The 125,204-nt window shown below is 41.1% G+C and overlaps 6 protein-coding genes across 7 annotated transcripts; 1 reads left to right on the forward strand and 5 right to left on the reverse strand.

Annotated features, from left to right (window-relative positions):
- Window positions 1-64: 64 nt before the first annotated feature.
- LOC137268951 (lateral signaling target protein 2 homolog) lies at window positions 65-1,651 on the reverse strand. Its single transcript, XM_067803577.1, has 2 exons — window positions 1,347-1,651; window positions 65-477 (listed from the first exon to the last, which is right to left on the reverse strand). Exons 1-2 carry the CDS (start codon window positions 1,381-1,383, stop codon window positions 65-67), a joined length of 450 nt encoding a protein of 149 aa, XP_067659678.1. The 5' UTR covers window positions 1,384-1,651.
- Window positions 1,652-7,254: 5,603 nt separating this feature from the next.
- On the reverse strand, window positions 7,255-61,520 carry LOC137268680 (centrosomal protein of 104 kDa-like). 2 transcript variants are annotated; one of them, XM_067803281.1, is made up of 28 exons: window positions 61,401-61,520; window positions 57,520-57,652; window positions 55,957-56,048; window positions 54,436-54,517; window positions 52,360-52,498; window positions 47,007-47,069; window positions 46,076-46,146; window positions 44,998-45,107; window positions 43,679-43,734; window positions 40,320-40,475; window positions 39,311-39,338; window positions 38,915-39,026; window positions 36,680-36,778; window positions 34,209-34,261; window positions 33,843-33,916; window positions 33,340-33,507; window positions 32,940-33,001; window positions 32,181-32,253; window positions 30,702-30,767; window positions 29,561-29,682; window positions 28,353-28,587; window positions 18,971-19,066; window positions 16,659-16,715; window positions 15,654-15,730; window positions 13,789-13,897; window positions 13,261-13,399; window positions 12,045-12,185; window positions 7,255-9,336 (listed from the first exon to the last, which is right to left on the reverse strand). In XM_067803281.1, the coding sequence occupies exons 2-28, from the start codon at window positions 57,630-57,632 to the stop codon at window positions 9,269-9,271; spliced, it is 2,661 nt and encodes an 886-aa protein (XP_067659382.1). In that variant the 5' UTR covers window positions 57,633-57,652; window positions 61,401-61,520; the 3' UTR covers window positions 7,255-9,268. The 2 variants fall into 2 exon arrangements, with proteins under 2 accessions (XP_067659382.1, XP_067659383.1); XM_067803282.1 differs by lacking the exon at window positions 36,680-36,778.
- Window positions 61,521-61,982: 462 nt separating this feature from the next.
- LOC137268260 (DNA fragmentation factor subunit beta-like) lies at window positions 61,983-66,560 on the forward strand. Its single transcript, XM_067802802.1, has 6 exons — window positions 61,983-62,197; window positions 62,430-62,559; window positions 64,198-64,392; window positions 64,948-65,027; window positions 65,300-65,574; window positions 66,220-66,560. Exons 1-6 carry the CDS (start codon window positions 62,060-62,062, stop codon window positions 66,416-66,418), a joined length of 1,017 nt encoding a protein of 338 aa, XP_067658903.1. The 5' UTR covers window positions 61,983-62,059; the 3' UTR covers window positions 66,419-66,560.
- Window positions 66,561-72,221: 5,661 nt separating this feature from the next.
- Window positions 72,222-92,723, reverse strand: LOC137268958 (uncharacterized). Its single transcript, XM_067803583.1, has 11 exons — window positions 92,522-92,723; window positions 91,265-91,508; window positions 86,630-86,800; window positions 86,172-86,359; window positions 85,120-85,279; window positions 77,368-77,479; window positions 76,376-76,526; window positions 74,854-74,998; window positions 74,172-74,343; window positions 73,395-73,585; window positions 72,222-72,339 (listed from the first exon to the last, which is right to left on the reverse strand). The coding sequence occupies exons 1-11, from the start codon at window positions 92,693-92,695 to the stop codon at window positions 72,278-72,280; spliced, it is 1,770 nt and encodes a 589-aa protein (XP_067659684.1). The 5' UTR covers window positions 92,696-92,723; the 3' UTR covers window positions 72,222-72,277.
- Window positions 92,724-101,381: 8,658 nt separating this feature from the next.
- LOC137268780 (uncharacterized protein F54H12.2-like) lies at window positions 101,382-102,713 on the reverse strand. The gene has a single exon (XM_067803355.1). The coding sequence runs from the start codon at window positions 102,711-102,713 to the stop codon at window positions 101,382-101,384; it is 1,332 nt and encodes a 443-aa protein (XP_067659456.1).
- A 6,862-nt stretch (window positions 102,714-109,575) lies between these two features.
- LOC137268781 (proteoglycan 4-like) lies at window positions 109,576-110,661 on the reverse strand. Its single transcript, XM_067803356.1, has one exon. The coding sequence runs from the start codon at window positions 110,659-110,661 to the stop codon at window positions 109,576-109,578; it is 1,086 nt and encodes a 361-aa protein (XP_067659457.1).
- Between the last annotated feature and the right edge of the window lie 14,543 nt (window positions 110,662-125,204).

Raw genomic sequence — 125,204 nt, forward strand, 5'->3', positions numbered from 1 at the left:
GCTGCAGAGGGTAGGTCCAGTTATCAATGAGAGATCTTCGATGCCTATAACGCAGATCACTTACTTATTTTCCGGCGGTTGTGAGGATGATGGGGAGGTAGTTGCTGTGGCTGTGACCTCCGCTGCCGCCGTGGGAGATGGGCACAGGGATGGGGATGGGATAGTCCTCAGATGAAGATTCGGAAGACTCGGAAGACCCTCCACAGCTGGAGCATTCGCTAGACTCTGAAGATCCGGATGACCCGCCACCGGAGGAGTGGTGATGGTGGACGATGATCTCCTCGCTGCTGCTGGAGCTCTCACTCTCGCTGCTGCTGCTGCTGCTGCTGCTGCTGCTGCCGTGGTGATGGTGTCTGTGTCTGTGGTGATGGTGTCTGTGATGGCCGTGGCGGTGATGATGGTGGTGGTGATGATGCCTGTGACGGCGATGGTGGTGATGGTGATGATGACGATGAGAGTAGACCAGTGCCACAAGGGCTGAAACGCAAGAGAAGATGGGTGAATTTGACCCCGCATGTTACAGTACACCTTGCAGTTACATCGCCGATAGTATGTGACCTTAACGATGATCAACTCGGCGTCAGTATAAAGTTAAACAAAAGCAAACAACAACCACCCCCACCCCCAAAAGAATAACAACAACAACAACAAACCAAATAATAAATGCTCAAAGTATAAGTATTTTTCGGGTTTCAAGACACATAACTTCAATGCACGTTAACCATTCTGCAGGATATATTGTGTAGACAGAAGCAGCAGTAAGAAACCTAATGTGGAGTTTCTTTATATCTGCCTCACTAAGACTGCGAATGTCAGAGCAAGAAGCAAAGGTCCATAGCATCATGTAACATACTGGTACTATTTTTAAAAAGACTAGAGAATAAAGCGTTCGCTGGTCCCGCCAAAGACCCGGCTCCCTAAGCCATGATTATCATAGTGTTTACCGTGTAACCCTAAGGAAAAAACGCCTCCGTGGTGTAGTGGTTAGAACGTCCGCCCAGAGAGTGATAGGTCGCGGGTTCCATCCCTGGCAGCGTCGTACCAATGACGTTAGAATATGGTACTTGTTGGTCCCTGCCTGGCGCATGCATTAATATGTACAGCAATGACTGGTCGGCTAGGTCAGTGTAATGTCTCTGATTGGGGTATTCATGCTCAACTGCGGCGTGGTCTCGCATTCAGCTGGCACTTACAAACCAGCTCTAGGACAAGCAGCCACACATACACAAGCATGCACGTTGTCATTTGAGCGAAATGTTTGCCGTTAAATCCCATTTCACCTCGCTTCACCTTAATTAGAAAACCCTGTGAATAAAAAAAAGACAAAAAGACGAAAAAACACGTACCAGTCAGCAGTAGGGCCACAATGATGACTTTGTTCATTTTCAGCTAGATCCTGGTCACAGCTATGGATATCGTAAACTTTTTTCATGGTTTATATACAGCTGAATCGACCCCCGCCGGCTGGTATGACTGGTGTCCACGCCCACAGTTCGCCCGTGTGGTCAAGGTGGTGGCCGGGAACGCCGTGGTCAGTGACGTGAGCCCGCTGGTAATACCACACGACCTGCTCACCAGCAGACCACGTCAAGACTGAAGAAAGCGCTAGGTACATGTCCATCAGCTGGATGCGAAGGATTAGGAAGTATCACAGCATGCTAAAGTCTCAGCATAACTGTTACATATTTCATAGTGTTCACTTTACTGACCTATTTCAGAAGCCTCATTGGGCCTATGGTGTATTGCGAGTTGCGTCCCTTGAAGTCAGGATTCGCCGATGTGAATACATGATCAGTCTTGAGTTTTTCTCAAAAAACGGTTCCGGTTATAATATTGGCCTTCAGTAACCCATGCTTGTCGTAAGAGGGAACTAACGGGATCCGGTGGTTAGGCTCGCTGACTTGGATAACACGATGGATGTTCGAGCTGTTGATCACTGGATTGCCTGGTCCAGACTCGATTAATTTCTGACCGCCGCCATGTAGCTGGAATGTTGCTGAGTGCGGCGTAAAACTAAACTCACTCTCACACAAAAGCGTTATGGTAAATTATGCAATGTATACTGAGAATAACAAATAGAGGAATTCAAACGATCCTTTACAGTCCGTTTGAGTCAGAAACGGGCAAATTTTGTCATTTTCAAAACTGCCACATAAATATAAATAGTACTCGTTTATCATTTACTAATACCCAACAGCTTTATTATATTTAAACATTTTCCGGACTCCACCAAAAAGGTTGTTTAGGAAACTATCATCAATGAAAGCGCAAAAGTTATCTGTCGCGGCGGGGTGAAACCACAGACACGGAACAGCCACTGCCTAGTCGTGCACGGGATACACATGCCTGATGCAAAATGAAGTTGAATGCTGATGATTAAAAGTGTACGATTTTTTCCGCGCTAAAGCCGAAAGGGGCAAACCAATCTTCATCACCAGCTTTGAATAACGCTGTGGAAGCAAATCAGGGAGTAAAGGAAGGAACACTGCCAAGAAGCGGTGTTCCATTATTTGTTTTCCTCAGTATATTACTTAGATTAATGCGTGTCTAAATGTATATTCTAAATTGTGACATTTATCTCATAAATGATAATGCGTACTCTGGTGTATATACAGTTTAACTCCGTTGGTAGTAGGGTCACGTGATCTAAGCAAATATCATTTCTATACCCGCCATAACCCATTGGAACAAACCCACTTTTTGTAAACACGAAACTTTATTATGAACGATTTTCCTGTCAACAATTCTTTCCTGATTTTAGGAAGTTCCTTTGCGACTTGTCACAAATACTGAGATAAGTTGGCAATTGATTTGATCTATTTTAACATTTTACTCTAATTTTTTTTTCAGATCCAGGTTAGAAACTATTCTCGGCAGCAACCCATGCTTGACGGAAGTGGCGACTATCGGGATCGAGTGGTCAGACTTGCTGACCGAGAAATCATATCCTCGTTGCAGAGACATGTGTTAATGACGTCAGTCACTGGGTTCTCTGGTCGACTCGATTCTTTACAGACCAAGGTCATATAGCTGGAATATTGATCAGTGCTGAGTTTAACAGCAAACAAATCAAATCAATATACCTTTCTAATCAGTATGGTTCTCTGTTACTGACGGACATATCAATACATGTTCTACCACTGTGCTATCTATTTTCAACTGTGTTTCTCACTGATCGATTCAGTTTAGACTACAGTGCATATTGATTTCATTTTAAGTATGTTTATATTGAAGATGCATTTAGTTATGTACTTCAACCACATCTGTTGTGTAAACATCAATCAATCATCACTCAACCTTGTAAAAACATCACTTGGCTAAGTGTACATAACCTGCTTATTTCTGTGTATCACTCGTTGGTTAACAGTTTCAGCATCTACACCAAAACATCTAATAATAATAAATAAATAAAATATATGCAATACAGGAATATGATGCACTTATTTCAACATACCAACTGCCAAATGTCGATGAAGGAAGTTTAAGGACGACAGCCCTGTAAATAATCAACCATGGATAAATGAATGGATGATGTTAACTTGTCACACTGACATACAATCCAGCATAAATGCTGAGGAGAGTGGCAACAATGTCAGTATACATTTACCCAAGTCACGAGCTGAGATGCCAACTCAAAAGCGTTGCAAAAAGATCAAAATTAGTACTTTGACTATAAAATTTGTAATCAACCAAACACTTAAATTCTGGATGGATTCTGTGAAATATAATCAAGAGAGAAGCTTTCATTTCACATGCCTCCAGCAGTAGATTTCCAAATTATCAGCATTGTAACTCTTCTTGTCTCTTTTTTCACAAAATGTATATAAACATCAAAATTATGTTTTTGTCAACAGATCCAAATTGTAATGAATTTTCTTAAAATTGCATAGAATTTGAATCTTGCAGACTGTCACCTTTGCTAAACATCTTTCATTAATTCTCCTGTTCAGGTAAAGAAAGTATTGAATAAATATCAACAACAACCATTCATTTTACTTGATAAACATTTTATTTCCATGCGATTTTCTTGAAAATATAGATTATATGCCTTATAACAATACTTGTCACCACCAACATATACAGTAACTCTAAATTGCACTACATCTTTTCAACGACTCTTCTCAACATTTTGAGAGCAAATGTAATTATAAGGACAAAAGACTAAAGGGTCTTGTCAAGAGAACATGGAAAACTTTGTGTGCGATGGGCAAGAGTGCAGTTGTCAATACTGATTTCAATATGGTACGACTTAAAATGTTTTCCATTTTTAAAAGAACTATATACGTTTCCTTTGCAACGACCGTCATATTTTTTTTTTTATTCATTCATTCATCTTTTATTTTGTTTGGAGGAGGGGCTCTCCAGTCATAAAAAAATACTTATATAGGGAGGGTCATTGAGAAATGGACATTTATCACAAAAGACAAAGTGCTCTTGCATTTTGCCTTTATGGGGAGTGTCATGACTACAATATTTGGGAAAAAGTCATTAGTTTCAACACATTAATGTCACACACAGTTTCCCACGGTACAGTATACATATATACATATATTTGCAAGAACTTGCAAGGATTCCCTACAGTAAGATGACAGCTGATTAAACTACACTGCACCCCTGACAAGACCTCCAAGGTAGTGACAATTGCATGAACATCCAACCGTCTGCATGTCTGCATGAATTTTAAAACCTGTAAACTGAATATTCATTCTAGAAACTAGTATCAGTTAAAAAGTTGAACAAGCACAAAATAAATACGTTCCCTTAAACATATTTGTCATGAAGAAAAAGAAGAAAAAGCGAATGTGCTAAAAACATAACAACAAAGTAAATATTGGTTTTCTGACACCATTTGAAAGTTGCAAGGTAGAGCTGGTACAATTTTTAACTTGGACACAATAAATTGACAGCTGTGTGTGATACTCCCATATCCTTTGACTACTGAGTGTTGGGTTTCTGGACAGGACAATAAGCAGCTATAGAATGGCATTTTGTAACAAATGAAGCACTGAGAACTAGAACTGGTACAGAATAAATTACTTATATCTTAAATAATAGAACAATATAATAACGAAAGTGGTGAACAAACCAACTAGTGTGAAATCAAGGTGTGGACAAAACTGCAAGTGACCCAGTTTGCTGATAATTGCTCCAAGTGCAGGTATGTTTCTATCCCTCAGCCTGCAGATCCTTGTATTTGCAGGCATGCAAATCTCCACACAAAATCAAATACAAATAATTCATGTAGCGTTGGAAACAAGACCTCACAAACTCTGTTGAAGATATCCCATACAAGACATACATCAATATCAGAACATTCCAACATTCCAACAGCAGAAGCTGAAATCATCAAAGAATCTGAGAATGTTAAAGAATGGCACTAATCAAATCTTGAAAGTATATTACAAAACAAATAAATTAGTTATAAGTTAGAACCCATAAATCAGCCATGAGACGCTCCCTTTCACCAACCCTGTGGAGATATATATTCAGGACCAGTTGCTGCTGGGTCTCCGACCTGTGGCCTACTCTCCATATTGTTTCCGGCATCCACAAGCACATATTCTCTCTCACCCATGATGACTTCACTTACACACTGCCACGCTTTACATCATGCCATTACATCAGGGATCAAGTGGATTGTTTTCCACTCACTTAACACCTACAAATGTCTCATATCAAATTTCAATATAAAACACACACTTTTGAGAATCATTTCCTTCAGTAAGTCATTGACGGATATAATTCAGATCTCATAAGGTCAAACAGAACCTTTTCTGTGTGCCAGAGGTATTTACAGACTTATCAACATACTATCACAGTTACATGTAAATATTTGCATAAGAAGCGAATACTAACAACAAAGGAGCGAGCAATTATGGTCTTACACTGCTCTAAGATATTGTACCCATATCGGGATTGGAACCCAGGTCTTTGGCATAATAAGTCTACCTTACCCATTAGGCTACCATACACCCTAACAACAAAGGAGTGGACCTATTGAACAGATCTATTGTCAAGGGTCAATAATCTCAGCATCTATACAACTTGTCCGTTACATCAGTCCACCATACCCATATTCAGCACAATCACATCAACCAACAGTGCCATAGGCGCCACCATTACATCAGTCCACCATACCCATATTCAGCACAATCACATCAACCAACAGCGCCATAGGCGCCACCATTACATCAGCTGACAATATCACAGGCATCACCATGCCACAGATCGGAGAACCAACAACAGATGTTGGTCCTTCCTTCCCCAGATGTGCCTGGTACGTATATATATATATACAACTTGTATTTACATAAGCTATGTACAACATGAATAATGAACGTACTTTTGTTACAGACTGAATATGAAATCTGTCATCTCAAGAAATGACTAAACATTTCAGTTATTTGGTGAAAAATGACACAGATGGTCAGTCATTTTGCATCATCTTGTGTAACAACAATGAATGAAATTTCATGTAATGACTTCAATTTTTAGTCACTTCATGAAATGACTGATTTCACAATCTGACTGTAACATACACACCTCTATGTAACAGTTGAATGGTTTGCATAACTATTTGCATAACAAGCACATTCAACTGTAATTAGTATCTATCACAGAACTTAGGTGGACGATTACAATTCAGATAGAAAACCAGAAATAACTCAATAATTCTTTAGCAAATAAGCTAAGTGTTACACTGTCCTGTTAATCAGCAATTCAAATTTGTACGTACACATTAAAAACATGAATGTACCCAATTAACCGTATCCAGCACCCTGTCCAAAAAGCACCATCCTCAACGTCAAGACCAATCCAAGCGTAACATTCATAAGCAGCTCAGGTTGAGATAGAAGGTTTGCACAACTGTTCAATACCTTTTTGCCCTAAACATACACTTACAGCAGGGTAAAAAGGGTGCATAACATGCAGCGTAACAAAGTGTGTTTCCCTGGGAACAAAATTCAGCTGTCAGGTTAACACTGGCATACACTGGATGTCAAGCTTGCATATGAGTAAAAGAACATCATTTTAAGAGTACCTCTGATCCCAAATATGCTTTGTACTTTCACAGAAACAAAAGTAACTTCACCTAGCTTCAGAGTCGCTAAGTAAGTTAGTACAATTTATCAACAAAACACAGCCAAGGTTTTGTCTGCCCTACAACTATTTACACTGATAAAATAGTCATTATTATTTTAGGAGTATTTCTAATTACTGAAGACTTGTCACACAATTGCATAAAAATATCTTCCCAAACCAATTCTATTTCCTGTTGTACCGATTTTTGTCCTCTCAAAGCCTGAAGGCAGGCAGGAAAAAAAATTAAAATAAAATTTCAAATCAAAGTAATATTCCTTCTAAAACTTCAAGTATTTTACTTTGGGCAATTTATTGAGTGAATATGGGTAAAAAAAAACAAAAAACTAAAAAGTCTTTTCTTGTAAGTTTACATTTACAGCCAATAAAAACATCAGGATTTTATTTTATGAGGGAGGAATTTAACCTAATTTCTTTTTTCTCATTCATGAAGAAATATGTCAGGCGGATCCATAGAACAAGAAATAAAATTGGTCCAGCCTTAATATATAACTTCACTTAATAATCAGTTTGTTCAGCATATCTAAAGTTTTTTGACACTTAGGAAATGGCAGCACGGATGTCTATCTACATAGTGTATTCTTACAAAAGATTTGAAGCTAGCTATTCAGACTAAATACACACTAACCACAAAATGTGACCTATCTCCTTACAATACTTGTATGTACTGTCTTGGCCTCGCAGATATCAGGGGGTAAGTAGTAAGTAAGTGAGTTTAGTTTGATGCCGCTTTTAGCAACATTCCAGCAATACATATCACAGCTTGGGGACAACCTAAATTGGCCTTGCATATTTTATTCATGCCTAACTACTAGGCCACCTCACTGCCCCAGAGTAATAGATAGGAAAACAAAATGAAAAGCAAAATCAACCAAAAAAACAAGGTAGGATTTGGACCTGTTTAAGCCAGCAATAACTGAATGATTTACCGTTATGTACTCAGAATTAGATTTTAGACATTGAATGTGTGTGCTAAAAACTGGACCTAGGAATCTGATTTTCAAAGGATCTGTAATCAGCATGTCACTGATCCATGACGATAGTGCGTTTAGATGCCAATAAAATTACTCTTTGGTTGCAGACTTGTTCATACTTGTATTTTGAAGCACGAGGAGGCTTTTTAAGGCTGATGGCTCCCTTTGTATAAGGGATGAGAAGTCCAATGATGATCCCAGGATTATGTCTAGTATACCGGTATCTAAGATTTGAGAGATGTTAATAATCCAAGGACTGGACTTGAACTTCACCCATCACAAGATTCTGGTAAATCCACTAGGGACGCTAAGCCCAGTGGGTACCTCTTCCATGGGGGTCTCCTTACATCAGCTGTAATGACATTGAATCTAATGACATTGATTTTTCCTGAAGATGAATGAACCTACTTCAGAGCATTTTTGCTTTACGGTTTTGATGTAAATAAATTACGCAAGTGAGACTGAAACATTCATAAGAGTTATTGCTTAATTCCTGGCACTACCATAGTTTTAAATGAGAATTTTCCAGAACTCTATACATCGGGATTGCCCATGAAATATTTAGGGATATAGAGATGGGATATGCTTCATGCTGATTGTTCATGCAGGTTAAGACAAAATATTCTAGGTCAATATTAATGGAGACGGTGGGTGGTCCTGTATGCAGAGCTCAGGTTACAATCAGCTGAAGTTATGCAATCTTTGGCGCAGTAAGTCCGTGGACCATGGGTGACCATGCTTGACATCTTGACTCTTGAGAGTAACTAGGACTTTAGCCCTGCCCCACAACGAAGCACATGTGATACATGTGGTCTCACCTTAGGTAGGTAAGTTTGTTCAACATTACCTCTGTCCACATAGTAGTAAAACTGGGTATCTGGTATGATAGGGTGGAAGCATAAACATGAACTTGGTGCCCTTGACAGACGACCAGTTATTCTGTTCAAGGTGATCAAGGGTAATATGTCAGCCCTTTGAGTATGCAAATTGCAAGGATAAATGCGCAATATAAATGGACTATTACAATCATTATTTCTCATAAGTGAATTTGCCTTTGAAAGTATCCTAGGCCATTTTGAACTTATCAAAACCGTTCGAAGATAATTTATGTTTCAGTGGATCTTCACCATAATCGCTATGAATGATAATAACATGACCATTAATAACTTAACACAACTTCGGTCACAATCAGCTCATCTGCGACCAGTCTTGTTGGTCTTGGTTGGCACTCTGGACTTAGGTGCAGGTAGTCTGGATTGTGCTGAAACAAAACAACATGCTAACTAAAACAGTGGTCAACAGAGTGAGCATCGATTAAGTCTGCTCATGAAAAGGTTGATGTCTGAGGACAAGACAACATGCAGATTAACCAGTGATCTTTAGTGTGAGCATCGATTAAGTCTGCCCAAGAAAAGATTGATGTCTAAGGACAAGACAACATACTGATTAAACCACTTATCAATTTACACAAGCATCAACTAACGAAATGCGCAAGACAAAGGTAAATATCTGAATAAACATCAAATGCAGAAAGAACATTACTTTGGCAAGAAATCTTCCTGATATAGAAGCAGATAAAATATTTAAGACAAATTAGTTCTAGAGGTTTCACCATCTAATATCTGAGGACATACAATAAAATTTCCATCACTAAAAGATAAAAACAGGGTCAAATAAGAAAAAATATACAAAATCTATACCCTTGAAACAAAAGTACATACAATTGTCAAAGAAGAATATTCAGAGCATCTAACAAAAATATGTGAAATGAAAATGGCTACAAATAAATAATACAAAGATCAAAAGCAAAGTTGCAGAAAAATAAAAACATTCTTCCCATCTTTGAAGAAAACCCAAAATTTCCAAAACAAAGTCATTATTAAATCAGACACAAACAATTCAAAAACAAAATGAAAATGAAGAACAAATAAAAATTTGATAAACACATCCTTAAACTAGCTTCAGCTGCATTTACACATATGAAACATGTACTATATCCAAACATAAATGAAGAACAAAAAAACCTGAAGAAAGGATATACTGTCAACAACATAATAGACACTATCAAAGTAATCCATTAACAAGTATTGATTTAGATAGATAGTTTAAATGGATCTGATGTGCTTTGAATTCTTCAAATTTGGATCCTCTGTTAAAGACTGGCTAAAACATTTCACAATGATACAAATTCCTAAGTGGTAATAAAAGGAGGATTTTCAAATTAAGATTGCTGTTGACATAGCAATCATCTTTCACTATATATATTTCTCAGAGTTGCAGAATCAGATTAACTAAAAAAACACTTCCAGCTTTATGGCATCGGTCTGTAAAAAAATTGAGCCTGGACCTGACAATCCAGTGATCAACAGCATGAGCATTGATCCGCGCAATTGGGAACAGATGATATGTGTGAAGCAAGTCAGCAAGCCTGACCACCCGATTCCGTAGTTGTCTCTTAGAACAAGAATAGTTGCCTTTTATGGCAAGCATGGTTTGCTGAAGGCCTATTCTACCCCAGGACCTTCACAGGTCGCTAATAACATAAAACTAATGCCATCAGGGGCTTTGGCAAAATAACACAAGTTACTGCATAGCTTGCATACACTTTATTTTGCATAATAATTCCAAGTAAAAGCATTTTCATGAGAGTATTTGCAAATATTTTTATTCTAGAGACAACAAATATTGAACAGAATTCATGAAGGGATATGTTTCAATATACAGATTTGGTGAGTTATTCACAAAAGGATAAACATGAGGTGGACTAGAGTGTTTTTTCTAACCAGGAAGTGAGTTTAGTTTGACGCCACACTCACCAATATCCCAGCACTAACACAAGATCTAAATTATGCATCTTTTCCCAGTCTCAAAATAAACAACTATTACATCAAACCGACATGGATAGGGTCAAATGATTATGAATGTACAGAATATTCTTGAAAACATAACATAGATTAGAAACAAAAACCCTTTAAGTTTATACATTCTATTTTAGCAAGGCACAAAACATAGACAAAAAACTCTAAACATGATTTGAAGAAAAGTGGCAAAGATGACACTCTTTTCGATAAAAACTATAACCACATAAAAATTAATTATTTTCGCAAGCAGTAAATATCTGGGCAAATAACAACCTGACATGCACGGCTTTCCAGCAAATGCCAAATATATTAATAGTAATTTTATAGATAAGGGGACAATTCTATCATATAAAGCATTTGCAGTCTTGTACACAGTCACAACTACCTTTTTTGGATATACTCTGGACATACAAAACATCCCAAACAAATATCTGTCAACTTTATGACGGAAAAATGTTTGCCATTTATTGCCACAAATTCAGAAATTTTACAAAAACCAAAGAAAGGCTGGACCATATTTTACACAATTCTTTTAAATACAAATTAAAACCAAAAACTTCTTCATGTTCTTAACCAAAGTAAAAGAGGAAAAGATCTAAATGTCCTCATAACCCGATGATAGAACTATTATTTAAAGCCATTTCAAGCATCTCACAATACAAGGATGGATTTCAGCATGACATTACTGATAGAATTCTAAAACCAATCAACATTCATGTACCTATAATTTAATTGTACCACAGGGAACTGCAATGTTGAAAAAGAAGCTATTATTCATGGATTACTGTATATCAATGTTGGTATGCAATGCAGATATGGCAAACCTGATGAAATGCGTGAAAATGAAACTGATACTAAATTTAAACCAGGAAACTTTCACTAGTACCCTACAACCTACCTGGTTGTTTGTTGAGAGCTAGCAGTCTGAAGTGGTTCGATTAACCTTTCACTAGTACCCTACAATCTACCTGGTTGTTTGTTGAGAGCAAGCAGTCTAAAGAAGTTTAGATAACCTTTCACTAGTACCCCACAATCTACCTGGTTGTTTGTTGGAAGCTAGCAGTCTGAAGTAGTTCAGGTAACCTTTCACTAGTACCCCACAACCTACCTGGTTGTTTGTTGAGAGCTAGCAGTCTGCGAGGGTTCTGTTTACAACCATTCTGGCCCATTAAATGTTCTTTCCAACCATCTTCTCCAATGTGGATGTTTTGGTGGCAGAGTGGACAATGGTTCATCTGTGGCTTGAAAGCTGAAACATCAATGTGGGCTTCACACACTGTAACTCTGTGGGAAATCAAATATTTTAGCAATATCAAAGCAGGGAACATGAGCTATGGGCTTCACACGTTGTACCCGTGTGGGGATATCACGGCTCGATTTAAGAGAAGTTAACCTACTTGCACTAGGTGCAACCTAAGATAAAAACCTACTTGCATCAGCCAAATTCCAATTGCACTGCTTTTATGTATTGAAGAAAATATGCTACTGAATTATTTAGATGATTTCAATCTCATCCACATGCAACTAACCCCTGGCTTTCTTCGAATCCTCGTTAAATCTGTAAGTCTTAATTTGCAAGCATTGCATATAGCTGGACTCATGTTCGTCTCAGTTTCACGTCTCAGTTCATCATCTGTAGTGAAATCATCCATCCTCGAAATGCCAAACGTATTGGCAATGTCAGTGGAATCACTTGAGATCATATTGGCATGTTTCTCAGTTTTAGAGTTTTGTTAACCACTTTTTCCAGCTACTTCACTTGATTTCATCAGGAAAAATGCTTTAATACTTGTCTCTTGTTCATTTTTGTTATCCATGATTATTTTAATTCATGCTTTGCACGCACTGCATGCAGCCATGTGAGATAAATCTATCACTTAAAATGATGATGCAGTGGGTTAAAACATCAGAGGTTTCAGTGCACATAAACATATTTCTGTGACATAGTATCCATGCAACCATAGCAACAAAGCCCTACAGTTGACAAACAGAGAGGTGTCCTAAAATATCAATGTTTTGGTGCCGTGGCTATTCAACATTTTAAAAGAAAGAGGACCTAATATAATTATGCTTATGATGTTTAAGTTATCAAATATTTCTCAAAACTAGGTTGCACTTTATAATACTGGGATGCACCAGTGCAAGTACCACAAATCAAGCCTTGGGACATGAATCCTGGTCATCAGCGTGACAAGATTTAACAACAGGAGTGGTTGAGTGAGTGAATGTAAATTTTTGGTGACTGTGCAGCAGTAACAAAGTCAGCAAATGAATGTGACTGAATTACTGGTGTATGGATTTATAAATATTGGACATTTACTTACGATTGCAAGCTTTCTCCTGAACATGTTGATCATAGTCCTCCTTGAGTATGGCCTCGGAGCAGCGAGGACACTTTGAGAACATTTCGTGGGATTCGCATTCACTCAACAGATGGTCAGTGAGACTGGCGATCTCCACAACCTGCAATCAATACACAGACAGTGAAGCTCAAAATTGCAGCCAAAATAAAAACAGACTCATATTTTAGATTATAGCAAATATTTTCAAAGTTGTCCAAAAGTTTGTTGGCTGCATCATTCATACAACACACACAATACCGTTTCGATCCCATGAATCAGCAGGTAATTCCTGAATGTAATCATGTCAGTCTGATTAGGCACTTACATAAACTCTGCCAGTGAGATGAAAATATGCAATATCTTAGAAAACGTGCCAATACTGTGATGAACTTTTCAGTACTGACATGAACTTGACACACCCAGAAACGATGACTTTGTTGGTTGTTAAACCACCTCCTCCTGTCATCATCGAAACAATCTGTGTTCTACACCTGGTGTTCTTCCACTCACCTGTTTACAGTTCGCACATCTCTTCAGCATGGGACAGTTCTTCCAATAATGAAGGTCCAAGCCCTCGTCATCGAAACCCTCGTTCCTCTCGCCACAGAATATACACACCCTAGAAAATATCAAATCTTTTATGATATTTGTTTGATTGTTGTTTAACACAGCACTCAGCATCATGACAATGACAGTCCCACAGACACTGTAAGTACTGAATTATACAATTATCTAGTGTGCATTAACAAGGTCTGTCAGCTCTACCACCAGGGCCCACGTCCATGAGGCAATTTCAACACTACTATGATCTTTGTGCATGTTGCAGCATGGTGGTTACAGATAGTATAATGGCATTAGCATCTTTATCATTAGTCAACCATTGCTAAGCAAACATAAGTGGATGGCACCAAGAGAGTCTGCATTCAGAACTCTGCAGGTTGTGAATTACTTCTCCATGAAACTTCTTAATGTCAAATAATGCCCACATTTTCAAAATGGCACAGTTTCAACACCTAAATTCAAAAGAAATGTATTAATCTTATTCAGTAAATTTAGCAGAAGATTGTACATGATGTCAATATATCTTGATCAGAACGCCAAACAAATGTGCTGTATTGTAACATTTGATCATTAATTTGTCACAGGACCTACTGCCTTCTAGAGAATCACTTGGTGCACTCAATAAACCTTCTGGTTTCTAGAGAATCACTTGGTGCACTCAATAAACCTTCTGGTTTCTAGAGAATCACTTGGTGCAAAGAATAAACCTTCTGGATTCTAAAGAATCACTTGGTGCACTGAATAAACCTTCTGGTTTCTAGAGAATCACTTGGTGCACTCAATAAACCTTCTGGATTCTAAAGAATCACTTGGTGCACTGAATATACCTTCTGGTTTCTAGAGAATCACTTGGTGCACTGAATATTTTTATGTGCATCAAGTCCAGCAGAACCCTGATAATGAGATAATCCTCTGGACAACTGAGAATCTTATTTCCAATCTAGGGAAGAATTTGTTGCACTCAATATAACAGCATTAAGGCATATGGACTCAAGCATCCTCGGACTTGCCTATAATCACACAAAACTGTACTACATTAAACTATACCTGGTGCAGAGAGAACTGTATTTGTAACATGGAGATATACTCTGGACCACTGAATATTTGTATTTCTACTGGAAACACACATCTATTTTTATCACAAATGGTTATGATATTTGGACACATGGTTAGGACTGTATTTGCAAATCACATTACCCTTTTTAAACAATATGCATTGCAAAAATGTTTCATATATGAAGTTTTTGTGATAATCTTTATGGTTTCAATTGCAGTCTACACAAATTCACAACAGTTGTTTACCTTCGTTATTCAATGAGAAAACTGCATAGAGTAATACTATGAATTGTATAAAATGGAAAATAGTATCCATAACTACACAACTTATAATGTAGAACATAGGATTGACATGTACAATTAGTGCCACGCACTTGAGGTCCCTATATATTGCAATATGTATCGCAATACGGTACCAGAATTGCCATATAGTGCAGACCCATGAAGGTCCGGGGTAGAATAGGCCTTCAGCAACCCATGCTTGCCATAAAAGGCGACTGTGCTTGTTGTATGAGGCGACTAACGGGATCGGGTGGTCAGGCTCGCTGACTTGGTTGACACATGTCATCGGTTCCCAATTGTGCAGATCAATGCTCATGTTGTTGGTCACTGGACTGTCTGGTCCGGACTTGATTATTTACAGACCACTGCCGTATAGCTGGAATATTGCTGAGTGCGGCATAAAACTAAACTCACTCACCCATATACTGCAATATAACATTGTTGCCAATACCCAGCCCTACTTGGTTTCTACTCACTTATCCATGTTGACTATGGACATGTCATCATCTTCAGACGTCTTAGGTTGTGCCTTTGTCTTGGGTTTCACTTTTGCCTGCAGCAAAATGTGAGGACAATATGATTGAATGTGGTGGGTTAATGGAGCACTATTCCAGGTCTGCCATGTCATCTGGCTGGGATAATATGGAAGAACAACGTCATACGATGAAAGTCTACGGTGTTTCCCATGTTGATGAAGCCCATGAGCATGTAGGACAAACTTAAAGTATAACAAGGGCTCTGTTCCCAAAACTGATGTTAGCACAATGACTGATATAAGTCTACATTCAAGCCTAGGAGTTAAGTCGCCTTCCTGTTGAGTCCACTTTGTGAAATGACACAGGATTTAGATCCACAATACCGTGCCCCACAATACATGCTGGAGACCCGGGTTCGATTCCCCACATGGGTACAATGTGGGAGGCCCATTTTCTGGTGTCCCCCGCCGTGATATCGCTGGAATATTGCTAAAAGCGGCATAAAACCAAACTCATTCACTCACTCACTCACTCGCTCTGAATCTACAGATCATGCTGACTGTGATGCTAAGTGACAATGAATGAATCCTAAACACTGCTAACCTCCGTAATTATGCAAGTAATGATAGGATGAAAAAAATAAGTCCACTCAACCGTGCTAGTGTACATATTGTTTATCTAGTACAGAAACTATTACCATCTTAGGAGTCAGGTGCTGTAAGTTGTAACAAGAAGTTCAGTCAGTGACTGGACTCCTCATGTGTAATAAGAAACACAAAGCAAACAACAGGTTTGTTGCATATCTCAGGCTGTGGTGGTGCAGCTGATGGAGCACCTCCCTGGAGAGTGGAAGGCATGTGGTTTGACTCTAGCCTCATTGTGCCAAAACAATAAAAACATTTTCAGGATGAGTGCCCATGTGGACAATATAAACGAGAACTACACAAGTATTCTGTGTGGTTGAGAGACAGAGTGTATACAAGTATCAATGTTGAAACTGTTTACCTTTGCAGGACCTCCTGGTCCTTTCTTGCCCCCTTTCACCAAGGACTGGTCGATGGGCTGCAAAGAGGTCATCATTAGTCACAATACTGACATAAACTGCATAGCTAACTGTGCAATCTCTATAAAACCAAAATAATCCCACTGGATACCTGAGCTCTTAACCCCCCACAGGTTTGTTTCTTGCTAACACTGCCCCCAAGAGATTCAAGCTATATGACATTGATAAGTATATATTCTAGTGACAATCCAGTGACTGACATCATGAGCAACAACTTACACAAATACGATAGAATGACATGCATCAACAAACTCAATGAGTCTGACCACCAAATATATAAGGTCTCCTCCTACGACCATGCTCTCTGCTGAAGACCAGTTTCAATTAGTCAGTCATACAGTCCTATCATATCCATTACTCATAAAGGCTGTGAACAAAACCACAAAGACAAACATGAACAGTGCCAAAGTGCTGATAAACTGACTAAACCTCATATTCAACAGTGTAAGGCTAAATGAAAAAAGTGAAATGTTTCTTGGGCATCGGTGTATCACTCTTATTTGTGCCAGTACCATTTTTTCATGGCCATGTAAAAAACAACTTTTGACTTGACCAAATCCTGATCATCCATTAGTCCACATAAGAATGAGCATCTGTAAGAACGAGTGTGACTGAATCTGCAACTCATTAACATGTGCTAAACATCCCAAGCTGTATTTCTGAGTGAAAAAAATAATAATGTGTTTTTCCCTTGTCACTTTTCTTTCTATGAAAAAAAGAAAATAACCCCCCACCACCCTGGTGTTTTTTTTTCAAAGAATGTGACCAAGAAACATTGAATTTTTTCATGCAGCCTAGGGGACAATGAATACATAGAAGATCTATTCTTATCTTTATCTGATGCCTTTTAAAATACTTTGATAAAACTTTATATAAGCAATTTCCCATGATATCAATGTGTTATTGCTTGTATAACATAATAAACACATAAAAATAAGTTTCCCTTTTTTTAAAGATCCAGTGCAGTGTAGACAATGGAAGATTTGAAACCATTCCAACAAATATGATAGGGACAAAATTAAATGTGCTCTACAGGGCAACCTTCAGGGCAACAAAAACTTTGTGAAGGGTGGGGTGTGTGTTCATGTTTGGTATGGCTTTGTTTGAATTGTTTATTCTGCAGACATTTGAAAAACAAACATCTAAACACTGTCGTGAAATTTAGAATTGGAATACAACTTTTTTTCAAAAGTGAGACCAAAATGGAAAAAAGACAATACAATCACAATTTATGCTCCACACATGATAAACATATTGACAATAAAATGCATCATATATGTACCAACCAGAATTTGTCACACAAGAATGTGTAAACACACCAATGCAAAGTGTTGCCATACTACACAGAAAACAGTAGTGGACATAGATTATCACAGTGCTGCTATCGTTAATACTCAACTTTTACTTTTACTGGAATAAGTCTGCAAGTCCAAGAACAAGGAGAATAAGACAGGGATAGTTACATCTCCCTGTTGTACACCATTCTTAATAAATGTCAACTTGCCAGCAGAGTTCCCCCTGCATTTACATTTGGGGTATCATTTAGGATCAAACAATTTACAAAGGTAATTGATTTTAAACTAATAATTTCTTTTTCTGTCATGTATATGTCTCTAAGTCTGAATTCTAAAGAGTTATCATGAGTTGTTTCGAATCAGTTTCAAATCAGAAATAATTTAGTGACAAAGTGACAAGAGCACAGTAACCATATATTTGTTAGTTATAATATGTGTATACAAATTCCTGTTTCCAGTAAAGGTTGAGCAACATGTCTAACAAACACAACACTGTAACGAGTGCCATCAAATCAATCACTTTTTCCTCAGCATCTCCCACTGTCTGTAATTTCTTCTGCATGTTTCATTGTCATTGAATGAAAAAAAAGATCATATCCTTTTTAAACATTGATGGTAGAAAAATCAGAAAAATATGATAACACAATAAGTACAACTGTTAATGCAATGATATCAATGACAATGAGTGAACATGGCATGGCCATAAAGACAGGAACAGGTCATAGTTTACGGGCATCACTATTCAGTATTAGTAATTTTATGCAATAATATTCACATTAATTCCATGAAAGATTTTAGGGCTCAAAGTTCAAACTAATTTGACAACATGTCTCAGAATTTCAGTATCTGCCCAGCTGCTGATGTCTGGACTAATACACACGGCGAACAATAATTTACCTTTTACTTATTAGTGCGCATCATCAAAACACTATTTTCCTGGAACAGTTGAGTGGACTTACCGTTTTCCCCGACGCCATGTCCTTCAGCTGCTGCAACTGCTTCTGTAGAGCGTCAATCTCGGCCTGCTTCCTTGCCTCTTCCTCACCCCTCTGTTTCTGTAAGGCAACTCACTAGCTCTAGAAAATGTTCTCAAACTATACTTGTTTGTTAAATGACTCTCAGGATTTTCCACCTACATGGTGGCACCTTGTGAATAATCTTGACCAGTCCTGTGACTGACATCATGAGTATCCATCCATGCAATTGGGATATGACATATCAGCAAAGACACTAGTCTGATCACCAGATCCTGTTATTTGTTGGCTTACTTGTGTTGTTTATATCATTTACTTAAGTAAGATGGCAGACACATATTCCAGGCCTGCATGCATGAATGGCAAGATGAATGTGTTGACTGTCCTTAAGGTTTGCAGTTTGATGATTAGTGGTGGTCCGATTAACAGGAATAATCAAAATCAATGATTGGTCCCAATGATTAAACCACCAATAGGTCATGTTTCTCATAACCGAAAGCAAGCAATTTTTTAACATCTGTTTGCAATAACAACATATTTTACAAGGCTGGTTTTGTCTGTTACATTTCGTAAGGACTACAAGTGTCCAGGTCATGACTTAATTTATTTTAAAGACTTCAGGAAATTCATGTTCCTGACATGCCAGTCATGTAAAATTTGCAAATGCACTGTGTGTAATTTGCTTAAAAAAACCCAAAGAACTTCATGTTTTGTCTCTGCTTTTTGTGACAGTAAGAAACAAAACTGGGTAAATTTCATAAATGATGCTAACCAATTATTTTCGATGACTGATCGGTCATTTTGAACCAATCACCAATTATGAGATTTTGACCGATTCCCAACACTGGTGATGATACATATATTCCATGTATACTGGGCCACACACTCAGACACATCACACCCTATACTCCGAGACATGGGCTGACTTGTCGTATAGCAGGCCACATCGGCTGTCGTCTGTAACATGACATGCTCCAAGTATTCAGGTTTCAGTCAGCAGAATTAACTAATCCTTCCAGACAGGGATTACAAAGTTTGAAGGAAAATACATAGTCAGTCGATGGGAAGAATGTAAGACAGACTGACTGTTTGGTTCATGCTATCTAACCACTGATGATGTACACTGTTGCTGTCCAATGCAGCGTGTTATCTTGCTGTTTAACCTGGTATTCCAGTTGATTGTTGTGGTCAATGAGTATGTTTGTGTTCGGAATAAATGTTCGGAGCTGACTGTGTTTCGTTTGTTTGAGTGATGAATCTACATCTACAGCTCTGTGATGACATGACATAACTCCCAGGAGCTAAGTTGCTTATCATGTGACTGGGTTTTTACCTTGTTTGTGAAATAAACATATTTATCCCATAGACATGGAGATAAAGCCTTGCAGTATTTTTTATGATATTGCATTTTGCATCATATCTTACACAGACTAAGACAAATGCTCCAGAGAGAATTACATCAGTTAGGTCTGGAATGATTCACTCTCCGAGGACCAGACAACAAGGAACCTGACTTCACTCCAGTTCCTGGCTCCTCTAGTACCTGACTCCATCCCAGTACCTGGTTCCTCTAGAACCTGACTCCACCCCAGTACCTAGCTCCTTTAGAACCTGACCACATCCCAGTACCTGGCTCCTCTAGAACCTGACACCATCCCAGTACCTGGCTCCTCTAGAACCTGACTCCACCCCAGTACCTGGATCCACTAGAACCTGACTATATCCCAGTACCTGGCTCCTCTAGAACCTGACTCCACCCCAGTACCTGGCTCCGCTAGAACCTGACTACATCCCAGTACCTGGCTCCTCTAGAACCTGACTCCATCCCAGTACCTGGTTCCTCTAGAACCTGACTCCATCCCAGTACCTGGCTCCTCTAGAACCTGACTATATCCCAGTATCTGGCTCCGCTAGAAACTGACTCCACCCTACACCTGGATCCCCTAGAACCTGACACCATCCCAGTACCTGGCTCCTCTAGAACCTGACACCATCCCAGTACCTGGCTCCTCTAGAACCTGACTCCAACCCAGTACCTGGATCCTCTAGAACCTGACTATATCCCAGTACCTGGCTCCTCTAGAACCTGACTACATCCCAGTACCTAGCTCCTCTACCTGGCTCCTTTAGGACCTGACTACATCCCAATACCTAGCTCCTCTAGAAGCTGACTCCACTCCAGTACCTGACCACACTCATACCTGACTCCACCCTAGTAGTGGACCCCTCTAGTACATGACTCTACTTCAGTATCACCAGACTCCTCTAGTTCCTGACTCCACTCCAGTACTGGACCCCTCTGGTACCTGACTCCACCTCAGTATCACCAGACCCCTTTAGTACCTGACTCCACTTCAGTATCACAAGACTCGTCTAGTACCTGACTCCACTTCAGTATCACAAGACTCGTCTACTACCTGACTAGATCCCAGTAACAGACATCTCTAGTACCTGACTTTACATCAGTATCACCAGACTCCTCTAGTTCCTGACTCCACTCCAGTACTGGACCCCTCTGGTACCTGACTCCACTTCAGTATCACAAGACTCCTCTACTACCTGACTCCATCCCAGTAACAGACCTCTCTAGTACCTGACTCCACTTCAGTATCACCAGACTCCTCTAGTTCCTGACTCCACTCTAGTAGTGGACCCTTCTAGTACCTGACTACCCCAGTATTAGATCCCTCTAGTACTTCACCCCAATACCATACGTCTCTTATTACCTCACTCCACCCAAGTACTGGACCCCTCTGGTACCTGACTCTACTTCAGTATCACCGGACTCCTCTAGTTCCTGACTCCGCTCTAGTAGTGGACCCTTATAGTACCTGACTACCCTAGTATTAGATCCCTCTAGTACTTCACCCCAAAACCATACGTCTCTTATTACCTCACTCCACCCAAGTAGTATCTGACTACTTCCCAGAACTGGACTCCTATAGTACCTGACCCCACTCCAGAGCAACACACAAGCAGTACCTGACTCCACCCAAGTACTGGACCCTTCTAGAGCCACACACCAGCAGTGATTGACTCCACCCAAGAACTGGACCCTTCTAGTACCTGACTCTACCCCAGTACCGGATCCATTTAGTACCTGACTTCATCCAAGTACCGGACTCGTCTAGTATATGACTCCACCCAAGTACTGAACCCCTCTAGTACCTAACTCCACCACAGTACCAGATCTATTTAGTACCTGACTTCATCCCAGTACTGGACTAGTCTAGTATATGACTCCACCTAAGTACTGAACCCCTCTAGTAACTCACTCCACCCCAACAAATGGAACCCTCCATTAGCTCACTCCACCCCAGTACTGGATCTCTTTAGTACCTGAATCCGCCTCAATGCAGATTTATGAAACATCTCTTGTTATTGCCACCATCATGCCTAGTCGGTCGGACTCACGCAGTTGTTTTATTTACCAACAACTACGCAAATGGGATATGAAAACATATGTCAACCAAATCAGCATGCCTGACACTCGATCCTGTCAGTCATCTTTTACTACAAGCACGGTTTGCTGAAGGCCAATCCAAACCTGTATCATCGCAGGTGCAGAGAATTTGTAACTACATCAACTGAGTTCACACCCCTCACAATATTCATGCCTCTGACACTCAAACATTACCACAGAGTTCATCAACAAGGTCTTCACAAGACCCTGTAGTGTATATACAGAGATAGGCATGGGTTATATGCAGAAACACACAGCAGCATCACAGAGATATTGGTGAGAAAATGTTAATATGTAAAGCTAATAAAGCATAATGTCAGATCATACTAAAGGATTTCTTACCGTCTCCTGTGGATATTTGTTTATTATACCATGTACATAATATCATAAACTTTAATACCCTAAGATTTGTTTTTTCCAAACAGTGACTTCCACCAGATTGTAGAGATTTCATAATTTATTTCCATCACCTACTCTGCAATACCTCACTCTTGCATCATCAGTTATAGATCAGAGAATTAAACGTGCAAAAATGATAGGATACCATTTAGTGCCAAGGATAATTTTATTCATTAGAAACAAAATAATAATACAGATAAAAATGTTGAAAGAAACTGCTACACACTCAAGCTCTGGTGCAAGTCACCTCTGTTAAGAGTCAAAACGTTCAATAGAAAACTGTGCAAAAAGTTCCAAAATTGCCAGAAACGTTTTTTTCTCACCAAAATTTAGCACCCTGGCACACATTTAAAAATTGGAATGCAAATCAGAGAAATTTAGATTGTACAGGCCACGAAAGATTAATTACCTGTTTGTCTAAAAAACTCAGAAAAGGGATATTTGCCAAAAACTTTTTTTAAAGTCTTTAAGATTGAAAACATAATTGCACAAGTGAATGTACTTGTGCATTTGTTCTGAATATAAGTACTGACCTTTTTACTTACTTGTGAACAAGAAAAAATAGAATCACAAAATATTATATTCTTCTGGAAAGAAAATATTTCAATATCTATATATAAATAAATATATAGATGTATATACTTTTCTAAATTGCAATCATTTTTTTTTTCAAATTTTCATTTTGAGTAAACTGGTCAGAAAAACAGGAAATTTACAGCATTGTAAAACCGAAAACATTCTGAAAACATTAAAAACAAACAAGACATTAACAGATCATGGCCTTAATGTTATTGGATAGTGTCTTAACACGGTAAGGCAAGACTCACCCATGCCTGGTTGTTGCAGTTATCTACAACCTAAGACCAGTTTTCCCTCAGATACCTGTTGTGTCTATGTTATCAATGTAGCTAGTCCTCTCAATCATCACAACGATGACATAATAACCTACATGTATATTTGGAAAGGCAAGATTCATTCAACAAATAAAACAATTTGTGTCTTAAGTCATGTACTGATTCGTTGTACCAGAGACCATATCTATTATATGGTCTCTGGTTGTACACTATATACTGCAACAAGTAATTTCCTTGATGTTTTGAACACATTTAAGTGCTGAAATATTTAGGTCAGAAAAATAGTGAAAAATTACATAGTCCGAACCTGCAGTTTAAGGCATTATCAGTTATTTTAATTCAAACACTCAACTTAGATTACAGTTTGCTACATTGTAATAACAAAGATTAGCTTCTTGGGAATATTACTGGTCCATGGTTGTATGTTTATCATTAAGGTGCGTAAAATACAAACAAGGTTAGAAACTTGGATACCATTAACTCCTACAGAAAATAAATATCATGTTTCCTGCCAATTTTTTCCTGTTAATCCAGTGACACATTTTTTCTTTGTTGAAGATAAAGCAACGTTTTCATGTAAATTTACTTTTACTGAATGCCCCTGGAACTATTAAATCAAATGCGGCACAGTGAAGGGGAACAATTTTTAATCTGCTTTTCAGAACTGAAATTTAGCATTATGTCAATGTCCAGTTAAATAATCTGAAATAAGGGTTGCTTAGAAATTTATGGTATCCTCTTTGAATATACAAACATGATTAATACAGTGAGCACAACAACATAGTAATACATTAGACACAGGTGATTACGTAAAGAAATGTGAAAATGGGTAATAGATAAAGATGAACAAGTGTGAACCACAACTCATAAACAAAGTAGAAAATGTACAAAAATGTCAAAATGTATCAAATATCCCAAGGACTTTCTATCAAAACTTTATGTGATCATCTACTTTTGTAAAATGTGATATGTGAATATTCATAAAGCTATCATTTTAGTGTGCGTGTAAACATTTGTCACTATCTATAGCAATATCAGAATCATGACACAGAGTGCATGCTGTTTTAGTCCATAATATTTCTGGTATTTCACAGCATCCTGTCAGTCTACATCAAGTCTAGGACAGAAACCAGTGGATGAGTGCATAAGCATCAATGAATGCACACAGCCATAGACATGCAGGGCTTCTATGACCTGTTCAGAGAACTATTTCAGCAGTCCTCAGGGTCTGTTGCTAGTCCTGCTTAAACAAGGCTAAAATATTTACTAGGTTCACAATTTCTGACCATATTATTCAGTTTCACTTGTTGTCGTGTGTTGTATTCATTTCTTTAACCCTTGAAGATCTGGGTTAGAACTGGTCTTAAGAAACCCATGCTGTCTGTATGAGGTGACAAGAGGGATCAGGTGGTCACTCGTTGACTTGGTTGACACATGTTATCATAACTCAGTTGTGTAAACTGCTGCGGATGATGTTGATCACAGGATTGTCTGGTTCAGACTAGATTACTTATAGTCCGCTGCCATATAGCTGGAATATTGCTGAGTGTGACATAAAACCAAACTCACTCATCATCCTTTAACACAATACTCATCAATATTCCAGCTGCAAGTCAATAAACAATCAAGTCTTGACCAGACAATCCAGTGATTAACATCATGAGTTGAACAACTAGGATTCCAAACTAAGAGTTGACCAAGTTAGTGAGTCAAACAAACTGATTCTGCAAAGTGCCAAATTATACAAGCATGAGTTGCTGAAGATCAGTTTTAACCATGATCTACATAAAACCATGATCTGTCTCAAAAATACAGCTCTAAAATGCTGATGCTCAGTAAAAGCTACCATTATCGGAAAATACTCCATCTAATCAAAACAAACTGTAATTGTAGAGAGTGAACCTACAAGTACATTACTGGTTAAATATTACTGATATGCGAATACAGCCTCCATGCAATTCAAGAAACTCACGATTAATGGGTGCAAATAAACATGCAGTGCAGACATGATACAAGTATAAACTAGCATATTAGTTGACGAATGCTAGGTTAGAGAGGCATGCAATAAGATCTTGCAACCAAAGTTTCTGCCATACACAGAATACAGAACTATCTGGCATGAGGATTTTCTACATCCCATAAAACTGTAAACAGCTCAAACTACTGGTGTATAAATTTGAACAATATTCCTGACAAAATCTGATGTGAGTGAATTTGAGTGAATTTAGTTTTATGTGTAGTCTAAACAGGCTGTTATCCCGATATAAACGAAATAAAACACTGAAAATGTACTTCTTATTTCTCAACTTTGTTTGTCCACATTAGCAGTCCACAACATTTGCTGTGTGACGACAGTCCATAGTCAAGACAGACTTTCCAGTGACTAACACAATGAGCATCAAGCCATGCACTGGGATACAGGAGAATCAGCCAGACTTTGAATCCCAAATTATAAGAATAGCTACTAGATCAGCTTGTTGTTGCCCAGCAAATTTCAGATCCAGTTAAATTTGTGTAAGAATACAAAGAACAACATCTAATTTTTCACCGAATTCTCACTCACTGAATCAATGTCAAAACAAACATGAGGAATTATATTTGAATTATATTGGATTATTATGGATGGAAATCTGATATCACAGAAAAGTGTCAACATCATGGACATGACAAGACTGTGAAAATGTCCATTAAGGTGCAAAGTATATAAAAACAGCTGTATATCTATGTAAAAACATCCAACACAGGTTGAGATCCAAAACCTCAAAAAAAAAGAACACTGTAAATCCAAACCCACTCATTGCATTGTAAGCACCCAATTCAGAAACACATTGCCCGGTTAAAGACTTTCCATGCTCATAAAATGCCACCTAATGAGAGAATGAAACAGATTTGTGGGTGTGTGTGGTCATGTGCATAGAGCTCAGGTTACAGTCAGGAGCAGTTAAGGAAGGATGGGCGAGGACAGTGCTCAGGTAACAAGCAGCTTTACTCCTGAGTTTCTAGGACTTCAGTCCTGCCCCACAACGAAGCACATGTGATACATGTGGTCTCCCCTTAGGCAAGTGAGTTTGTTTAAAATTGCCTCTGTTCACTCAGCAGAAAATGGGTACCCAGTGGGATGTCATGCGACAAGAACTTTCTAGTACCTAACAGGTAGCATGGGTTATCCAGGGTAATAATATGCCTTGCTTTGACAGTTAGCACTAGGAGCATTCACCTCATGAATGGAACTTGGCGCAATATAAATGCATATGTTATTATTATTATTTACCTGCCCCAGAGTGCCCAAAACGACAGGTCAGAACGGCCATTTCAGAAAGAATTCCTCCCATCCATCCTCACAACAAAACAAGCCTGGTGAAGGCTGGTAATCTGGGGAGGATGTCAAGGAGATAATGGGGAAGTGGTTATGATGTTGGTGTAACAAACCACACTCATGCATACTTAGATAAGCTGCTGTCATCTGTCACATATATGCAATACATGACCTGTACTTAACAATACTGTATGTACATAAGATGTCTTCTTTCACAAAGTGCTATATATACACTGCTTTGTCGCTCTTTACAAAAGGGACATATTACAAGCTGTCTCCTATAACAACACCACATGAACATAACTTGTCTCCCTTTTCAACACGGCCTGTGCATGAGCTGTCTTCCTTGACAGTTTCCTCCAGTAAATATACTATGTATAAAAGGAAGAAAGTCATTTCTTTGGGAGAATAAATCAACAACAACTAATATATTTACAGATATATGTGGGACTTACTTATTACTTGCCTAAAAAAGACATCAAGTTCATTGCATAGTCACTGTATGAACACCAGAAACATCTGTGTGTGTCTAGACAGTGTCAGGACTAGACACATCTGTGTTTGTCTAGACAGTGTCAGGACGAAGCACATCTGTGTGTGGCTAAACCGTGTCATGACTAGACAAATCTGTGTTTGTCTAGACAGTGTCAGGACTAGACACATTTCAGTGTGTCTAGAGAGTGTCAAGAGTAGACACATCTGTGTGTATCTAGACAGTGTCAGGACTATACACATCTGTGTGTGTCTAGAGAGTGTCAAGAGTAGACACAAGAGTGTGTGACACTAGACAGTCAGGACTAGACACATCTGTGTCTGTCTAGACAGTGTCAGGACTAGACACATCTGTGTGTGGCTAGACAGTGTCAGGAGTAGACACGTGTGTGTGACTCTAGACAGTGGGGACTAGACACATATGTGAGTGTCTAGACAGTGTCAGGAGTAGACACATGTGTGAGTCTAGACAGTGTCAGGACTTGACACATCTGTGTGTCTAGACAGTGTCAGGACACATGTAATGCCTAGTAAAACATTTGGTACAAGGATCTGTAATAAAGAAGTTGTCATCCTTAAAAGTTTGTTCAGTATTCTCTATTCCTGCCGTCTAACAATGTCTTAAAATTGATTATCAAGCCTGGTTAGGTTGAGTTCTCACTATCAATGGCATCAACCTGTTACAGTACCACTAATAGACCTATGCCCTAAATGGCAGCCCTACATATGTCAGAATTATTTTTGCTAAGAATCTTCCCGCCAACCGTCCTGTTCATGAATGCAAAAAACATGCAGTATCACAGAATTCCTTCAACCTGGAAAGTAAACTTATCGATATTTCACCTTCAGTTCAGATTTACTGGGCTTGCCGTCCACTTTGTCAAAATATTCAAACAACTGCCGCCACAACGTGTTCTTCCGCGTCTTTTCATCATCAGGAGGGAGGAAATCTTTGACAGGGGCACCGACTTCTCGGTACAGGCTTTTGATGATTCTCTCGGAGACCTCTCGCACCTCTCCTGCATTGTGGTGCAAGGCTTCCACACAAAACGGCATCAGGTTGTCAACGTTAAGCCCACTGAAACATGCACATATTTAATCTCACACTGAAAGCTGACAACAGTAAAGACAGTCTATCTTGTTAATTTAGACCACATGCATCCAAGAGAAATCTCACTGCTATAATAGAGCTATATACATTCCCAAACACAGGTACCAGGGGGACGGTCCCAACAAGGCATTTCTACAGAACCGCTGTGATGGAAATAAAAACAGACATGCAGCTGTGTTAACCCATCTGTGTAGGGTCTCAGATTTTCTTCAAAGTTTGTGAGTTGGTTTCTCTTGGCAAAATATCATCTTGTCATCATATCAGTAAATAATTTTTTCCATACATTTTTACACTGCAAAAGTGCATCCCCAAACTGGGACAATATGCAGATGAAATAACTCAAATCAGGGGATTTATTAGGCTTAGGTAGGGGAAATCAACTTCTCAAGTCTTACAGTTTCCTCTTTCTATTTGAAATCTTTCATGGAATAAAAAGAAACAGACTTTTATATGAATCAATGTGTGTTTACAAATTGAAACCTTAACATTTCATGGGCATTCTCAATCCCATTAAATGTTTTCTGATGAACTAATCATAGTTCATGAATGTATCCCTAAGTCCTCTGTTGTTCCTTACATATGAAGACCATGTGTCCAGGGTTATTTTACAGTGTTAGGTAGGTGGATTCATACACACATCTGGAGGTAGTGAAAGGCCTTGGGTAAGTATTTCTTTGTATGTCATACTAAATCATGTAAATCTTTACTTCTGTTTCTTACATATATCACATCGTATGAGAGTAAGTAGATTATCGGTTTCGAAGTGCCAAACTAATTAATTACTGATCATGCATTCCATGGTTTTGCATATGCAGCTACTTTGTGAAATTTGTCGATAATCTGATTGGTATGGGCACGTTCAGGTTATGGAATTAGAACAGTTATAGCATCATGCTGATTTAGACGACCGAATATCCAGTTCTAGACATGAACTCAGTACCCTGTAGAGAGACCCAGATCCTTGTACAGAGTCTCCACGATCTCCAGCCTGCTCTGTGCCAGCCGCGGCGCCATGTTGGGTTTGAAGAGCTTTACACACTCATGAGGTACGACGTTGGTAGGCTGCAACAGAAGATGTCATTCAGACAAAAAGGGAAATCAGTTATCTGTACACTAACACTTTGTCTCTGGATATATAATTATGAGGACAATAGAAAAACAGATGTGAGTTATGACACAAGTCAGTGAACCACTCGAGTCCAGTAACCGTAAAAAGCATGAAATAAACGTAAGAATGTCCTCAGAAATAGAAGTTTCATAATGGAGTGAGGTCAAGGCCACAGTTTAACAAAAACGTTGATTCTGTGTAACTTTGGTGATTAGAAATGACATTAACCTAAGAATATATTTCACAACATTCAGTGAGTAGCTCACTCAAAACCCTTATTGTTTTTGTGTGGTGACAAAAAATCGTATCAGAAAAATGCCCCCCCCCCCCCCCCCAAAGCATCATAACTCCACTCCTGCAAGATTCTTATTCTGACAATACATTATTAACTGTACTGCTGTTTTGAAGTTCCATCGAAATATCGGTACACATGAATTCTGTAGAATGGTAAACATGACATTTGATTGGTCTGAAAAAGAGCTCTGCCAAACATTTTATGTTTTCATATTACTCACAAACGACTGTTTAACATCATAATATGGGGACAACAGGTGTAACAGCATAATATGGGGACAACAGGTGTAACATAATAATTTCAGGTTCAACAGCATACATAATACACAAAAAATAGCTATCTCTTCAAACAAACTAGAAATTCTTTTCGACACAAGTTCAGAATGTCTTCAGAATTTCTTCAATGTAACACTGACAATAACAATTATCTACAACAGGCCCCAGGCTACAGAGATTAAGTGAGACACAACACTATCATCTATGATGAACAGGACCTGGGACATGGAAAGAGTAAATCCAGGCAGGTAAATCCATCAGTTAAACTTCTGGGTCCCGATCTACATCGCATTCACTATGTTATGACCAAACCCGTAATTTATCATAAACTTACAAATGACAGAGTGATATGAATACTTTGTAGATGGGGCCGAGACGTGACTATTGTGAAAAACCAACATACCCTAACTTCCGGGAAGTTGGACAAGTCTTGGATAAACTTCTTAGTGTCTTCTCGGTTCCGTTGAGCCTGGAAGTGGACAGAAGAAAATAGCTTGAGGTTCAATCTCCTATAATCAGAGAGTGCTCAGGTGAAATGGGCAACCTCAGACTGTGCCTTCAAGAAACATCTATGCGAAGATGATTATGGCTGCTAGCACTAGCCATATCCTTGACCCCCAAAACCCATCATCTACCAGTGAAAAATGATACTCTGTCACATACATAACACATAGACACCAAGCCAATTGGACCTATTTCAGAACCAAGATGGCAAAACAGCGAACAGATTTACAGAAAGTACCATCTCAAAACAGCGAACAGATTTACAGAAAGTACCATCTCAAAACAGCGAACAGATTTACAGAAAGTACCATCTCAAAACAGCGAACAGATTTACAGAAAGTACCATCTCAAAACAGCGAACAGATTTACAGAAAGTACCATCTCAAAACAGCGTTTGGTAGGATGTGGTTATAGGGTTGAAGCTAATGCAAACCATAACGGTTCTGCTCTTAGTGTGAAAGTTCTATCCATGAGATTACAGCGACAGTTACACCAGTAATTCAGTCATATCATTATCAATACTTAACACTGTTGTAAAGGACATCAGCGGAAGAGACAGTCTTACGATCAGCGTTGCACTGGGTATTGTATGTTTATTAGTTTTCGAGTCAGACTGCAATTCAGGGTCCACTTTTGAGCCAGACAGACTGTAGTATGCAGTGCTATTCTATCCAACATCAGCACAATTCAGCAAGGTCATATTGATCTCTTCTGTGACCTGTATACAACTGAGTCTGGTTTTGACAAACTTACAGTTTGATGAGTGTTCTAGAAGTCTAGAGTCAATAATCAAACATAAGACAATAGATAACTCCTTGTTTATTGCCTTGAGGATGTTTAGGTGTAGATTCTTAGAAACTGTAGAAAACTTGGTCTGTACAATAAACAAGCAGTTGTGATCAATAGAGTATTGTGCTTTACTAATGACAAACCAGCGGGTGATATTGGTAGCAGCAACATGTCATCTTGGTACAATCACATTTAATTAACTACGACAATGTTAAGACAAGCAGGTGAGCAGCTGACAACAACACTAGCCTTTATGACTCTATCACCAGATCACCAGTATTACTTGCTTGGTGTTTAATGCAGCACTTAGCAATTTTCCAGCTATGTGACAGCAATCTGTATACAATTAAGTCTGCACCAGAAAATCCAGTGATTGACATCGTAAGCATCGATCTATGCATTTTGGATACGATGACACACATCACCAAGTCCCCAAGCCTGACCACCAGACAATGTTGGTCACCCCTTATGACAATCAATGGGTCAAGACCAATTCTAACATGTATTCTAAAGGGTGACTCCTTCATAATAAAACCAAACTAAACTTCAATGAATCATGATACCAGGAAGAACTAGATTGGCAACTTACAGTATCTCCAGATTTGTGCAGGAGATTTGGAATCGTCCTCTCTACAGCAGAAATTGTCTCCTGACGAGGTATTCTGAAATATCACATGTGAGTTACGCATCACATTACACTTGACACATGACAAAGGGTAAGTATATATTGTGACTACACATTTCTGGCGGTAATATTTCCCCATAAACCCGTTATGGGGTTATTTTACAGTTTGGACATAAAGAATCTTCTGTCATACTTTGTCAAATATGTTTGCTTTGTTGATTTACATAGCACTCAACAATATTTTAGCTATATGACAGCAGTATGTAAATAAACAAGTCTGGATCAGACAATCCAGGGATCAGCTGAAGGAGCATTGATCTATACATCTGGGTATCGGGATATGATGACATGTGTCAACCAAGTCAGCGAGCTTGACCAGATGATATTAGTCATCTTAGAACAAGTATTTCTTGCTTAAGTTGAATTCAACCCCAATTCTTCACTGTGATGTTTGTTTGTTTGTTGTCCCCTTGTCATGTTTGTATTCTGACATTCAACTGAACCACCTTGGTTTGTCCTATGAGATCCATGCACCACAACTAGATACATGTGCAGCTTGTGCCAAAAAAAGTTCATGACTTGTGACCTAGCAAACACTTTAAGCATCATTTTCAGAAGATCATAGTGTTATTGTATCGACTATACTACCTGAGTTTACAAGACCGACCAAATATTTACTTGACTGAGTCAGTGGGTAAAGTCACAGACTGCTGTCTGACTTACTTGTGTTTTGGCACATATTCTGTTAAGATCATTTTCTCCAACTGCAGAGCTGCCTTGAATACCTGGAAACAAACAAGTCGGATCCATAAGATATGCTTGGCAAACTTCACGGTCTAAATCAGTACGAGAAAAATTTTGCCTCTGTAGATACTTTATATTTCAGATCATAAAAAGATCACAACAATCAACCTACAATATGGAAAAGTGTAGATACTTTATATTTCAGATCATAAAAAGATCATAACAACCAACCTACAATATGGAAGATGATTTCAATTCCATTCTTGACTTCTTTCGAGAAGGTTTTAATGAATTTTACAGAAAAAGATGACAGGAACAACTAAACTGGCACTAAACATGACTAACATTAGATATACTACCTGAGATTTTGAATACATACTGCATAAACTTTGTCATCGATTGCTCTCTTGGCGAGGAAAATAGCTGCCCTCATCATTGCCTTGGCATCCTCTCTCGGTGTGGAGGACGGCAAGGCTTGCATCTGTTTGTACACTGCCAGCAGGGAGTCTTCTCGGTATGACCACGTCTTGGAATAAGCTTTCGACACCTGGTGTTCAAACAGTGATTGTGCTAGAACAGCAGTGGTAGCATCCTTCTAACCAACATAATCTACACATTCATCCACAATTTATCCATTTTAATCGTCAATAAATCGATCTATTCATATTCACAACCAACATCATCCGTTCCACATCATCTGTCCAACATCCACAATACATCCATATATTATCATCAGTCAGTCCATCTATCTATATTCACAACCAGCATCAATCCTCCACTAAATCATCTTATCATGCTTATTCCACTTGTTCATAATTTTTCAGCTTCTCAGCTAAAATTTAACTACACATGCATCAGTTGTATTTCTCAAAAATCACTCACCAGTGGGTGTCCAAACACATCAATAGCAGATGATGCATCGCGGATGTCCTTCTCTGTCATGGGTTCCGGTTCTCCTGGAATAGAAACAAACAGAACACTTACAGGAACATTACTAGCTCTAACCAGCAGTCACCACCATGTTGTCATAGTCAGACATACTACAGTGACACACGGACCACACTCACCACCAAAATATAATATCCACCTACGAGTACTTTTATGAATGAGTGAAAGCTGTTGTCACAGTTGGTCATATTCCAGCAAGGCAAGGACAAGGCTCACAGAGTATCGATCTGCCTCAGAATTACTACCATCCCTTGAACCCCACCAAACTGAATGCTTTACACAATTGGAAACATTTCCCACCTGCTGCCATTTCTGGTTCCGGCTCTATCTCTTCTTCCACAACTGGAGGAGGTCTACAAATAAGGACATACCCTCAAATGAGTGAATGAATGAAAGAGTGAGTGAGTGAGTTAGTGATGGGTTTGATGCAATTTGAGCACTATTCCATTATAGTACTGAGGGTGAGTGAGTGAATACTCCATTGTAGCATCACAGCTTACCATGTACACTGACACGCAATCACAAACAAAGCAGATTCAAACCCACAATCATTACCAAGGGACACAACTCTACACAGTAAGTAGCAAAGGTTTAGACACAGTACCGTCTAGACTTTACTGATGTCAACATATTGTAAAATCAAAATAAAAATCCTCAAAAAGGCTTTCAAAGAAAAACTGCACACTCCAGCAAACAAAACTTTTTCAAACCCATTCAAGAACAAATTTATGTGTTTCAACTTAATAACCTTTACTTCATTTCTTCTGTCACTGCATAAGATAGGAATGTCATTCATAGGACAATTTGTCATAATAAGGAGCATGAACTCTGAAATCTTTACAACATGGACAATCATTACCAGAAATGAAGATTTTCATACACAATCAAACTTTTAACCAATACCCGACAAAACAGGATGTCCAACTGGTCAAAATTATCTTCACAGATCTGGCTGTAAGTAAGTGAGTGAGTGAGTTGGGTTTTGGGCCACTTTGAGCAATATTGCTGTAATGACAAGGCAAGGGACACGAGAAATGGGCTTCACACATTGTACCCACAAGATGAATCGAAACCAGGTTCTTGGCGTGACAAGCAAACGCTTTAACCAGTGGACTACCCCACCTCCTTGACCAGGGAAGTGGCAAGATCTTGACAGTTACATTTGTATGTTGAACTCTTGAGTCATCAGTTAGTGAGGTACAAAAATATTCAAAATCCAGACAAGCACAATATGGGTCAGGAGGATAAGTACGGGACACATGCTTGGCAAATCATCAAATGTATATATATATATGTCACAGCACTGCAAAATATTTCAGGATTGCCATATATACATAACATAATTATGTGAAAAATACTGGAGAAGTGTGGAATATCACAGAATATTTCAGTAATTCTCACTAAGAAATCTAATTTATGTTTCATAGTGATTAGCATTTCCAAGCATGTTTTAACTGTCCAGGTCTTTGTTTATTAGCTTAGCAGACCTTTGCATCAGCATGTCATAAACGCATCGTAAAAAATTATTGACGTCATCTGTTCATGAAATCACCAACTGACCAAGTTAAGTTTAGACCAAAAGTCTATGTTTTCAAACTTTATTTATAAGTGAGAAGAATATAAAATCAGATGGTTCAGATGATTCCCAGATATTCCACAATTCCACCGGTATTCTGTAAGTATTGGGGTTTGAAGACGTGAAAAGTGCAGATCACACAGGTGCAACACTGTATATGTTATGCAAATAGCAGCAAGCAAGTGCTTGAGTAGGAGACTAAAGATCTTCATTAATAAAACAAAATGAGGAGGTTGAGAGATTGAGTTAGTTGTATTACAACTATTAGTTTGCTGATTACTAAAACTGATGGTTTTACACAGTTTTCAGGTAGGTTACGTTGGAAATTTACCTTGGCCACAATCGTGTACACATATAAACCTAACTGACCAACAGCATCATCAAGCGGGTCTTTGATTGGGAGCACAAAACCACTTCCCACCAACTATAAACACCTTGATACATTCCTATAACATCTGTTTATATATTCACCCAAGAGTCACAATTTCCCCACAACAATCAATTCTCCATTCTAAGGGTGAGGTTTTACCCAAACAATTTCACGCAAAGATGAGTGAGTGAGTGAGTGAGTTTAGTTTTACGCCACCTTTGGCAACATTCCAACAATATGACAGGGAACACCAGAAATGGGCTTCACACATTGTATCCATGTGGTGAATCGAACCCAGATCTTCAGCGTAATGACATTTACCCACTATGCTGCCCTACACCCTTCGTGCAAAGGATTTGGCAGTGACCAGTCAGGTTTCAGTAACTGAACAGCACCGTACACAAACACTCCCTTCAGCAGGAACTAGCTGTGACAGGTGATAATGATATCAGGGCACCACTGAATGGGTCTTATGTCAACTTGATTCCAGACATATCTGCAGCTTCCTGGTCACTTCGGTAAAAACAAGCATGACTGTGGGATTTGAACTCAGGTTCACGTCATTATAGCACATACAGAAACTTCTGATGCCTAACATGATATCTAACCCCCTTGTTGAGCCTTGTATCCATGCAGAGTTCATAAAACTAACCGATTTTCATGTGATCATTAAACATAAATGAATTGTGGTTAATGCAAAGTGAAAATGTCTTCACTCTGATCATGATGTTAATATGCAGTCAGTGAAAAAATCCATTAACACCATAGTCTTGTTGTGATATCAGTGTCCGAGCATGCTTTATACTAGCTTGTCACGCAACTTACTTGTGTATTGGCAGGGGTCGATCATCATATGCCCGACGCTGAGACGAGTCAGGCTCAGGGTCAGGGTCAGGTTCAAGGTCAGGTTTGGGGGAGGGCTGCCTAATTAGGTCAAAGGTCAAAGGTAAAGAAAGCATGAAGCAAGAATGAGTATCTGCAAACTACTGCTTCAATGAGACTAAATTAGTGCAAGGCTTATTCTTGTTGGATATGTGCAGCTTCTTCTGCTTGATGATCTCTCCTCATGGAGTAGAAAATGTGAGTGCTCGCAGTATTTAATCTACCTGTCCAACCTTGTATACTAACATCATTTTCAGTAACTACTACTGAAGAAGTCAAAGAGTAAACAGTTCCTACACATTAACATAGCAATGTGACAGATATCTACTGAAATATCATCAAAGAATGTGGGTGAACTTTAATGTCTGTTGAGCAGAATATTTCAGCTGTCTTAAATGACTAAAATCAGTTGATGTTATTGGATCGAAAAACAGACCTTCATACAAACACAATCAAACTTGAGAAAATAATGACAACATCCACTTGGTCACAGAGACGCACACCTAGTTCACCACAAGAATAAGCCTTGTACAAGAGCATGACAATGTTGATGAACAGCATTAGAGTTCTACAGACAACGTTACACCTATATCTACAGTGTGCAGCGTGTATTCCTGGTTAGTTATGTACGTCCTACTGGTACATGTGAAAGTCATACTGGAAAACACAGATATCATTGGTTTGAGATCAGTTTAATAATGAGTCTCTCATTGCTGAATTAATTCCTTAAGGATAATACAGCATAAAAAGCTGAAAAGGACAGCATCTTAAAAGTATAGGTCTCAGGGGCTTACATGACATGAATTCCTGTGTCCTAGTCCGTAAATATTGTCAGTCAACAACAACAAAATTTATTAGCGCATTCACAGGGATACAGAAAAAGTCAAAATACTATCTGTAAAAATTTTGATCAAGTAACAGTACGTTAACACTGAGTCTTCTACTAGCCAGGTTATATCATCTGAATTTAATTACTGCAACAGTGTATTGATACACAATAAAATAACAATAAATTAATAACAATAACATTATTACATAGTACTAATAATAAATTTTAAGTGTCTGGGACCCCCTTTTTGTAGTCCATGACCCCTGGAATCTATCAGTCCAAGGGACCCTCAAATACATGTTTTAAGGAAAATCCCCAAGTCTGCTAACTAATTGAAAAATGGACAAAAAAAATACACAAGATCATAGTGATAAGAAATTGAATGCCTAACAAGTAGTAAAAGGTAGTATTATATTGATACTACTTTAAGTTCTTCTTATTTTTTTAATCTAAAAAAAGTAAAATGATACAAATTCAGACAAAAATCATCATCATACAGATTATAATGTCCACCCTAGAGGCACCTGCAACCTAATTCCAATATGACATTCACATGGGGAGTAGCAGCACATGTATTTTTGCAGCACATGTATTTTTTCAGTGGAATACTATAGGATACAGTGTTTACAATCTTTACCCATGATACAATAAACAAAATAGACAACATTTATACAATCATCATCTATACTCAACTACATAATATAGTATAAAGACTATCAAAGACCTGAGGACTTCAAGTTCAGGAGTGAATATATAGAAAAAAGACACCCATCCCTCCATGCAGTAGTGAGTGAATGGGTTATACGCCACTTTTAACAATCTTCCGGCAATATCACATCATGTGACACTAGAAATGGGCCTCAGCAGGGGTTCAAAAGTGACTTGTGACAAATTTTCCACTTGTTCTGATTGTATGACATGATCATGATGATGTAATCATGAAAGAGTAAATCAACATGGTCTCTGATATCAATGTTCACTGGACTATTTTTCAAAAAGTGATACGAAAATGATACGAAATGAAATCCGAGATTATTTGAAGTTTCAAACCATAAGTGGATATTATCTAACAGCATATGAACAAGTAAGATACCATTATTAGATTGCCCGGAAAGAAAACTGAATTGCCCCAGGCGTTGGGCAATGGGATTTTTTAACCCCTGTTCAGCCCTGTGAATGCAGACTGTAAATATTAAGGTCCAGACCAGACAATACTGTGAATGACACTGTGAGCAGAAATTCATGCAATAAGGATACAATAGTCATGCCCAGCTTCCATTCTTCATTCTGTGACAAACTAATGTCTGGAAAACAAGGAAATCATGGCACAACACCAACTTTGTTTCTACCTGTGGGTTATAGGGAGTGGTCTCTCATCATACTTAGGTGGTGTCAGGGGAGGCGATCGAGGCGATCGATGGATTTCTGCCAGTCGGGGAGGAGTCGGCTGCCGTTGAGGTTCTGAAACATTTCACAATCTACAATCAGCTATGTGACTATGTGAATCTATTTGTAAGCAATCTCTATTTAGACAGTTTAAGATGTACTTGATAAAGTCCTCACACCCAAAACGCCATTGTTTAATATATTCATCATACAGCATCATTCTTCACCAAGTCATCCAGTACGAGACTTTACATTCCTCCACAAATGTGATCTTTCAACAGCGCTAAAATCTGTATCAATCACAATATTAAATCAGCAATCAAAAAAACTAAATAATTCCTTGATATTGTTCTACTTACCAAAGTCTATTGGATGTGGATGCCTTGACTGTTTGAATGTAAAATTAAAAGTTGTTAAATTAAAATGGAAAAATAATCATCACAATCTTCAATCATACAAATCATTTCCAAAGTAGATGATTCATAAATTAATTAGAAATACATCTCATATATTCAAAAATGTTTAAGCATTTTAAACAAAAATAACACACATACTTAGCTTAAGAAGTACAACTTGCTAAGCCACCCAAGCATGCTATTAGGCTAGATACTATATTCCATATGACAATTTTGAATCATAAATGCACCATACTAAAAGTGCTTTATGGTTCAACTTCTTTATTATTAGTTTGATTCCTCCAACTTCTAAAGGCCTTTGAAACAACTTATAAATGCATCATGCCTCAAAGTTATGGTTTACAAGCACTAAGTATCAGGATAATGGAAGTGACAGCAGGGATGGAACCACAATGTTCTCACAGAATGGTTATGTATCATGCTCATGTTGAAGCACAGAATCAAGCATACTGGATGTTAGCAAATCACATTTACAGAGTAAAACTACTTTCCATACCACTATTTGCCAAAAACTAAAACCACACTAAAATACTACTTTCCACACCACTATCTGTCAAAAAGCAAGTTAACTATCTTAAAATCGCTATTCAGGAAGTAACAGTTACAAGAGCTATTATTCTCATTAATGAAGACATGAGTATTAATTACCCTTCTAATAAAACCAATATAACCTTTCCACCAAAGGAAACTGTGCATCCATTTTAACCATTTCCACAGTCTCTTATTGTCTAGTCAATAAAGTCTGTTTACTGCAATCCTAAAATCAACCATATCATACTTCATGAAACAACACTTGTTTCAAACAGCGTATCTTTCCACCATTACAAAATACCACCACCAACCCTGTACCTATCCCACCCCCTATCCCGATTAATGAGTGAAATTTAATTCTGCTAATGTCTACATATTCCCACCCATGTTTCACAACGTAAACAGTACAGGAGGACATTACCCCGGTAGTTTCCAGCAAGTCAGTGAGATTCAGGTCCTTGTATATATGGAGACGGTAGTCATCCATCTGCAGTTTCTTCACCTTGGCTTTGTCATAGTCTTCATTTTCCACAGCCTGTCGCTTCTCAACCTCCATCTTACCCAGCTTCTCGCCCACCTGGTTATGTCATGGACACATTGGGTTTGGATACAACGTGACAACTTAACAGAATGGATTGTGATAGGTATTGGTGTTCACCTTCTAAATATTGTCTACTAAACAAACCTATGGTTCTAACCTCCATATTACCCAGCTTTTCACCCACCTGGTCATGTTATGGTCACATTGGGTTTGGAAACAACTCAACTCAATGATGGTGATAGGTACCAGAGCTCACCTTCCAAATATCATGAACTGAACAAATCTGTAGTTCTAAGTTCTTTTTCAATCCAGCTTCTCATCCACCTGGTCATGTGATGGACATATTGGGGTCATACAAAACAAGGAGCCATGTGACAGTTCTACAAAATGATGGTGGTGACTTTCATTATGCCACCAACGAAAAAGCTGCCAATGTACAGAACCTAAGCCTGGTGACTGCTGGAAGGGAATGTCAAGGTCAGTCCAAGTAAACTCAGGCTCAGTTTTATTTGTTATACTGCTATACTGAGTCTAACAGAGCCTAGTGCAAGGTCACATCAGTTAACCTCTGAGCAACCCATGACCATCCAATCAAGGTAAGGTGATACAGTCTTAGGACTAAGGTCACTTTGGACAACATAATATTCCAGCAATATCATGGCAGGGGACACCGAAATGGACTTCACACCCATGCGGGGAATCGAACCTGGGTCTTCGGCAAGACAAGCGAACGATTTAACTCGATAGCCCCTGCATCTTGTAAAGACCCAATTAAAAATGGGAGAAACTGATGTTGATCTTCACATAATGAATCTGGGCATGATGGCATTGTTTACTGAACCTATGGATTTAGTAATTTTGTTCTTAGACTGTTGCTGCATTGATCAGTATTTCATGTCGGCTTCATGGGTGAAGAAAGCCCAATGTAATGAAGGTCTTAGATGGTCACTGCATAAGATAAGGCTTTCATTCATATGTTAATTGTCATAATATGTAGAATGAAATGTTTACAAAGCTGTTGGAACACAAGCAGATCTGCTGACAATGAAAACCAGAAACTTGAGGAATGAAGATTTTCATTTGCATTAAAACTTATAAGTGATACGAAACAGATGTCCAACTGGTCAACATTATCTTCACAAAGTGAGTGAGTTGGGTTTTATGACACTTTTAGCAATATTCCATCAATTTCACTCTGTACCCATGTTAAGAATCAAACCCACGTCTTCAGCATGATAAGCAAATACTTTAACCACTGGGCTACCCATAGCCCCAGAAATGCAATACAGGTGAACCAAGATTCAAACATGTGCACAGCTCAAGTGGGGAAAATAAGGATTGAAAAAGGAAAATTTTTAGTGCACATAGATATTGATCCCTTTATATACTCTTGAGAGTTAATTTATGCAATAGAACTATGTAAAATGAACAGAAACATACAATATAATTGTTAGTGAGTGATATCTCAAGCTTTACAGAAAAATCCTGTTATCACCTTCTTGGTACTGAGACAAAATGGTGCCGATTTGGAAATGGGAATGGGGAAACATTTCCTTTTACATAACTCATAGAATAATATCTGACTCTCAGAATGGAAAAATCAACTCCACAAAGAGTACTCTCTGGATTCTAACACAGGAATTTAGTGAAATCTAAAGACTTCAGTCTCCATAAAATCTTTTTGAAAAGGGAAAATCCAGCATTTTCATAAATATATTACACATCTTCACAGCTATTTCTCTGATTATTTCACACTACTGTATCAGGGAGAATGTAGATCTAAGTATCGATACAAGATGATCAGTAACTAACATCAACCAACTACCAGCCAGACACTGTTACATAACATCTCACACAAGGATATATTTTGAACCTTTGCACTGAAATGAAACATCCGTTTGGTACATCAGATTCTATACAAACAATCTAATACATTATTCTAACAGATTTCTCATTGCATTTCACAGTATTTACTAGAAAAGATAACAAAATTTATGAAAAAAAGAATCACACAAAAAGAAACAGTTGATAACTGTGAGGGTTAAGTAATACAATCTCCAAATTTCCAATTACTAAAAGACACAGGTTTCAGTTTTCTTTAGCACCTACTGACATTCTGACATTTAGAACTGTAACAGGATTTTTCTGCTTATCTATTTCTAGGGGCTAATAGATCCTGATCCTCACACATGTTAAAGCAAAGGAAAGCCAGAATCCAGAAAATAAAGCAAGCAGTTTCCGACGATGTGTAAGTCTGAGAATCATCTACAGCTCTCGTATGTTCAGAAAGATCACCCTGTGGGTAAAATCCAAGGAAATCTTGAGTTCCTCATCATTTTCTAGTTCAAGTTCAAGTTCTGGTGGTTGTCCATTGCGAGCGCTTCGGATAAGTTCTTCTGTATCAATATGAATGTGACGGATATTTTTCTTTTGCATGGGTTTAGCGTGCCATCCCGAAGGTTCATGAGTCATCAGGGGATTAAACGGCAATGACCAGTCCTGATCCAACTGAGGTTCAAAAGACGTGGACTCATCGAGGGCCACAGATTCATATGGCCTGGTCGAAGGGTAGCGCATCGATTCTGGGATATAGTCCATCTCAGGTGATTTAGACCTAGCACCGCGCTCCTTAAATAGATGGTGATATCGTTACTGCGATGAACCATGATCTCAGAATATTTCATACTGCTTGCATGTTTATGTCAGATTAGAATCTATGGCCCCTAGAAACAACACTCACTTTAAAAAATTAGAACATTGGAACCAAACTTTTGAACAGCACCTCCTCTTTTGACAAAGAAGTTGTTTTCCAGATTTGAAAATATTTCACTAATACTTTCAATATTTTTTCTAAGTTTTAATTCCAAACTGTGAAAATCTGTCCTGCAACTCTCCCTAAGAAATGGAAAATGATACCATCATTTGGAAATGATCCAAACAATAGTTTGCGCGCTATTAGTTGAACAAAAATGTCTTCAGACAGACAACTGCTGGACAGAATTCCTCTATAGTACAATCAAATCTATCTGGGTTAATGACATGCTATCAACCATGAGACAAATGCTTGTCTGTTAACTGTGACCAGCACTGGACACTGGGACCTATTGCAACCCCGAGTCCATGCAGACAAATGTAAATTGCATGCAGCCCATGCTATATGAAGCACCCACAATGCACCGATCATGCAGCAACCACAATTGTCCCATGATTCATGCAGATGTTTCTGGAGCAGTGCTTACCTTTTGAAGTTCAGCTATTGCATGTTTTAACCTCTTTGCATAGTCATAACGCTCCTCTGAAAAACATATTCATGATAAAGATGAACTCATTACATGGCATTTACGGGTTATTCACATAAAGGGGGAAAATTAATGGAAGTCAACTACTGTAACATAAAGAACACAACATCTTAATATATATAGTCTGTGAAACACTGTGATCCTCATATTACAGAATTGGACACTCACAAAACATCCCGCTATCTGATGAATATACATGTACATTAAACATGTACCAGTGAGACTTATTTCTCAACCACAAAACTTTATTACCAGCAGTAACACCAAATTCTTCCTTATTTACAGGATTTCACAGGTCATGTGACAGTGATAGTGTTTTTTGTCATATGTTAACATGACATTTCAAATATACTGGACAAAAATAGTTTGGGACATATGTAAATCTTGAAATTATGAAAAATTACCTACATATTCATTGTCACACTGATGAAACATCAACCATGAAAATATCAATATCCCCAACTTGTTTTGTCCAGTATATGTCTTGTAGGTTCTCAAAACTTATGTGAAAATGCGAGTATTTTGCAGTTCAGCTTATTTCATATTCTCATAAGTACCAAAACAAGCACTTTTTGAGTGTTTTATCCATCTCAACACACAGTGAAACCTGCCAACACCAGCATCTGTCTAATCGGATGCACAGTCAAAACCTGCATAACATTTTTGGTCCTACCATTTTAGGACAATATAATGACCATTAAAAGATTCTCTAAAACAGCACCTGTCTATTCTGTATTCCGGAACAACACTACCTAAACTGGCTGGGTATGAGTAGTCTAATCAATAATCCAATAATCCAATACACTAATTAATCCTATATATCAGGAAGTAGTGATTTTGAAGTGAATCACATGTTCCAAACCGATATAGGTATGATCAGTCCAATAAAGGTCCTTTTAATCCAATACACTCCTCGTAGAATGGTAAATACTCAGATATCTGTCATCAACATTGTTTTAATTTGTTGCACGAAAGATCTAAGGCATTACAAAGATAAAGAGATTGACCAGAGTAAATGGCAGCCATGTTGGAAAATGATCGTCTTATCCTGCATCCTGCATTTTATTCCATGGTGTGCCGGTTTAGACAGGTTTCACTGTATGTTGGCTTCTACTGTATTCATCAACAATCTAACTTTATGATAGTAACCTTTAAATAAGATAGTTATGACAGAACATTAGGTAAGACACTGCGAACAATACAGCACATTTTCATCACCTCAGACAATAATGAATACATCATCAAGCTAACGGACTCACGTAACACAGCTTCCTGTTTCTTGCGCTCCAGCCTGCGGATGATCTGAGCAATCTCGGGGTCCTGGTACATGTCAAAGGCAAGGTCATCCAGAGGCGAGATGTATTCTGGTCTGTAGATACAGAGTGAGATGCTGATAAATGGTTAATTCCTTCCGTAAGCCAGTAACATAAGCAAGTGGACCATTCAGTGTTCAACTGATATGGGCGATTGGGTGGCCTAGTGGTTAAAGCTTCCGCTTGTCATGTTGGAGATTGGGTTTGATTCCCCACATGGGGACAATGTGTGGAGCTCATTTCTTGTGTCCCCTGCCAAAATGTTAATGGAATATTTGCAAAAAGCAGCATAAAACTCATTCACTCACTCAATTGTTGAAACATGCCACTCAGTCACTCTTACTCTCTTCCAGTAAGACCTACATCAGTACTCACTCTGACATCCATCATGTATTGGCTGGAGACAAATTCTTTGGATTTTACAAGTAACTGTTCATTCAAGAGCGTCTCATAATGATCACTTGTATGTAGCTTGGGCACATCTGCTTTGGTTTAGCCTAGTGGATAAAAATTCCTTTGTCTCTCCAAAGACTCCGGTTCAATTACCGTATGGGTAAAATGTGCGAAGCTCATTTCTGGTGTCCTCTGTTACAAAAAGCGGCAAAAACCAAACTCGTTCACTCACTCACTTACACTTCTTATTTCTCGAGACAGTAAAACACTCTTTACGTAGTAAACGATTATCAACTACTACCATCCATATCAATAAGCAGAGCTAATGGTAATAGGTCTAGCTCACAGTGATGACTTGCAGCCCAGCACTGAAACCCCACTAAGATACTCCTAGCCAACCAACCCTTGTTTAACCCTCTTTATGCCAATCCCCAGACTGGGTAAAATCGAATACCATCCTTTGACATTTTTGTGTATGATACTTCAGGGGACAGAACTTCCAACCCTCTACTCTCATGCCCAGTCCACTACAGAAATATGACAGCAGTCAACTTTCAACTCAATTGTCCACACTCGTAAAAAAGCAGTTCCTGTAGAAATAACTGGAAGCTCCAGTTCAGTGGTATCTCACCTGTTTAAGAAACCTTCTAATGCAGGGTCTTTATCTTGCGTCCGATTATCACCTACATCAAGCAAGTACGCCTAGAAATAGAAAATAATTCTTCTACAGTCTGTTTGGCGAAAAAGTAGTTCAAAAGTTCAAAAATAATGAAATTTTACCCAAAAACGTTCGAACATGTAACACTCAACGAAACGCTGATCATAATCAAAACATCAGACCAACTTTACTAATCAAATTTACTAATCAAAGTATCTTTAAAAATTGGACAAAGTTCACTATTTGTTACGAGGGAGGAGTGCACAGAAAGGGACAGCCAGGCATTCAAGAAGCACATGCACAAGTGTCGTCGTTACTGATGCATAAACCTGTGCTGTGTGGTCTCCATGCTTTTCCATACACCATGCTGTCCCTTTCTTTGCATGTTTGACAGGGCCATCTGTTTCCTGCTTATCATTTCAACAAACACATGATGCATAAACAATTGGATAATAATGTTATTTTCCGTGATTTCCCATGACAACAGTGAATATAGTGGCGTTTCTAGGTACAAAATATATGAGTCATTTCCAAAACACTGCCAAACTGACCAATCATATTGCAAAAACCTCATTTTACAAGAAAATTTTGATTGTCCCATTCTATCATTAAAGGATTACATACATAATTTTATTTCAAGTCCGGTAACATTTTAAGCAAGACAAAAAACAGCTTTGGTATTTTGCCAGACACCATTTTGTAACTGAATAGCAAAGGAAAACATCTAGAAAACTAGATTTTAATTTAAGTCATAAAGATAATCATGAAAACTGAACATATGTTCTTTACCAAACATAACAGTTCTCGGAAAAAAAAACTGCAATGTGTATCATTTGGAAAGCGGTATACTGGTAATACCAAACAGTCCTACTCATCAGCGGTGACAACTGTTTCAATGACTCACCGGGTCAGAGGGATCGTACTTTGTCAGTGGATCCCCGATCACATTGATTGCTATAATGCCAACCTGCAAATGGGAAAAAAACATCTAAACTCAGTTTAAACATACCGTATTCACAAAGCAAAATCAGCAAGTGTTTCAACAATCATAAAACCTTTCTTTGAGAATACTTGCAATAACTTCTTCTTGAAGGATATAAGTTGATCAAAATCAAAATATGAATATATCAAGTTTATTGACTCAGAAAGATATCAGCCTTAAGTTAGTTTGGTGAAACAGGTCCATTGGGAACTCTGAGCTATATACTTGATTGTAATGTTTTAATCTTTACAGAACATGGTTAATTATATAGCCACCTTGCATTGACGAATGTACAGGAACGGAAGTGATGTCATATCCTCTTTTGGACTAACACAAAAATTCACTTTTATTGAACAGGTCCGAAGAGCCAAGCGAGGGAGGGGAGCATCCAGCGTTGGGAGGAAGTTACCGCCCAATGGTAAGGTAAGTATTTAAATATCTAAAATATTTAGATTTTAATTAATTTACCTTAACATAGGCTTTATGCATATGGATTCGAAAGTAAGACGTTGGTGTCAGAAAGGTGTACACGTCCAGACCCTCCCACAATAAGGGACATGGCTTCGACTGTCCATGCCTCAGGATCTGCTAATGGGAGAATGGGAGACACGTACAGAGGTAGCTGATTGTTGAATCGGGTCGCAAAAAGGTCAATCAGAGGTTTGACAGCCCTCCACTGGCCGTGATCGTTACAAAGCAGGTGGAAGGCTTCTGGATGCAGCATCCATTCCATTGACAACGGTTTGCCCAGTCTTGAAAAAGCGTATGCTACAACATTCCTGCATCCTTAAATGTGCCATGCTCTTGCTGTTATGCCGTTGTCGTCCCAGATACTGGCTAACAGATCTGGTTGTACCTTGGTTGTCAAATCAACCACAGCACCTTGGAATTGTCTGACAGAAGCCTGGTGTTTCTCAGCACTAGCGTCCAATGTCACACTGCTACAATAATGATGAATATTGTTGATATGCCAGCCTTGTGTTGGACCACAGCCCTGAGGTGGTCTGGCCATTGAGGTGTACCCCCCGACCCTGTAGAGACAATTCTACAAAACATTTGTGATCGTGGACCAAGTCTGTCAAAGAAAATCCGACAAAAACGTTTGACTCTATAATCCACCAGCGGAGGTAAGGATCAGGATGCAGATGTAGAAGAAATCTGACATACATGAAGGAATGTAATGTAATGGCTGGAGCATCCAGCAACCTCTGAGTGTCGAGTCCTGGGCTGTGGTGAAGAGACCCAATAGGGACTGCCGCTCCCTGAACATGAGAGGCTGGGACAGGCTTCACCCTCCACCGATCCTGGGGAATCAAGAAGAGGTTGGAGTGAGTCAGGAACAAGACTCCTATGAACATCAGTTCCTGCGATGGCTCCAGATGAGACTTCTCGACGTTAATAATCTACCCCAGTAGCTCTAGGAGACGGGTGGCAAAGTGCAACTGTTTGCGTAGCAACAGAGGTTCAAGGTGGTTCATGAGACATTTGTCTATGTAAGGGTCAAAGTCAATGCCCTTCAGATGTAAGAAACGGGTGATTGATGAAGCAATCCAAGTAAAATGCCAAGGGGTCATTGAAATGCCAAACAGAAGCGCCTTCCATTTACAGTGGGACCCGTTGATCATGAACCTCCGATTCCTGTGATGATGGTAAGTGGGCACATGCAGGTAGGCATCCTGAAGGTCAAGGCTGGCCAGCAAGACCTTTGGCACAAGCTTGGCTTGAAGTTGTTCTAGGGATACCATCCGGAAGTGAGGTGGCTCTGGTAGATACAGTTTGTTGAAAAGTGCCATGTTGTGAATCATGCACACTTTTTACGAGTCTTTCTTGGCCACCAGGAAGATGGGTGAGTAGAACCCTGAGGGTCTAGAATACTGCTGGGTGTCCAGCACTGTCTCTATAACCTGCTTGTCAAACAGAGTCTGAATGTTGTCTGCTACAGTGACTGCTGGTCTGGAGTATACTCACACGACTGGGGTGTTGTTGTCAGAGGCAGTGACATGGGAACAGGCAACTTGTAGGCGGTTTTGAAGACACTGGATACAAACAGATCATCCAATTGGGCCAGAAGATCCCCAGTCTCCCGTCTACCGGAGTAGGACAAACTGATATGACTGGGGACGGGAGGTCGCAGTCGTAGTAGTTCACATCTTCAGTGACCTGAGTAAGGGCGCTTCCCCCTTCCCCTGACAGTTGTCCAAGGGGCTCCTAGGGATAGTCCTGCTAACGGCGCTGTCTACTGGAGTCAGTCCTGCCACAACTGAGACCTTTGATGAATAGACTCCCTTCGCAGAATGTACCAGCGCTTCCCTCTGCCCTTGAGAGATGACTTGCCATGAAATCAGAACCCCAAGTTCAAACTGTTCCATATCAACTTCAAATCCTGCACATGATAGGACTGATATGCGCTTCAGGGATTCATCACTATCGGTGAATCTATATATCATATAACTATGAATCTTATATCATCCTTGATCATTGAGTTGAATGATAATTCAGCACAATCTGTATCCAGGGAGGAAACAGTATCAGCGACCATCAAGTGAGGCAGTAAAAGCAACTCCAGCAAAAATTTTAACCCTGAAGACGGTGATGGGCAATCAGGCAACCTGTCAGCAATCCAATTGTAGACCACGGAGAGGGAGGTAAGTACCCCCATTATCTGTCTCCTCTAGCATCTCCTCGTTATAATCCGTGGAGAAATAGTGTTTCTCTGAATCATCTCATAAAACAGTAGGCGCATCATACCGCTGACTAGAGGTAGAAGGCATTGGGAGCTGAAGAACAGAGGATGATTGAGGCCCTTTCAAGAAACTGTATGTAACATCCTTGGAACAAGAGCGTAGGCAACGCGACAACATGCGAGGAGGAGGCGACCTAGACCAGGACTGACAATGGCACTTCCCACAAGCATAGGATCGGGAACATCTCTGTCTATCTGTAGATTGCCTGGGTGAGTGAGACCTAGACCTAGATCAGCATAGGTGTGGGCTCCTATATCAGCGACAAGACCTGAGTGAACTGGAGAGAGACCTCCTAGAATGACGGGAATTCTCAGCCTCCTGGCGCGGAACACACTCCTCCTCCAACTGCCTTTGCAAATCCTCTCCACGCAAGACCATAGAGGACAACAGTCAGCAAATAGTGTTGGTGTCAACATAGAAAATGGCATCGGTGTTGGCGTTGGCATCAGTGTCAGAGCTGGTTTATGTAGCAGCTCAACAATGTCAGTGGGAGGAGCCATAGGAACCACGGTAGAAAGGGTAGAAGTTGGTGCCAGGTTGAGTAGTATCTGCCGTCGCCAAAGGAGCATCCGTAGGCGTCTGACAAGCGCTTAAGTTTCAGGCATCAGCCTACACAGTATAGAAATAGAGTCATGGTTAGTCGCCTGATCTTTCGATGGAGAGGGATGGTTGTCGGTGGCAGAGAGGATCATGAGCCCAAAGACAAAGTCGGGAAAGACGTCTTCCATTTACGTTGTGTAAACCTCTTCCTTTTCGCAACGAGTAACACTTTAAAGTCTGAGACGGATAACGAAGCACAGTGATGGCACTGCTCAGTAAGAGTACACGATACCATGGCACAGTCCGGACACTATCATTAGAGAGAAAGAAATGTCTCTAAACCTGTACACCTTTAGAGTCTCTATAGAAGCACAGGAAAACTATAGCGCAAATGGGGTTATGCAGCATAGAGAATATGACCAGTCTTCTTGTATGTGAGCAAACAGAGCAAAGGTTGGCAAAGTACAACCCTCACTTCGGTTCGGAAAATATTTTTCATGTCAAAACAAAACATCACCACCATCAAAGGTATACACCCATTTCTTCACTGAGTTGTGCTCTCAGAGTAAATATGTGAAATATATTTTATTCAACATTTTAAGGGCAACTTGTGGTATATCACCATTAAACAGGGAGCTGGCAGGGGTGATGGAGGCAAAGAACGATCTGAATACAACAAGTGGTGATTAAAATGTTGAATAACATACATTTCATGTGAGTAATTATCACATATGGGGTTGGAAAGCTGAGAACACATCCAAGTGAGGAAATGGGAGTGAACCGTTGATGGTGGAGATATTTCATTTTGAAATGTAAAATATTTTTCAAATCAAGGCAAGGGAAGTAAGTTGCCAACCTTTGCTCATTTCACTCGAATCCAAGTATAAGAAGACTGATCATATTCTCTATGCTGCACAACCCCATTTGTACTACAATTTACCCGTAATAAAAGACATATGTAAGCTAAATGAGTTTTGTGCAGTGGTTTGTGAGAAGTGGATAAAGTACCACCCCTCTGTTGTATGAAACAGCATGAATAGAACAGCATGAAGTCAACTAAGTTCAAACATCTGTAGAAGTCACAAAATTAAGAAATTGGATGAAAAAACAAATGTGGAAGCTCAATCAATTTTGTTGAGCAGCTTTTGTGGAGAAGTGGATAGACTTCATCCCTGTAACACTATTTTCAGAGAGAAATTCAACAAAATTTGTGTAAGTTCAAACGGCATCAAAAATGGAAAAAATAAACAAGATACAAAATCAAAATATGAGATGACACCTTTAGAGTCCCCATGAAGCACATGTGTAATCTAAATGAATTCCATAAGATAGTTTTTGACAGGTGAATATACCCACACTGAAGTGAGAAACAATAGGTAGCCAGGTATGTGAAGTTACATTTCTTCTTCACCCTCACATAAAAGAGAAAATGCTATAAAATAACATACCTACCAGATACAAATAACAACTTTAACAGAGATAAGGTATCAGTAAGTAGTCAACATAGCGAAAACCAAAAATGTCTAACTTGTAAGACGCTTGAAGTAAAAGTGAATTTTTTTTATAGTTCGCGCTTGCACGGGAAGGGAGATCACATCACTTCCGTCCCTGTACATTCATCGACACATGAGGTAGCCATTCCAGAGAATGGCTAATCAACGACTATCTGATCTTGTTTAAGCGGAACTTGAGGTAATATGCATAAGGTAAGGTAAGCCTATGGTAAAGTAAGTAAAAATTAAACGGCATCGGAAATGATCTATAAATAACTTGTTGAGCAATTTTTGAATTTCATGAAATACTGACGTTTATGAAATACTGACATTGATGAAATGGGGTAATGTTTGGTTAAAGCATCCACATGCTTCACTAAAGACCCTGCTTCATTTCTCCACACGGACACAATGTGTGAAGCCCACGGCTAAAAGTGGCATTCAACCATTCTCATGCACTCCAAACTAATGAAAAACACTTAAAAAGTCTCATCTCACCTGGTTATATAAATTAAACTTGTTGACGTGGTTCTTGTGGATGATGAGTTTTAGATACACCCCTACAGCATCTACATGGACAGACTTAAGTTCCCGAGCCTTGTAGCCAGTCTTCTCATTGTCCGACAGAGACACATACCTACACATAAACACAATAACAATCGTCAAAATAATACATAGATTGTAAAGACTCTACAGAGGTCATACATATATTTATTACCTACAAGGGGTTATTACTAAACATCAGGGTTCATATGATGCCCTTGGCAAAATAACTTTGACATGGAGACATGACATCATGAACAATGCTGTGACGTCACATTTCTTCTGTAACATTGCGTTCTACATGCAGCAACAGTGGGTAGCCAATCAATGTTTGAAAGCAGATTTGGGTGTATTTTCCTCAATTTGATGACTTTGGTAATAAACAGAATATCATATTCGTGCCCATATCCTGCTGTGTTTACAACACTCTCGCTCGGGAAATACCAACATTTAGGCACTTGTGTTGTAACCATAGTATGACATATAACTCATATAATATCCTCTATTTGTGTTCCAAATAGTAAATGAATACAAGGCTTATATCATGTTTACCGCTTTAGTAGAACACTCTAAAATATTACTCTACCATGACTTCAGTACATATTGAACTGTGATTGGTTAATCAAGTCATTCAGAGGTAGATAATCACATTATATGTATTAACAGTATCCAACAGTATGTATTGTTCTCAAAATCTTAATAACACGGTTATGGTGGAATAGAGGTAAATGTACTGTGTTGGAAAATCAGAGGTATATAACAAAATTATAATAGCTCTAAACTTGATTTAAAACCATGAGGTTTCAAATGAACAAATTTAGAGCTATTATAATTTCATTACATGCCTCTGATTTTCCAAGAGAGTATGTTTATCTCCTAATCATCTAACCCTATATGGAAACAAAGCAGCAACTGGAATCAGGGATACTCTACAACAGGGATAGGTCACTCCCTTGCTTTCTCTACCATTTATACTAATTAAGGAGTGCCTCGTCATGCTCCAATGCACAAAGTGACTTGGCTTGTTCCCAACACTACTTCAGCTGTGTTTAATAGAACTTCAGCCAGTTTCGTGTATCAGTCGGAATTTGACAACGAATGTATTATAGTAAGAATTAAGAGCAAGAATTATGTGAAAGAATAAATGATACACGGCAGCCTTCCCTCCCAAAACGTGCTAAAGAACGCAAAAGTATCACAAGAACACATGTGTTAACATGAGCTGTCCTTTGTAAAAAATCTACTTTGAGACATTTTCGTTTACATTAATAATTAATTCAGACAGTGTAAAACTGTCACAAAACCTTCTAAACAGCTTTCCACTTTTCTCAAATAATAAGATCAACAAGAAAGAAAGACGTTATGGAACTATAACCCTCAAGCATGCCAGATCAGAACAGATCATTGATACTAGTAGGTCATATTTTTCACACACCTCAAATACACCCTAATATTTTGTTTTAGATTATGAAACTATCACTATTACTTGCAAACACATTTCACCTGATAGTATATTCCCGTCATAAGAATTAAAGGTGTGTGTGAAAGATGTTGTCGAAGAAATAACTAGAAACACTCAAACATGGCATATAGCATTTCAATGGCGCATCAGAACAGATCAGCGATATGTCATATTTTCACACACCTCAAATACACCCTAACAAGACTTTTCGGGGAGTTTCTTCTCCTTCTATATATAGTCTCCCTGCTGCAATGAACACTTGATGGCCACCCTAGATTCTTATGTCTGGGATAAGAATACTTCAAACAACCTACTCGTCACTTCCCAAACAACTGTTATGTCACTGCAGTATGAATGTATACTTAGGAGATGAACATAATTTCATTATATACCTCTGATTTTCCAACACATTACAATTATCTCCATTCTACCATAACCGCGTTAACAAATACATGATGTGTTGGAAAATCAGAGGTATATAACGTGATTATATACCTCTGAATGACTTTGATTAACCAATCACAATCCAGTATTTACTGGTGACATGTTAGAATTTCTGATGTACTCACCCAAGTCTAGTGTATCGAGCTGTGTCGAGTGAAGGCGACAACCCATCAGGGACATCGCCCATATAGAACTCTACCTTGGTAGCTGAAATAAACACACAAATGGACATCTTCCCCACACCATTATAACATTTAGAAATGGGTCAAGCCTTGGCTATACAGGCATGTAACAAGCCATTTTGTTCATGCACTCACAATTGAATGATTTATATACTCTTCAAAAAAAGTAGGGGATATTCATTTTTTTTAATTTATGATTAAAAATATTTAGGAGATTTATAGAGTCAGTCAATGTTGATATGATATTACTGAGAGTGCTTCACCATTTGCACTTCCTTACAACCATAGTTATTTTTATTGGTGTATAACATGTAATTTGCATGTGCAGCATTTTCATTTTAAAACAAACGACTAGAAACAAACACTAACAAATGTGTGATGCAAGATGAGTGTCAAACTTAATGTTCTAAGTGATTTCTCAGCCTACTTGAAAAGAATGGGACCCCATGCATGTGTATGGGGCTACTGCGTTGTGCACATGCATATCATGCGTTGTGTTTAGGGGTGGTAATAGAGGGAAATAGTGCTGCGTTCATAAGATGTCTGTCCTTGAAACATTTGTTAACATTTACACTTCCATCCAAATTGAAAGTTCATTATCCCCTACTTTTTTTTAAGAGTATATTCAGAGAGTATTGAGGGTTTGCCCAACTGTTATAGCAAAAATCCTGTGTAGACTGGACTTTTTTAAATAATGGTACAGTCCTGCCAACCCCACATGCCTTCAAAGTGTATTCATGATGATTAAAAAGTGGACAATCTCACGAGGAAAATAACCTGGCTCCTCCCAGTATGTTTCGCGACTGTGCAATGTTAATGTCAGCATAGTACACATACTGGACTCCTTTCGTAGACCTGCTTATTCCGGGGATGGAAGTCTATATCTAAATAAACTTTTGATCAAAGGATAATTTTTGGATTTTCGAATGTGTGGGACAGTGAGGTGGGGATGTCAATAGCTTTGTCAGTCATGCTGTTGCCATTCTTCATCAATCAGAATATATCAGTAGGATGTTCATGGCACTGATAAACAACACTGTAAGAACAGAAGAGGATGTTCTCAATGATGGTCAATACTAAAAGTTGAACTACAGTGTGGTATGAAACTATTTTCTAATGCATATAACTTGACTGGAGTACAATCTGCTTTGTGTGTGTACAATTGTATCTAATGATATGAAAATCGTACAAAATACGCCAAAATACTGCCAGGTAGGCAGGTCTGATGGTAGTTATTCCCCTAGCATAAGGCAAGGCAAGATAACTGTATGAAGATGATGATGATTCAGGAATTCTGGACAGTCAGACATTTGAAATGACAACCATTATGACATAGCCACAAACTTCAATTAAAAAATTGACAAAAATTTCAATCAAAGAAGATTTTAAGACAGGAGCTAATTTGTAGACAATACAATGGCATAATATTCTTATGGCCAGAAATAACACTGTTGCCATGGTTACCTATGAGGTACTGGTGAGACAGGATCTGTATTTTGCGAAGTCGTGACCTCTTCTCCAGCTGAATGACAATATCTTGTGGGTACAAGCAGTACCTGGTATGGAAAACAAACATACGTCAATAAGGGGAAATGTATTTCTTCCTGCTGTTTCTCAGCTGCTTATGCCTAATATGGCAATGTTCTATGCCCATGATGTCTCTCACTTAGTTGCATACCTTCACCACACAGCTAGAATATTGCTGAGCGCGGCATTAAAACAAACTAACAAACAAATTTCAAATCTTTACTTCTAACACCAACTATGAAACAACTTAAAGGTCACATGCAACGTAAAGTCTTTGCAGATTCTGATACCTTTCGGTATGCACCTAACGAAATAAATCATCAAAAATGCCAATTCAGCCTATAAAGCTGGAAAAAAAACACAACGAAAAAATGCCCTGAAATCAGAGTTCAAATGATTCACTAAATTTCCCCCAAGAGCTGGCGCAAAAAATGGTTTCAACAGCTATTCTGCACTGCGCTTTAAACGCATGTGCAGCGAATAGGTTCACAGAGCTTGAAACAGTATGCCTGCCTGGAGTAAGGCCATGAGTAGTCTAATCTTGGTTTTGTACACAAACAAGTAAATAATCTACTCGTTACATAAGAAAACATGTTGATTGTGATAAGCAGACCCTGTCACAGAGAAAACTCAAGTCTGTTTTAGTGACACTTATGATTATATGTCTGCCTGCCTGTCTGCTAGTGGCAATATGCAATGCACAACTTCAATCACTGACCACATGCAATTAATACCTATCGGACTTATAATCCATAAACATAGAGCAGGCTAAGCATATCAGCAAATGAACCACTGCCCAATGAAAAGCTTTGTTACACTTGAGTGCTCACCAACCGGATCTGACTGGGTTCATTATTACAGCTGCTTCGTTTCAAGGGAGGTAAACCCAAATACAAAATACTGCACTTTTGATTTTCGATTATGCGCTTATAATGTTGTTTATTTGTTTTTTCTTAATCAGCAGTGGATTTTATATATCATGAATAAGTGATAACTGTGTTTTAATTATGTTTGATTTTGGGGTTGCATGTGACCTTTAAAATCTAAACAAAACCAATTCTGTAGTACTCTGTCAAATTCCGCCAACGTTGTTCAATGTTCATTTGGAAACAAGATAATTAAGATTATACACAGACTTTGTGAATGTTACTAACATGCAAGTGCTATATCTGACTCAGTTCTTGACACAAGAATTTCCAAGAAAACATTTACTTAAGAAGGCAAAATAAGTCAGCATATATTTTAATCACTGAACAAAAGCAAGTCTTTTTCTTGACAGATATAGCAATTCGGCAATATTCAAAGTTACACATAAATGTATTGTGGTGTGACAGAAGTATCATATCGGTATATACGATGTAAAAGTTTGTTTCAATTCACTGTATCTGTGGCTCTTGGATCAAGGAATCGTCGCACCACTAGTTTACACTTAATGGAGCTGTCTGTTTTGATCAAATGTTTTCTCCAACTGACTAAGCGTTAGTCCAGCTGGAGGCTTACCTGGAAGACTGCCATCCCTTGATGAGGGGACCGTGGCTGTTGAGTTCTGTAGCCCGGTAACTGTCATCCTGTCCCGACACGTGCACCACTCTAAACTGGATTTTCGTCGGCATCCTTGCTCTGCTTCATCTATCTACAACACAATAACATCCATTTCAGAAATCAAGACGCATACATGGACTTAAAGTTTTTAGGCTCCTTCACGAAAGTTCATAAGACACTCTGTGCCACGTTTAATAGTAGGGTTCTACCTTGCCTTGCAAATCTATAGTTCCAGAGAACCTCCATTAGTAATTTCAAGGGTCCTTAGAACCAAAGTTGATGTAAAGTGATGAAAATAGTATAGTGAACTATATTGTAATAATATTGTCAATAATGGGACCTTCATATTTCTTGTCATGGATTTGGTACAAAGAACATTGTACATAAGAGTCGGGCATGTTCAATAAGACATGGATGACCGGGAGTAGTAATTGTTGTATTGGGAGCAATATGCCTGAAAAGTAAGAGTTGTCGATGTCTTGAGTACACTAAGGGAACTTTGTTGTTGCAAAATAAATGTACATGTATTTGTTTAACATGCATAGGAGCATCTTTAAAATACGGCACATCTACTCATTCGGATAAGGTCAGAGGTTACATGTTGCTGAGACAAACAACCAGTTTTGTGAGAATCCATTGTACTCAAACTGTCAACCTTCAGACTGAGCTATGGCCACATTATACAATGTGCACATTTATGTATTTATTCCTGACATATTACTGACATGAACAGACAGTTAAAAGACTTGCTGTTTTGGTAACAAAGTTTCACAACATACGTCATAATTTTTCATAAGCATAATCTAATGAAATGTGAAAGTTCAAGGCAAATCCATATGGTGTCCAAATTCACAGATTGCTAATTGGCATCCCGTGTAGATGATAGTTTCTGGATTAAGCTAATAAAATGGCACTGGCTGGATGATTTGATGAGTTTTGTTTCCGTTCAACTGAAGCTGCAGCTACCAGAGTGAGAAAATATGCTCAATATTTTCATGGGATGGGCATACTGACTGAACAAACACCTCCTCACTCAAACTTAATCTAAAGACATTGGTTCTTAGTCTGCAAAATCAGGGTTATTGCAACAACAATACATAACATTACTTAAAATATCATACCAAAATGGCACAACATTTTACTGGTGGGTGGCCAGTAGCTCTGCACTGAAACTGCGAAAAAATGAGTTAGACTAATTGTAGTCCAGCATATAACTAGACGACTTCGCACTATACCAAGGTGTGCTTGACGTCTAGCCGGCGAGTGAATTTTCTTTGACGCACTGTGTGCTGTACAGATATGTACAGCGGTCAAAGGCGAAAATCCAGCCTATCGACTAGAACAGGTGCACGGATTGCTAAAACAAACACACATTTTCAAAACGGCATACTTACATCCACTAACATCCATTCACTTTATTTTACATCAGCCCTGATACAGAACCACCCCCGTTTTTCACTACTTGACGGACATTTTGACTGGTTAACCAAAAAGTGGAATCGCACTAAAACGGTTAGCAATAAATTGACTGTGGTTGCGGGGAAACGAACTTAACTCATTTTTTCATCGTTTGTAGACATTTCTGGATCCCATATATCATCGCACCATTCACTGAACTCTTAAAATTACATTGATTACTCTAAAACGAAATGAATCACTGTAAGTACTAATTATAATTCTACACCATCATCATGAGTGTGCATGAAGTATACGTAATCGGTCTTACGAGATGACAGTTTTCACTTTCATGCACTTTGTAAAGTTGATATATTTCCAAATTAGGATTTCTTCACTGATTCATTCAAATGTTTCATTTCCTCTACATTCTACATTTCTACACCATACAGTTCCTATCCTTCAGTAATAAAGTGGCACCATTACGCAAGTTACATGACGCTGAAAGAAGACATATTCAACAAATCGGTGAATGTATTTCCAAGATAAGAAAAACTGTATGACACACGCTCTTGGGATTGTATTTCGTCAAGAATAATTTGACAGTGTTTCATATGCGGGCACATTCGCTTCAAATCCCTCTCCAAGAAGGTTAACAGGGGAGGCCCAACAATTGACTTTACAAAACTAACACAACTAAAAACGTTTTCAATTACGCTTCAGTAAATACAAGTGGGAGGTGGTTAAGCGGGGACATGGTACTTGCAAGATGTCTGCTAAAGACCACACCTACAGTTTCACGAAACGACGTAAACATCATACGTTCACATCCACACATATAGCTCTATAAACAGAACATCAAGTACCGAGAATTATTTGAGCACTAATTACGCATAACATGCTTAGATTCATATCCATACATATTACTACATAAACATAATAACTAATTATACGCATCACTGTTTGATGGAGGAAGGGTCATATATTTACACTTAACTTGGGGCTAGCTTATCGCTAGAGGGGAGGGACATTATAGACGTTAGGGCAATACGTCCACCAAATATTTAATAAAGTCAACTGAAATAATACGGCTCTTCCCCATACAAGAGACAGAAGTCTTCCTAAAATGTCGCATATTAGATAGCTTAGCAGTTGTCGAAAAACGTTCCGAAAATATGTGTCCAACATGTGTAAATGGCACACATTCTAATAGATCATCAATAACACGCGTGTGTACCTTACGTATTACAAGTGGGTATTAGAGTGAGTGATAGAGTTCACTTTTACTCCCCGGTGTTCAGCGATATTCCAGGACTATCGAGACGGGCGACACCAGAAATGGACTTCACAAAATGGAATTCGAAGCCTGATTTTCACCACTGACTTAATCCTTAGACTTCAAACGTTATAGGAACTTCAGTCTTTATCAAGGTAGTAGCATGAGAGATGTAACACCATGCTAATGTCGTTTCTGAAAAAAAAAAAACCTTTCCCATTTGGATAATAAGAACACTACGCACACCTATTCAATACCAAAAAACATCTAGAAATGGCATTGTAGGTCTTATGACATCTCGGAACCTGAAATGTACCGTCCATAAACAATGATATATACCACTAACGTTTCGTTTCCCCTCCCGCCTACTGCAGAGCGTCATAGTCCGTTTTCATGGATTCCGTTTTTTAAGCAGCCTCTCATTTACATATCCACAATGGCCGGCAGTCGAGGGGGGATATATGTTTCAAGACTTGTCAGAAATAAAATGAGTATATTTTGTTGGAGGTAAGTGTCCCGCATTTACGATGAATGTTTGTTTCAGCAAAATCTGCAAAAATATCAGTCGATAGGTGGAGTTTTCAGTCTGTTTTTGCCTTAAACCGTTCCGCTCAAATTTCTTGCGGAAAGGTGCGTCAAAGAAAATGCACTCGCTGTATAAACTCGATGTAGGCCTTGGCTGGAATACGAGTTTATTCATATGAACTAGACTAATTGAGGACATGGTCATACAAACAGCTGGATCCTAAACTATATCTCAGTCCTAACAACTACTTCATAGGCACATGAAAACAACTGCAAGTAACATCAGCATGATCGATTCACTACTACCAAACTGGACATTCAAACATCACTGACAGGTTGTAACAAGTGTTCGTTTTAATGAGGTTTATTCATATGCTCTCACCAAATGACGACAGAAAACAGTCGATTGGGGGACTACATGATAGTCCGTTTGTGTTTAGTAAGCTGAAACATGTCGCTTGACTGTATCTTCCAAATAAAGATATCGGATACGTGAAGTCGTATTCTTTTCGACATTGGAATGTGACTTTCGTGCATTTGTTTATGTTTGACAGATACGTTTGTCTACCGGTAACATTCAAATATTTCATGGCATATGGCGTCATGTTCTCATGGCATGTTATACAGATATATCGATACTCACACATATACGCGGGACACTCAGCTATATTGGTAAAATCAATCGTACAATTCACATTTTATCTTCTTGACGACGAATAAACCGCGCAGGTTGTGTACATTGGAGCACGATGGAGGCCTCGTTGACGCGAGACTTGTACAGAAAATTTCCAAAGACTATTGTACCTCAAAGTTAATTAAGGATGTATGAAAATGAAAAATACCCATAAAAATATGCAATAAAATGGATTTTATATAAAAATTAATTTCCGTGAAATAGACATCAGTTATTCGGAACAACAGTCTGTGCGGGGGAAATATTAATTTATGTATTTGTGAGAATGTTTTGTTCGGTGTTCAGAGACGATAATAGTGCATGGGTGTTGCCTTGATTATTGTAATTTCATTTGAGAATCGAAACTTCTGTCAAACATCTTATAATCTGATGACATTTGAAATTCTTTAAATATGTTATTTTATATGGTTAGGATTATTGTTTTCGGTTCTAGAACAGTGTAGTCGGAAACAACAATATTAGTAGCCAAAATGCAGGGACGCGAAAATTAGCGGAATTGCACGAGACGTGCCGAATGGTGATCTGGCGGCAATGTTAAGTCCGATTGCGGAAATACACAAACAAACGTGCTTGCAGAAGCTACAGAAGGGAGGACCTGATGTTAAAGAATGTTCAGTCGTTTTCTGGCTCTATTTAACGGCGGAATGAGGGCATACAAAGTACAGGATGTTGGCAGAGAAGTCAGAATAGGCGTAGCAGCCAAAAACTTCGAAGACTTGAAGAAAAAGGGATGTGAAAAACTCGAGGTTGAAATCTATTTTTATGTTTTTATCCCATTCGCAGCAACCTCTCAACAGACCTGTTTATATGTTGTTAGTAAACTTCAACTGATCTTTACCCTTTTAGCAGAGAATCAACGTTTATAACACTGATGGTCATAATCGGCAGCTACCACGTCAAGGTGTCTAACCACCCGAATCCATTAGATCTGGTTGCCTCAACAACCATAGGTTGAAGAAGACCAATTATTTCTTTCAGCTAAATCCAGATGATGTAACCGTGGTTATAGAGGATGATGGCACTGTCGTCGACAGCGAGGGTTTCTTCAAGAAGTTACCTGCTCAAACAGTCTTTGTATTTCTTAAGAAGGGACAGGTTTGGAATGGAGGTACAACATTGAATGTCCACAAACGTGTCTTTCAAGTTGACATATGTATGGGAGTGTAGATAGGGTAGATATGCCATTGTTAAAAAAATGCATTTCACCTTTGTTTTGAAAGAGGGAGTGGGGGACATTCAAAAATTTATTTCAAGAGTTCTTACACAGTGTTTCCCCTTGGCGTTAAAATTTAGCAGTCATTATGACTCCCAGGTGTCATGAGTGGGAGTCATGGGCATGTTTTTGGGGAGTCAGCTTTAATCATTGTTTACACTTGGCATAAAAGGTTAGGACTAACAGGAGTCATCATGAATCCTGGTGTCACGATGGGAGTCATGGGCATGTTTTTGGGGAGTCAGCTTTAATCATTGTTTACACTTGGCATAAAAGGTTAGGACTAACAGGAGTCATCATGAATCCTGGTGTCACGATGGGAGTCATGGGCATGTTTTTGGGGAGTCAGCTTTAATCATTGTTTACACTTGGCATAAAAGGTTAGGACTAACAGGAGTCATCATGAATCCTGGTGTCACGATGGGAGTCATGGGCATGTTTTTGGGGAGTCAGCTTTAATCATTGTTTACACTTGGCATAAAAGGTTAGGACTAACAGGAGTCATCATGAATCCTGGTGTCACGATGGGAGTCATAGACATGTCTTAGGGAGTTTTCTGCGTCATGGGAAACACTGCTTACAGGAATCCTGTGAAAGAATGAAAGACTGTAATTTACCGTAATCCAACTTGCAACTAAACCCCAGGAAGGGTGTGATAATCACATTAATCAGTCAGAGATGTATTGTACATGAGACAGCCTGTTGTGTCATATACACGAGACAGTTCACACATTTTCAAAGAACGTAAACATGTTTCAACTCAGCATCAAACAGGTATGGGTTCTAGTGCCTCGAAAGCTGCAATTATATTTTTATTCTATGACAAATAGCTTTTAGAATACTAAATATAAGTTTCTGAAAAATATACACTCAGGTGAAATTTGTGGTTATAAGTCATCAAATTTTGCTTAAATTTTGCACATTTTTGAAAATTTTATCAAAATCTGACTATTTTAATTTTCTCTTTACCTTTTCGTACATGCCATTTTATACCTTGAACATCTATCAATGACTGTAGAAAGTTTGTTCAATTACTGTCGTAGACATCACTCGTAGATGCATTTTTCTGTGACATGCAGAATTTCCCAGTCTCAGAACATTCAGTCACACGAATGAGTGATCCTGTCTCAAGTAATCACTTATGTGCATAACAACAGACCATCTCGCATACACATTACATCCTCTTCTTATAGTGTTGGTGACTTAGATTTAACATGTTTAATGAGAGATAAGTCAAGAATGAACTACTCTTATGTATACCCAGAAAAAAGGTGCTGAAAAATTGTACACAGAGGCAGATGATTCTGGAATAAGCTCCATGTAGTCTATACCAGATTACTGAATAAATCTAGCATAAGTCTTAATATAACACACTACTGCTTCTATCTGAATCTGCACGTATGACAGTTTACGCAACATATAACACTGCCTCATAACATATAACATTATAAATATCACCCACAAATACTATAACTGCCATATTTTGATCCCAGTTTGTAGATATGACCGCTAGATTAATCTGTTTTTCTTCAGCTGGGGCAGTGATACATGAAGCTCTCACCAAACTGTTCAGTGCAACACGGCGGAATGAGCTAGCTAATCAAATCCGTGACCTGATGGAAGACGACAAAGCACCAGAAAAAGTACACATTATGTCCCAATACTTGGACATGCTGGACACAGATGTGGAATCAGAACACAGACACGAAAACGAGGACTGGTTTGAAGGTCAGTGTGTTTTGTAATAATTGTGCAGGCTGTTTGTCCGATGTTCTTGGTTCTTGTACAGATAAATATTCAGCTTAGTGTAAGGTTTACCTGACCTGCACAGAGGCTAGTGTTAGGCCTAAAGTCTGCAGCTGGTGTCTGTTCAATTACTCATGCTGGCATAGACAGTGTTAATTACACGTTAAGAATGCTTGTTGGGACAGAATATGGACTAGACAGGTGCCAGATTAGACAATGTTTTTATAATCATGATGTTGTTAAATGGTGGGACCAAACTTTCACGCTGGTTGTGATAGTGTGCTGGATTAGACAGGAGCTGGTGTGGGAAGGTTTCACTCACTCAAAATATGACGCCTTCATATATCCCTATAAAAATCTTGCTGAAGTGAGATAAGATAAAATACCTCCTGCGTTATTGTTTAAGAAATAGTCAAATAATTGTTCATGATAACAGCTTGAAAATCATTCTGTAAGAAACATCTGAAAATATTCTCCTTGAGCAAATGTTTTTATTAAAAACAGTATGTAAGGATATCTTGAACTCACTATTACAAGGTTTAAACAAGAAATACAAGACCAAGAGTGAGGTGATGAGGAATTCAGCCCAGACAAGGATACGGAGCTACTACAACAGTGTAAGTGTACTAGCTCCTGGCACTGCCAAGGGAGGGAACTCGGTCCTACTGTAAATAAATATGAAATGTCAACATCTTGTCAGTACAAGAGATTAATCATTCCTGCTGGTCAAACAGGACAACAGACTCCTCCAAGGCAGGCAAACTAACAGTACAATTTGCATGAATGTATCAAGGTGACAACAGGTGTTCGCAAAAATCAACTTCATTCAACACCATGTTCGACAATTTGTTGTGTTCAGTTGTATTTGAAAGTAGTATTTCCTCGACAGGCGAAGGAGCAGATTGAAAAAGATGCAGATGCTAAGAGTAAGCCAATGCTTCTAGAATTATTGGAGGAACTGTACGAAGAACTCAAGTCTCAAGACTTCCACGGAACATATTTTGACAGAAGGGCCAAACAAAGGGAGAGAATCTGTGACAACAAGGGCTGGTTTCTGTGTCAGGGAGCGTTCGATGAGAAATCATGCGAGAAACACCACACAATCAACCCATATGCCTCCAGAGGCTACAGACAGCTGTTTGGGTTATGGAATCTCGACCATATGTGAGTTCCTGTTTTACTGTATAAGTCAATTAATTAATCATTGGTGGCATTTGAGAGCTCCTTATCTCTTTGGTAACGTGGTACCTGTTTAATAATTATTGGTAAGTGTCTATAATGGCAGCTTAAAATAGTAGATGACCAGTTGGAAAGAAAACTTGTGAATCTAATTTCTCAACAGAACATTTAGAACATTGTCAGTAGGCATAAATGCGTACTTGGTAATTGGATTCATTGAAGGCAAGATCAGGGAAAGATAGACCCCCCAAAAGATGTTTAATATTTACTCATGGATTCACAATAAGCAATAGAATTATACAGTTCATAAACTGGAACATCATGGATATGTTGAGCCACATAAGAAATCACTTTTACTCCTTCCCTTTAATTTGTGAGCTTTTATCTAGTTTAATTTTGCAAGGCATGACCTAGTGATAAATCTTTCAAGACTGCAAAATTTTTTCAGTAAAATAGAACAAATAAATTTTGATTAAAGATCTATTCACTGTTGTGTGTCTCATATGTTGTGCTTGTGATGTCCTGAAATGATTTGTGAAATGAGAGGAAAAATTATAGCTGTGATAGAAATAGTTTCTGATCATGCAGATATGGCCATTGTATGTAACTGACTCTGTAAACATTTTCCAGAATCGAGAAATCCAGAGAGGTGATACCGGGACTGATCGAGGCAGCACGGCAAAAACCCAAGAATGCTCATCTCAACTGGGAGCAGGTGTATAAACTCTTGTTCACCAGGGAAAATCTCAAGTTTGTACAGGTGGGCTGCCACAAGAAGGCAGCTCGGGAATCAGGCAGATGTCCATGGCAATCATTTGTTGTCAAGTGATGTTCACAGAATTTTATGACAATGTTGTTATTGTTTTACAGCACCAGCTTCCCCAGACAAGGGAGATAACTGATGATAAAGTCTTATTTTCCCCCAGCCTGGGGAGGCTGGAATTATTGAGCTATAGTTTTCCTAAACTAACGAGTCCATGTGTAATCAAGTCTGAAACAAAAGTGACTCCATGTTCATGAAATGCACTGCTGACTTGAATCAATTGCAGGTTTTACGAAACTAGACATTGATAAATATTTTCGCAATCTTTTCTATTTTGAAAGGGGTTGCAGGGTAGTCAGGTGGTTAAAGCGCTGGCTTGTCACACCGAGTATCCGGGTTTGATTTCCAACATAGGTACAGTGTGTGAAGCCCACTTATGGTGTCCCCTGCAGTGATATTGGTTTAGTATTGCTAAATGTAGTGTAAAACCCATCCTTGAGGTCTTTCCTGCTTGTTTACAATAAAGATCTTGATTATAGATCTGAACATTTTTGCTTTAGAACATCATTTTGGTGTAGTCTAATTTGCCAACAGTAGCATATAGGAGGCATAATTCTTAATAGCAACTGGTGGTGTTACAATAGATCCACGAAATTCCAGCCCAGTTCAGAAACTGGTCTTCTGTAGTGAGTTAACACCCTTTACTGACGAAAGGCTTTTTTACAGGTTCTTATAAGGCAATCTGTCTGTTCCGTTAAATATTTATAACAAAAATATACAAAATGGTTTATGTTGTGTAAGAGTGTATGGATGGATGACAGTGCTCGATTTAGTGCTTTGGTACATGCTCTGGTGCAACCCAATATTGAAAAATGCAACCCAGTTATTAGTCTAACAGGCACCAGATGCAAGTCAGTTTTTGAGTGGGTAAACTTTTGAATAAGACATCTGAATAATTGAAAAGCATATTTCCTTTTTTTACAATTTGCAATAAAAGCATTTCATCTGGAATTTGTGTGGTGCAACTGGTTTTTATCTTAGGTTGCTCTTGGTGCAAGTAGGTTAACATCTCCTAAATCGCGCTCTAAATGAAAAATTTAACTAACTAGTTCTGACTTGTGATAGGAAGGAATTATTTACTTGGAGATCAATAAAAATTTCTCTCAGAATATTGTGAATATGAATAATTATTATTTTACAGAATTCGCCAGTCATGTATCTTTTGGTGTAATGAATTATGTTATTGTTTTGTCATGTTTCTCAGATAAAACAGAATTTTCCAAGTCAGGGTTAGTCTTAGGAAAATGAATTTTGATATCTCGAGAGATATACACTAATCAAAATAATCATGTTGATAAATAATTTTATATGAAATATATTTATATGAAGTGCCTTTTTGAGAGAAATCAATTTAATTTTGTTTTTGTTGTGTCAAAACAAAATATACACCTTTAAAAAATGTGTGTCATGTTCTAACAAAATTGTACTCTGATGATATCAAAATAATCATGTTGATATGTAATTTTGTGACATTCATCAGAATTGTCTTTTTGAGAGATCTCATTTTATTTTTTGTTCGTGTGTCAAAACAAAATATACACTTTCAAGACAAAGTGCATCCTCGATATCTCCAGGGTATATGTTCCGATAAGTCTCCACTATACCCTGGATGCATCTACGGCTCTGCCCGATAAATTTATTACCTCCCTTTGCTGGCTCCGCCTTCTCACAGTAGCCAATCAGCTAGGCTGCCGTTATAACTGAGCTTGCCAGTGTCAACAAAGGTAGCGGTCGCAACTGCAAAGGTTTGCTCGCAGTGCGTCCCAGATTTTAGGGAAATGATACAAACAAATTGACAGGTCAGAAACTTTAGAACAACATATGCAAGAACGCCTTCTAACTCTTCTACAGAGCCACTGCATGGTTTCTATTGCCAAGTATAATCGGTTAGATAATTCAAAAAACGAAAGTGAGTTGTGATTGGTTCACTCAACTTCCCAGCGTAGACACCTGACTGGATCAAAAGACAGTCAAGGGAGGTAATAAATTTATCGGGCAGAGCCGTAGATGCGTCCAGGGTATAGTGGAGACTTATCGGAACGTATACCCTGGAGATATCGAGGATGGACAAAGTGTGGCATTGTCTGATTCTCCTGCCATCAAAATATTCATGTTGATAGCAGACCAGATGATAACAGTATTTCTTACCTCATGTTACACTTTAACTGAGACAAATCAGTCTGTTCACCATATCTAAAAGTGTCCTTACATTTTGTTCGATTGGAAGTCCTGTTCTTCCATTAGACGGTCACTGTGATTGCTGTGAATGGGGGCTCTGGTAGTCTGAGATGAAAATGATGAGATCGGCTACTCTTAAGATTTCTTCTTTGAGAGGCATTTTAGAAGTTGAGCAGGTGAAGGAAAACCAAGCACTATGGATGGTCAGCTTCTTTATTGCAATTCGTGCGACATTTCGGTGTAGGTAGTAATAGAGTTATGCAGCAATGGATAATGGTGTTAGTACCTACACCGAAACGTCACACTCATTGTAATAAAGAGTTGAATGTCCATAGAACTTGGTTTTCCTTAATCTGAAATATTTTGTTTTAAGATTTTAATGATTGTTATGAAGCTGCCAACAATGAAGTATTTTAACATTGACTGATGCTGAATGTTTATAATCAACATTTATCACTAACCTACATGTTTACCTCATCATGTTGAGCAACAAGCAAATACATTCTACCTCATCAAATAAAGAGGAGAATTTATCTAGACTAGGAATAGTGTGACTTGTGTTCTAACACATGAAATGGCCAGAGCATTTCAATGTTTGTAGTAGCATAAAATGTCATCATATTCATCTGCCAAAACGTTGACGAAAATTCATATTTAGGTGAAAATTTATGGATAGATTTCTGAAAGACATTGAAGGAAGTGTTGAGAGAGAGTAAACATTCCCTCCCCTACTGGTAGCACTCACCAATCCCACACTTCTCACAAAAGAGCGTAGGTGTTTGTTTACTGTCAGTAGTTTGTTTACTGTTAGTAAACAAATGAAACAATCAAATTATGGCACAGAGTGAGTAAGTGGGTTTAGTTTTACACCACACTCATCAGTATTTTAGCTACATGGTGGCGTTCTGTAAATAATCAACTCTGGATTAGACAATCCAGTGATCAACAGCATGAGATTCTCTCTGTGCAACTGGGAACTGATTATGGCACAGGAAATCCAATAGTGTCATTTATTGGTATCTTGATGCTGGAAGGGGTGGTTTGACAGGAAATAGAAGAGAATGGGTATCCAAAAGGTGCACAAATGGCAGCAAATTTCTCAAACTCTGAAAATACACCTCTTTCACATTCATTTTACAGGAAATTGTGGTGGCAGGTGAAATGCAGATTTACTATTCAAGTTTTAGTAGAAAGTTGATCTGGATCGTGAGAAGTTTCTTGGAATGAGGTGTTGTCAGAGTTGTGACTCATTGTGTCATTGGTGTCATAATAACAACCATTCATGCATCACTGGCAGTATGCATTAAGGAAACATCTTTGTGTATTAGTATGCATTAAGGAAACATCTTTGTGTATTAGTATGCACTAAGGAAACATCTTTGTGTATCAGTATGCATTAAGGAAACATCTTTGTGTATCAGTATGCATTAAGGAAACATCTTTGTGTATTAGTATGCATTAAGGAAACATCTTTGTGTATTAGTATGCATTAAGGAAACATCTTTGTGTATCAGTATGCATTAAGGAAACATCTTTGTGTATGCACCTGAACTTTTGCAATTGGGCATCTTTATATATAGGCAATGTACATTTTATACATATATAAACACTATGTATATTTGCACCATGTATTGCAATGGTTGAGTTTTGTTAATGTTTAGTCTATGAAACATTCCTTTCCTTCAATACTTGGACAATACTCTACTGATGGGATTCAGTGGATGAGAGTAGGATATTTTAAGTACAATACATATCATTGGTGTCCATTTATTTCCCTCATGAAATGTGCCTTTACAAGTCTAGGTCCATGTTTAGCATGTTGCATGCTGTGATCTCATGTATATGATGGCCATTGTTATGTCTTGTTTGAACTTCTGGGATTCAGATTCAAACAGAGCTAGGAATTTTCATACATTGACCTTGGGAGCTTAGGAAATATTCACGGTTGGGTGATCATTGCCATTCAAGAGTGTATGACAGATGTAGACATATGGGTGTCCAACGTTCTGCCATCAAACGTTCGTAGCACTATGCTATTCGTACACGTACGGTTAAGTATAGAGTTACGACGGGTCGTAACGTTGCGTAACGCTTTGTGGATCGGAATTCAGATCCCTAGTTGGTCTTCAGTCCACTTGGCCTGGTCTCTCCCGAGTCACCTGATGAGTTATGAACATTAACACCAGCACCACAATGTCACACTGACACTACTGTCACAAAACACTACTAAGTTCATCTCACTTGGTAACCAGGATGACTTTTAATTTGTCCATGTCACCAACACCAACATTTATGGCGGTTAGACATTGGTGTTTGGAAGTCCGCAAATTCTATACATGTACGTGTAGAAACCGAACAATCTCCGTGTGGGCAAAGTGGAGTGTTAATATTATTTAAAATTGTACATTGTGATACTTTCGTTGTATGAACAGATTGTTTTTCCTGTACAGTGTTCTGTTAATTAATACTACGCTAAAACCTGATTGCGTAAAAACCTAACAGTGTGTAGAGCTGATGTTGATGACTGTTTATACACCATGATATAGTTCGTATTAGTAGTATCATTGTCCAGTTTATACTTCTTGATTTCATGGCAGCGACACGTTAAGTCCACTAGATCTGGCAGTTCATGTCCGGAGGGCTCGCAAAGCGTTTGTACATGTGCAGTGTTGAATTTGACTGTTCAGAGTGCATAAACATGTTACATTTTTAATAAGTAGTTTGTTGAATTTTCATTTTGTGACCATTTCAACTCACAGGGTCAACTGGGCCTAGATTTTCGAAGCTCTCTTTGAGCTAAGATAGTCATAAGTTAATGTTAATGAATGGCACTTACGACTATCTTAGCGCTAAGAGAGCTTCGAAAATCTTGGCCCAGGATCTAACTATACGATGATCGTAATACCGACACTCCTTCGCCCGTCGATCGTATAATTTGTGAATCCTTTTTCTGGTGTCCCCCGCTGCAATATTGCTGAAAGCGGCGAAAATCTTACTCACGTATTCACGTATGGTGTAAATACATACTTATTTCAGTCGAATGGAAAAGTGTGTTAGTACGGGTTCGAATCCCAAATCTACTGTGATGACAGTTCGAAACCACATCGTATCCCTGTACAGCAAATGTGGAATCCTCTAAGTCTAAGGCACTCGGTGATTTGACTGAAACAACGTTCAATGTTGCGCAAGTCTGAACATACCGATGAAGAACGGACTGGTTCCCGACTTGTTTAAGACAGGAAGTGGCCATATTTTCTTCCCGCTGGTATGGGTCAGTTAATTACAGATGCAAAGATGAATTCGGAAAGAAGTAATGTTGGAGGTGTTATCTAGTACATTTAATCAATGGTTGTATAGTTATGACCACAGTTGTATTGTATCTTAAGGTCTTTCAGGAATGATCACTCACATTGATTTAGATTCCTCCTTACGGAAACTAATTACCGTATTTTTCCCTAATAACCTCCGGTAGAAGCAGGTCACTGACAAGTGCAGTAATTACACCTAGTAAGACCAATAGCACCGGTCCATTGAAATAAACGTGTTTGTTCCAGGAAATAGTGTAATCATGATAATGATAGTAAGGGAGTTGCAACCATGTGGCCTCCCTTTGGTGCATTTAAATAACGGATAAATATAGACATCTTTAATGATGTGTTACAGTTAACGTTACAGACAAGAGATCCACTATGTGCATCCGTGAAGACTTGGGGCGGGTAGCTGGTTCCTGTTTTTTAAATGTAACAAGCCTGTAAAGAATCAAATTTGATTAAGTAGTTGCGACAAGGAAACGCCCACAAGTGGTTTGTAGACATTGTAGACGTCGTCGGTGTAACGCCACACACAACTGCAAGAACAGAGGAATTGACAGATTCAAATACGAGTCGAGTTGAGTCACAATTTCAGAGTTGTTTCAGTCACAGATGGATCAAACTTTTGTTATCTTACCTCACACGTAAATGTCGTTTTCTGATTGGCTAAGCGCTATTCTATTGTTTTCACCGTATCACGCTCAAAAGCGAGAAACATTTTCTATGCAGCCCGCTGGGAATGCCGAACTCATTTGGTGCTCTGTGGTAATAATTCTTTATCTCGAATAACGTCGTGTAATGTACAGAAATTACCGATGTTTTTTTTTTCCGAATGCAAGTCGATGGAAGGGAGATAACTCAAAATCTGATTATCTTCTCTGCAAAATATAGTGATGGATACAAAGATTTGTACCCGTGTTTCAAGCAATTCAAAATTAACACTGAGGTGTTCGATAAGATAAATACGTTATTCACTTGGCCTTCGGGGCCCATTGGTTGATGTACACATTGATGTACCTTAACAACATCGAGGATATATCAGCCCATGCCCCCTTGTGACATTGAACAATATAATGTCCTCCACGCGACTAACGAAACAACCCTTGTCTTCGGATTGTTTCGTACCATACACATTTTGTTCGTTTGTTAACGTGACTCGCAGAGTGCACAGAGTTGTTCAATGATCGTAGTTATCTTACTGAGCCCCTCAATATTAATTTTGAATTGTTTGCAGCACGGATACAAAATGTTTTCGTAGCCATCGAAAATAGCCATATTTTGCAGACAAGAAACACAGATTTAGAGTTATCCCCCTTCCACCGATTTCCGGTAATTTCCGGACATCGGCAATTTCCGTACATCATACGTGGTTCAATGTTATTCGAGATTAAGAAAATACAAACACGAAGTACCAAGTCCACGAACCCAGACTTAACCAAATTCAACTTAAGTCTAATTCATTCAACTCTGTACAATATTTTACATATGTATACCTGATACGGCCGACTGGAAGCCGGCGTTGTAGTCGCAAGCAACTTCGTTGTGGATGTAGTCGGTCCGGAGGTCCTTGTAGTTGTCATGGGCGTCAGGTCCTCCAACCAGTGCGCCATACAGAACGTGAGCGTTCGGAGTTGGGGAATCGAAATTGCTCCAGTCACAGGTAGCGGGTGGATTCGGACAGGTGCTGAAGCACAACGGGCAGGTGCGCCAGAGAACACGCCATTTCTAAAGTTCTAGAGTTCTCGAGTTCATTTCTGAAGTCCACACATTAGGACTAATACGTTGTTCAGTTTTCTGGTGGTCACGTGGTTTGATCGCGCTGTACAGAGTCGCGACGCTTAGTTCAGCCAGGAACCTCTGATAGCGAAGCACGTGCAGCAAACTCAAAGGCTAATCTCACTCAGCGTTATCACTTGTTCGTTATGCGTGGATAAAACGCTGTCACGCTGTCGATGGCTGTCTCTGACAGTGCCAAATCAAGGGACAATAGCTTAAAACCTTTAAGTCAAATATGGACTTCACTAAAACTAAATCAAGGTATTTATATTCAAATATGGACAAAATATTGTCAAGTAAGGACGTATCGTTGAAAACAGTGACATAACAAACTCGCTGTGAAATGGCTGGTGTGTGTAAGAATCTGCGACTTTCTTTGTGTTAAAATCAATAAACGGACAGTAAACGTTAATTTCGGTAAATTATTTCCACGACTTCCAGGGCGTCAGTTGTGGCAGGTGGGCAACACTACCGAATCACTGGCATCTATTCACCTTCCAGAATGATGGACATGTAGTGGATATTTCGATCCATAGCCGACGACGAAGCTCATGTGGTACTTGTTGTCGCCCAACATGTAGGAGATCTGACCCTCTGCCCATGCGCGGTATGAATCAGGGTGAAGGCCATTCTCGGCCGCCATTAGAGCCAACATGGCTGCATTAGCTGCAAATGTGAAAACACCCATGGTAATATGTGCGTTCATATTTCTGTCACGTACTGAAGAACCCACAAACACAAATCAGTGTACGAGATGATACGGTGTACTCGTCGGTTGCAGAACAACCTCCGGACCCGCTTATACGTACAATGCATCTATTCTCTATATAAAACAAGCCCCTAAAAGCCGACGTTGTAGCCTCAGTGCAGTCCAAGGGTGAGTGAGTTTAGTTCTACGCCACTTTTAGCAATATTCCAGCAATATCACCGCGGGGGGCACCAGAAAATGGGCGTCACACATTGTACCTGTGTGGGGAACCGAATGCGGGTCTTCGGCGTGACGAGCGAACACTTTAACCACTAGGCTACAACACCAACCCCGGACAAAGGGTATTGCAAAAAGAGTTGAATTGAACTCGATATCAATATGAATACTTGGGTCTCTGAAACCAACCCACGTAGTTACATGATCTCCAGACTTCTATGAAAGTTACTTTCGTAGGCCACTGGCTCTACCTGCATAGCTGAAAGGCCCCCACTTGTCCCTGAAGACAAGCCCACAAGGCGTGTATGGCACAGTGCCTCCAGGCATGAAGTCCTGAAGGAAGGCCTCCACCATTGTGCTGTACTTGTTGTCCTTCGTCACTTCGTACAGAAGCATCTGTGAACAACACGGCATATAAGCATTTGTTGTCTTCATCACTTCGGGTTTCCGTCACGGCATGGCTGAGATATTGCCGATGTGACGTTAAATAGTAACTTATTCACTCACTCACTCACTCACTCACTCACTCGTCACTTTCTACAGAAAGATCTGTTAACACACCATACGCATTTGGTGTCCTTCGTCACTTCGTGTTTTCGTCTCTGTATGGCAGAGAAAATGTCTGTGTGATGTTAACATTAACTCATTCACTCACTAATTCACTCGTCACCTGGTGCAGAAGCACCTGTCAACAACACAGCACACGTACTTGTCCTTTGTCACGTCGGGTTTTCGTCACGATATTGCTGAGATATTGCCGTTGTGAAGTTAAATATTAATTCACTCACTTTCTACAGAAGCATCTATTAACATCACAGCATAACACTGCCGGCTTCATGTGACTCGGTTTGCTATGGAAGTGTAGAAGACACTGACATTTACGTACACGATATTTATCATCTCCATACAGTGGAACCTGTCAAAACCGGCATCTGACCAATCCGGCAAGTTGTCAACACCAGCATAAAATCTCAGTCCCGTCCGTGGCACGTAAATTTACCATCAGTTCCATAATCCGGCATGTTGTCTAAACCGGATTATTTCTTCAGTCCCGATGAGTGCCGGTTTAGACAGCTTCCACTGTATATGATATTGTGATCTGTCGTAACACGTGTGACCGTGATATTGTCTTTCAAAGTTTCGACCCGATTTTGATAAAGTTTATGTAAATCTATGTATGATTTGTTTAAATGTTTCCGAGCATGCTGGTCGTTATATTCAATGGGTCTTTTTGTCATTTGCCTATCACATTAAGAAACTAACAGCGTTAGAATAAAAAATAAACAAAATATTGTTTGAATTATATAAAACGTTACGTTATACTGAGATATCTAAAACACATATGTTGTCGATTAAGCGAGTAAACGATACTAGTCGACAATTTGATAGTAACCAATACTTTCTCCCAAAAAGATTATATCACTTACGTATTGGGTAATATCAGCGTAGTTCAAAGTACCGTGTGTGGACGGTAAGTCTTACCTGTGGAGATAAAAATATCTCCTACGTACATGAAAGAGTTTTCTTCCCAGATGTACGTATCATCTGCGTTGAAGATATTCATTTTAGACTATAGCAGTCTTAACGATTCCATAGTTTTCTCGGTGTTATCAGTCATCACTAGGTTTGGAGCCAATGCGCAGGAACTTTGTTGAGTGACTGTATACATTGTACATTGGTAAAACAAACTGGGCCCCTGAAGTTAGGAAGGTAAAATTATGTTCAGTTTTACTTATTTCTGGAACAATTCATTCATCACGTGACGACGCTGACCTGGACGGCGACGTTCTTGTCATCCCAGTCCAACGCCCACGCCGTGTCAGTGGCCACGTAGTTCTCTGCATCCTGTAGGTAGTGTTTCTCCATACTGGCTTTATACAGCCAGACCGCCGCCAGTGCCAGTTCGTCCAGGAAGCCCGACGACCTGCCGCACAGAGGGATTCTTCAACAGGACTGAGAGCTTGTTACAAAGACCTCTTTTATTTCCAACCAATGTATCCCTTCCATCAAAGTGCATCAACCCCCAAACATTTATTCTAGAAACGTTCGTAGCCCTAAGAATTCTTAACTTTGACCGTTGCCATTGTGTTAAGAATGGGCTTAAGAAGTTTGTAGGGCTAGGAACGTTCACACACTGTACCCGTGCTAAAGAATCGAACCCGGCGTGACAAGCGAACGCTTAAACCACAAGGCCCCACTGCCCGTATTTCAGTCTGTGTTTGGGAGTTACGGCTAACCCAGTACAAATCGCGTTGTCGAAAAGGGTTATGCTTTGTTTTACGCAGTATGAGCTTGACAAGTCTTGGCCCTTATTCTCAAGCTCGACACGTTCGTAGCCCTAAGAATTCTTAATTTGTATCGTAGCCAATTTGTTAAGAATGGGTGAAAGAAGTTTGTAGGGCTACGAACGTTTCGAGAATATATAGCTAGCCTGGTTTTGTAGCATACACCGATCCTGGCGCTGCAATCTATGTTAAATCTATGTTAAGAGTTATTATCGCCTTTGGGCAAATATTGCTTTGTTCAGAATATAGACGAACAACTCCCTGAAATGAACACATTTACAGGAAAACAGTTCATAGCACGAAAGGAAATGGTAACATGTAATGAAAGGTGCCCTGAGACTTTCTTCATTTTCTGTGGAAATCTAGACTTGACACATTTTCTAGACCTGCGTGGGCTTTCTTGGATATATTTACTTCATGGTAGGTGTTCATTCACCTGTGAATACACTACGCTCAGTCAGATTACTACTCACAAATTACCCGTAGAATTCCTTTGCATCCGGCACACTGTCGCTGTACTTTCCTTGGTGGGCCTTTGCAAATTCATACAGGCTTTTAGCGGCTGTCAGTAGCTTTGTAGAATAAACCTTATCTGAAAAACAAACCAATGTCCCCAAATCATAGGCTGAAAGTAACATTTATTTATTTATTTATTTATTTATTTATTTATTTATTTATTTATTTATTTATTTATTTATTTATTTATTTATTTATTTATTTATTTATTTGAAAGAAAACTAGTAATATCGTACGTGAATACATCTTTTGACATTTTAAAACAAGTTCTGTTCGGTTCTATTTCTCCCAACGGCTTTAAGGTTCAAAATAACACCCGCCATTTCCCACTGGCGACATGGTGGACAAGGTTGTACAGTGTCGTGAGTCAAGTTGGTACAGCGTCACTCAGAGAGTTCCATCTTAAAGGTCACATGAAACCAAAAAATCGAACTTAGTTAAAACACTTTTATCACTTATTCATGACATATAATATACATTGATGCTTTAAAAAAACAAATAAACACAATTATAAGCGTACAATCGCGATTCAAAAGTGCAATATTTTGTACTTGGGCTTACTTTCCCCGAAACGAAGCCCTCGGGAGACCGAACCCAGTCACAGCGGGTGGATATGCACTCAAGTGTAACGACGGCTTCCGATTGGCTGTTTCATTTGCTGATATACTGAGGGTTCATTGTGTGTACAGAAAGATGATCTGTTTGATGGGCATTTTAGAAGTATAGCCAGTCACAAGAAAGTAAGATTCTTTAAGGATAACAACTTCTTTTTGTGTACTTGATGCGTCGTTTCAGTATAGATTCATATACTGTTGTCAAACAAAACCATATACACTAAAAGAAGTCGTTATCTATGAAGAATGTATATAGAGATGTTGGGTTTAGAAAATAAATGTTCTCTGAATTTGCGCTCGATCCAATAAAAAATCATGTCAGTAGAGATTGTAAACTACTGCGTGGCTGGAATCTGTCATTCGTCCGAGTTCAAAGCAGGACTTGAAACTGACAAGAGTTTGCACCAGTTTCCGTCAAATCCAGTCATCCGAAAAAAATGAATGTAGTTTGTTTCCAACCAACAAACATAAAAACATGTCATGTGTATCACACGTGCCTAATTACATAATGTGGCAGACATGGGACACGGGTGCACGAGTCATAAATCAACTTATTTTCTTTATGTCGTATAGTCTGATAGGTGTTAAGTTCAAATTGCACGTGGTCAATAATTAAAGCTGTGTATTGCATGTTGCCTTTTAGCAGACAGGCAGACAGACATATAGGTGTGAATAAACCAGAAACTGAGCTTATATCTCAACCAATCACGACGTAGATCGTGATCACGTGAGATAGCGATAGCGAATCAGGAGTCAGTGCGATGCGTATCCTCCTGGAGGAAGACACGGGTGATTAAGCTCTGACTATTCAGTGATTTGATCTAAGCCCATTTCACTCAAAGTGCGTATAATTACCGTTTGAGTTTGATCATCCACTCCAAGTGCGTATAAATACCGTTGGAGTGGTCAACAATACGGATACTGGAAGAGCAGCGATTGCAGCGATTCTCAACCATTACCCCTTGGGTGTCAGCCAAGATGGCGGACGACATGGCTTCTGCAGAGTACACGCCCAAAGGCTGTGGGTTGACCGCACCGGACCGACTCCACATAGACCGTACTGACCCTACACCAAACAGTGTCACGGAAGGTGGTAGACAACATCAGGACCCGAATCCTATGGGAGCACCGGTAGATCCTGGACATTATTCTTCACTTTGTGACATCCTCGCTGAGAACCCTGCGGGGTCCAGCATTGCCGCCATGGGCAGTCCTCTCGAGGCAGGTCCGGACTCGGCCTTGGTACAATTGATGCAGCAGAACTCTGACACTCATCAACTCATGTCGGAAATGAGTCAGTCTATTTCCTCCCTTGGAGCTACTTTGACAGCTCTGTTGTCACCAAAGCGCTTATCTAGCCGGGCTAGTGCTACCATTACCCGCACTCAGCAAGAGGCGGAGAGGGAGGAGGGGGAGGCCAGGGGGCCGAGAGCCGAGCGGTCTGGCGACAATGTCAGCGCGGCCATGGAAGAACTCTTTGATGATGCCGCCTCTAGGGCTGCAGCCACTGACTTGGATCAGGTCGATGAGCCATGTGATTTTTTGGATACCCTTCTGCAGGACTATGGCAACACAGATATCCCAGGACCATCAATACAACCAAGGCTAGCAGAGGCGATGAACAATATGATGTTCAGGAGAATGCCTGAGGAAAAGTTGAGGGAAAAACTTTCCGATTACAAGTCCCCTCAAAATTGTGAACTGCTCAAAGTCAGCAAAGTCAATCCAGAAATCTGGGATAAACTGAAATCAATGGAACGACCTCATGATGACCTCAGAATCCAGAAGCTTCAGAACCCTATCATCAGAGCAACAGTGCCCATGCTAAACATAGCCAGTGACATTCTCAAGGTTAAGAACAAGGAGATGTCGGTTCAACAGTTAGACATCAAGGCATTGGAGAAACAGGCGACAGATGCCATCAGTTTGTTAGCTCATGTGAACACTGAGTTAAACTACCGCCGTCGGGACATGCTCCGACCACATCTCAACAAACAGTTCCAGCAACGGTGTTCTCCTCAGACTCCAATGTCTACCATGTTGTTTGGCGATAACTTGTCAGAGACCATTAAGTCGATGAGCATGACCAACCGACTAGCACAACAGGTGACCTACAATCGCCAGCGCCCAGCGCCTTATCACAAGCCACACAGTTCCAACAAAACACCGGCCTACACTAGCGGCCGTCACCAAGGCAACCAGACACGAGGCAAGGGTTTTTTAGACAGAGGTCGACCCTACCACAAGCGGAGGCCCGAGGGGTGGCGACACTAGCAAGTACTGCTGCTGAGGTGAGCTCGTTATGCATCCCTAACAATGTGTTTATTGCTGGTAGACTACGTTACCATGTCCGTCACTGGCAACGCCTGTCATCTGATCCCTTCATATTGCAAACCGTTACGGGTTGTTACATCGACTTCGCTTCGCTGCCTGTCCAGTCCAACTTTCCTAAAGAAATAAAATTCTCGGAACAGGAACATTCAATCATTGATGCGGAAATAGTTAAACTCTTAGCAAAAGGTGTGATTATACCTTCCCGTCATGAACAAGGTGAATATATATCTAATATCTTCATCAGACTCAAGAAAAACGGATGCTACAGAGTCATTCTAAATTTAAAGCATCTCAACGAAAGTGTCGACTATGTACATTTCAAAATGGAAAGTCTCACATCCGCCCTGTCGCTTGTGCGGAAAGATTGCTTTATGGCCTCGATAGATCTCAAAGATGCGTATTACACCGTCCCCGTTCACCCAGATCATCAGAAGTACTTGAAATTATTTTGGATAGGTCAGTTATATCAGTTTACAGTCATGCCCAATGGACTTATCTGTGCGCCAAGATACTTTACTAAACTCTTACGGGTGCCGTTCTCATATCTCAGATCACGTGGACATACTAACGTTGGATACATCGACGACTCATTTATTGTCGGTGACAGTCAGCGTGAATGTGCGGAGTTTGTGTCGGAAACTGCAGAGTTATTCACCAATCTTGGTTTTGTTCTACACTCCGGAAAATCGGTCCTCATACCGACCCAGGAACTGACATTCCTTGGATTCGTGATAAACTCATCATCGATGACCGTTTCCCCTGCACCATCTAAAGCCCACTCAGGGAAACAGGCTTGCGCGACTTTGCTCAATAAAGATACGTGCTCAATCAGAGACCTAGCGGAGGTTATTGGATATATAGTGGCATGTTTCCCTGGAGTTCAGTACGGTCCCCTGCACTTTCGTCGCCTTGACAACGGCAAGTCACGATCTCTGCGAATAGCAAACGGTAACTTTGACAGCGTAGTAGTACTCAATGCAGACCAAAGAGCCGACCTTCAGTGGTGGGTTACAAACGTGTGTATTGCCAGTAAACCCATCAGTGTGCAGCCCCCGTCAATCGCCCTCACCTCAGACGCGTCCGAAATTGGCTGGGGTGCTACCCGCGGAACTGATGGTCAAGTGACGAAACTGTTCAACACATAAATTACCTTGAACTACTTGCCGCGTTCTTGGCACTGCGCACTTTCTGCTCTACTGAACGCAAATGTCACATTAGAGTTAGGATGGACAATACCACCGCTGTCAGTTACATCTGCAATATGGGTGGTAAGAAACCACAGCTTGACAGGCTTGCTAAAGATATATGGATATGGTGTATACAGCGGGATGTTTGGCTGAGTGCGTGTCACATTCCCGGTAAAGACAATGTGATTGCCGACAGAGAATCAAGACTGGTCAGGGACAATACTGAGTGGTATTTGGTTGAACATGTGTTCCATGACATATGTAGATTGTTGGGTACACCTGAAATTGATCTGTTTGCATCAAGACTGAACAACAGACTGGCCAGATACGTTTCGTGGGAGCCAGACCCAGATGCATGTGGCATTGATGCATTCACAATTACTTGGAATACTTATTTCTATGCTTTCCCGCCTTTCAGCATACTGAAGACAGTCGTCCAGAAAGTGGAGGAGGACCAGGCCAAAGGACTGCTAGTAGCTCCATTGTGGCCGACTCAGCCATGGTTTCCCCGACTCCTCAGACTACTCACCCAAGTACCAGTCGTCCTTCCGCCAGTATCCCAGATACTCCGCCTTCCTCAAAACGTGTCTACGAGACATCCACTCAACAGAATGAAACTTGCAGTGTTTCCTGTATCAGGCAATCTCTCACACGGAGAGGAGTTTCGGACAGAGCTGCCTGTGTTATCCTACAATCCTGGCGCAAATCCACCACTAACCAGTACTCAACATATATTCGGAGATGGATTGAGTTTTCTAATAAAAGGGAAATTGATACGCTGTGTCCATCTGTGAGTGAAGTGTTGGACTTCCTTGCCGAGCTGTACGAGTTGCATAACCTGGGATACAGTGCGCTAAACACAGCCAGGTCTGCTCTCTCAAGTTTCATTACAATAGACAGTGCAACCCTCGGTTCACATCCACTGATAAACCGATTCATGAAAGGAGTTTTCCAGGCTCGTCCATCACTCCCCAGGAACACTGTGACTTGGGATACAAGCGTGGTTCTCAATTATCTTAAAACACTTGTGCCCCTGAAAGACCTGTCCTTAAAACTTCTCACCCTCAAGGCAGTTGCCCTGGTAGCCCTCTTAACGGGACAAAGACTGCAGACTGTTCATTTGCTAGACATTAGAGATATTAGTTTGTCAGATAGTTGTTGTAGAATTAGAGTTGGCAGTCTTCTGAAGCAATCAAAACCTGGCGTTCACCAGGCAGAGTTAACATTGCCAGCGTCTTCGCAGGACAGTAGTTTGTGTATTGTGACTGTGCTACGGGAATACCTCGTTAAGACCGCTCCGCTGCGCGACGGTGCCAATCAGTTGTTTATTAGCTATGCTCGGTCATTCAAGGCTGTGAGTAAAGATACAGTGTCTCGCTGGATTAGGCAGGTGTTGCAGTCGAGTGGTGTGGACATGACTATCTTTACCCCGCACAGTACCAGAATGGCATCCACAAGTGCAGCCTTGAGAAACTTTGTACCGCTCCATACCATACTGAAGACAGCAGGCTGGAGCAGTTCCGCAACTTTTTCCAAGTTCTATGACAAACCTGTGACTGACAGTAGTTTTTCATTAGCCTTACTTTACAACAGCTGAGTTGGTTTCCTGCCTCTCATCACGTGATGCCTTTGATATCCTTGTTTACCACTGCTGGATGTGCTACCTCGAAAAAGTTTATTGATTAAAGACTCTATTCGTTTCTACTTGAGTTCTCTGCCTTACGTTTGAAACCATGTGCTTTGAACATCTCACGTGATCACGATCTACGTCGTGATTGGTTGAGATATAATCGAAGATTAAACGAGACTTACCTGTAAGTTGAAGGTTGATCTAGATTATATGAAACTAATCACAAGTAGGAGGGATCACGTGCCCTCCCGAACTTGACAGTTTCACCCGCCCTTCTTGTGGACACGGTTCCAAACTCTTTAAAGTCTGACTCCTGATTCGCTATCGCTATCTCACGTGATCCCTCCTACTTGTGATTAGTTTCATCAGGGAGCCTATATAGAGAGTGTTATAGAGTATCCCTGGTTTCATATAATCTAGATCAACCTTCAACTTACAGGTAAGTCTCGTTTAATCTTCGATTTCTCTGTGACAGAGACTGCTTACCACAATCAACAAGTTGTTTTACGTAACGAGTAGATTATTTACTTGTTTGTGTACACAACCAAGATTAGACTACTGCTCACGACGCTGGCATGCATACTGTTTCAAGCTCCGCGAACCTATTCACTGCGCATGCGTTATGGACGCAGCGCAGCACAGCTGTTGAAACCAGTTTTCCCCCCAGCGCTGGGGGGAATTTAGTGAAACGTTTGAACTCCGATTTCGCGGGCTTTTTTTCATCGCGTTTTTTTTCAACTTTATAGGTTGAATTGACATTTTTTATGATTTGTTTCCGTAAGCGCATACCTAAAGGTACCAGAATCTGCAAAGTTGTGTTTTACGTTGCATGTGACCTTTAACAAAGTAGCGACTGTACGTATTATCTATGTATTTATCGTCTTTACATATATGAACCGTCCTCCAAGTATTTCCGTATTTGTCCATTCGTGAACACCCGGGGTAGAATAGGTCTTCAGCAACCCATGCTTGCCACAAAAGGTGACTATGCTTGTCTTAAAAGGCAACTAACGCGATCGGGTGGTCAGGCTCGCTCACTTTGTTCCCAGTTTCGCAGATCGATGCTTATGCTTTTCATCACCGGATTTTATGATCCAGATTCGAGTTTTACATACCGCTGCCATGTAGCTGGAATATTGCTGAGCGCGGCGTAAAACTAAACGCACTCACTTGTTGATATTTTAACGGGCTAACGAACAATTAATGTTTCTAAGAATGTACTGTATTTACCAGGCGTGTGTAAATTTAAAAATGTTTTTACAAAATGTCGTTAACGCCTTTTGTCTTTAGTATGTAACAGTTAACAACGTCAGCCTGGAGACAATGTAACGCTTGTCTATAAAGAACCCCTTGGTTATCGATTTGTTCATGGCTGTATTTGCCACGCGTCGCCTTTTTATGTACAGAGACGGAATCTCTTTCATTGCATAGCTCGTTTCTGTTTAACCACTTTTGTTTTCTGCAAATGGTAATGTCCAAACTTGATAACCTTGTACAGTTCTTACACTCCTGACATGTGAAAGTACACATGGATGTAAACAACGGGTAAAAATGTTGTTTTAATGAAACTCTACACATGAATCCATAACCAATCACTGTCGGTACTTTTCCGTTTTTCCTTTTTTGTCTGTGTCTCCAAAGAAAATCAGCTTGTGTCGCTACTTGCTCGACTCCGTGAAAACCTCAGTCGACAATCAGCTATTTCGAAGGTTGTTGTCTTTGTCCATACATTTAGTCGTTTTATGCCTCCAGAACATGTTCTGGTTGAAATTAGTAAAGCCCTGTTCTCATTCACGTGGAAATATATGATGAAATTCACAACAACAACACATTTAAATAATAAATAATTAATATAATTTTCAATAATGAAATTATACCTAAAATTTGGGATCACGATGGCCATTACCCTACTTTGAAGTTTACCTGAAAAAATATAAATACATTATTCTACCTTTCGTTTCAAAAGCAATTGCTCCCGCCGCCATTGCTGCGGCCATTTGACCCGCTACGTCACTTCCGGGATGCGCTGCAGTCACCTTGTACGCCGGACGGGGCATGGTCATGTCTTCAGCGCGACCAAACACATCATGGTCAGTTTTGCCCTTGCCAACCTGAACAGTGACGTCATCATCAACATACTGCATCGTTCTTCTGTCTTTAGGTTCGGGAAAAATTGTCAAAAAAGTAAACGACATCTGAAATCTACTGAGAAAATCTTTAGATGACAATATGTGAAGTGGTAGATTTTCTTTGAGAAATACTTGGACCAGTTGTGCTCCTCCCCTTGCAGATCTGTTTCTCAATGCAAGTCAGAATTTCTGTTCGGTTTGGCAAAAACAAGGAAACAGGCCACGAACTTTAACTTAAGCTTCAGGTATACCAACGGCATGTAAGACCGATGCGTTGCAAAGCGTTGTCTAGATAATTCAGAGGGTTTGCTCAACTATCATGCTGATCTGTAGTAAGAATCTTGTGTATGTCCGGGCTTTTGGTATAAGGTTGTATCCGCTTGGTGTGATGTTTGTGTATGAGCGTGTTCATGTGTTTCGGCCGGCCTGTGCGCACGATTGAGGTGTGTCTCTGTGTGCGATATGAGTGTATTTGTGTGTGCGCATGATGTTCGGTTGTCTCTGAGCGAGGTGTGTATACACGAGTGTGGCTGTGTGTGTGATGTGAGTGTGCTCTGTTTGGTTTCTCTAAGCGCGCGTGTGTGTGTCTGTGTGTGTTTGTGTACATGTGTGTGTGCGTGCGTGCGTGATGTTTCGTTGTCTCTGAGCGAAGTTTATGTACACGTGCGTGTTTGTGTGACGTTTGCTTGTCTGTGAGCGAGGTGTGTGTTGCTTGTGTGTGTTACGTGTATGTGTGTGTTGCGTGTGTTGCATGTGTGTGTGTGTTGCGTGTGTGTGCGTGCATGTGTGTGTGTGTGTGTGATATGTTTGGTTGTACATGAGTGTATCTGTGTGTTTGGCTAATGCTGACACACACTGCCCGTATGAAACCAACCTGCACGTAAAGTTCTTGCCTCGAAGGTTCCCAGCACTTCAGGAAGTAGTCAAGAGGCCATTTTATGCAACTGTACATGTGGTCCAGTTGACCCGAGCTCACGTAGGCGTCCTTGAACTTGAGCATCCCCCAGGTCAACAAGGTCACAGACGCCCCCATGGGAAAGTTAAATTTCATGTGATCCCCGGCTGACAAATAGAATCATAGAGGCATACTGTGGAATGACGTCATTGACGTATCTAGTAATGTGCAATGTGCAATGGGAATGACACCCGCCCACCTTAAATTTATGCACGAAATGAGTGCCCCACCCCCATCCCCATGTCCTGTACAAAACAATGATCCCATCTCCTTCCCATAATTTATAAGCATACTTATAAACATACAGTTATGTACAAAATTGGTGATCCCCACTCCCAATAAAACTATTGTACAAATGTGTGGTTGTGATACGGTACCGTCATACCATCCTCCTGTGAGATCTTCACCATGGTCACCCTTGTCCCCTAAAGCTGAGTCCCCCCTCCAGGGGATCCTATTATCAGAGGGGAGTTTCCCGGAACGCTGGGCCTCGTAAAACAGGATGGAATCTCCCAGCAACGCCGTGTAGTTGAAGTTGCTGTTTACGTCTACATGTGCAATACAAAGTGACTATCATCATCCTCATCATCGATCTTTGTGGGGGGGGGGGGGGGGGGAGGGTTGCCTCGATAGCCCACTGGTAGGGGCAGATATCCCCCTTTCCCGAAAACATTCCCCACCCCTTCCCCCCTTCCCACCCTCTATCAGATTTTCTGACAGTTGTAATGGCAAGGTAATGGCACCCGCCACAAACATATGTACAGTCACGTCAACCACAGATCTGCGAAAATTTAAGAAACAACTTCGAAACTGTATCGATATGATCCAGTTCGCTACTACAGAGGTAGTCGCAAATGAATCAGTTTCTACTGGAAAGCACGCACACGCACGCACACGCACGCACAGGTTGTACCAATTGCTCTTTGGTCTGGTCGCAACGAGCATGGTCACATGGGCGGATACAGCTTTTTGAAAAATGAGGGATGCATAGTTCAGAAAGGGAGATGCACAGTTCGTTTTCTCGAGAGTTGCAATGATCATTTAGTAATCTTTCAGGACAAAAAGGTATGTCCATCTCCTCTGGATCCACCCATGCTGTCATCACAAACCGATAAGCATACCCGGGGCCAACTCGTAGTTGTCTACAGAAATCTGCCAGAAGTTTGCCGAATCTCATTAGATTTCATCCACACAAGACAGCAAATATATTGCTATATGAGGATAACACATAACAAAGGCCAACAATGCCGACATATCTTCAGGCCATATGTATCTTATATCACTGACCATTGGTCAATTTGTTTTGTTAGGAAACAAGATCTGGACAGTTACAGGCTGTGTTTCCTTCATTGAACACACACCGCGATGACCACAGCTGGTGACTTTCTAATTTCTGCTGGAACAATGCACTTGTTTGGCATATTAGCAAACGCCATACATCGCGGTCTTTACTTTAAAACATTGTGTACATGTTTAGTACAATATATACTGAGTCATAAAGGAAACTTCACATTCTTTACTCACTGCTCTATAAAAGAACAAGAGATGGTAAGATGGTTAAATTGTTATTACAGTGGAAGCTGTTAAAACCGGCATCTGTCCAATCCGGCAAGTTGTCAACAGCGGCATAAAATCTCAGTCCTATATATGGCTTGTATATTTAAAATAAGCTCTACAATCCGGCACATTGTTTAAGTCGGATTATTTATTCAGTCCCAATGTCTGCCGGTTTAGACAGCTGCCACTGTATTTCGTTGCTGAGACCTGTGTGGTATACTCGTTAAACTGATAGTGCCACAATCAGTTCCACTACACCGCCGTTCCAAAACATGGGTATACAGAATGTCAAGTGACAATATGGACGTCGAGAATGGAGATTGGCAGCCTGCAACCGATTTCGAGTGGTCTGTGAGGACAGTCGACCTCTGAACATCTCAGTCCTGGTTCGTGTAGCCGGCAGAAATCTGTCACGTAGGACGATTTGACGGTCTTTTGCTCGTGACGTCACACGTGGACGACCCGACCTTGGGCGATCAGAAGTGGTGCCAGTTTGTTGTAGACGACCTCGCAAGGCATACACAGTACGACGGCTGCATCCCATTGCTCTTGCGAAGAAAACCTCAATGCGAAGATCACGTGATCGACTGCACGTGCAAAACCTGATCTGGCACTAACGTCATTTGCATGACGAATGGATGGTTTTGAGTGGGTTTTGCGAACGTTTTCTAAGATTAGGGATCCCATTTCGGATACAAAGATGTATCATCAGAGAAAAAATATTCATTTTTTTTATAGAATACATTTTGTGAGCTTTCTTTTTTGACTCAGTATAGATAGGTTTCGTTAACATGTGTTAGCTTGTTGACTACTAAGCCACGACAAAAGATTGGGTCTGAATTCCAATGAAATAATTTGCGCCACTCAACAATGCCAGACATCCATAACAAACCTCAATCACGTACTTCGTTATTTTACTGTCTGCTGACATCCCCATCAAGACCATGAAGCATACTTTGAACATGTGATACTTTGATGATTGTGTATTAGGATATACATATTACGCTTTTTACATACTGAATATACGATATTAGCCCTTCATTATGAATTCTGCTTTTAAAATGGTATTCAAATCACGTTTATTGTATGTATCTATGAATGAACAAGAATTTATACATAAACATTTTTAATTTCAATTAAATAAATGTCCGTGAATTAAATTGTTTATTTCATGAAAGAGAGGATGAGAGATCTGTTCATACTCTGAATGAAAGGTACATGTTTTTCTTATCAAAACTTTCTGTTAGTGAGGGGTCCTATAAAACGTGGTCATCCTATCAATATTCTCGATGTCCAGTGTTTGAACGTTTCCATCTTAGTTTTGAAGGACTTCCTGGCTACGTCCAAATCTTCACACACGTGGGTAATCTATAATGTGGTTAACGAGATATTAGTCACCACAACACACTGAGGTATAATATGTCTTAAAAATTCCATAAAATAAAAAACGATCTGTTATTTGGTAATTTTATGCCTTCAGATAATATCATATGAAATATGTTCGTTAGTTTGGATGACTAGCGACTGTACCTGTAATTGAATTGATTATCAAACTTATCAATGTGTATTTGGTTAGATTTCTAGCTGAAGGAAATTTATCAATTTTATTAATTTATAAGCATATTATAGATTGTTGTACTTTGTAATATCATTCAACAAAATCTATTCCACTACTTTTTAGAAAATAATTAACAAAAGTTCTCTTGTCTGCTCATAATTTATCCATTGTATGAGAAAGATATAAAAAAGTAAATGTAGATGAAAAAGTGTATCAACTGTAATTTCTACATATATTCAGTTTGTTTTCATTTGTCCTTTATTTGTAAATGGCAGACAAAAATATATTAAGCCATATTAGTGGAAAAATCCATCTGTCTGAAAATTTATCCAGCTATTTCGTTTAATGTGAAGAATGTGAACGGCTGTGTAATCTTGGCAAATATTTGTTTACTTCATGAAATATATGACCAAAATGTATTTAAAATACATACCGAAACATAAGTCTCATTAACCTATTCAGACAATGACCTACTTTTCAGATGATCCGAATTTTGTCGTGTGAAAGTGTAAATAGACACCACAAACATCTCTGGTTAAACTGAATTCCAATTCCTTGTTTCATAAGAAAATGGTATTTACAAATGAATTTCAATTTTAAACTTTAATTGCACCGTCATTCTCTACTTTATGTCGAGGTTGAGGCAGCATAACTTAACTATGGAATCACAGATTGCCCCTGTCTGATGAGGTTGTAAAAACTGTTTACAATGCATCTGGCTCACTGGTCAAACCTGTTATATGTTGTTTTGCGCCTATTGAGCGTAGTTATGTATCGAACAATAAGGTTGATGTAATATCAGTTCCGTCAGAGACCGCTAAACTTTTCCAGCGGCAGAGCCTCGTTTTGATATTTCCACGATGTCCACGTTTCTGTTTATCAGAGCTCACTGTACGACATAGCACGCCGTACGACGTATTTACTAGGATTAGGAGCTTAGTGTTGCAATATACAACTGCGTAGACTTATCAAATCACACTGATAAATATTTATGCATCCAGTTAAATGACATAGTCTAATAATACTGGACCGGTTATCGCATTAAGCTGCGTAATAGGACAGAACCAAGTAAACAGGAAATAGGGCTGTTCTGTAATCAATGTTTTGACATGTAATGTAAAGTTTCAATAATTTATGTCTATGCATATTCGCCACACATATTGTCAAATCCACCTTCCTTATGCACCTATGCTTACATCCGATAAGTTGTAAAACGTAAGGATAATACAGATTTGAAATAGCCCACCTGTCATAATCAACATTCAAAGATTTTGATGCTTGATTTATATCTAGACAGGAGCTGTGTTCATTTACACCCACAAAACCATGGTGTTTTAGATATTGTAGATAGCCCTTTTTACAATATTTCGAAAGCTGACACAAAAGTCTTGTATGACCATTCGCTATTTTGTTGAACCCTTTAGTTGAAAACATACGAATAATGTTCTTTTGTACTGAAATTTTGTGAAATGACCATTGAAAGTCGGGTGAAAATGAAAATGAAGTCTCCACTTTTCTCACTAGTGTGCACCCCCTTTTCTCAAAAAGCTCTATAATCCCCTAGGATGGCTAGTGCCTCAAAAATAAGCTCGTTCAGTAAACTTGACGGGAGAGCGACTTTATCAAGCTATTGTGTCAAATTACGTTTTTATGCACTTCAGTATCTAAGTTTGATTCTAGCGGACTTCTGTCCATCTCAAACACACAGAATGTTTCTTGTTTCCTGAACTGTGTGATGCATCTATTGCGTATTTGGGGGTACAAATTTCAAATGTCAAAGAAATGGCCATCATGAGGATGCAAGTACCTCGTCGTGATATTGCTAGAATGTTGAAAGTGGCGTTAAACTTCATTCATTCATTCATCACTCATGAAAAGCATCAATTTTTAGTCTTACTTCCGTGATGTGGCGTCGCTGGTGTCGTCGTCACGTGACTGCTAGGCGAGGACGAGGCTGAATGCCCGGATGGCTGGAATCCCTCAAAGTACAGTGATGCAGATGGTAGCGTGTGGAGACTTGTGTGGGCCTCAATCTCCATCTTGATTGTGTCGCCCGCATCTAGGTCCTTGTTGTAGTTTTTGTTGGCGATGACAAACTCCCTCCCGTTGTTGAGTTTCTGAACAACGTGAGCATCCCATATCTGACGATAAGGAAATATTTCAATATCTTTATTGTACTGGGACATTTTAATATGCACAAGTTTATTCAAAACTGACCATGCATTGGCGGATCCAGAGATGGGGGGTCGCAAACACACACACACTTTTTTCCAAAACGATTTAAAACCCATTGAAGGAGGTAATGTTTTGCACTGGCGGAGCCATGGGTGTGTGGGGGTGGGGTCTGGGGGATCCAATCCCCAACATTGATTATTCCTTGATCCGCCTATGCCATGCATGTAATATGAAACCTTTCTTTTATATTCTTTGTATATTTATGAGTTAAGAAAGAGAACATGTTAGTTTGACTGCATTGGACTTCGATAGTGATTATACTGAACCAAATTAAAAACCCGACACAGGTATTCTGTCGCCAAAGGACATTGAAACAACTAGGATATGACAGTTAGAGATTTATGACTAGCGTGTAACTATATTAATTATATCCTATTTAGGACATTACAACTTAAAAATGGGGTATAGCTTGTCGGCAACGTGAGGTTGATCACCATACCAAGGACCATGGGGACTTACAGTGCCTTTTAACAAATATTCATGTGTATACCTTGTATGGCCAGCGCGACACCGTCACATGTTGACCTCTTCAAATCGGGGCTGAAAACCCAGGTAGATGCCACCAATTTTCTTGCATGTCATTTATCATTACCTACTTGAGTGTTCCACCTCTGCATTATATAAGCTGTATAACGACCTGTGTACCAGGTCGTAGAAGTAAAGTTAGGAAGATTGGAAGGATCATACTCGTAAATACACACTCGTCTGACATTTAAAGCTTTAGTTTTGATCTGTTCAAACATATATAAATGAGGACATAACAGCATGTAATCATTGTATCAGACAATATTCTACTTTCCTTCATTTTCCTTGCCTTCATAACCTTCATTTATATTTAAGAAATTCTTATCACGGTCTCACCAATATAACCCAAAAACAGTTCAACAGTAATTAGGTCAACCGATAAAAATGTGCTCACGTCTATTTTGTTCACGGGTGATGAAAAGAGGACATGCACCCTCCATCCATGCAAGGCCTTTGGCGCGTGAAGAATCAGGTCAGCTAAAAACCCATGGTCCAGTTTCTGCTTAATGATCACTTCACAATGACCAACCACAAAACAAACAGCAAATATGTACACAGCTGCTCTCATGGCGTCTTGTCCACTTGTGTAACTTGCCTTATCTAACATTACACCTATTTACCGTCTCCTACCCTGCTATAGATAGGCAAGTCTGGCGTCGGACCTACGTTCTGCTTTGCTAATATCAAATCTCTCCACGCTTTCCTTTTTTCAAATATTTCTCATTTAAGACATATCGAGGAACGGTGATCTAAATCCCTGTCCACATACATGAAAATGAGTGCACTGTGAGTAAATTGTGTCACGTCATCTTCATTTAAGAGAAAGGTTACATATTCAGGTAGCAAAACATAACTTATGGTCTGACAAACTTCATGAATGTTTTACAAACGGTGGACTTCCCACCACCAAAGAAATGTTCCACAGTTCTGCATTCTGAAGTTGAACCCATAAAGTATATTGCGATTGCATCTTTCATTCGTACATCCAAAGGTTGGCGGACAGTTTGGTCATTAGCTTTTAAGTAAACCTGCTGTTGTGTGCAGATAAGATCGAAAACCCCTTTCTTCATTTGAAAATTTTCGTACAAGTCTTTCTTTCTTACAGTGAGGTCTACCTTATGACAGACCTATTGCTGGAGCAGTACCTATCTCATACTGCGTGTCTTCTCAAGCGCCAATGATCAGAGAACATCTTTCTTAGTTGAAGTTCAGGGGAAAAAATGAGACAATTCAAAACATTTATTATTCATACTTTCAAACTTACTCACTTTACATAAATTAAATATGAAACCAAAGTAAATGTACTATTACACACGCATGTATATTTACACGTGTATATTTACTGACATAAGTAAAGTTTGTGCATGTGAGTGGGGCTTAAAGTTTAATAACGATCTAAAATACACCTGGAGATCTAATTAAACATGTGATCAGAACACTGTATGTTTGTTTCTCCGTCTTGCGATGAGAAGAAGCTGCTGTACACTGAAACGTCATATATATTGTAAAATAGAAGTTGTATACCCACCAAGCTCTCCCCTTTCTGAGCAGCTAGTGTAATTTAACGAACGCGCCTCCCAAAAACACTATTGTCATGAAAATGAAATTAATTAATTAATTCAATAATAACATTCTGTCTAGATATTGCGATATCTCGACATAAACAGATTATGACGCTATCTTTAGGTGCTATCTTTTTAAATTAAAGCAGTCAGTCACAAATCATTCTGTGTTGACTAATGTTATTAATGTTATTCAATCGGGTAAGAAACCTCAATCGTGTGCTTCAGTAAAGCTTGTATGCTAATATAATCTTGCCTGTCTGCTGTGTAGTGTTACGAGTATGTATTTTCCATATATTTTGTTATTAATTCAGTATTAATTATTATTGGGTCACAATGTTTAGTGTTTTGAATATTAAATATGATGGGTCACATTTCGTTTTAATAGATACTCAACACTTTTAGCATTCTGGTTTTCCGGAATTTATCTGTTCCTAGTTTTCTATATGTCTACTTCCGGGAGACTTATTCTAGAGCATTCTACAGTGTTGGCGATGTTCGTTTGTGCCCGAACTTTCGGGAAATGACTTAGTAAATATATATAAAGGCTGGTTGTCGTGTTGAGGGCGACACTCACACTCATTCATATTTGCTGGAGTTACTGTCAACGCTTGAAATCCCTTCAACGCCTGACCTACATTATCTGCTGTCACACGGATCGCTGTATTGACATTCTGCCATAGTTGATTCTCTCACACCAAGACTTGGGTGAGTTTGCTATATTGTATTTTGTGACCCATTGACTTAGACTTTGTCTCCCTTGAATTGTATTTGTTATCAGCATTGTTATATTGACTTGTGACTCTGTATACCTTGCTCTCGTTGCATAATAATACAATTTGAACGGTTACGACTTGTCTTTGTTCTGTTTTGCTGGTTCACAGGGTGATTTCTTACATCGTTTGTCACGGTAAATTCTTAACCGTAACAATATTTTCTGCAAGACCATGAAGCACATTTTAAACATGTGAAGCTTTGATATGTATACATACATACACACACATGCGCACACACAGACGCGTCTATATACTCACACACACACACACACAAGACACACACACATACATATATATACATGTATGTGTGTGCATGTGTGTGTGTGTGTCTGTGTATGTGTGTGTCTGTGTGCGTGTTTCTCTCTCTCTCTCTCTCTCTCTCTCTGTGTGTGTGTGTGTGTGTGTGTGTGTGTGTGTGTGTGTGTGTGTACTTCCGTACTCATGTTACATCTAAGATGATTTCTCCACTAACATTGGGAAACCAACAGCAAACTTTATGCGAATGAGGATCATGCATCACATTACTGAGACGCATGTGCAGATGTCATACATGTGAACAGTTGCGTTTGGGTGTAAGGTCTTGTTAACAGTTCGCTAATTTTCAGTGACTTTTTAGCATTTAGTGAACTCATGACAATATTGTTTTTTAGAACAGTTGCCAGAAGTTAGCGGCGATATTTTCCACTAGTCGAAAACGTTTCGAAACGTTTGATGGGAAATATAGAAGGTACACATGTTGTGTGAATGTCGACAAGAGTGATGTATTTAAGAGTCTGTCGGAAATAAGTGTTCCCTTATTTGTTCCAGATGCGATACAAAGCTTGTATAGAACCTTGGAAAGAAATGAAGTAATATCTGTCCTTTCACGTGATTCCTTATTTCCCCCCAGCATATTATTCTGTAAATGCATCTTCTATGAAACCCAAATTATCTGGCGATATTTGCGTGAAGAATTTATTTATTTGCTTAGTTTCCTGCCGAGACTTGCCTCTCCAGGTTTTAGGATCATCATTAGTCATGTTGACACCGCGTGATTGTTTCATTGGACACCAGCCAGATATCAGGAAGCCATGGTGAGTGTTCATTTATTCGGTGTGAAAACAGGCAGAGGCACCCCGTTAAGTCCCTTTGTCACATACTGTATTATTATTTCAGTTGTTTGATGTATGGCGAGAATCTTTTGTTTCGTGCACCTGTCCATTCGTTTGCAAACAACGGTCATGGACGAGGTAAATCACCAGCGGTCAAACATCAGTCGTCAGCCATCAACGATGCGACGACAGCAAAGCATACTGTGAAAAGTCAGCGTTCATTCGTCAACAGTCACAGATTTCTCAACAAGTCCTCATCACACAGATGTAGGAAGTCAGACATCACTTCTCAATATTAGACATTGCAAAGTCAATCTTCATCCGTCAACAGACACAAGTTCGTCCTCAACAGTCAGAAGTCAGAAGTCTATCCTACCCCATCACCAGTCAAAAGTCTGTCCTTCCACCATCACAGTCACAGGTTTGTCCTCAACAGTCAGATGTCTGTCCTTCTCCACCAACCGTCACAAGTCTGTGTTCAACAGTCAGAAGTCAGACATCAATCCTCAATATTCGACACAGAGAAGTCAATCCTCCTCCACCAACAGTCATAAGTCAAAAGTCAGGAACCAGCATTTCACAGAAACTAGCCTCAGGAGTCAACTGTTGACCAGTGCGAGTTGTTGATTTCCTGTCCACAGTTCAAATTCAGCCGTGCTGTAGTAAGAAGAAGTGTTCACGCCTTAGATAATGAATGGAACTCATATGATCACAAATTTAACAAATCCTGATCAAAACAGGACTCCTTTCACAAACACAGATGGTGAACGCTCATTACTGATATCAACCTACCATCTCTATGTCTGCCTGGCGATTGAAGCGAGCATGATACCTGTAATTCTATTGAGTAACCTGGGCATACTTTGTACCGTCATCTTCTCAGCGCCTTTAAGAAAACCCAGCTACGTCCTCGTCTCCAGCCTCGCCACCGCTGACTTGGCCGTCGGTGGTGTCGTTCTTCCTTACGATATTTTGTTCAATTCTGTGACTAGACTGAAAACCTCAGAAACTGGATGTGTAATGCATTTAAGTGTTTGGATCTGGGGACTGGGTCTGTCCATTACTCACCTCTTTGCTATTGCGCTTGAACGTCTCGTCGCTACCCAGTTTCCTTTCGTGCACAGAACGTCGTGCACTATTCCCAGGTTATTTATAGTTGCTGTTTTGGTTTGGGTAACCTGCAGCAGCCTTGGATCTGGCTTTTTTTGTTTTTTGAAGAATATGGAATACGGTTGTAACATGCGGGAAATGCTGGAAAGTGTGTTCTGTCGTTTGTTGATTGTCTATGAAATCACGTTGATCATGTCGACTCTGTTCATATATCTCCGAGTACTGTGGGTGATCCGACGGTCTAGAAACATGAGGACACATATGATAGGTGCAAGTGTGATTGATGAACGTAGAAGGTCCAACCTGTCCTTCATAGTGTTTGTCTTGTTTCTCTTGTTCTGGTTACCAATTTTAGTAAATGGATTATTTTCAAGGATTCAAGGTGTCACCAACCCGTTACTCACCAAATATCTGTCTATTGTCGTCACAGCAAACTCCTTTGTCAACTCCATCGTGTATGGTGTGATGAACAGCAAGATGAGAGCGGTCTGGAAGAAGATTCTCCAGTGTGGCCGACCAGCTTCTGGAAACCGAGGCCTCCAACTATCGGTGGACGTATCTCGGCCATCCATCCCCGAAGGTTTGGGTGTTTCTGCAGCAGCAGGGTGTAGCATTATGTCCGACAATATATCTACACCCACGATGGTTTCCATGGTGATTCAAGGTAGTGCAGATGAGGAATAGGAAGACAACTACGACCAAACATCTTCTCATACACCACGCCAAATATCTGAACCTCACAGGGACTCAAGTCTCTCGAAGCGCTACTTCCGGCACTACGGTGGTTCACGGCTCCCTACGTGCGCACCATCTTGTAGGGCCCAGCTTATTTCCGTTGCCAAATTTCTGATGACAAGCGTATGTATATTCAAGAACCAGTTCTGATCCCAAATTGCGAGGCGGTCAGATATTATTTTACTAGACCGGACCAAGTATACAATCATCCTTCACTGTCACAGCTTTTGACAGTAATATTTTGGCAATTTGGGGATGGTTAGATCGGAAATGTGTTATTCCTTCACGGACTGTCGGTTCCTTGCTGTCAGCTGACAACTATGAGACAGGTACGAAACGTTGTTTGTCACCGGAAGTACTTAGGACCCTTGAAGTGTCGTGAAGTGTCGTGACCGGTCTATGGGCCCTCGACCACGTCAAACATCGAACTAGACAACCCATGTGGTAAGGATCTCTGGGCAAAGGAAGATAGTTTGACTTGTGGTGTGTTCACTCGCATGCAGTAACAGTACACTATCTACCATAAAACAGATCTAAAGTACGCTACAAACTTGATGAAGGCATTCGACATATAGATGGACATTGTAGTAAATTCTGCAAAGACGCTATGTACGTGTTGGCAAATGTATGTTAAGCTTCTATACATTATGTCACAGACATTTTGCATTTAAGTAAATCGTGCTGTATCAACAAAAGCAAAAGAAGCTTTCTTTCAGGTGTAATCTGTTTTGAATAATTTATTTTACACCTCATATCTTCTGATAAGGTTTTGAATGTTCAGTTCAGCTGATATCGTGTGGTTAGAAAGGCTCCCTACACTGCTCTTGATGGGAGACATAGGGATCGGGGTCATGTCAATAGAGCTCAGGCCACAACTCCTATGTTAAGCAACGTTGGGAGCGGGGTGTTCATGGATGGTGAGCGTGTTTGGCAGCTTGACTCCTGGAAGTTTGTAAGACATTTGTCCGGTCCCGAAACGAAGCACATGTGATACATGTGGTCTCACCTAAGGCAAGTGAGTTTGTTCAAAATTGCCTCTGTTCACCCAGAACCAAATGGTTACCCGGTGTGATAAACGAGGCTCACGTGGGCGACAAGTCTTAATCAGTGTAGAGAGTAATACATGAGCCAGGCAGTAACTGCTTCACAGGCAGTTTGGGTTACCCTGGGTAATAATCATCAGATTGTAACTGTGCGGTTTGAGTATGATTCGGCATGAACGGTACAAATATACTATGATTATTTCAAAACGAGTGAGTGTTGTTGTTTGGGACTAGCCCTGCGTAGAGGTGAATTGTCGATATTGGCTCATGTATTATTGATCGTCAAACCTAAGGAAGCCAATCGCCATGTTATGGGGTCACTTTGCCATATAGATTTAACCATCCTGCTGACCTCTAGATCAATCACTGGAATTGCCAATACCCCATACCCTCTTTGCTGTCTTTCTATTACACACACAGTAAGTTCGCAAACGGCTTAAAACAACATTTACGGTTCAGTGAACACATTACCTACGTCCTGTTACCTGCACATTAAAATGGAATATCTAAATACATACACAGGAAAAAATGGAACTATATTATTCACTTTGGAAGATGACATACACATGTAGTACATTAATCTGAATTTCGATTGCTGCAATATAAAAACTGTTCATAAACACCTGGGTTGAACCTTTTCATATTATGGGCGCTTCGGCATCAGTAGTGTACAGCGTCTCTCTGGCGTCGTTTTCAAGATGGCGGCACTTCCGGTCACGTGACCCGCATGGTGACGTCATTCGATTGTTCTCGGATGACGTCATGAGTTGGTGTGTACGAGGTGTGACGTGGTCATTAGCAACGGGGGTGTTGCTAAGCAACGGTGGTTTGTGCGCGATTTCGCGTGATCTCGCGTGATCTTGCGAGAAGGAAGCGTGTTTCAAGATGGCGACAGACGGACGGCACGGGACGGGACGAGGGAAGGGAAGGGAAGGAGAGGGGGGAGAGAGGGGGAGGAGGGAAGAGTGAGTGGAACGACGGCGATGGGATGGGATGGGATGCATCGTGTTTCAAGCAGTCTTTAGGGAGCATGTGGGTGGCCCTGAAAAGGGCCGTGAGGTGTGGATGCTTCACAGTCAGCATCGGCAGATGAGTTGGAGTCCTCGGAAAACATATTTGCCGGGACAAATGTCATCGTGGAGGGATTGCGTTCCTTTGGGGACACCCCCACCACAATAGAGACATACGTACGATCGGATGGACGGGCTTTCAGACAGGTAGGGCACATGATGAATCGCCATTGGTCTGCTAATTCTTGTAATGGCACCATTTCCGTGTAGGCTGTTTTCTTGGCTGTAGTGCCTGTTCTCGCGGTGGTTGTTGTTGTTGTTGGTGGTGGTGGTCGCGCTGTCGTGCCAGCTCCCGTCGTTCCGTCGTCGTCGTCGTCGCCACCGTCTTCAATCTTGATGGTCGGTTCTAGTGGTGGTGAGGGTGTGGTGGTGGTGGTGGTGGTAGGAATGAGGGGCGTTGTCCCTTCTTTCTCTTCTTCTTCCTTCTTCGGGCTGCACCGGAGACACTGTTTTCGTCCACAGTTTCTTCGGTAAGGGGTTGGTCGATCCATTTTCACTTTACGTGTATCCATATCTTCGTCACACACACAAGGAGTCGACGATATGTGAGGCTGACTAGTCATGCCCACGTTTATATAGCCTCGACGACGTCACAGCCGTGACGTCGTGCTTGCACGTGAGATCGTGACGTCATCATGGCGCGTGAGGTCATGACGTCATGGTCGTGAGGTGTTGTCTTGTGATTGGTTGAGTTCTGTTATATAAGATGAGGAGGAAGACGACAGCGGACAACCATGGAAGAAAACTGGGATCTAGAACTGATCTCCGTGGAGACACCCCCACCATTGCCAGCGCCCATCCCTCCACCACCACCGGCTTTTCCATCATGGCGACACTTGCCAGCTTGGCAGTGTCGCCAATGCCAGGGAGGGTTGCCCGTGTATTGCAAGGGCACGGATGACTACAGCGGGACTTTTCAATGCGTGTATTGCGGCACGGTGTTGAAAGATACCTGTCATCGCCGCTTGACTCACGGGGCCAAGTGCCCCGTGAAAACCAAGATAACCATTCACCCGTGTCAGTGCATGATGCCGCCCCTGTGGTCGTTGTGATCACCACAACGAAAAAAAACCCGGCACTTTTCAGGGCCATCCAACTTTCTCTAAAGAATGCTTTCATGCTATGACAATCATAACAAGGCATGTGTGTTGGTTTTTTTCAACGTTTTATTTCCCCCGCTAACAAGAACCATGGTGACAAAAGAGTCAGGATTAGGGGCGTCCCTGATCTTTTGTTTACAAACGGTAGGAACTCGAACATGAAGAGAACATCATAACATCAGAACAATAAGAACAACATGTTTGACAGGGCTGTGGATCCTGGACGTCGTTGTTGTTGTCTGGTAGGCGTGTGAGTTGAAACCAGCGTTTCACACGTTCTTCATTGACGAGGGTGTTGAAGGGATCAAACTGTTCCATCACGTCGTCGAAAGTCCATCCACGGGCACGATGAGCCAGGACAAACAGGCAGTACATTCCGCAAGAGCTACTGAACCAGGGTTGAAGTGAATTCACATTCCACCGCTGTGCGAGCCATCCACTGTAGGCCATGACATGCCGAACGTCCGGATGCAGTTGGTAGGGATCACTTATAGAATACCTTGGTCCATAGTAGTGGGTAGGGACGCCATAACTGTCAAAGTACTCAAAGACACCCGGTGCTGGATGATACACGCACACCCAGTGTTGTCCCGGGAGATGACTGGGGTCCGTGTTGACGATGTAAGCTTTAGGATAAGGTCCGTGTCGTTCACTTAGCACAGTGATGGCAAAGTGATCTCGGGCAAAAGTCCCTTGGTAAAGGGGTCGCAGCAGGGGGTCCTGTTGGACGTAGGCGTTCAAGTCCTTGGTCGTCAGTCCATCCATCCTTAGACCATCAGAGCGTTGCGGAACCGATCAATTTCCAACACGCTTTCGTATTCCTCGTAGCAGACGAGGGTGACCGGACGCGGTAAGGGTTCTGCAAACTGGAGTTCGAGTCCCAACTTGCCTGTGTGTCGTGGGTAGTTATGACCTTCGTCTGCTCCCAGATCTGCCGTCAAATCCACCACCCACAGGGTGAATCCGTTCCTGAACTCGTCTAGGGTGAGGTTGCAGGGATGTTCTTGCCACAGGTGTCCCGTGTTGCGAAACAGGTTCATGTACAACTGTTTGAGCGAACCACTGTTGTTCTGAAAGTCACTTTTGATTTCTGTGCCATGCACTTCCTGGCCATTGAGTTTCAGTTTGAGACTGGTCACGTTGTTGTGTTTGAAATGGAAGGGGTTCTTTTCCTTGCTACCGGCAAAAGCATCGTTGTCCACCAGTCCCAACACCACGCGTTTGGGCAGTTGTCCTCCCACCAGTTGATCTTTGTGGAAATCGCGCCCTCCTCCTGGAATGTCGTGAGCCGTGACTTGGACTCGGGTCAAAGGATATTTGGCCGTGACTCCTGGTGACATGTGTTTCACGTGCTGTTCCCGTATGGCAGGATCGATGTTGACTTGGCGTACGTAAAACTCGGCTTTGGTCAGTTCAAATCGACATTCCACATCTCCAGCACTCATCAAGTAGAAATCACTCGGGCTCCGAATCAGTTCTAGTTTCATGGGGACGCCATCCACCAGGTACCGGTCTTGGAGAAACAGGTCACAGTGGAGACGCCCTGTCAGTTCCACTTCTCGGGTGGGTAAAATGACCCGCCGTCGTGCGACGAGTCCTGCATTGACATTCTGAGCGACGGCATTGAAGTCATCCATTTTTCCAGCTTCATCGGTGTACCATCCTGGGCACTGGAGATGCGTCCCTTTGGCTGCCTTCCCATAACTCAGTAACGTTTCCAAATAGGCTTGGTAGGGATAGGTTCCCATGGAGGGGGTGATTTCCAACTGGTTGTGTCCCACTTGCACACGCACTTCTCGAAAGAGGGAATGCATCATGTTGTTCACCGTGGACATGACGAGTCGGTCATCCCCATCATGAGTGGCATCCGTGCCATCGGTATTCTTGATTTTGAGGCAGATGCGAAGGTAACACTGATTCAAATCGATGTACGCATTCACAGGGTTGGCAATGTTAAACTGGAGGGGACCCGCCACCGAAGGGAGTGCCAGAGGACTGTATCGAATCCACTGACCCTCTTGAACTGACGTCACCACAGGAGGAACCGAAAAGAGATCCAACTGTGACTTGGCACATTCACAAGCATCCCGGCGCATCATCTTGACAGGTCTGCCCAACAGGTCTGCCCAACAGGTCTGCCCAACAGGTCTTGACAGGTTCGTGTCTGGTGTTGAACTGACCCTTGTTCATGGGAATGATCCTTTTTTATGTCAAGTCCAATGTCACAAAGTTCCATGACGACTCAAAACAAAGCTTGACGTTTTTGTTGTTGTTTCTTCTTCTTCATCTTCTTTATGGGACCAGATGACGGATTTCGTTTTCTTTTGTGTGCCGGTGATGACTGTGACTGCAAGGTGGTCAGTAAGGCCTGTTTTCCATGATGTTTCAAACTGTCCCGTACACTACGACGTCCAGAACGAATATCTTGCACTAAGCCTGGCAGCATCTTCTCACCGGTTTTGAGAGCCGATTTTCCCACCGTCTTCAGCATGGAGAGGGCTGAACGGCCCAAGCTTCCCAAGATGTTTCCGAGACCTCTCCCGCGTTGATGAATGCAACCTCGGTACGCGGCTAAACCTCGTCCTTGTTGTTGTAGGCCACCCAAGCCAGTGCTGCACCGGTGTCGGATACACTGATGTCCTACCATGTCAGTACGTGCCCAGACGACGGGGACGGAAATGGAGTGTCACAATGGTCTTCCCACTCTGGAATGGCACGGGTCGTCCTATGTCATCCATTAAATAGATTTGAATGGCATCCGTGGTTCCCTGACGCAATCCCATGTAGCGTACATGCTGGGGAGTTTTCATCACGACGCTGTCTTCCATCATTCGACGAGATACGGGAACATACATCAGTAAGGGAGCCATGGTATCCCCAACAATTTGATCTTCTACCACATCCGAGTAGACGTACACCGTATCAAAGCCAGCCAGATGGTTGGCTTCCTGTTCCCCCACCACAAGAGGACGGTCAAACACACTCACTTGGACAGGGTAAGTGGAGACTTGACTTATTTCCTCTGCTTCGTCGACCACGGGGAGTTGCATGAATCCGAGCATGCGTACCAAGGAAACAGGCAACACCAGTTGCGTGGTGTAGGCAGACCTAATGGCATCGTGGTCTGGTTGGGTGGCTGTTTTGCAGGAAGAACCCGAGATGGCCCTGCACATGTCTTTCGGTGTGGGAGCATAAAAGTTGACGTGCGTTGGGCCGCGCATTTCAAATCGGAGTTCTTCTTTGGGGTAGTTCACGGTGACGGTGTAACGACCTCTGGCATCCAACTGGTACACATTAGCTGTATGCTTTTCCAACAATCGTGCACAGGCACGCTGAAGCAGGATGTTCAGTCTCTGGACCAGTTCTCGAGCGGAATACAAGCCTTCGGGAATGATCACCTTTTTGCTGACGGCTCGTATGATGCCTGGGTTCTCTTCGATCACGATCGCATCCGGTGCTCCTGAACTGTAAATCCTGGTCAAGCGTTCTAAGTTCACGCAAAGCACAAACCAGTTGAAGGGGTACGACACGTTGTACCACGTCATGGGAAAATGAAGTTCACTGACGCCCACTTCCCACTCTTGACGATTCACTTGAATGGGAAAGGGGAGTTTGACTTCGTAATGGTTCACCTTGTTGTTGGGATGAACATCCATGGACGCATCGCTGGGTAAGGTGACGTAAAAGTCCCGCTTGGAGGAAAACAAGGACATGGCCATCCTTGCGCTTAGGGAACAAGACTGGACACGGAGGGAGTCGAAGATGCGGTAGCGGCAGCAGGAGCAGAAGAAGAAGAAGTCAACGATGACGGTGACGATGATACCAACGTGGGTTGTGGGAGCAAGTATCCCAATGAACTGGCCAACAACGCTGTCCACAACTGTTTCTCACCATGGTCCAATGCCAACTGAACCATGCTCATGACGACCACGCCATATATCAGCAACACTTGGGAGAAAAACACCACTTCACTGCGTGGCAAGTCCATGCCAAAACAACACCAACGTGAGGAGGAGGAGGAGGAAGCCTTGTTGTTGTTCTCCTTGCACCTGAGCCTGGGTTCGCTCTGCATGATTGGGCAGGGAGTATGACCCAAATGACGGTGACAGAGGGATGCCACCCTTATTTAAAAGACCAAATGAGCCGCAGGGATCCATGAATCGAAGCTGGCCGGGTAACCTGACCACCTCACTAACACTTCGTCCCTCTTTTGACGCCGTCGACGTTTCAAGACCTGATCGACTTTGTACACGTCATCCGTTTTCTGAATGGGTTGTAGTTCCTCGGGGTAAAAGGTGCCTTGGAGCACTTCTCCATGATCATCTTTCACTCGGTAGACAGGAGGCACACGCCCTTTCACGACGCGATCCACGGTGAACAATTCGCTGGTCCAGTTGGGAAGATACCCTTTGTCAAAGGTCCCTTTGGTCTTGTTCAAGCGAACACGGGTCCCAGGTAACAAGAGAGAATGCTGGTGTTGATGGTGCTTCTGCTTCTGCTGACGTTGCTTCTGCCGTTCCTTCTGGCGCTCCATGTGATCCAACACCCGAATTTTGTCGTAAGGGTTGTGGGGATGCACATCCACGGGTCGCTGTCCTATCGTGCGATGAATGCGATGATTGTAGGCATGCATCAGCTGGGGTAAAGCCTTGAGGTAGTGACGTGTTCCATGTTGGGTGAAATAACGCCACATACGGTTTTTCAACGTTCTTTGAAAACGTTCCACCACCGAGGCTTTGGTTTCTGGGTTTTGGCTGGTGTAGAAATGAATGTCCTGTTTCTTGAGGAAGGCTTGGAAAGGTTTATTGACAAATTCGGTCCCTTTGTCCGTCTGCAACATGGAGGGCACACGTCCTTCAGCTTGTTTTAGGATTCGTTGAAAGGCTTCGATCAACGTGGTGCCGGTCTTGGACTTCATGGGTTGCACCCAAGCCATTTTGGAGAAGACATCGATGACACACAGCAGATACCGGTAACCTTGGTTCTCTTTCTGATAGGCGAGGAGGTCGCTCAAATCGGCTTGCCACAATTCGTCCACGCCGCTCACACGGTAATGATCCCTGGAAAAGGATCGTCGGGCAGGTTTGTGCAAGGTGTACGTGTCCTGGGTTTTCAACCATTGTCGAACCTGATGTTGCGTGAGTGGGGGTTTCCCCTTCTGTCGTTTTCCCTTCTGGGATTTCCCCTTCTGGGATCCCACGGCTTGCTGTTTGACTGCTGCTTGCCACAAACCACGCCACCCTCCATAGCCTGCCGGATGTTTGGGATCGTAATAAGTATGGTGAAGCCATCGTGCCCAGGCAGGCGACAAAGAGGAGGAGGAGGACTTGCTGCTGCTGTTGTTGTTTCTCTTGGGACGTCTCATGCTAACACTGTTGTAGATGTCACCCTCTGCTCTCTTTTATGATTAAAACTCAATCCATTGACGCACTCGGTTCAGAGGGGAAGAGGGAGTCTCTGTCTTCTTCTTCTTCTTCTTGACGCCAGCAAGATTCGATTGAGGTGGTGTTAAAAACAAGGCTTCTCCTCCTGGACGTTTGACAGGGGTGTCAGGTGGTGTTGCCTGTCGTGTGCCAGGTTGCTGGGTGGTGGATGCTGATCCTTTTGTTTTCATCATCCAGGACCAACGGAGAGGGTTGCCAATCAGTTCATGAGGGACGTTGCTGGAAGCGAGATACTGAGCCAGAACGTTCCAACCCCGTGGAGGATCTGCTTTGGTACGTTGTCGCACCAGATCATTGATGAGATTTACCATGTGAGTCCCAGGCATGGGTTCCCCTTCCACCACGAATTGACCGTTTTCATTCCAACCCAAGTCAGGATGGGCTTGTATCCGAGCCATCAACTGTTTGGCCTTGGCTTGCAGCGTTTTAGGAATCGTTTGCACCACGTCATTCAGAATGAGGTCAGAGGAGGAGGAGGAGTGTTCTGAAACAAAAGAATCAAAGAACAACATGAGTCAGTGTAACTCTGTAACCGGCTTCACGCTCTCCATGCTTAGGATGACAGCTCTCTTAGTCTTAAGACTTGTAGACCTAAGACTTCTAGGCGACCTCTACACAGGTCAGAGTGTGACTCAGTAAGTAAAACCGTGCTTACGGGGAGCAGCTAGGAAAGGGGGAGTCCCTCCTTTCCCGAGGGGTGTTGTTCCTTCCTGACTGGTGTTGGCAGGGATTCCGTTCCATGGTTGCGTGTGGCTGGTGCGTCGTGCTGTTGTTGTTGTTGCTGCAGCTGCTGCTGCTTTGTCTTGAAACGCCAACATCTGTTGCAACAAGGTGTTATACTGCTGCTCTCTGTCCCTGAAGGGAATCGTGTCATCACGCACGAGGGTATCCATATCGTGAAGCGTGTGTAACCGTTTCTGTTCCAACAGGTTGGACTTGAGCAAATGACGTTGTCGTTTTTCGTCTTGCAGACTTTGCCATACCTCTTCGGGGACCATCACCATTTTCCGTGCATGCTTCATCATGGTGCAGAGACAACTAACCCCAATCCGAGAGGATCCCTGTATTTATGATCATCGCCCCAACAGACCAGACACCAAAGGACCTACCACCGAGGCCAAGGCAGACAAGAGACCCAATCCCCTGCCTTTCTGTTGTAACAGTTTGCGTTTCTTGGCCACAGACACTTTCTTTTTCATCAACGTATGCATGAGGGGTCCACGCTTTTGTAAACGATGGCGTTGCTGTGCTGTCATGGGAATGTTACCTCCATACAAATTCACCACACATTCGCAGATGGCTTGAATCAGTTCAGACGGAGCATGTTTCAAAATAGCCTGTTGCATGGCTGGTGTTGCTGTAGGACTACACACATGACAGAGCGCTTCTTTGTGACGTTTCAAACGGGCAGACATGATGTTCCTGCTGCTGCTGCTGCTACCATGGAACTGACGAGGATAAGGATGGGATACCTCTATTTATTTAGGGTAGCGTTGGTGGTGGAAGTGGGAGTAATGCCGTTGTCTTCTTGTTCTTCTTCTTTTTCTTCTGGCTTCGTAACACCATGCGGGTCAAGGCTGCCCCTGGGTCTGTTTTCTTGTTGTTGCCCTTCTTAGTCTGTTTCCTGGAGTGACGACGCCCCTGAGGTTTCCTTTGAGGCTGTCTTTGAGGCTGCCTTTGAGGCTGCCTTTGAGGTTTCCCTTGAGGTTTCCTTTGGCGACGAGTTGGATGTTGTCGCTTCTGTTGTTCCTCCTGCAGGTAGGACTGCCAGTTCAACAAGATGCGTGTCAACACACCTGCCAACGTTCCACTGCCACTGCGTTTCATCAGGTAATTCAGACGTTCATCCACAGGCAAACGTGGATTGGTGATCTTGGTCAAGACGTCTTGGTGTCTCAACAGCCAGGTCTTGTGTTGCGTTTTCAAAGGAACACGCCCTGCTCGCATATTTCTCACGGCGATGGCAAACCATTGCAACAGCCGATGACGTCCTTTGATAGCCACACTCTCTGCCAAAGGCAAGCGTTTCACAAGGCAGATGGGTTTGACTCTTCTGCGTGTCGTCGGTTTGGAGCATGTCGGTTTGGTGGAGCTAGGAGCACGAGGTCGTTGAATCATGGCCGGAGACGTCAAGGGTTGAAAGGGTTGAATCATGGTAGGAGACGGCGACGACGAGAACAAAGGGGTGGCATCAAAAGAAGAAGAAGAAGAAGAAGGAGGCGACAAGGTGACGGCAGGTGAAGCACGATGCGTATAGACAGGGACAAACGTGTTTGCTGCTGCCGCCATGGTGGGAGTGGCGGGGTACAACTCTTTTAAGGAAGGTCTTCTGGGTTTGGCAGAGGAGGAGGTGGAAGCAGGAGGAAGAGGTGTCCTGAGACTTTCGTACAACCGTTGTACACCCGAGCGATGACGTTCGGTGGGATCACGTCCCAAGGTGGTGGGGAGGGTTTTATGAGCGGGTTTAAACAAGCCTGTGGCAACAACAGCACGTTTGCGGGGCTGGGTCTGTTTTCGTCTGTTTCCCATGGCAGGTCAGACTCAACTGATGGGTCAGGTCGACAGTCAGCGCTATTTATCACTTGGGAAAGTAAAGGGTGGTGGGGTTGCGAAAGAGATGGGTACGCACACGATGCTCTTTGGCCGTGGTGGGTTTCAAGTCCAGAAACAGATAGGAATAAGGAGCCAAGGTGGCATCCTCGTAGGCTTCTCGAAGGAAAGCCGTCTGTCCTGGAAAGATTTGTCGAGCCAAGTGATCCATTTGAGAGGCATCTGTCGGGTTTTTAAACAGCACCAGATAGTGAGCATTTAAACTAATGGTGCGATGATGAGGTGTTGAGGCAAAGAGGTTTTGCGTCAGGTACAACACGGACGTGTTGCGATGATGACTTTTCTTGGTAAACCATCGCAACACGTCTGCCTCTTCCTCTTTGCTATGATCGCCCAGCAAATCATCAATGATCAACCAGTGGGGTGTAGGCAAACCACCCCCACCCCCAGCCCCAACAGACCCTGCTGCAGGTAACTGCGTGTTGGCTTCACTCATGGTTTGCACAAAGGTCAGGGGAAGGTTTAACTTTGATGTCAACACTTCCAAATCTTCGTGCATGGGTTGCCATTCACTGTACACCCAAACGATCCCCTGAGGGGGTAGATCGAGAATCCCTGGTTGAAACACGTGTTCCAGCAACGTTTTGACGAACGACGTTTTACCCGACCCTGTAGGGCCTGCAATCAACATGGTAAAAGGATGACGTAACGTGAGTGGGGTGACCATGGCATCCACCAGGTCGTCGCCCCTGAACAGTGTCCCTGACTGTGTCCCTGACTGTGTCCCTGACATGGTCCCTGACAGTGTCCCTGACATACGTCTTATCACTCTGCAGGTGACACCAGAAATGACCTCAAGGATCGATGAACCTTGAAGATATATACAACACATTCAAACCATTCACATTGAATTTTATTGGAACAACACCAACAACTTGTGAACCACAACAACAACAACAACAACAGATCACCACCAGTTCAAATGGTCGTGGGGATTACAAGTCGAACAACGTAGAAAGTCCATTTGTCCAGGATGAAAATGATTTTCATCGTTAAACATGGGAATGTCTGGATAGTCCTCGGGAGGCATCATCTCTGATGCAGTCATCTCGGATGAAGTCGTCTCTGGAGCCATCACGGATGTCATCATGGGATCTGTTGTCATCAGGCCTGAATGAGCAGACGTGTCGGCGGAAGTCTCCCCTGACACTGTTGTTGTTGTTGTCTGCTTTGCATCAGTCATGGGGACAGTCGACGGTGGCATCTCTGGTGACAGCATCGGTAGTAGATCATACAAGTCTTGTAGATCAGGAGGCAACTCATCGTGGGGTGTTGCGTCGGGGCTAGCAGGAGAGGCTAACTTGTCGGGGCTGACATCAACAGTTTGCTGATCATTGTTCCACAGCACATCAGACGTCATCTGTTTCTTGACACTCTGTGGGTCTGCTGCCTTGGTGGTGGTGGTGGTGGTAGGGGCTTCCTTCTTCTTCGTCTTCTTCGTGGTAGGGGTACCCTTGAGAGGGGTACCTTTGGGAGGGGTACCCTTGGGATGGGTACCTTTGGGAAGGGTACTCTTGAGACAAGTACTCTTGGGAGAGACACTCTTGGGAGAGACACTCTTGGGAGAGATACTCTTGGACACCTTCTTAGGGGATACCTTGACGGGAACCTTCTCCTCCAACTTCTGTTTCTTTTGTTTTGGAGGAGCCGTGGCAGGGGTATCCTTAGGATTAACCAGGGTCTTCTTGGTGGGTGTTTTCTTCTTCTTCTTGCTGACCACCACCACCACCTCCTCCTCCTCCTGTGTCTTCCTCGTCATTGTGGCGGCAGGGGTTGTCCCTGGTGGTGGTATCACCACCCATTTAGGAGGGACGGCCTTGGGTGTCTTGACTTTTGTCTCTTTGGAGGATTCCGACTTATGAACGGTATAAGTGACACAGATGAGGTCCTCATGGATGATGAGTACGTCCTTCACATGATAACGTTCATCCTGGAGAAGAGCAAAGTACCTCGAAGGGGATTGGATGTATTCAGCCCTCATGATGTGGTCCATGTTGGAAGAAGGGAGCAGTGAACAATCTCTAGTACCTGTAACATGAAATGGAAAAAAGAATATTAACATCAACGTTTCGACGGTTGCATTGTGCAAGCATGATGCCCTTGGGCCTACAAATGCTCTGTGCGGTCGCGTACTTTGTTGAGTTAAGTAAGTGAAAACCATACTTACTGTGCTGACGTGGAGATGCTGGCATGCTGACTGAACTGGTACGACTGAAGACGTCTCGATGGATCCCGAGTTTTTTATAGTCCACAGCAGCTGCACGTGCTATGACGTCACGCATTGACGTCACGCATTGACGTCACGCATGGCGTCACGAGCCTGTTGCTTCTGCACCGCCTCTTGCACCGCTTGTCTGATCTGTTCTAAGAAGTGCCTCTCTTCCAGATACGTGGCGATCACAAACAGCAACGTGAACAACATGATGATGAATGACAAGTCTCACACACAAACTCTTCTTTATATATATACACACACATGCGATGACGTCATGACCTTGGATGACATCACTCGGTCGTCTCTGTCACTGTGGCTGCTTCTGCATCGCTTCTCTGACCTGTTCTAAGAAGTGACTCCGTGACTCCGTCCCTCCATAAGATCAGCCTTCTACGATCATCCCAAACATCCTGCAGAGTCAGTTGTCGTCTGTCACTGGGTGGAGCCTCTCTGGGAGTCTCTGTGGGAGTCTCTACTCCCAACACTCTCATGGCGTCTGTCTCGCCACATTCCTTCAACGCTTTGCAAAAGAGGGTGTAAGCTTGGGGTCCTCGCCGGGGTAGAACATCTAATAAAGCTCTGATCCGATTGTAAGAGGTTTGTGGTACCTCCATGATGTCAGCCTTCATGAAGAGGGTAAGGAGTTTAAACTCCACCAATTTGTCGACCACAGCTTCGATATCTTTGATGGCTACGACGAGACTGAGGAGATTGGTCCTGAGCTTATCACAGTGAACAGACTGCATCCTTTTGTGTTTTTTGGCTTGGGGGTGCCGAAACATACCGAAAACCAAGAGGTGAGTGTGTGTGTGCTCTCTCTCTGACGACTAAAGTCAGAATGAGGAGTTGCGTTGAGGAGGTCTTTATGACGCGTGACGTCAGGACACGTGACGTCAGGACACGTGACAACAGGGTTTGACCAATGAGGTGTTAGGAGGATGTGCGACCATGGACTCCACCAGGTCTGTGCCTAACAAGATCATCATAAAAAAAGGGTGACCATGGACTCCACCAGGTCTAACCCTGAAGACAAATGACACGACACATGAATATCCATACATCACATGATGTTTTTTTATGACTCTTGATAAACATACAAACAAACAAACCATGTATACAGTATCACCAGTTTTCTTGTCCATGACATGATCAGCAACCACAGTCCCTTTGTTGAGTCCTCAGGCATAGTCACTCGCCCTTATAGCCATAAGGTAGTGTTTCGACGGGCATGCCTTCGGAATCGTAAATCACGCGTCGCTTGGTGTACACCATGCGGTACACTTTGCTGGTGTCCTTGGACAGCAAGGTGTTGTTCTGGCGGAGTCCTGTCCATATGATCCGACGTGGATAGGGGACTGTCATGCTGACTCGGTCCCTCTTACAGATGAGGTTCTTCATGCTGTCAAAGTGAACGTATTGACTTGCCCTGTGATTGAGAGTAAATCCTCGGACTTTGCTGACAGCTACTACACTGCCGTTGGGTTGAGGATGTCGTAGCTTGTAGGTGTAGTTCTTAGGTCCTGCCGAGGCAAAGATCTGAATGCTATTGCCCCCTCCCAGCTCGTCGGTGAGTTCTCCCAAGGTGTCTCCCAGGGGAGGGTTGTACTGTAGGGGACGATGAATGTAAATGATACTGTCTGTATCAAAGTACAGGACGCGGCGATCCAAAGGTTTCAGGTAGGAGTAGAGCTTGAGACGGGCTTGGGCTGTGACCCAGGCTGCAATGACCACGTTGTGAGCAGGATGTGGGTCGCGAAATTCTGGGCGAGGTTCATACGTGACACAGAGGAGTTGACATGCTTTACTTGGCACCATTCATCCCGAAGGAGGGCAAAGTACCTTTGTGGAGAACTGATGTACTCTGTCCTGTCGAACCCGATACGTTGACCAAACTTGCCCCAGTGGTTGTTTAGGCAGGCTTTCGCGAGGGCACGTAGTCCAGGGTTTTTGCGAATGTGAGCACGATCCAACGTGACTCCTTCTTTTTGCTGAATCTCCCTGATGTACTCCTCGGGGTCTGTACAACCTTCAGGGTATCCGCTTGTCAGGGTCGTAGGTGGTAAGTCTGTCAAAATGCCAAGCCTCGTAGATGTCAAGGACTTGATAGCCGCACTTTTGAACGGCATACTGCAAGCATGATGCCCTTGGGCCTACAAATGCTCTGTGCGGTCGCGTACTTTGTTGAGTTAAGTAAGTGAAAACCATACTTACTGTGCTGACGTGGAGATGCTGGCATGCTGACTGAACTGGTACGACTGAAGACGTCTCGATGGATCCCGAGTTTTTTATAGTCCACAGCAGCTGCACGTGCTATGACGTCACGCATTGACGGCCCCTTCAGCCACTCGTGCATCGTACCAGGTCAAGAAAGCTTGACGTTCTGCAGGAAACATGCTGTCGGGATCATAAGTGGAGACGGGAGGATAAGGACCCACATAGCCTTGGTTATGGTCAGTGTTGAAAAAGTGTGGAAAGCATCCTTTCTTGAGTTCCGTCAATCCAAACGTTTTTGGAAACTGTTTGAGAGCCATGGTGAGGAAATTGAGGGAATCCTTGAAGACGAGACGCCCCACGTTCATTTGTAAGATCTGATTCCCTCGTAGCGTGACCTGCAGTGCTTTCACGAGATGGCGGTGGAAGTACTGTTGGAGTATGTGCCCATCATACCCACGGTAATTGTGAGCCATGACCAACACTTCGTCATCGTCAATGGCAACGTTTTCTTCTTGTTCTTCGTCATCGTCTTCTTCTTGTTCCACATCAACTGGGGAGGATGGTTTGGCGCGTTTCGAGGGTGGGCGGTTTGATGATGGTGCCTTCCGTTTCTTTACGGTTTTCTTTTCTGCCAGACTGAGCAACCAGTCGCCCATGTCCTTCAAGGTGGTCGCCCCTCGAAACACTTTGACACGGCTAGGTCCTTCTCCTTCTTTACGCCAGGGACACTTTTCGCAAAGTTCGCTCGAGGCCTCGGAAATACATTTGCCGCATCCCAGATGCACCACACACAAGTTGGGAACGTGCGTACCTTGATCTTGGGTGCATTCAAAATCGTAAAAGATAAACTGACGCTGTTGCCGTTCTTTCTCTTCATTCCTTTTCTCGCCATCATCGTTGCATTTGGGTGGTTCGATGGGTGTCATGTAGCACTGATGGTTGGGTTTCAAGGGCTCTTTGCAGATCTTGCAATCACGATTCGTGCCACACTTGTGGTTGGCCATCCCCTGGATGTGTCGAACGTTGACTTTGGTATAGCAACGGTGACAAGTGTGGATGGTGGAGCAAGTGCTGGGATGCTTGGGGGAAGCTGCTTGATGGCGCTGAAAACAGGTGGGGTTTCGAAACCATCCTCCACATTGAAGGCAGGAGAGTCCTTCGTTGACCACATCACCACAGTACCCAGCATGTAGACACCACTGGCAGCAAAATTCAGCGATGATTTCCTGGGTGATCGTATCCTTGGTCACAGGTGTCGCAGTAGTAACTATAACCTGTAAAAGCGGCCATGGAGGTAATGACATCGTAGTGGTGATGGTGGTGATACAAGTGCAGGATCTTGGTCGGTTGAGACACTTCGCTCTTGTACAGGAGCCGATTCATGACATCCTGAGAGTAAATTTTGAGTTGATAATAAGGAGCCAAACGTTGACTGAACAAGTCCCACGTGGCATGCCCTCTACACGGTCCTTCGGGAATCCCAAGTTGTCGAAATAAGGCCTTGGCTGCTTTCAGTTGAGCGGGTCTACGATGGTCGCAGAGGTGCTTCCATTGCCGGGTCCATTCCTTCGTCACGGGATCCGGCTGGTGGACATGATGGCTGGCCACGACGAGGGCGCGAGCAAAACAGAGTGGATCGTTTTCATTCTTGATTTGGACAATGCATTGTTTCTTTTCCAGGAAAACGTTCAAGCCAGCAATGTGTTTGAGACGTCCGTGTCCCTCGCCAAGACGATCAGGATCATCTACGTGCAGTAAGAAAATGTCCATCGTGTCGTCGATGTTCAAGTCACGGTTACTCTGTTGCACGTTTTCCACTTTGGCCATGATGTGTTCACCCTGGAGGTTCTCCATACGTCGAAACGTGATTCGAATGGGTGTATCCAAAGCAGGGTGTTCTAGGGTCAGTCCCACTCGATCCCCATCATGACCATTCACTTCGTTTCTGAGATCTTGCAAGACGGCATCAAATTGATCCCTGAGAACGATGGGTAAGTCTTCAGGTTGTTGACGTTGCAGCCATGCTGGGTTAAACCTAAGCTTGTAGCGATGACTGTCAGTACAGAACTTTTTAGTGACTAGTTTGGACGCCGGCTCCAACTGGTAGGGCTCAGGATCCTCTTCAAGGTCTTCTGCTTCAAGTTCATCGCTGTTCGTGGTCGTTGACGGCATGATGAGAACTGACAAGACCCACGCGGAGCCGGCTTTATATAGACGGTTTATGACGTCACCCTATGACGTCATCGTAGGCTGAGCAGTGTGAGCCAGTGCTGGCAGTGTTGGTCTTTGTCGGTCAGTGTCAGTCAACCAGGAGTTCGTGGAGTGCACCAGGAGTTCGTGGAGTGCACTAGGAGTTCGTGGAGTGCACCAGGAGTTGGTGAAGTGATTTATATGTTTCCGAGGGGCAGACCCATGACGTCACACATCCCTATGGCGTCGCGTCACACGAGGCCGGTGATGCTGATTGGTGGTTCGCATCAGCGTGACGTCTTCGACTCTATATATAAACTCGAGGTGTTCCAGCTTTTCCTCATCAGTTGTTGACTGAAGTTTGAAGCATGCAGACGTCTCCCGCCGTCGCCGCCTCCTCTGTATCCTTTCGTTGCCGCCTGTGCGAAACAGATGACCACAGTTATCTACACTGCCCCAAGGTGACCTGTACCGAGTGTGGTGTTCAAGGACATCGCCATTACATATACCCAAAGAAGACCAACAACGGTAGCACCAACAAGCACGATAACGACACGTGTTACAACTGTGGTAAAAACGAAGGTCATCGCAGTTACGACTGTCCACATCCCTGCCGTCACTGTGTCCATGAAGAGCACAAGAGCACAATCGAATGACGTCACCATGCGGGTCACGTGACCGGAAGTGCCGCCATCTTGAAAACGACGCCAGAGAGACGCTGTACACTACTGGCATCAAATTAAAAATATTGTCAAAAGGACATATAAAATGATTGTAGGCTCAAGCATTTCAGTAGCTAAAGCTTTTCTTCAGAATTTACTCCCACTTAGTGTTCAACCGATCTAGTTATGAATTGAGAAAGTACAATGCTTAATAATCCTTATTTTCCTCACCGCAAAACAAATAGCAATGGGACTTGTTAGGACTGTTTACGGCAAGAGAGCGTGAGTATTTTTTGTACCGCTTTTAGCAATAGTCCAGCACTATCATGACGGGGACAAAAGAAATGGGAATCACACACATACTACCCACGTAGGGATTCGAACCCGAGTCTTTGGCGTGACGAGCGAACGCTTGAACCCAACCCAATAGGCTACCCAACCGCCCCATTTACTTTGGCACACCACTGGCTTTTAACCGTCCACCGTTATACAAATCAGTTCCTATTAACAACCGTCTTCACTTGGGAAGTGTCCGCCTTTGTTAACTTGTCGCTTTGTTTTTGATGAAGTAAGAACATGCCTGCTCCTCTTATGACAGAAGTTGAGATCCATAAATTTCCAGACTCTTTATCACTTCTAAATTGCAATCAAAGATTTAATCTATATATCTGCCATTATGACTGGATTAAGTGCATCAACCCCCAAACATTTCGTGACTAGATACCGTGTTTCTTTGAGACATGACTTTATTGAAGTGGATTTGTTCTATATATTCAGGAGTATCAATTTGAACACCTTCAATAAACACTGCAGTGAGTGAGTGAGTGCGCGAGTAAGTGGTCGGGCGATGGAGTGTGTCAGTGAGTGAGTCAGTGAGTGAGTGAATCGGGTTTTGCGCCACTGTAATTTTACGTCAGGGAGCACCAGACATTTCTTCACACAGTGTATCCATTTTTGTACCCCACCTCCCCTAGCCCCCAATAAAGTCAAGTCTAGATTTACTCCACGCTACACTAACATCTCATTTCGGCACCTTTTCAGTTATGTTTGTCAAAATTACATATTTGGTGAGACCAAGCGTTTATCTGCACGAATTATTGCAAAGAAAATGTTAATTTTTTTTACGTTTATTTATTTCATTGCCTTTACATTAACAGTGCCGTGGTTATGTTGTCTAGAGTGTGGAATGTTTAGTCAAGTTTATTCATGACCTATCCTTTAAATAATTATACGGTATTATAAAGAGATAATAATAGATGTATTAATTAAATAATTCTGAACAAAAAGGCATGGGAGTGATAATGTCAAGTGTCGTCTTTCAGTGGTTAACAAAGCCTATTGTCCACACGTGACAACAATAGGATGTATGTGATGACGTCATACTGAGACAGAAGCGGGTGATGAGGATGCTGAACAAAGGTTAGTTATCATCAATATCATAGTTTCATAAAGATGTCCATCTATATTTACAGCATTTCATTGGTGAGTATATTTATAAGATACAAAACTCGTTCCCCTTTCATATCAAGTTTATGTCCCGAGTGAAATAATTTTGGTTTGCCACGAGCTTTAGTTTTGCATCCTATTTATTACCCACGTTCTAAAAAGTGAAAATATCGTTAAAATAAAGCAATATCTTGCTTTCCTATATAGAACCATGTAACGCGGATTAATACACCATATTGGTGAGTGGAATTTCAACCGCTTCACTCCAGGAAAACGTACGCTGCGTAGAGGCAATGTATTTCCTATACGGCGCCCAATCACAAGAAAATAAACAAATTAAGATAGAATCAAGTCGTAATCAAAATTTAATTCTTTTCAGTTGAGGATTTGTTTTCAAAAGCAATAATGTAATTCATCAAAACACTTGTGAAGTGTAAATATTTTGAACTTGACTAGGTCTACGTGACCTAAATCTTGCTCGAGTCGGCCATCAGTGTCGGGCTAGTCGTCATGTTGAGAAGTGTTCACAAAGAAGATTATAGGAAGCATTTAATTAGGAGCGGCAAATTCAGCAGCAAAGATGAATGTGTATAACAGGGAACTGTATGTCTCAAATAGTTGAGCTTAATGTTCTTCATCAGAGGACGAGTTAATGTAAATAATTCGGCGACGCTTTGCGCAGGATGCCAGTGACGCCTTCTCATCTCGGCTTAAAATTCCCACTTGTCGAGATTCGACGTTTATGTTGACTCCACCGAAAATTGGGTCTGAAAACACAGCCTACATCCTCGAACGAAGACGATTTCAAGCATATTGTGTTCAGATTCTGGGAAGTGCCTTTGACCCTACATGAGACACCACGGGAGGCATGGCAGTGACAATATGTTTGTGCGGGAGGACGCGAAGGGATGCGGCCGACAGTGGCAGTGATAGAGATACAAGAGCGCCGCTCGTCTTTTGATGTTGTGTGTTACTGTGCAGTCCCGACAACATACACACAGAAGGTATTCAATCTCTTGATAGCATTCACAACTCTTCCAACCAGTCGTCCGTCAATTTTGACGAAATCATTAACTTTTACGGCCGACGCCATATTTGTTTACACTCATGAGAGGCCTACTAGACGTATGTGTTCACGTATTTGTATAGATTGTTTTATTTCCGTTTTTATTACAGAAACTTGAGTTATCATAGAATTGAAAATAATGCTAGTAACCACACTAAATGAAATAAATTTTATCTAATTCCATAGAAGTGTTTTCGTTCTACATGCTCTCAAGTGTGAAAACTTGAATGAAAATCATGAATGGAATGAGTGATGAAAGTAGTACCAGTAATGTCAAAGTTCACGCATTAGCCAATCAAATCACTCGAAGGTGTTATGAAACACCTTTACGGAGTACCACGTGGGTAATAATTAAGAATATGCTTCACAGTTCGACTAAACAGATATGAACGTAAAATCCTGAAGCACATTGTGAATTCGCTTTATTAAATGCTTATCAATAACTTCACATATACATATTTAATCATACAAAAACCGAAATATTTTAACGATACGATATATAAAATCAGTTAATTCAACATCAAATGTCAAAGTCTGAGAATAACCAGAATACATTATCCATCACGGTATTTCCTTGTGCGCCTGTTTCTTGTTAACGCTGCACTCAGCAATATTTTAGCTACATGGCAGCGGTCTGTTCATAATCGAGTCTGAACTAGAGGATCCAGTGATCAACAGCTTGAGCATCGATCGGTGACGTGTCAGCCAGGTCAGCGAACCAGACTACCCGATCCATTTCTAACCCGGATCTACCCGGATACCATGGGTTGCTGAAGACCAATTCTAACCCCATGAAGGGAATGTATGGTCCATTTGAGTCAAAATCTCCCAAATGAATTGCACTCTAACTCAAAACAAACAAGAAGTAAATAGGAAAACACACAAGCTCTGCAGAATTATGTTATACTTGTTTAACAATCCATCATTATTTTCATTCGATACTGCAATGTTTATGACGTGGGTGTAACACAGCTCAGGTAACAGCGAAGTAAGCGAGAGGCTAGGGCAAATTTGTCACGTGACGGTTTAACCTACTGATTGATTGATTGATTGATTCAGCATTAATTTACAAGGTCTACGACTTCTTCAAGTCTGAAAGTCAACGGGGCAGACATTTCATGCACTTGATAAATATCTGAAATCTCAGAGCAGAAGTTGAAACATTATTAAAACAACGATAAACTCCATCTTCAAACACGAGTGGTTTGTTAAACAACTTTTATATTTCTGACAGTAGTAGGGCTCTTTATGCACCTACCGACTTAGATGACAGACATCATACGAGGGGATGTCAATAAGTTTTGAGCCTTGAGCATTTTTCATACCCAGGTGTCACAGCCTATGGTACGACATTGAACCTTGGGGTGTAGCTGATATGATATATAAGTTTTGGTACCCTACTCTCAGACGTTATTGAACAGCTCACATTGACAGAAAGAGACCACCCACACACACACACACACACACACACACACACACACACCCCACACACACACACACACACACACACCCCACCCCACCCCCTCACGGTAGTGAAAATGAATAAAATTGAGTATAGAGCAGTACTTAAGTTTTTAGTTCTTGAAGGAAACTCGGCGAAGAACATTGAAGAAAGGCTTTCAGCAGTTTATGGGAAGTCTTCCCCTTCATCTGCTACCATCAAACGATGGGTCAATGAATTTAAGCATGGTAGAGAGAGTCTTGAAGATGACCCCCGTCCAGGTCGCCCAACAACAAGCACTAGTCAGGAAAACATTGACAGAGTGCATAGACTTGTGCTGGAAAATCGAGTTAGAGGAGACCACAGGCATTTCACACGGATCCATCGGGACAATTCTTCATGAACATCTTGTCTAAGGTGTGCGCAAGATGGGTGCTAAGAATGCTTACAGATGAAATGAAGCAAACAAGGGTCACCATAAGCAACTCCATGCTAACCAGATACAACATGACCCGGGTTCGATTTCCCACATACGTACAATGCGTGAAACCCATTTCTGGTGTCCCCCATGATATAATACTGGATAATTGCGGCGTAAAACCAAATTCACTCACTCACTCACTCACTCATTATCTAACACCAAACGTCACCCACATCTTTGACATTCATCATTACAAATGGTGAAACCAAGTATTCGTTATCGGGTACAATGAAACAGCGCCACACCTTGTAGTAGCAGACTAGAAACTGATCATTACTTTGTTGTTTTAACAATATATTGACTTACCGAAACATAGTATAAGTCTCATTAATCTATTCAGTCAATGACCTACTTTTCAGCCGATCCGAATTTTCACGAGTGAAAGTAAAAATAGACACCGCAAACAACTCTGGTTAAACTGAATTCAAATTCCTTGTTTCGTAAGAAAATGGTATTTACAAATGAATTTTAATTTTAAACGTTAATAACACCGTCATTCTATACTTGATGTTGAGGTTCAGGCAGCATACCTTAACTATGGAATCACAGACTGCCCCTGTTTGATGAGGTCGTAAAATGATTCACAATGCATCTGGCTCACTGGTTACACCTGTTACGTGTTTTTTGCGCTTATTCAGCGTAGTTCTGTAACGCAGAATGAGGTTGATGTTATATCAGTTCCGTACCAGACCACCAAACTTTTCTAGCGGCAGAGTTTCGATTTTTTTAAACTTTCACGATTTCCAGGTTTCCGTCTGTCAGGGTTCTCTGTGCGACGTGTTTGCTATGATTAGAAGGAGCGTAATGTTGCAATATACAAGTGCTTAGACTTATCAAATCACACTATTTAATATTTATGCACCCAGTTATATGGCATGGGCTAAAAATTCCGGACTGGTTCTTGCACTAAGCTGCGCAGTATGACGGAACCCAGTAAAAAGGAAACGACACTGTTCTGTAATCAATGTTTTGACATGAATCATCATTACAGATCATGCTTACACAAGGGAAGGCTGAGTAATATGCTACAAATATTTCCCCTCCCCCCTTTAAAAAAATCAAACGCAGCGAAACCAACATGTGATATTGATTTAGGAAACTTCAAATATTTTTCAAAAGTATTGTTTGACTGTTATACTTTCGTCAAAATAATGCTGGTTTGTGAACATGGATGGGATGCACATCGGTATATGATCATGAGGACGCTTTTATGCATATTTACGTTCGAAAGTATCAACACTCATGAAAATGTCATTAAGAAAGTGTATCGCAATATGCACGAGCGCTTCTGATTAAACATTGCAGAGATAATCCTCATATGAATCCGTTTTAGACAGTCATTGCCATTTTTAGCGAAAAGGAAGAATATTGACATGTTATTCCGCCACTCACTGCTAAACATTCCCATTGGGCGCTTAGGGGAATCCTAATTACTTTAATGTTCACCTAAACCCTTATTCTCTAAAGGTTCGTAGCCCTAAGAATTCTTAACTTTGAAAATGTGTTAAGAATGGGATTAGGCGTTCGTAGGGCTAGCCAGGGTACCATAGATCGTTTGTGGGTCCAATATCGACAAACCAGTTCTAGACTTACCACTCCAACGTGTAACAGGTTCATCCGAGTACTTTATTTGCGGGATTGCACAGTCATAACCGCAACTGGTCAGCACTATCGCCAGATATCCTACTGTAGAATTCTCTTTGCGCGCCTTCGGGGCATTTTAACTGCTTTGAAAGAAAAAGGCCAGAATTAGACAACCTCGAATTTTTAGACTTTTTCAGCCCATGGCGAGACGGCCCAGTGCAGTTCTTGGGTGACCAGTTCATGGTGACCATAACCGATATTGAAGACAGCGACCAACTGAGAACGGGCACCTGTACTTTCTATAAGCTATACATGTGAAATTCAACAGAACGCCGCTTATTCAGTGCTTGAAGATACGAGATAAAATAGGTCTTCAGTAACTCATGTTTGTCGTAAGTGGCGGGATTGGGCGCTTGACACGTCATCGTGTCCCAGTTGCGTAGATCGATGCTCATACTCTTCATCACTGGATTGTTTGTCCACACTCGATTATTCATAGATCGTCGCCATCAAGCTGGAATATTGCTGAAGGTGACGTTAAACAATAAACACAGAAACACACAATATTTCAAACACCCACACTCGATCAAAGATACACCATGTAAAATCAATTAGTTATTTATGAAATGATGCAAATACATTTGCTCGAAACGTACACAGACAAGAACTTGGAAAATGTGTCAGGAATACAATGCATAGTATAGAATATTGTGTCAGGGTTGCAGTTTTATCGGTCACAACAGCCGATGTCGTCATTGATAGGCCCGGTAACCATGGTTTCTCAATGGAACCATTCCCCAAGAATCTCCACATCTGGAACTGTTGAAAATACCATTTCGGACTGAGTGCACCCTTTTGCTCTAAACCGGAAGTCTCTCTTGCTGAAGCTTCTATAACCAAAGTTTGTATAGGAGTATAACATAAAGCAGGTCTCAAAGAGCAATCACATTCAGTTCAAAGTCCTTTTCAACCACGTTTCCAGCTGAGTCAGTGCCTCTGTAGACGTACACACCTGCCTCCGATCTCGATATATTCGACAGATAAAATCTCTTCATAAGAACATACTTATATCTGTATTCATGGAAAGGAGTTTCCATGATTTCTTTTCGTCCATCGTCATGCCTTTTCCATAATGTTATGTCTTCAGGATCATTACCAACAATGGCTGATAATGTTGCGCACGTTCGTCCTTCTATACAAAAGGAATTCCGTGGAATCTGCTTAACCCTCAAAAAGCCAAGAGAACCTTCAGGGTAAGGGTTCCTGTGGTCTGCCATTCTGACAGTAATGGTCTGGTCATTGCCGTAGGCCTCAAGGGCACCTCTCGTGTGCATGTACATACCAACATAGACAACTCCCTCGTAATCCTCGCCGTCACGGTTGATGACTAATGTGTGTTCATCGTAATCATCGAATTCTTTGGTACTGGTTTTCTCTATAACGCCAGGAAAGTTTGAGCTTGCATCAAACACCATGTTGGTATTGTTTCTACTAAAAAGGTACATACCGAACACTAACCCGTTGTCAAACGGATGTCTGCTTTCATTTCTCTTGGCAGTTCGGACTTTCAATTCCACAGCTTCATCTTTGTTAAAAACAAGCTCGTTTCCAGTGTTAGTATTCAGGAGAAGCTGTTTAACTCTGAGCTGAGTCGTGTTTTTAACATTGATTAACACTTTACTTTGCCACATTCTGTCACAACTTTCAATCAGCACTTCATACCTAGGGGTGGCCGATGTCGCGCTGACAATACCTTGGCCATCTGCGAAGGTGTTCCTGAAGTCGTTGTCCTTCAAAATGCCAACAAAACCACTGAACGTCTTCTCGGCCACTCGGACAGTAGGTTCAGTGTGAGCTGAGTATTCAAGCTGGAAGGAATATGTGCCTTGGCTCGCTTCTGTCCTCAGTGCTAGGATCTGAAATGATGGCTGAAACGCCGTCACAGAATACGTTGTCGCAAATGTCGTCCCAGCATCTGTTGTCGCAGACGTCGTCATAACATCCACTGTCTCAGTGGTCGTACCAACCGTTGTCACACCGTCCGTTGTAGCCGATTTCTGTGGGTTATCTTCTGATGATAAGGCAAAATCTGAAAAGTCTTCATTTTGGTGAACGATGCTGGAGTCTCGTTCTGCAACTGGGATAAATTCGATATCCATGGATACAGAACAAACTTGTAAGGAACAAAGATAGGCAAATAAAAGCAGCAAGCTCATCGCTCGTTGCATCATGACGAAGAATCAAGTGAACTGCTGACAAATTGGCAATGTGTGATACGGAACAACGACTTTATAGAATGTCGGAGACTAAAGTTCAGAGTGATTAAAAGTAGGGACGTGTCCTGAATTCGTTTGTTTTGACCTTCAATTACCCGGGTCATTTTTCAATCGTTGATAAATGTTCTAGACACAACATGACTGACTCATGCTCAGAAAAACACTTTGAGATCAAATCAATGTTTGTATGTGGGTAACATTACTGTAACCCAACCTATATTTCAGATATAGCGAGTGTGTCGTGTATGTGTACTGTTTAATGTCACTACAACGATACGTCAGTTCTTTTTGTTCTTTGTTCTTGCTTTAGAAGACACCGCACTCTCTCTCTCTCTGTTCTAAATGTCAACTGAGATAATTGTTGATATCACGATCTTCACTTGGCTATTAGTATTAGAATTATCTGCTTTCATTGTAGCAGTTTGGTAGGTTATATACAATATAAAATATTGTGAAAATTTAGTCATAAGAATGTTCTTGTTCACCGTGCCGTGCCGTGCCTTCTCTCTCTCTCTCTCTCTCTCTCTCTCTCTCTCTCTCTCTCTCTCTCTCTCTCTCTCTCTCTCTCTCTCAGCATATATACAGAATAAGATGCTGAAGTGTACTTTTAGTAAGAAGGATTAATGTGCAAAGATAAACATGTCATTACATGTTTACTATGACAATATGTTGATTGGTTGGTTGGTTGGTTGGTTGGTTGGTGTCAACACTCTCGTAATATTCCAGTTTGTAAATATCCGGGTTTGGACCAGACAATCCTGTGATCAGCAGCATGAGCTGTGATCTATGCAACTAGGACATGATAGTCATCCAAGTCAGCGAATATGACTAGCAATCCCGTTAGACGCCTCCTACTACAAGCACTGGTTACTGAAGAGCATTTTAACCCGGATCCTGACGTGTCCATATTTCAACGAAACGAGTAAAGGCCAATGGTTGGCTGATGTTTCTTGAAGTCTCT

Source organism: Haliotis asinina, chromosome 16 (genome assembly GCF_037392515.1).
Source record: "Haliotis asinina isolate JCU_RB_2024 chromosome 16, JCU_Hal_asi_v2, whole genome shotgun sequence".
In the NCBI taxonomy this organism is placed as follows: domain Eukaryota; kingdom Metazoa; phylum Mollusca; class Gastropoda; order Lepetellida; family Haliotidae; genus Haliotis; species Haliotis asinina.

Excerpts from the sequence above, each read along its gene's own strand:
- LOC137268781 (XM_067803356.1), bottom strand. The coding sequence starts at position 110,661 with ATGGACCACATCATGAGGGCTGAATACATCCAATCCCCTTCGAGGTAC.
- LOC137268958 (XM_067803583.1), bottom strand. The coding sequence starts at position 92,695 with ATGAGAGCAGCTGTGTACATATTTGCTGTTTGTTTTGTGGTTGGTCAT. Across the intron at positions 77,480-85,119 it reads AATTGCTTTTGAAACGAAAG|ATAAGGTTTATTCTACAAAG; the intron begins GTAGAATAATGT and ends TTTGTTTTTCAG. Across the intron at positions 74,344-74,853 it reads GGGGCCTTTCAGCTATGCAG|CTAATGCAGCCATGTTGGCT; the intron begins GTAGAGCCAGTG and ends TCACATTTGCAG.
- LOC137268951 (XM_067803577.1), bottom strand. The coding sequence starts at position 1,383 with ATGAACAAAGTCATCATTGTGGCCCTACTGCTGACTG. Across the intron at positions 478-1,346 it reads TGTGGCCCTACTGCTGACTG|CCCTTGTGGCACTGGTCTAC; the intron begins GTACGTGTTTTT and ends CTTGCGTTTCAG.
- LOC137268680 (XM_067803281.1), bottom strand. The coding sequence starts at position 57,632 with ATGCCGACGAAAATCCAGTTTAGAGTGGTGCACGTGTCGGGACAGGAT. Across the intron at positions 56,049-57,519 it reads AAGGGATGGCAGTCTTCCAG|GTACTGCTTGTACCCACAAG; the intron begins GTAAGCCTCCAG and ends TTTCCATACCAG. Across the intron at positions 9,337-12,044 it reads AGCTCTCAACAAACAACCAG|CACAATCCAGACTACCTGCA; the intron begins GTAGGTTGTGGG and ends GTTTTGTTTCAG.
- LOC137268260 (XM_067802802.1), top strand. The coding sequence starts at position 62,060 with ATGTTCAGTCGTTTTCTGGCTCTATTTAACGGCGGAATGAGGGCATAC. Across the intron at positions 62,560-64,197 it reads GGGACAGGTTTGGAATGGAG|CTGGGGCAGTGATACATGAA; the intron begins GTACAACATTGA and ends GTTTTTCTTCAG. Across the intron at positions 65,575-66,219 it reads TTATGGAATCTCGACCATAT|AATCGAGAAATCCAGAGAGG; the intron begins GTGAGTTCCTGT and ends AACATTTTCCAG.
- LOC137268780 (XM_067803355.1), bottom strand. The coding sequence starts at position 102,713 with ATGATGCGCCGGGATGCTTGTGAATGTGCCAAGTCACAGTTGGATCTC.